At 43.6% G+C, this 144,179-nt stretch overlaps 1 protein-coding gene across 3 annotated transcripts; it reads right to left on the bottom strand.

The window, feature by feature from the left end:
* Positions 1-39,517: 39,517 nt before the first annotated feature.
* LOC311234008 (uncharacterized protein) lies at positions 39,518-133,023 on the bottom strand. Of its 3 annotated transcripts, none has more exons than XM_084321086.1 (7): positions 132,902-133,023; positions 124,669-124,746; positions 124,458-124,568; positions 119,296-119,409; positions 63,309-63,419; positions 43,355-43,468; positions 39,518-41,801 (listed from the first exon to the last, which is right to left on the bottom strand). In XM_084321086.1, the coding sequence occupies exons 2-7, from the start codon at positions 124,697-124,699 to the stop codon at positions 40,843-40,845; spliced, it is 1,440 nt and encodes a 479-aa protein (XP_084177212.1). In that variant the 5' UTR covers positions 124,700-124,746; positions 132,902-133,023; the 3' UTR covers positions 39,518-40,842. The 3 variants fall into 3 exon arrangements, with proteins under 3 accessions (XP_084177212.1, XP_084177214.1, XP_084177213.1); XM_084321088.1 differs by lacking the exon at positions 132,902-133,023 and adding an exon at positions 131,946-131,962; XM_084321087.1 differs by lacking the exon at positions 132,902-133,023 and adding an exon at positions 129,942-130,039.
* Positions 133,024-144,179: the final 11,156 nt, after the last annotated feature.

Raw genomic sequence — 144,179 nt, 5'->3', positions numbered from 1 at the left:
GCAAGAGTGGAGAAAACAATCAAAATTGACTTTGCAAAAGATTATACGAGTAAGGAAATGTATTCAGCATGTAGACTATGGAACTATATTCAGGTGGAAATGTGAAAACAAGAGCTGTTCCAATTACCATGAAAAAAAGGGAAAACACAGAAGATGTAATCCATTCAGTAGCCCACTCACAAGGTCTCCGAAATTGTTCATGGCCAGTTCATATGTGTGCAGACCCAAGGAGGCCTCCAGTTCATACGTGTGCAGACCCAAGGAGGCCTCCAGTTCATATGTGTGCAGACCCAAGGAGGCCTCCAGTTCATACGTGTGCAGACACAAGGAGGCCTCCAGTTCATACGTGTGCAGACCCAAGGAGGCCTCCAGGTTGTGGATGTTGATCATTGCCACGTTCTCTTCCCAGATAAGCCTGCGGTCAAAATCAACCTGGAGGAATAGCAGTAACATAAACACAGTATCTAGACCACCTACTTGGGATCAACCTAGTATTGTGCAACAAAGGTTCATAACTTAGTGTGGGGGAAAACTAACCATTAATCATCAAATTACAACAAAGCTGTAACAGTACAGTAGTAGTAATTTTACAGCAAGTTAAAGGAACACGTAGGGCTGGGCGACAAAACGATAACGATAATTATTGCGATATTTTAATAATAGATATTGATTGATAATTTTTTTTTTAAATCAATAAACCTGCAACAGGGCAGTTTTAAAACCAGAGACAGTGGACAGACTTGTCTTTCTTGCCTGCAACTTAAAGTAATGGCTTTGCTTGTCCAAATGACAATACTGACCAAGTTGAGATTTATTTTTCTCTTGTCCATTTATTTTGTTTGCTTTCTAATTTAAAATACAGTTTGAAACCGTCTGTACACAGTAGGCTATGTGTGCTAGCAGAGCTAGTCTCCAATCACGAGTCACGGTGCACATGTGCGGTGGTTTGTCCACCAAAAAAGCGCCAAAAGATAGAAAAGAAACTAGCAGAGCCAGAACTGTTCAACTCCCCTGGAGCCACAGCCAGCAGAGAAGCCGGTTCACTTTAGCTGAGAACTGGAGTGGGAGTGGGAGTGGCTGTAACACTAAAGATGGCGGCAACAACAAAGAATTGCTGCAAAATAAACATACATCTGTTGTTTAAAAAAATAATAAATGTATATATCTTTTTAATACTTATAACAATATCGTTAATTATAGATATCGAGTGATATATCGTTATCGATATCATGATATCATTTTTGGCCATATCGCCCAGCCCTAGGAACACGCCAACATTTTGTGAAATGAGCTTACCGTCTTCTCCAGAGAGACAAGAAGATAGATACCAGTTTCCTCTCTGTGCGTTCAGTAGAAAGCTATCTGGCTGAACGTTAGCCTAGCTTAGCACAATGAATGGAAGCGGACATGGCTTGTTCACGGATAAACATGTTTCTGACGCCCAACCGTTGAGTGCCATTCACTGATTAACACGTTTCTGGATTGTTATTTCTTTTATTCGATATTTCCATTCATAAAAATGCAGGCAGCTGTGTGTTATCACTGGGGATGGGTCTGAGATCGCAAAAGTCCAATACCGCCGCCTGCCGCCTTGCAGCCGCTATTGCACTCCATTTGAAACTATGTGGCTTGGTGTGTGGGCCGGCCTGCGGGCGGAGTCTAACTAGCCGGGCAAGCCAAGCGCTTATAATGCATGTATCAACGGGCCCCCCCGGATCATGTTCAGTGCTGGATTACATTGGCAACACAATAGACATCAATACTTGGAATGGCGATCAGATAATTGGATTATTCTTTTTGCAGTACATCCTAGACAAGGTAAGGGCTATATGCTATCAATCTTGCGTTGATCCGATAATTCCTTCCCCGCGATCAGAGTGTGTGTCTGTAATGTACTGTGTAACGTATTCCGTTGGTGACGATCGAAGCATAGAAGCCCCCCCCCCCCCACCCTTTCATGCATGCATGATGAAACATAATACCGATGATCCAGGTCAGGCCAGGTCTTGCTCGAAAAAGAGATATTTGATCTCAAGTGACTACCTGGTAAAATAAAGGTAAAATCAAATCTAGCGTTGATTTCAGATTGATTGTTGATCCAAGCGAGGAAAGGCACGATTCCTAGTGAAATGCACAAAAACGCTGTTCAGCAACTCATATTCACCAGGTATGAATGAAAAAAATCAGTTTTTTGCATCTTGACCGGAAGAAACTCAATGACAATCGACTATATTATTAGATCCATAGCTATAATATTTAATATAGTTTTAGCACTGCAAACACCGGCATGCACCCCCATTCATTACAGCGCTGGCACACACGGCCATACGCCCACAGCGACCCATGTGTTAAGAGAGACTATGGAGCAACCCATAAGGATGCAGCAACAAACAAGCTGCTGATTTCAATTCCGATGTAGAGGAGTGCATGAAACCACAAGGTACACACAAGGTACTGCATACGCTCCTTGGAAATTTATTTAATGCACCGTGCCGCTAGATCTGCCTGCTTTGGGTGAGAACAGACCATAAAATAGAATCGTTTGTGGCCATCCAAATACTAAAAACACCCATCTCCAAAGCCACTGTTGGGGCTCGCTCCCACCTGTACACGCCCAGAGAACCATGCTGAACCTACATGGAGTGCACCGGTCAGGGCCGGCTCTGCACCGGTGAATATAGGTGTCAGCACTTATATCAGGGCCTGTACAGATCCCATTGACTTAGCATTAGTTTGTCGCCAACCAAGCGGAGCATCAAGTATTAGAACAGGGACTGTGTTGAGAAAGGACTCTATGAGGCGGCTAGGTGGTGCAGTGGGCAAGGCGCTCACCACCAATGCAGGAGACGCTGGGGTAGAGCCCAGCTCTCCGCATTGCTATCAGCTTGGCTGGTCGTTCATACTAATACAATTGGCAGTATTAGGGGGTGGGAAGCTGATGGGTGGGGATCGGACATTGTGGACAGTGACTCCTACAGGTCGGTTGGTGTGGCTGCGCAGCAGAATCAGGAAGCGACGGGGGCGGCGTGCCCTCCAAAACGCAGACCCCCGACGCTGAGAGATCGCGCTGTGCAGGTGAAAAGATGCGACTGCTGCTTCCTCGAGTACCGGAGGGGACACGTGATGTAAGGCTTCGTCCACATTGCAGCCGGCTTGTGGGAGGCATGGTCTAACAACGTTCGAGACAGGGGAGGGTAGAATTGGACGATACAAAATTGGGATGCGAGAAAAATAGAAAATGGGAGAAAAAGTAGATAAAAAAAAAGAGAAAGAACTCTATGGAAGTTATTTAGACCTACTGTAGGGTAAAAAAAAAAAAAACTCTGAACACCATGATCAAAACCGCAAAAAGAAATTTCATCTATGACAAAACTGAGGAAAACAAAAACAAACCATGTGAACTTTGGAAATTACTCAATAATCAACTAGGCTGCAGTAAAAAACTTAAAACCAGATTCTCAAACATAAACATAAAGACGGACAACACGCTCATCACAGACAAGCTGGATGTAGCCAATTACTTAAACATCTTCTTCACAAACATAGCCACAACACTGGTAAACAAACTACCCTCCCACTCAGGGCATTATGGGGTAGAACACATAGTAGCATACTACAAAAACGTAGGGGTCCACAAAGACGACTTCAAACTGGAAATGGTAACAACCGATGAGGTACTAAAAAAGTTTTGCGCCCTCCAACCTAACAAGACCACTGGCCATGACAACATCCCCTCCAAATTCCTCAGAGACTCAGCAGCCGCCATCACCCCAGTCATCACACACATAATAAACCTCTCTATAAAACAGTTGAAAAAACCCTCAGCACGGAACTAGGCAAAATCTGCATATGGCTCGCTGATAACAAACTATCATTACACATGGGCAAAACAGAGTCCATTCTTTTCGGTTCAAATAACAAACTCAGCCAGACCGACGGCTTCTCAGTTACAGTGGGTGACAATATTGTCACAGGGAAAGATGAAATTACTTACCTGGGTTCCATCCTAGAGGCAAATCTTTCCTGTGACAAAATGGCATCCAATGTAATAAAAAAAGTCAACCAACAAACTAGATTCTTGTACCGGATCTCCTCTCTGGTAAACAAGAATACCCTGAAGACTCTGGCAGGAGCACTCATTCAAGGGTACTATGACTATGCTTACACCTCATGTTACCAAAGCACCTCAAAGGCAAACATCACAAAACAAACTGGTCAGACTACTACTTGACCTTACCCCCAGAACCCACCTCACCCCTGCCCACTTTGACAACCTAGGATGGCTTAGAGTAGACGACAGAGTACAGCAACTTGCAATGGGCCTGGTCTACAAGATACACTATACGACTAAGGTACCCTACCATGTAGGCTACATGTCAAAATACTTCCCAAAGGTCAGTGAATACCACAACCACTACACCAGAGGAAGCTCAACAAATCATGTTAAACCCAGATTCGGCTCAAACAAGGGACTAAACACGTTTCGCAATTATGCCACATCAATGTGGAACGCCCTACCCAAAGCTGTAAAGGAATGTGAATCCCTACCCACATTCAATACCGCTCTTAAAGAGCACCTACGGGAGGCTGCAATTCGAAACTGGCCACCGTAAATGCCCAAACCCCCCACCACCTCCTAATAGAGTCTAAAAAAACACTTTACAGACAACATTGAGACAAAGCTTCCTGACACATCTCCATCCAAACTCTTGGAAGAACTCATTGAAATCTCATCTGATACCACCTGGAGAGCTAGTTTCAGAGTGTGGTGCTGAGTACCAAGTATCTCATGATGCAGCAGTTAAGGTGTTGATACCATTCAGCACCAAATATCTGTGTGAGGCTGGCTTTTCATCCATGACAGCTCTGAAAACAAAATATAGGGCCAAGTTGAGCCTTGAGGATGACATGCGTGTTGCCTTGTCAAAGACTGACAGCAATGAAGACTGTTTGCTTATTTCCTATGTTCGCTTTGTAAATTCCCAGTCACTGAGTGAAGATCTGCTGTTTTGCAAATATGTCAAAAACAGAGCGACAGCTGATGAGCTCTTCAAAATTATTGACAGTTACCTGACAGAACATGGACTGAAATGGGAGAACTGTGTGGGCTTTTGCTCTGACAGTGTGCAGGCCATGGTAGGGAAAAGGAGGGGGCTACAGGCGCTCATCAAGGGGGTCTCGACAAACGAGCAATGGACGCACTGTAAATTCACAGAGAGGCGCCAGCGTCAAGAAAGCTTAGCCCTGAGCTGAATGAGGTTTTGACAGAAGTTATAAACGTGGTAAATTTCATCAAAACCCGACCCCTGAAACCGCGCCTGTTCTCTGCGCTGTGTGAGGAGATGGGAGCTGACCATTCTGCAGTGCTGTTTCACAGCGAGGCAAGGTGGCTCTCGCGAGGGAAGGTGTTGTCAATTTGAAAGGTCACAATATTGGTGTTATTTCAATCAATTTAAACATGGCCCATTTCATGACTATTTTGTTGGGGCGAGGGGGGGGGGGGGGGGGGCAAAATATTTTGGTCCGCCAAAGGGGGGCCTGACAGAAAAAGTTTGAGAAGCACTGTAATAGACAGTCTCCTCCCCACCGCATGTATATATTCTCTCTCCGCCGTATGTATATTTCTCTCCCACCCACCCACCCCCTCCAAATGTACAGTCTCCACCCCACCGTATGTATATTTCTCTCCCACCCACCCACCCCCTCGTAATGTACAGTCCCCTCCCCATCATATGTATATACTCTGTCAGGATCTATGGGTAACAGTACTGTATATTTGAATACCGTTTATGTCACAAATGTATCAGTACTAAATACCTGTATATCCCTATGCCATAAATGTCATGTATGTTGTGTATGTCATAAATGTCGATATGAATTGAAAATGGGGGACCCTGATGTACAGTAAACAAGACGAAAGTCTTTCTCTGGTCTGCATCCCCTTAACAATTGTGTGTATTGAGCCGTACTGTATTGTACCCATTCTGCAATCTGTTAAATAAAGTTTTCATTCATTCATTCATTCAACCAACCATTTAAAAAAGGGCAGATATTATAGATGTTATTTTTTGCAAAGAAATAAACTAAATGCAAATTAAATCATGTTCCTCCTTCTTCCCTTGTATTCTACATGTGTTTGTGGGTATAGGACACATCAAATGTACATTAATGATGTCATTCCCTGCCTGGCTAGCCCAAAGCAAAGATGAAAAAACTAAAATGATAAATGACAAGCAGACAGTAGGCCTACATTAGGAGTGTTCATGGCGCCAAAAATGCACAACTAGATTCATCAAAATGTAAGTCATTGCTTGTGTCCACCTTGTGACATCAAGAAGGGCAATCATTCTGAACATCTTATTTAGACTCGTTAATCCAAACGGCAAGGAGTAGGCTGCACGTCATCTTCCCCCAGCGCCTAACATTTCATACTTCCAATACACAGAGGCAACATTTCTTTATGCCATAATAATGTCGCCTTACGAGATATAACTTCAAGACCAATGTTGGACCCGTTGTTGGGTCCCTTGGCAGTTAAAAATGTCCTACCTGAAGAGTATACACTTTATTGTGAGTCTTCTTCCAAAGTACCCAATGTCGATCCAGAACAGGGTTCATGTGGGCCACTGCGAATCCACACAGAAGAGCAGACTCACGAACATCTTTCCAAATGTAGCCGTGTGATGCTCTGGTCGATATAAGAAGAAATATGAAAAACCTTTCTTCGCCAGGCTTAAATCCATAATAAACCATCCCACGCCAGCTATATTTGTCTATGGAGAAGTTCCCCTTCTTTGCAGGGCTATAACTTTTTAAATTGTATTGCTAAATTTACATTACTATGGCCCATTCAACATCAAGTATCTATTGTTCAGGGTGTAGCAACGTTATACTTTTTCATTCACATATTCATACTAAAATACGGTCTAAAGTATAAGTATGTTTTTATCGTTTTCTGCAGCTTTCTCCAGAACGTGATTTATAGCCCTAAATGCATTATATTGATGATCAAATACAGTTTGATAGCGATCTGCGCGAGATAAAAAATGTCAAATGGACGTGCTTCTAGAAGTTACTACTTATCATCTGATGTTGACCAAATGGGGGGGGGGGTCGTTTATAATTCTGTGGCCAATGTTAGATGATTCATCTAGTGTGGGTGATATGATCATTAGAGCAGTTTATATCGAACACGGTAAAAAAAAACGCTGAAACTAACCGTAGCTTCCTCGTAGCGTTGGGCGATGAGCGTGGAGCAAAAATATTCCTATTATGGGATGTTGAAATATGTGATCCATCTCCAGGTTGTATAATAGTATATACGTCCAAATCATGTTGTTTATCGAGTTATTGGTAACGGATTGCTATCCATTGTGTCTAGCTCGAGTCCCGGGACTATTAGCGAGTGATCGGACCGAATTGGAATGAGCACCAGCTTCCGTTTCCGGTTTGGGCGATCCGCCGATCGGCCACCAGATGGCGCTCTTGAACCGTTGGAGAGTTGAGAGGGGATCAACAGTAGATCTCAAGTCTCCGGGGGAGAAATATGATTATGATCACAGATTTTTTAAATATTGATCTCAATGACGTGGTACGGCGTCTTTGGCAGAATGAGCATGGCGGGGAATGACGTGTAAGGCGTTTTTTGCGACCAAAGTGTTAAGAAGAAATATGTAATTACCAACCAAACACTACATCTTGTTTACTCACAACATTTCCATCTAAATGCACGTGCCGCCGACACCTGCTACCAGGTGATAACAATTGCCTTGACTCAGAAGACAAAAACAAATATTGTTCAGCATTAGCCTAATTTATACGGCGAGATTTGAAATACTTCTTGGACTTGTTTTTTAGATTCAATGGGCCTCATTCAACAACACTCGTATTATTTTTCTTATATTCTTGCTGTTAAGAGAACAATAAGAAAAGCCACTGCCACATTCATCAAGCTGTTCATATAGTCCAAAACCGTGCATACACAGGTGGGCTGAATGATGAATCACACCTGTTCGTAATGTCCCCAATACCCAATCAGTGCCACCTAACTACCTAATTTCCCCAAAAGTTGGCATGTTCCTTTAACACTTATTTTAACAAAAGAAAATACCACTTAATTGAGTCAATTGTAATTGAACTGTCCACAATCCCACAACAATCCACCAGGTCTGCGTAACTGCAGCAGTTGAGGATTTAGGGACCAGCAATGAGAATGCTATTCCTACCGTACCATGAAAGCATTTCTCCTGCATGATTCTTTGTAACAACATGTTCACTTTTGAGTATTTGGCCCCATGTTTGTGTGTAGAAGTAAATAAATATCATCATCTCACTCATTTCAATTATAATGTGTACTCATGTTAGCATACATAATATTATTAAGTATAAGGGCACCGATTGTGTCACCTTCATTAAAGAAGCCCCTAGGAATGAGGGTCCCTACTGCTGAGGGACACACTGCTGAGGGACACACTGCTGAGGGACACACTGCTGAGGGACAGGGGACATACTGCTGAGGGACAGGGGACATACTGCTGAGGGACACACTGCTGAGGGACAGGGGACATACTGCTGAGGGACACACTGCTGAGGGACAGGGGACATACTGCTGAGGGACATACTGCTGAGGGACATACTGCTGAGGGACACACTGCTGAGGGACACACTGCTGAGGGACAGGGGACATACTGCTGAGGGACATACTGCTGAGGGACACACTGCTGAGGGACACACTGCTGAGGGACACAGGGGACATACTGCTGAGGGACATACTGCTGAGGGACATACTGCTGAGGGACACACTGCTGAGGGACATACTGCTGAGGGACATACTGCTGAGGGACACAATGCTGAGGGACACACTGCTGAGGGACATACTGCTGAGGGACACACTGCTGAGGGACATACTGCTGAGGGACACACTGCTGAGGGACACACTGCTGAGGCACATACTGCTGAGGGACACACTGATGAGGGACATACTGCTGAGGGACATACTGCTGAGGGACATACTGCTGAGGGACATACTGCTGAGGGACACACTGCTGAGGGACATACTGCTGAGGGACACACTGCTGAGGGACACACTGCTGAGGGACACACTGCTGAGGGACATACTGCTGAGGGACAGGGGACATACTGCTGAGGGACAGGGGACATACTGCTGAGGGACACACTGCTGAGGGACATACTGCTGAGGGACATACTGCTGAGGGACACACTGCTGAGGGACATACTGCTGAGGGACATACTGCTGAGGGACACACTGCTGAGGGACATACTGCTGAGGGACAGGGGACATACTGCTGAGGGACACCCTGCTGAGGGACACACTGCTGAGGGACATACTGCTGAGGGACATACTGCTGAGGGACAGGGGACATACTGCTGAGGGACATACTGCTGAGGGACATACTGCTGAGGGACACACTGCTGAGGGACACACTGCTGAGGGACACACTGCTGAGGGACACACTGCTGAGGGACATACTGCTGAGGGACATACTGCTGAGGGACATACTGATGAGGGACATACTGCTGAGGGACACACTGCTGAGGGACACACTGCTGAGGGACACACTGCTGAGGGACATACTGCTGAGGGACACACTGCTGAGGGACACACTGCTGAGGGACACACTGCTGAGGGACATACTGCTGAGGGACACACTGCTGAGGGACACACTGCTGAGGGACATACTGCTGAGGGACACACTGCTGAGGGACACACTGCTGAGGGACACACTGCTGAGGGACATACTGCTGAGGGACATACTGCTGAGGGACACACTGCTGAGGGACACACTGCTGAGGGACATACTGCTGAGGGACATACTGCTGAGGGACATACTGCTGAGGGACAGGGGACATACTGCTGAGGGACATACTGCTGAGGGACAGGGGACATACTGCTGAGGGACAGGGGACATACTGCTGAGGGACATACTGCTGAGGGACATACTGCTGAGGGACAGGGGACATACTGCTGAGGGACATACTGCTGAGGGACACACTGCTGAGGGACACACTGCTGAGGGACATACTGCTGAGGGACAGGGGACACACTGCTGAGGGACACACTGCTGAGGGACAGGGGACATACTGCTGAGGGACAGGGGACATACTGCTGAGGGACACACTGCTGAGGGACATACTGCTGAGGGACAGGGGACACACTGCTGAGGGACACACTGCTGAGGGACACACTGCTGAGGGACACACTGCTGAGGGACACACTGCTGAGGGACACACTGCTGAGGGACATACTGCTGAGGGACACACTGCTGAGGGACACACTGCTGAGGGACACACTGCTGAGGGACATACTGCTGAGGGACATACTGCTGAGGGACATACTGCTGAGGGACACACTGCTGAGGGACACACTGCTGAGGGACACACTGCTGAGGGACACACTGCTGAGGGACACACTGCTGAGGGACACACTGCTGAGGGACACACTGCTGAGGGACACACTGCTGAGGGACAGGGGACATACTGCTGAGGGACATACTGCTGAGGGACACACTGCTGAGGGACACACTGCTGAGGGACACACTGCTGAGGGACACACTGCTGAGGGACAGGGGACATACTGCTGAGGGACATACTGCTGAGGGACACACTGCTGAGGGACACACTGCTGAGGGACAGGGGACATACTGCTGAGGGACACACTGCTGAGGGACAGGGGACATACTGCTGAGGGACAGGGGACATACTGCTGAGGGACACACTGCTGAGGGACATACTGCTGAGGGACATACTGCTGAGGGACACACTGCTGAGGGACACACTGCTGAGGGACATACTGCTGAGGGACACACTGCTGAGGGACACACTGCTGAGGGACATACTGCTGAGGGACATACTGCTGAGGGAGACACTGCTGAGGGACATACTGCTGAGGGACACACTGCTGAGGGACAGGGGACATACTGCTGAGGGACACACTGCTGAGGGACAGGGGACATACTGCTGAGGGACAGGGGACATACTGCTGAGGGACATACTGCTGAGGGACAGGGGACATACTGCTGAGGGACATACTGCTGAGGGACACACTGCTGAGGGACACACTGCTGAGGGACACACTGCTGAGGGACACACTGCTGAGGGACACACTGCTGAGGGACATACTGCTGAGGGACACACTGCTGAGGGACACACTGCTGAGGGACATACTGCTGAGGGACATACTGCTGAGGGACACACTGCTGAGGGACACACTGCTGAGGGACATACTGCTGAGGGACACACTGCTGAGGGACACACTGCTGAGGGACACACTGCTGAGGGACACACTGCTGAGTGACATACTGCTGAGGGACACACTGCTGAGGGACATACTGCTGAGGGACCCACTGCTGAGGGACACACTGCTGAGGGACACACTGCTGAGGGACACACTGCTGAGGGACACACTGCTGAGGGACACACTGCTGAGGGACACACTGCTGAGGGACAAACTGCTGAGGGACATACTGCTGAGGGACACACTGCTGAGGGACATACTGCTGAGGGACATACTGCTGAGGGACATACTGCTGAGGGACACACTGCTGAGGGACATACTGCTGAGGGACACACTGCTGAGGGACATACTGCTGAGGGACATACTGCTGAGGGACATACTGCTGAGGGACACACTGCTGAGGGACATACTGCTGAGGGACACAGGGGACATACTGCTGAGGGACACAGGGGACATACTGCTGAGGGACACACTGCTGAGGGACACACTGCTGAGGGACACACTGCTGAGGGACAGGGTACATACTGCTGAGGGACACACTGCTGAGGGACACAATGCTGAGGGACACACTGCTGAGGGACACACTGCTGAGGGACACACTGCTGAGGGACACACTGCTGAGGGACACACTGCTGAGGGACACACTGCTGAGGGACACACTGCTGAGGGACATACTGCTGAGGGACACACTGCTGAGGGACACACTGCTGAGGGACACACTGCTGAGGGACACAGGGGACATACTGCTGAGGGACATACTGCTGAGGGACATACTGCTGAGGGACATACTGCTGAGGGACATACTGCTGAGGGACACACTGCTGAGGGACACACTGCTGAGGGACACACTGCTGAGGGACACACTGCTGAGGGACACACTGCTGAGGGACAGGGGACATACTGCTGAGGGACATACTGCTGAGGGACACACTGCTGAGGGACACACTGCTGAGGGACAGGGGACATACTGCTGAGGGACACACTGCTGAGGGACAGGGGACATACTGCTGAGGGACAGGGGACATACTGCTGAGGGACACACTGCTGAGGGACATACTGCTGAGGGACATACTGCTGAGGGACATACTGCTGAGGGACACACTGCTGAGGGACATACTGCTGAGGGACACACTGCTGAGGGACACACTGCTGAGGGACATACTGCTGAGGGACATACTGCTGAGGGAGACACTGCTGAGGGACATACTGCTGAGGGACACACTGCTGAGGGACAGGGGACATACTGCTGAGGGACACACTGCTGAGGGACAGGGGACATCCTGCTGAGGGACAGGGGACATACTGCTGAGGGACATACTGCTGAGGGACAGGGGACATACTGCTGAGGGACATACTGCTGAGGGACATACTGCTGAGGGACACACTGCTGAGGGACACACTGCTGAGGGACATACTGCTGAGGGACACACTGCTGAGGGACACACTGCTGAGGGACATACTGCTGAGGGACACACTGCTGAGGGACACACTGCTGAGGGACATACTGCTGAGGGACATACTGCTGAGGGACACACTGCTGAGGGACACACTGCTGAGGGACATACTGCTGAGGGACACACTGCTGAGGGACACACTGCTGAGGGACACACTGCTGAGGGACACACTGCTTAGGGACACACTGCTGAGGGACACACTGCTGAGGGACATACTGCTGAGGGACACACTGCTGAGGGACATACTGCTGAGGGACCCACTGCTGAGGGACACACTGCTGAGGGACCCACTGCTGAGGGACACACTGCTGAGGGACACACTGCTGAGGGACACACTGCTGAGGGACACACTGCTGAGGGACACACTGCTGAGGGACATACTGCTGAGGGACAGGGGACACACTGCTGAGGGACACACTGCTGAGGGACACACTGCTGAGGGACACACTGCTGAGGGACATACTGCTGAGGGACATACTGCTGAGGGACACACTGCTGAGGGACCCACTGCTGAGGGACACAGGGGACATACTGCTGAGGGACATACTGCTGAGGGACACAGGGGACATACTGCTGAGGGACACACTGCTGAGGGACACACTGCTGAGGGACACAGGGGACACACTGCTGAGGGACACACTGCTGAGGGACATACTGCTGAGGGACACAGGGGACATACTGCTGAGGGACACACTGCTGAGGGACAGGGGACATACTGCTGAGGGACAGGGGACACACTGCTGAGGGACACACTGCTGAGGGACACACTGCTGAGGGACATACTGCTGAGGGACACACTGCTGAGGGACACACTGCTGAGGGACACACTGCTGAGGGACACACTGCTGAGTGACATACTGCTGAGGGACACACTGCTGAGGGACATACTGCTGAGGGACCCACTGCTGAGGGACACACTGCTGAGGGACACACTGCTGAGGGACACACTGCTGAGGGACACACTGCTGAGGGACACACTGCTGAGGGACACACTGCTGAGGGACAAACTGCTGAGGGACATACTGCTGAGGGACACACTGCTGAGGGACATACTGCTGAGGGACATACTGCTGAGGGACACACTGCTGAGGGACATACTGCTGAGGGACACACTGCTGAGGGACATACTGCTGAGGGACATACTGCTGAGGGACATACTGCTGAGGGACACACTGCTGAGGGACATACTGCTGAGGGACACAGGGGACATACTGCTGAGGGACACAGGGGACATACTGCTGAGGGACACACTGCTGAGGGACACACTGCTGAGGGACACACTGCTGAGGGACAGGGGACATACTGCTGAGGGACACACTGCTGAGGGACACAATGCTGAGGGACACACTGCTGAGGGACACACTGCTGAGGGACACACTGCTGAGGGACACACTGCTGAGGGACACACTGCTGAGGGACACACTGCTGAGGGACACACTGCTGAGGGACATACTGCTGAGGGACACACTGCTGAGGGACACACTGCTGAGGGACACACTGCTGAGGGACACAGGGGACATACTGCTGAGGGACATACTGCTGAGGGACATACTGCTGAGGGACATACTGCTGAGGGACACACTGCTGAGGGACACACTGCTGAGGGACACACTGCTGAGGGACACACTGCTGAGGGACACACTGCTGAGGGACAGGGGACATACTGCTGAGGGACATACTGCTGAGGGACACACTGCTGAGGGACACACTGCTGAGGGACAGGGGACATACTGCTGAGGGACACACTGCTGAGGGACAGGGGACATACTGCTGAGGGACAGGGGACATACTGCTGAGGGACACACTGCTGAGGGACATACTGCTGAGGGACATACTGCTGAGGGACACACTGCTGAGGGACATACTGCTGAGGGACACACTGCTGAGGGACACACTGCTGAGGGACATACTGCTGAGGGACATACTGCTGAGGGAGACACTGCTGAGGGACATACTGCTGAGGGACACACTGCTGAGGGACAGGGGACATACTGCTGAGGGACACACTGCTGAGGGACAGGGGACATCCTGCTGAGGGACAGGGGACATACTGCTGAGGGACATACTGCTGAGGGACAGGGGACATACTGCTGAGGGACATACTGCTGAGGGACATACTGCTGAGGGACACACTGCTGAGGGACACACTGCTGAGGGACATACTGCTGAGGGACACACTGCTGAGGGACACACTGCTGAGGGACATACTGCTGAGGGACACACTGCTGAGGGACACACTGCTGAGGGACATACTGCTGAGGGACATACTGCTGAGGGACACACTGCTGAGGGACACACTGCTGAGGGACATACTGCTGAGGGACACACTGCTGAGGGACACACTGCTGAGGGACACACTGCTGAGGGACACACTGCTTAGGGACACACTGCTGAGGGACACACTGCTGAGGGACATACTGCTGAGGGACACACTGCTGAGGGACATACTGCTGAGGGACCCACTGCTGAGGGACACACTGCTGAGGGACCCACTGCTGAGGGACACACTGCTGAGGGACACACTGCTGAGGGACACACTGCTGAGGGACACACTGCTGAGGGACACACTGCTGAGGGACATACTGCTGAGGGACAGGGGACACACTGCTGAGGGACACACTGCTGAGGGACACACTGCTGAGGGACACACTGCTGAGGGACATACTGCTGAGGGACATACTGCTGAGGGACACACTGCTGAGGGACCCACTGCTGAGGGACACAGGGGACATACTGCTGAGGGACATACTGCTGAGGGACACAGGGGACATACTGCTGAGGGACACACTGCTGAGGGACACACTGCTGAGGGACACAGGGGACACACTGCTGAGGGACACACTGCTGAGGGACATACTGCTGAGGGACACAGGGGACATACTGCTGAGGGACACACTGCTGAGGGACAGGGGACATACTGCTGAGGGACAGGGGACACACTGCTGAGGGACACACTGCTGAGGGACAGGGGACATACTGCTGAGGGACACACTGCTGAGAGACAGGGGACATACTGCTGAGGGACACAGGGGACACACTGCTGAGGGACACACTGCTGAGGGACATACTGCTGAGGGACACACTGCTGAGGGACATACTGCTGAGGGACATACTGCTGAGGGACACACTGCTGAGGGACACACTGCTGAGGGACACACTGCTGAGGGACACACTGCTGAGGGACATACTGCTGAGGGACACACTGCTGAGGGACACACTGCTGAGGGACACACTGCTGAGGGACACACTGCTGAGGGACACACTGCTGAGGGACACACTGCTGAGGGACATACTGCTGAGGGACATACTGCTGAGGGACACACTGCTGAGGGACACACTGCTGATGGACACACTGCTGAGGGACACAGGGGACATACTGCTGAGGGACATACTGCTGAGGGACACACTGCTGAGGGACACACTGCTGAGGGACACACTGCTGAGGGACACACTGCTGAGGGACATACTGCTGAGGGACACACTGCTGAGGGACATACTGCTGAGGGACATACTGCTGAGGGACACACTGCTGAGGGACACACTGCTGAGGGACACACTGCTGAGGGACATACTGCTGAGGGACATACTGCTTAGGGACATACTGCTGAAGGACACACTGCTGAGGGACACACTGCTGAGGGACACACTGCTGAGGGACATACTGCTGAGGGACACACTGCTGAGGGACATACTGCTGAGGGACACACTGCTGAGGGACATACTGCTGAGGGACACACTGCTGAGGGACATACTGCTGAGGGACATACTGCTGAGGGACACACTGCTGAGGGACACACTGCTGAGGGACACACTGCTGAGGGACACACTGCTGAGGGACATACTGCTGAGGGACAGGGGACACACTGCTGAGGGACACACTGCTGAGGGACACACTGCTGAGGGACACAGGGGACATACTGCTGAGGGACATACTGCTGAGGGACACACTGCTGAGGGACACACTGCTGAGGGACACACTGCTGAGGGACACACTGCTGAGGGACATACTGCTGAGGGACATACTGCTGAGGGACACACTGCTGAGGGACACACTGCTGAGGGACACACTGCTGAGGGACTGCTGAGGGACACACTGCTGAGGGACATACTGCTGAGGGACATACTGCTGAGGGACATACTGCTGAGGGACACACTGCTGAGGGACACACTGCTGAGGGACACACTGCTGAGGGACATACTGCTGAGGGACACACTGCTGAGGGACATACTGCTGAGGGACACACTGCTGAGGGACATACTGCTGAGGGACACACTGCTGAGGGACATACTGCTGAGGGACATACTGCTGAGGGACACACTGCTGAGGGACAGGGGACATCCTGCTGAGGGACAGGGGACATACTGCTGAGGGACATACTGCTGAGGGACACACTGCTGAGGGACACACTGCTGAGGGACACACTGCTGAGGGACACACTGCTGAGGGACATACTGCTGAGGGACAGGGGACACACTGCTGAGGGACACACTGCTGAGGGACACACTGCTGAGGGACACACTGCTGAGGGACACACTGCTGAGGGACATACTGCTGAGGGACAGGGGACACACTGCTGAGGGACACACTGCTGAGGGACACACTGCTGAGGGACACACTGCTGAGGGACACACTGCTGAGGGACAGGGGACACACTGCTGAGGGACACACTGCTGAGGGACACACTGCTGAGGGACACAGGGGACACACTGCTGAGGGACACACTGCTGAGGGACACACTGCTGAGGGACATACTGCTGAGGGACAGGGGACACACTGCTGAGGGACACACTGCTGAGGGACAGGGGACATACTGCTGAGGGACAGGGGACATACTGCTGAGGGACACACTGCTGAGGGACATACTGCTGAGGGACACAGGGGACACACTGCTGAGGGACACACTGCTGAGGGACACACTGCTGAGGGACATACTGCTGAGGGACAGGGGACACACTGCCCTTAAGTGACTGTCAGAGAAATTAGCAAGAGTGAGCTCACAAATCCAGCAGAAATAGAGTGAGCTCACAAATCCAGCAGAAATAGAGTGAGCTCACATATCCAGCAGAAATAAGAGTGAGCTCACATATCCAGCAGAAATAGAGTGAGCTCACATATCCAGCAGAAATAGAGTGAGCTCACATATCCAGCAGAAATAGAGTGAGCTCACAAATCCAGCAGAAATAGAGTGAGCTCACATATCCAGCAGAAATAGAGTGAGCTCACATATCCAGCAGAAATAAGAGTGAGCTCACAAATCCAGCAGAAATAGAGTGAGCTCACAAATCCAGCAGAAATAGAGTGAGCTCACAAATCCAGCAGAAATAGAGTGAGCTCTGCTTTACTTTTTAAGCTCTGCGCTTTATGGGCCTAAGCAGAATTTGATTCGCCTCCCTCTCTCTATATATATCCACAATGCAATTTAGAGAACATAGATAAAACATATACAAGGAACCTATCAACATGGTAATATCTGTATTTCCAAACACAACACATAGGAAGCAACATTCAAGCACCTATACCGAGCTACTGTGTTTTGTATTCCATGTGTGTCTTGTTTTGCTTGTATCCTGTTGTCTTTGTAAAGCTGTATAATTGTATTGGTTTCTTTCTAATAATTATTCTATTGTATTTATTTATAAAAAATTGAGAGGGTGTCATTTTAATTATCAGTATTACAGACCGGTGTATTTGGATTTTCACATTCAGATGGATCATAAGGTCATAATTTATGACGGGGCTTCTGTATGACATAGAAAGATCAAAATATGTTATTGTAGTGTGAATAACTAAGGGATAACTTCAACTGCAGCATGTAATGTTGCTTGTTAATGGGTTCAACACACCACACCAGCTTCAGTGTTTAGACACTAGATGGCAGCATTTGTTTAGAATACAATACTTTCTGTGTCTGAAATCCCTCAGTACCTACACAGTCAGACAAAGGCAACTAACCCTACTACCCTCAGTACCTACACAATCAGACAAAGGCAACTAACCCTACTACCCTCAGTACCTACACAATCAGACAGAAGCTACTAACCCTACTACCCTCAGTACCTACACAACCAGACAGAAGCTACTAACCCTACTACCCTCAGTACCTACACAATCAGACAGAAGCTACTAACCCTACTACCCTCAGTACCTACACAACCAGACAGAAGCTACTAACCCTACTACCCTCAGTACCTACACAATCAGACAGAAGCTACTAACCCTACTACCCTCAGTACCTACACAACCAGACAGAAGCTACTAACCCTACTACCCTCAGTACCTACACAATCAGACAGAAGCTACTAACCCTACTACCCTCAGTACCTACACAACCAGACAGAAGCTACTAGCCCGACTACCCTCAGTACCTACACACTCAGACAGAAGCTACTAACCCTACTACCCTCAGTAACTACACAATCAGACAGAAGCTACTAACTCTACTACCCTCAGTACCTACACACTCAGACAGAAGCTACTAACCCTACTACCCTCAGTACCTACACACTCAGACAGAAGCTACTAACCCTACTACCCTCAGTACCTACACAATCAGACAGAAGCTACTAACCCTACTACCCTCACTACCTACACACTCAGACAGAAGCTACTAACTCTACTACCCTCAGTAACTACACAATCAGACAGAAGCTACTAGCCCGACTACCCTCAGTACCTACACACTCAGACAGAAGCTACTAACTCTACTACCCTCAGTACCTACACAATCAGACAGAAGCTACTAACACTACTACCCTCAGTACCTACACAACCAGACAGAAGCTACTAACCCTACTACCCTCAGTACCTACACAACCAGACAGAAGCTACTAACCATACTACCATCAGTACCTACAGAGTCAGACAGAAGCTACTAACCCTACTAACCTCAGTACCTACACAACCAGACAGAAGCTACTAACCCTACTACCCTCAGTACCTACACAATCAGACAGAAGCTACTAACCCTACTACCCTCAGTACCTACACAACCAGACAGAAGCTACTAACCCTACTACCCTCAGTAACTACACACTCAGACAGAAGCTACTAACCCTACTACCCTCAGTACCTACACACTCAGACAGAAGCTACTAACCCTACTACCCTCAGTACCTACACAACCAGACAGAAGCTACTAACCCTACTACCCTCAGTACCTACACACTCAGACAGAAGCTACTAACCCTACTACCCTCAGTACCTACACAACCAGACAGAAGCTACTAACCCTACTACCCTCAGTACCTACACAATCAGATAACGGCTACTAACCCTGGTCTACAAGATACACTACACCACTAAGATACCCATGTACATGTTGAAATACTTCCCAAAGGTCAGTGAATTCCACAACCAGAGGGATTTCCACAAATCATGTACAACCCAGATTCGGCTCAAACATGGGACTAAACACGTTTAACAATTATGCCACAACAATGTGGAACGCTGTAAAATAATGTGAATCCCTACCCTCTTTCAAAACCGCTCTCAAAGAGCATCTACGGGTGGTTGCAATTAGAAACTGGCCCCGGTAAATTTCCAACCCCCCCACCCCCCCCCCTACAATGTAGTTTCTTCCCCCTCGAATGTATATATATATTTTTTTTATGATCTCTTTCTCTCAAACAGTACTGTATATTTTGTATATCTTGTATGTCATAAATGTTTGGATGAAACTACTGTATATCATGTATGTCATAAATGCCATGATGAATTGAAAATGGGGGACCCTGACGAAAGTCTTTTTCTGGTCTGCATCCCCTTAAAATTGTTTGTATTGAGCATTGTACTCATTCTGCAATCTGTTAATGTTTTCAATCAATCAATCAATCAAACCTACACAGTCAGACAATGGAAATTCCACAATTGCAAACCATTTCTATTGACAGACGCTATGATGTTGGACTGAAACCCAGCTTCCAATTCCATGTTCAGATGCCAGTGAAAATGCCTACGATGCCACTGCTTGCATGCGCTGTGTGGACGCGGATGGAGAAACTACTACGAGCCTCATCTCGTCTTACACAAAGGTCGCTCCCCTAAAACGCATTACACCCCCCAGATTGGAATCAATGGAAGCTGTGATTGGAGCTATGGTAGGCACGACTGATTCAATGATAACACTCAACTGGATTAAAAGTAAATCTAAGGAAACTGTTCGTGGTGAAATCCCAAATGAAGTGAAATCCCAAATGTGACATTGCCTGAGAGTTGGAACCACTGTAGAGGAGGGACAACCCTGCAGACAGGGGGGCACAGGGGACAACCCTGCAGACAGGGGGGCACAGGGGACAACCCTGCAGACAGGGGGGCACAGGGGGGCACAGGGGACAACCCTGCAGACAGGGGGGCACAGGGGACAACCCTGCAGACAGGGGGGCACAGGGACAACCCTGCAGACAGGGGGGCACAGGGACAACCCTGCAGACAGGGGGGCACAGGGACAACCCTGCAGACAGGGGGGCACAGGGACAACCATGCAGACAGGGGGGCACAGGGACAACCCTGCAGACAGGGGGGCACAGGGACAACCCTGCAGACAGGGGGCACAGGGACAACCCTGCAGACAGGGGGGCACAGGGACAACCCTGCAGACAGGGGGCACAGGGACAACCCTGCAGACAGGGGGGCACAGGGGGCACAGGGACAACCCTGCAGACAGGGGGGCACAGGGACAACCCTGCAGACAGGGGGCACAGGGACAACCCTGCAGACAGGGGGGCACAGGGACAACCCTGCAGACAGGGGGGCACAGGGGGGCACAGGGACAACCCTGCAGACAGGGGGGCACAGGGACAACCCTGCAGACAGGGGGGCACAGGGGGGCGGCAAAATGTTCTCAGGCTTAAGAACATTTAGTTGACTTTGTGTTTACTTTATTTAATTGGGGACATTGATCTAAGATACGTTATTGTTAAATGTTACAATCATTGTAGAATAATGAGTGTGAATTACTGTAGGACACAATGTTCAGACCTCTCCTCAGTCCAGTGTGTTTCCTTGTTATCTATGGATACGTGATTTGATTTATTGACAACAAACATGTAACAACAGTGACAGGTCAACATTTGTATTTGCCTTGTCAGAGTTGTGAAAATTGAGTCTTCCATATATGGGATCTGGAGTTTAGGCCAAAAACTACTCCGATTAGTTTGTTCTGTGCTGTTTGTAGTTTATGTTGCAGGGGTTTGTTAAGGCTCCAGTACCATGAACTGATGGCGTAGTCAAAATGGCTCATGCATCACTAAATGAACAAACACTTGGGTAATGAATTTCCTATTTGTGGTTAAATGCACAGGTGCCGTATATATGATTGGCCCACGAGCAACTACACCTAGCGACAAGAAAGTATAAAATGAGGTTTGGAAGGAACTTGAGAAAACCTTTTTCCTTTCTTGACTTCCTGCTATCCTGTTCCGCTGTCTTGTCATTGATGCCTGTGACCGCCCATAATGAATGGAATTATGACTTTTGATCTTTCAATAAATACAAGACATATTGTTTGAACTCTTATCCAGTGTCTAATGATTTCTATTATTCAGGTTTGATCCTGAACAACGGACCAGTCAAGGTGGCACCAACATCACCCACACTGTGGTGGCACCAACATCACCCACACTGTGGTGGCACCAACATCACCCACACTGCGGTGGCACCAACATCACCCACACTGTGGTGGCACCAACATCACCCACACTGCGGTGGCACCAACATCACCCACACTGTGGTGGCACGGACCAGTCAAGGTGGCACCAACATCACCCACACTGTGGTGGCACCAACATCACCCACACTGCGGTGGCACCAACATCACCCACACTGCGGTGGCACCAACATCACCCACACTGCGGTGGCACCAACATCACCCACACTGCGGTGGCACGGACCCGAGTGGCTGAGACACCCGACCCAAGATCTCAGTAACGGAGTTCGGAACAGAAACCTGACCTGCTGGTAGAAACTAGCAATGATGAAATAAGTGAGTGTCATTCAAAGTCAAATTACATAAATGGAAAGAAATCTAGAACCTGTTTTTAGTCTTTAGGACACAAGAGTCCATGCCGTGTGTAACACGGAGAAAAGTGTTGGAGAGGAAATCCAGTCAGCAGAAACATACTGGATACAATGCATCCAAAGCTGAAGTTTCTCAAGGGAAATCAACATTAGCTTGGGAGTAAAGAACTGGACAAACAATCCAGAATCATTACGTTGAAACCTTTTCTGGATGAATCGGGTATTTTACACGTAGTAGGGAGACTCCAAGAGACCAACTGGAGTTACGTAGAAAAACACCCATGCATATTGTCTGGAGATGACACATTCTCAGAGCTGGTAATCAAAAGGTCTCATGACGAAGTAATGCATTCAGGTCTGCAAGCCACACTAACTCCCGTCAGAGAAACCTATTGGATACTGAAGGGGAGACTACCCAGATAGCAAAAGGTGTTAATTCAATGTTGATTTATGGTCAAAATGCTTGATTTTTGGTTAAGGTCGACGATTGATGGTGAATCACCCATTAACCGCTAAAGCAATTGACTAATGTTGAAAACATATCATTGAATCAATATTGTTTTGTGGTTGCATTTTAATGATTGAAATGCCAATATCTAATAAATGTTGAATCAACGGATGCTGCTCAACGTATGCTGTCGTCATTGTCTCATCACCCAGACTGCACTGCACTTGTGCTGCCCCGCCTCCCAGAATGCACCTGTGCGGCAGCTTCCTGGCTGCTACCTCATGTCTCTCTACATCGTTAAGACTGGTGAGTACTGCATGGCAATAATGTCGATTATGTTGTATGTTGTATGTTGTATGTATGCTTTCGATTGCAAACGCCAGCGGAGTAGTGCCGTGTTCGTTTTTACATGGTAGAGAATATTATATTAACCGTTATTCATGCCTGCTAGCTGAAGCTAATTTAGCTAGTAGCGTTAGCAGTTAGCTATGATGAATGTTTCTTGATTTTGGTGTTTAGTGATATCCACCTGTTGTATATACTGTTATACATTTTATGTAGGCTAACGCTCTTAAGCGCGGTGAAAATGAGTGCGGCGAAACTATTGAAAGAAGTAATGTAACAAGCGGTAGATACAATGTGCAAGCACTGGAGTCATATTGGGAGTTGGGGCTAACTAGCTTAGCTCTGTGGAAGAGCAGCGGTAAATCTAGGGACGTTAAGGCGGCGAGGTGAGAGATTTGACGAAACACTGTGGAAGATATTGTTGTTAAGAAGCGAGTCGAGTGGTTCGTTGGTGTGATTGTGGCCGTATTAATGGTTATATTTAATGCGGTAATAAGTGTAAGACGATGTTGTTATGGAGAAGCAGTCGCGGGTTGATGACGTCATATTGTGGGACGTAGGAAGGGGAGCATGAGGCTGGCTAGGCTGTTAGCTTGCGTGCGACTGTTTTGTGAGTTTGCGGGCGACATGTGTTATGATTAGAGTTTTGAAAATGATGGTTAGGAAGTATTAGAGGACGCGGTGGATGTCGTGGCATTGTATTAGGACGAAACTGAGTGTTTTGTGATAATAGTTGTACGTTGTTGCGGTGTACATCGGTTGCTGTGCGTTTGCGCTTCTGCGCATGCGCGTTACAACGCGGATCGCTGTTTTTTCTTTTCATTCGCTCTGGGGATGGATAACGGGTGAGGAAATATTTGGCATTGTGTTCAAATGTTTGTATTTGTATATTGATATTGTATGTTTGTGTAACAAGGGGAAGAGATGTGAAATGTATGATGATTAGATTATGGGAGTATGTTGTATGTTGTATGTTGTATGTATGCTTTCGATTGCAAACGCCAGTGGAGTAGTGCCGTGTTCGTTTTTACATGGTAGAGAATATTATATTAACCGTTATTCATGCCTGCTAGCTGAAGCTAATTTAGCTAGTAGCGTTAGCAGTTAGCTATGATGAATGTTTCTTGATTTTGGTGTTTAGTGATATCCACCTGTTGTATATACTGTTATACATTTTATGTAGGCTAACGTCAGTAACGTTTCAAAATGTGGCTTATGATGTATTCTTTAACAGGATACACTGGCACAATCAGTTAGCTTAGCATTGCTGCTACCTTGCTTGCTAAAAAGTCATGGTAAACCGGGCCTGTCTCTCTCCCTCCCTCCCTAATGTGTTTGTGCTTAAAACAGTGAATGATGACCGCATGTTCTCAGAGCATTTTCAGAGCACTGTTAAACTGTTAAATGGTCATTTTAAAACTAATATAAGAAATTAATGTATATAGTGGTATATTTATGAGGGGAAAAAATATTTGCAACAACTTTTAACATTTATACAGGTAGGTTATTGATAACTAATTCTGCTATGAGTGTCATATTACAGTGACATTCATACAGTATCCTTTGATTTCACATAATTTAATTATTATTTCACAATAAAATACTGTAATCAAAATCCTCTGTAATATCACATCAGATTTTGTAATCTCACAATAACATAGCAATATTTCACATTTAATTATTATTTCACAATAATAGTAATCAAAATCGAAAGGTCCATTTGCTTATTATTGGTATCTAGGGACATCTATGGACCTCAGGGAATGTATTCACATTGTCAGAAATATTGTGTCTATTACTAGGCTTGCTTAAATTGTGATGAAACAAATGAGAATATGAATTATGATGTTTCTTTGCATCTTTGACAGTGAATAACACCATGCTAATAATGACCAAACATTAAAAACTGCCACTGATCTCGTTCAGTCCCCTCTTGAGGTCATGTGTAAAAAAAATCGAAGGAAATTAATAAAGGGAAGATGATTAAACCGAAGGTTCTGTAGATGCAGTACTGAATTCTCCCATCCGGACCAATGCAATTTGAAATATTATTATAGAATATGATGCTTATAAATTACCTTATTATAGCCAATTCGCACATTTATATATATATTATCTTTCAAATGCCTGAGTTCAATTTGGATTTAGTATCACCAGGCATGCATAAGAACAGATAATAATCTACTGTAATCTACTGTACTTTTAAATTTTCCCCACAGTGCAACCGTTTTGAAACTAATTTCAGATCTAATTGTTTCTCCCACGTTGGCCTCCTGACAGACACCGATGCCCTTCAAAAGATCCAAGATGCCCTGGGTCAGAGAGGACGGACCATCCTGCAGTTCTGCCAGAAACTGGACAACCCGGAGATCAGGGAAGTTCTGGCCAGATATGATCCAGAGGCTTCGAAGAACACTCCTTATGGTGTACTTCAAGGAGCCTACGGAGAAACTGCTGCTCGGAGTTGATGTAAGTTTTATTTATTTAAATATTAAAATATTTGAAATGCTAAACGAGTGATTACAAACCCTACAAACACTGTGATAGACCCTCTAAACACTGTGATAGACCCGACAAACACTGTAAAGACTGTGATAGATCTATCACAGTGTTTAGAGGGTCTATCACAGTGTTTAGAGGGTCTATCAGTGTTTAGAGGGTCTATCACAGTGTTTGTAGGGTCTATCACAGTGTTTGTAGGGTCTATTACAGTGTTTAGAGGGTCTATCACACCCTCTAAACACTGATAGACCCTCTAAACACTGGGACAGACCCTCTAAACACTGGGACAGACCCTCTAAACACTGTGACAGACCCTCTAAACACTGATAGACCCTCTAAACACTATGATAGACCCTCTAAACACTGTGATAGACCCTCTAAACACTGTGATAGACCCTCTAAACACTGTGACAGACCCTCTAAACACTGACAGACCCTCTAAACACTGTGATAGACCCGACAAACACTGTGATAGACCCGACAAACACTGTGATAGACCCTCTAAACACTGTGATAGATCTATCACAGTGTTTGTCGGGTCTATCACAGTGTTTTGAGGGTCTATCACAGTGTTTAGAGGGTATATCACAGTGTTTAGAGGGTCTATCACAGTGTTTGTCGGGTCTATCACAGTCTTTAGAGGGTCTATCAGTGTTTAGAGGGTCTGTCACAGTGTTTAGAGGGTCTATCACAGTGTTTAGAGGGTCTATCACACCCTCTAAACACTGATAGACCCTCTAAACACTGTATCAGACCCTCTAAACACTGTATCAGACCCTCTAAACACTGTGACAGACCCTCTAAACACTGTGATAGACCCTCTAAACACTGATAGACCCTCTAAACACTGACAGACTCTCTAAACACTGTGATAGACCCGACAAACACTGTGATAGACCCGACAAACACTGTGATAGACCCTCTAAACACTGTGATAGATCTATCACAGTGTTTGTCGGGTCTATCACAGTGTTTTGAGGGTCTATCAGTGTTTAGAGGGTCTATCACAGTGTTTAGAGGGTCTATCACAGTGTTTGTCGGGTCTATCACAGTCTTTAGAGGGTCTATCAGTGTTTAGAGGGTCTGTCACAGTGTTTAGAGGGTCTATCACAGTGTTTAGAGGGTCTATCACAGTGTTTAGAGGGTCTATCACACCCTCTAAACACTGATAGACCCTCTAAACACTGTGACAGACCCTCTAAACACTGTATCAGACCGTCTAAACACTGTGACAGACCCTCTAAACACTGTGATAGACCCTCTAAACACTGATAGACCCTCTAAAGACTGTGATAGACCCTCTAAACACTGTGATAGACCCGACAAACACTGTAAACACTGATAGATCTATCAGTGTTTAGAGGGTCTATCACAGTGTTTAGAGGGTCTATCAGTGTTTAGAGGGTCTATCACAGTGTTTGTAGGGTCTATCACAGTGTTTGTAGGGTCTATTACAGTGTTTAGAGGGTCTATCACACCCTCTAAACACTGGGACAGACCCTCTAAACACTGATAGACCCTCTAAAGACTGTGATAGACCCGACAAACACTGTGATAGACCCTCTAAACACTGTGATAGACCCTCTAAACACTGATAGACCCTCAAAACACTGTGATAGACCCTCTAAACACTGTGATAGATCTATCACAGTGTTTGTCGGGTCTATCACAGTGTTTTGAGGGTCTATCACAGTGTTTAGAGGGTCTATCACAGTGTTTAGAGGGTCTATCACAGTGTTTAGAGGGTCTATCACAGTGTTTGTCGGGTCTATCACAGTCTTTAGAGGGTCTATCAGTGTTTAGAGGGTCTGTCACAGTGTTTAGAGGGTCTAGCAGTGTTTAGAGGGTCTATCACAGTGTTTAGAGGGTCTAGCAGTGTTTAGAGGGTCTATCACAGTGTTTGTCGGGTCTATCACAGTCTTTAGAGGGTCTATCAGTGTTTAGAGGGTCTGTCACAGTGTTTAGAGGGTCTAGCAGTGTTTAGAGGGTGTGATAGACCCTCTAAACACTGTGATAGATCTAGAAGTGCATGGATACACATTGTATTGCCTAGATGGTGTCAGGCTAGGCGATTGCTTAATTCTCTTTCCTGTCCAGTCTAACTGGATGCTGACTGTAGCTTGTTACTGTAGACCTACAGAGTGAGTAATTGAGTGATTAAAAAAAATCGCACTTGTGTGAAGTGAGGGGTGCTCTTATCATCGTACATCATCTCACCCACCTCTCTTCCTCCCTTTTTTATTTTTGTGTCTATCAGCTGCTGCTCGACAGTTTGACCCCAAGCTGACCGACCAGGACTACAGCGAAACTGTCAAGAAGTGGCTTCGTTATGCGCCAGACCGGGAGGGAGGCATCTCAAGGAACCGAAGTGACCCAAACTTAAGTCAAGCGAACCAGAGTCAAACTTAGGGTACCCCAGCACAGCACACACTGTTTCCCTGGTTCATACAGTACAAGGAATTACCCTGATGGACACTGTTCTTCCATGGACGGCATCTACTTGAATGACATGCTGCTTCAGCCTGTTCTTGGAACCGAAGTGACCCAAACTTAATTGTCAAGCGAACCAGAGTCAAACTTGGGGTACCCCAGCACACTGTTTCCCTGGTTCATACAGTACAAGGAATTACCCTGGACACTGTTCTTCCATGGACGGCATCTACTTGAATGACATGCTGCTTCAGCCTGTTCTTGCAGTGTTTATTTTTTTTATTTTTAATTTTAACCTTTATTTACCCAGGGTAGGTTCGCTGAGCACAGATGCTCTTTTTCAGCTACGCCCTGCTTCACATTCACAGAGTTCCATTCACACCTGGGAGCTGCCCAGGCCTAACAAAATTAATAGTTGGTTTCAGGTTGCCGACCGACCCTGCCGATTTAGGTGCGACCCAATATATTTTATGAGTTTTTAGAAAAAAAAAAAAAAAAAAAAAAAAAAAAAAACGTTTTTTTTTTTTATAAAGTTTCATAGAAATCTTAGTCAAACATTTAGTATTATGGATATTAAACATGCTGGCAGAGTACATGCATCCATGTTGTTGTGAACATTTTAATTAAATAAAGAAATTCCCTATCCATAGTCGCCGTGGGAAAGAATAAAATAAAAAAATAAAATAAAATAAATTCCCTACCTACCCATGGCCAAACTGACAACCAACCTGAAACCAACTATTAATTTTGTTAGGCCCCAGTACAACCACAGTCTGACACTGTTGGCCACTGAGCAACTCCACTGGAGCAGTTGGGGGTTTAGTGCCTTGCTCAAGGGCACTTCAGCGGTTGGTGTTAAGGGTATGGGAGAGAGTTATATGGGAGAGAGTTATAGAAACATTAGGGGTGTAACGGTACACAAAATCCACGGTTCGGTACGTACCTCGGTTTTGAAGACACGGTTCGGTATTATTTTCGGTACAGTGGGGGGGGGGGGGGGGGAATCCAAAAAAAATTGCTTTTCATTTATCTATTTATTTAACTGTATTAAACAATATAAAACGAATTGGCCATAATTGACTGAGCAAACTAATGCTTACTGCTGTAACCTACTAGTAACACTTAAGTAAATCTGAAGATTATTATATAGCAGATGCCTTGGAGGATAAGTCGTGGACAACTGTAGATCATCTAAGCTCCACTGTGTTTAAATTCAAATCCTATGCCATTGTTATTTAACCCTTGTGTCTGAAAACTAAAGTATTATACTCTTATTAGGGGACTAAATTGAAAAACTCCATAAAAAGATTATGTTGAAATAATTTCCCACTTTCTTTTCCATAAATATTTTATTCAACTTCAGCCCTGATCATAACCATTTTTTATATTATTTTTGTAATGAAATACTCCCACTTTTCTGAAAAGAGTTGTTAAATATGACAAAAAAAATAATATGTGGTGGTTATGATCGGGCTGAAGTGGAATAAACAATTTATGAAGAGTAAAAAAAAAAATACAAGATAATTAAAAGATTATGCCACATATTATGTTGGCTCATCACTGCAAAGTTATCAAACAAATACGAATCTGATCAGACACAAGGGTTAAGTTGTTGTTCCCTTTCTAATTTCCTCAAACATCTAGTCTAGTTAATGTGATCAATATTATTTGACAATTGATGCTTTTTGTTGGACATTTCAGTCAGTAGTGAGCTCATACTTTGAGCTCATACATTTATAGTTAAAATGATTGAGACAACGCAATCTTGTCTTCGTTGTGCATGAATGCGTGTGCTCACCACACACAATATGTGTGTCACTATTCTGGCAGTGGCTATATTGTTAATGAAAGCCTGTTATAAGGTCTGTTATTTGTTTTTTGTAAAAAGTTTTAGTCACTGGAAGTTCTGATACCCTAGAAAAAAATAAATTTTCATATTAAAGCCATGTTGTCATTTTTGTCCACACATTTTTGGAAATATGGTCATATAAGAATTGTATTATTATTTATTTAACAATAGTGTGTTTAACAGCAGGAAAAAAACATGTAATGTTATGATGTATACATATCAGCAGCAATATTTTAATGTAAAATGTACATTAATCAGTATTGATTCCTTAACTTTACAAGTTACAAGTAGATGTACAAGTTACAAATGTACAAGTAGAGTACCATTTAGATTATGGTTGAATAAACATTGATGTCTAACATTGATTCAATATAAAATCAACTAAAATGTGCATGTAGATTACCATTTAGATTATGGTTGAATAAACATTGATGTCTAACATTGATTCAATATAAAATCAACTAAAATGTGCATGTAGATTACCATTTAGATGATGGTTGAATCAACATTGATATAGTATCAGCTATGGTTGACACCTAACGCTGATTCAACGTGTAAGTCATAGACAACGATCTATATAATTTAGATGTCAGGCTTCAACATAGATTCAATATTTCTGCTGAACCCTATTTCAACGTTGATTCACTAATTTTTTGCTATCTGGGTAATGAAACAGTGTAGCATTGCCTGACATAAGAAGAGAGGTCTTTCATTGTCATGCAGATTAACACACACATGCGAGATGGACGACCAACAGGAAGGAACACACACATGCACTGAGTCGCAGATGAAATGTCTCTGCACTTTTCCCATCCTGTCGTCCTTCCCCGAGGGCAGCCGGGAGCAGAGCAATGGGGCCCCGTCCGGGGACCAATCCAAGTGCTCCTGTCCGTCTTCGCCAGGGACACGACAGCGTTAGCGATCAGTTGTGCATGTTTTTCCATTGGGTTTCTCTTATCGGGGGGGGGGGGGGGGGGACCCTTGCGAGCACGGGGGGAGAACATGCAAACTCCACACAGAAAGGCCCGGGAGATCCCACACGCAGCAACCTGGTCCCAAAGCAGGAATCAAACCCAGAACATAAGACGATTACTGCACGTACTAGAATGATGCTGACAAGGATGACACCACACCTAAGGCGATGCTGTCCCTGGATGCAATGAAAGCCTTTGACAGGTTGGAATGGTCATATCTATGGGCAGTATTAGAAAGGATGGGGCTAGGTAAAGGTTTCATTGATATGATTAAAGTATTATACAAAGACCCTTCGGCCATGATTACAACAGGTATTATCACCTCCGGAATCTTTCCGGTATCACGCTCATCTAGACAGGGTTGCCCTCTTAGTCCCGGACTATTCGGTCTATCATTAGAGCCTTTAGCACAATATATAAGACAATCCCAATCCATAGAACCAATCGTAATCAAGGGCACACAACATAAAATTAGTTTATATGCGGACGACGTAATACTGTTCATGCAAAATCCCAACACCACATTGCCTCATCTTCTCAATTTGATTGAGGACTTTGGAGATTTATCGGGATTTAAGATAAATTGGCCGAAGTCGGCTTTCCTTCCACTTAACGCCCCTGCAAAAAAATATATAACCCTCCTAGTAGAGATACCTATGGTAAAACACTTTAGATGTTTGGGAGTGGAAATATTCCCCACCATAAGACAAACGGTGAAGCACAATTACACAAAAATCCAAAATAAAATCAAAGATGACCTTAACAGGTGGTCAAAACTTAAAAATTCAGTACAGGCACGGATATCAATAATTAAGATGGACGTACTACCTAGAATCAACTTCTTCAGCTCAATGCTACCGTTACCCCCTCCAGAGGGTTACTGGACAAAATTACACTCCTCCACAAACAAATTTATTTGGAATAACAAACCACCACGTATAAAAAGATCCACCGCACAGAGAAACAAAGCAGATGGTGGCATGGCATTTCCAGATTTTTTCCACTATTTTAAGGCGTACACTTTAAGACCATTGACAATATGGTTTAATCCCCAAGCATTAGTATCCTGGAGAAATCTAGAAGAAAATATAGTAGCACCACATAGACTGAAGGACATAGTATACTCTAAATGATCAATTAAGCAATGTGAACGGAAATTTGGCCCCATAATTACTCATGCAATCCGGATATGGCGTGAAACACAAAAAAAATATCCCAACCCACATAAATGGCATAATCATACTCCCTTATTCAATAACAATGCACTCTTGATTGGAAAACGACCTATAAGATTCCCTATATGGGAAAAGCAAGGCATACACTCATTAGGGGATGTTAACAAACAGGGTTTTTGTAGTTATGAAGAAATACGCAAATTTTTTTATCTCACCAAGTCCACACATCTTTTTTACATACAGTTACAGTTATGTTTGAAGTCTCACGGTGTTCCATTAGAGATACCAATTGAACACCACAGATACCACAAATTATTCTATGAAAGAGAGACATCGAGAGGTTTTGTATCAGGTTTTTATTATCAATTACTAACGTCCTCGTATGAAACCCTCCACCTAGACTCTGTCTGGAGGAGGGATATACCAGACCTGGAAAGTGACTTTGATTGGCAAGAAGCCTGGGCAAATGTCCGACTTACATCAAGGAACCCGGACCATCAACAAATCAATCTTAACTATATTCACAGGACATACTTGACTCCTATAAGACTGAACAGAATGGGTCTTAAACAAGACTCCAAATGCTCCTTATGTACAAATGGGGACGAGGGGACATTTATGCACATGTACTGGGACTGCCCACCAGTTAAGTTATTCTGGAAAGAGGTGACCCAGCAATTATCAAATCTCTTAACTTGGAATATACCTGTACACCCCTCTGTATTACTGCTGAATGATGTTTTTGAGTGTGCAGTACATCCACAGCTAAAGAGATTGGTTTTATCGGGTATCACAGTGGCTAAAAAGCTGATAGCATCACGATGGTTCCAACCGGAAAAAATGTGCCGAAAGGTCTGGATTATTACATATCTCGATGTGATTTATCAAGAAATATCTACAGCAAGAATTCTGGGTCTCAATGAATCCAAAATGACAATGTGGTTAGAAGTGGTGGAGAGAATAAAAGCTAGCATATAATGGTAGTGTCTGGTTAGGAGCGAGAGATAATGGATGGATTATCCAATGGGGGGTCCGGGAGGGGGGGGGTACGAGCTAGTGCATATGTGTGTAGGGTATTAGATAGCAGGTATTGGGGGTATATCCTGTATAAGACATTTAACTAAATGGTGATTTTATTGGATGTGCACTGTTAATAGTGCTTGTATATCTTATCGTATGTTGTCATGTTTGTTTATACGTTTGTTTAAAAAATAATAAAATAAAATACAAAAAAAGGAATCAAACCCAGAACCTTCTACAGTAGCTGTGAGGCAACAGTGTTAACCACTACACCACCGTGCCACCAGGCGATTCAGAGTCAAATCTGGACAACACTGTGCAACGTTTCCCAGAGAAGCACAACCTTTTGATGTATCATAGACTTTGCTGGACCTTTTGTATGTGAAGCCAAATGGCAAGAAAGCTTACATAGCATTATTCACAGGTGTTGTAACCAGAGTGGTCCGTTTGGAATTACTGTCAGGTCTTACTACAGATGCATTCTTATTGGCCTTTAAGACGATTTGTTACCAGACGAGGCATTTGCAGTGTAATATTTTCTGACAATGCAAAGACTTTCATACACAGAACAAGGTCTGAAATCTTTGTGGAAATGTATTAAAGGAAAGGAGTTAAGGAGGTTTAACTTTCATTTAAAACGTTTGACAATTTTGATTTTTTTCAATCAACACATTCTTCCCATTCCCCAATCTTAGGTTGTAACAAAAACAGGCAATAAGGCAAAATAATAACACAAGCACCTTCTCTGGACATCGTTTATTCCAACACCTTACAGCCATTACAATATACACACAATAATAACAATAGTCACTTCTGCAGCAGGATGCGCTGCAAGTCCCACAAACCACAAGCAGTTAGATAATAAAAAAAACACTAAAGTATTTCATGTAGTTTCATCATATAATATCCATTTCTTTCATGGAATACCAAGGCCGTTAATACTTATTTTGAAAGCAACAAAAACTGTCCTCACATTAGGAATGCAATTGCTTTTCCCTCTGACCAAAATGTTTTAAGACAGTATTTGTGACATTATTTGTCTATATAAAAATCTCCTCACCATGAATATTTCTTCCTCCAGTTTGTGCACCACATGTGTGTTAACTTCCTTGTGTTTTGGAAGGTGAGCTCATACTGAGGTCAGAACATTCTGGTGATCACAGTATTTAAACCACTAGACCAACGTGTTGCACTCTTCACATCGCACTGTCTCCTTCCTCAGAGGGACACTGATCCAGCTGTTCGGAAAACAATATGAATAATTATTACAGATGTTCCGAACTTCCGATACCATTTTTTCCTTCCCGATCCGATACCTAAGTTTTGGGTATCGGCCGATACAGAGTAGGCCTACTGATCCGATGCCAGTGCATACATTTTTATTATTATAATTTTAATAAAACTTTTTTTTTATATAGCTACATATACTGTTTTATATATACTGTTTTTTAGTAATAACTAGAGAGTAATGGGATTTATTCAACAACAGGTGATTGTATAGATTAGTATCATTAATTGACAACTATGCTCAATGAGTTCACCCACGGAACTGTTGTTGGGACATTGGTTCCGCACGGACGTTATACGTTGTTGCACTTGCTATCCAGTCAGCTCCGGTTCAGTTAGCTAATAGTAATGTGTATGTTGTGATTTTCGATGCACAATAAATATTCAACACTCTCTTTTGAGACTCCGCCTCAGACTCTTATCCTTTGGCACTAAAAGCTAAACATTGTCACCGGTATGGCTGTCCGCAACATGTCATTAATTGAACACATCAGAGGTCCCGTCACACAGCTCTGTCGGGACAAATGACAAACAGCATTGACACTTTAATTCACGGTCGATTAAAAACACGTTTGTTTTATAATGCTCACCCTCAGCAGGAGGATACCGCACGTGTTGTTGATAAATTACGTCATATGGGATCGGAGCATAGATTTGACGCGTACTTGCTGATACCGATACCAGCATTTTAGGCTGTATCGGAGGCATTTCCAATACTGGTATCGGAACAACTCTAATAATTATAATGTACATGTAAAAAAAGACAAGAAAACTCCACTTCAATAGATGTTTTGTTCCTCTAGTGCAGGGGTTCCCAAAGTTTTCAGGCTGCGACCCCCGAAATAACGGTGTCAGAGAGTCGCGACCCGCACGGTCATGTCCTACTCCTATTTAATTATTTTTTTACTTATAATTCTATATTCTATTGTGCTACATTTAATTTATATCACATTTAATTTTATTCGACCTCTGTATTTACAGTTGTCCAGCCCTGGCCTATATTTGATTTCATAGTTATATTATATTGTGCTTATCTTAGTGTAACGGAGGTACGCGAGTATATCCAGTCACGATGGACTTCAAGTGTTGTGAAGTGACTGTGGATGTTAGCGGTACTGCAAGTTCCCTTAACACTATCAGTGCCGACCTCGTTTACCTTTTTACCCCGTTGAATGCCATCATCCACTTCAAGGACTCTATTTTACCAGTATTGGGTTAATCAGATGTTTTAATTTTTTTGCCATCGCAGCGTGTCCGTCTGTCAGGGCTGGAGACCAACACGCCCCGTCGTGCCATCGCAGCGTGTCCGTCTGTCAGGGCTGGAGACCAACACGCCCCGTCGTGCCATCGCAGCGTGTCCGTCTGTCAGGGCTGGAGACCAACACGCCCCGTCGTGCCATCGCAGCGTGTCCGTTTGTCAGGGCTGGAGACCAACACGCCCCGTCGTGCCATCGCAGCGTGTCCGTCTGTCAGGGCTGGAGACCAACACGCCCCGTCGTGCCATCGCAGCGTGTCCGTCTGTCAGGGCTGGAGACCAACACGCCCCGTCGTGCCATCGCAGCGTGTCCGTCTGTCAGGGCTGGAGACCAACGCGCCCCGTCGTGCCATCGCAGCGTGTCCGTCTGTCAGGGCTGGAGACCAACAGGCCCCGTCGTGCCATCGCAGCGTGTCCGTCTGTCAGGGCTGGAGACCAACACGCCCCGTCGTGCCATCGCAGCGTGTCCGTCTGTCAGGGCTGGAGACCAACACGCCCCGTCGTGCCATCGCAGCGTGTCCGTCTGTCAGGGCTGGAGACCAACACGCCCCGTCGTGCCATCGCAGCGTGTCCGTCTGTCAGGGCTGGAGACCAACACGCCCCGTCGTGCCATCGCAGCGTGTCCGTCTGTCAGGGCTGGAGACCAACACGCCCCGTCGTGCCATCGCAGCGTGTCCGTCTGTCAGGGCTGGAGACCAACACGCCCCGTCGTGCCATCGCAGCGTGTCCGTCTGTCAGGGCTGGAGACCAACACGCCCCGTCGTGCCATCGCAGCGTGTCCGTCTGTCAGGGCTGGAGACCAACACGCCCCGTCGTGCCATCGCAGCGTGTCCGTCTGTCAGGGCTGGAGACCAACACGCCCCGTCGTGCCATCGCAGCGTGTCCGTCTGTCAGGGCTGGAGACCAACACGCCCCGTCGTGCCATCGCAGCGTGTCCGTCTGTCAGGGCTGGAGACCAACACCCCCCGTCGTGCCATCGCAGCGTGTCCGTCTGTCAGGGCTGGAGACCAACACGCCCCGTCGTGCCATCGCAGCGTGTCCGTCTGTCAGGGCTGGAGACCAACACGCCCCGTCGTGCCATCGCAGCGTGTCCGTCTGTCAGGGCTGGAGACCAACACGCCCCGTCGTGCCATCGCAGCGTGTCCGTCTGTCAGGGCTGGAGACCAACACGCCCCGTCGTGCCATCGCAGCGTGTCCGTCTGTCAGGGCTGGAGACCAACACGCCCCGTCGTGCCATCGCAGCGTGTCCGTCTGTCAGGGCTGGAGACCAACACGCCCCGTCGTCCCGGGGACGATAAAACATCCATCTGTTTGCGAGTGCTCCCTTGACCGATGGCCAGTACAGCGGGAACTTTTATTAAACACCATGTCCGCGGGTCTTGTGCAGTGCTCTCATGGCACTGTCAACAAAGCGAGCACTCAGAAGACGCGCACCGTTCACCAGTGACAGTGATATGCGCACTTGACAGTCGGCGCAGTTGACATTTTCCAAATAAATCCTCTTCGTCCATACTGCGTCCCGTTAAACACAGCAGAAGATGGAAAACAGACAGACTGACCAACAGGGAACTGCATCCAACCCTTGAGTCTAAGGCAGGGCTGTACGTAAAACATTTTTGCACATAGCACTGGTGCTACAGAGGTTGATAGTTTTGTAGCACAGGCCAAAATCTTGTAGCACAAGTATAAAACGTGTTATATTTGTAACAGTCACAAATGTGCCTATTGTATTTGTGTTATTTAGTTGCAGTGCCATGTTTGGCTGTCATTTTCATGCTGACAAGTTGACGTCACACAGCCAGACACGTTACATGTAAGGAATTATGGGATTTGGTGTTGGGTGTATGGACTCTACTAGGGGTGGGAATCACCAGTTTCATCACGATACGATATGGATTCTTTGGACAACGATACGATATTTGCCGATATCTGCCACGATACGATACAATGCAGGTGTCTGCAATCGATATGAGATATCATCATAAGCCCATTTAACACAATCAGTAACATTTAGATCAACTCAAAAAAGGTAACAAATATTTTTGAGCTCTTCCAGACATTTAAATGAAAAACTATTTATTGTTTTTAATACAAATAGACCTCCTGTTCACTATAAAGTGCCACGTTTTGATATATTGAGCTTTAAACTTTAAGTAAAAAAATTTTGGAACACGCAACCTAAAACCCCTTCCTCTCCCAAACCGTTCCTGCAATTGTTTTATGTTGCATGATGATCATGAATACATTTATTATGTATTGTATTTTTAATGTTTAAATATCAACATTATCTGTCCACCTCAGTACATTTACTATCAATATAATATACTCGTCTGACTTGATCTGATCTTTTCAAACGCACACACACAGAAGGGAGAATGCCCCCCCCCCTCCTTCCCAGTCACCTCTGATGTCTCTCTCTATCGCTCTGAACAGGGCTTTAGCTTGTTGTTAGCTTATGCTAACGTAACGTTAATTCCGGTCTTAAACACGACGTGGTCATAAAGGAATGGAGAGGATTGCAAAGCATGTTATATGCATTTGACCCGTTGCGGAATAAAACAGCAGGGATTTGTTTTGAGTGGCGAAATAGGCACACTATCCTTGCTCTGTTTCAATGTCCGCGTTCCAGACGCTACTGCTACTACTGAGACGAGTACTGCTGTGTGCTGTGGAGCGGATATGAGTCACGACACACAGTATCGAAACGAACTGAGCGTTGCTAGCTGCTGGAGCCATAGTTATTATGGCTGGAGCTGCGCTTGGGCAGAAATGAGACCCGCTACAGGATTTTCAAAATAAGAGTATCGACATGAACCGAATGCCTATCGCACCAGTGCTACTGAAGTAAATCCATTCATCGCACAGACGGATGTTGCTGTAGCACGTGCAATATATATCTCGCACTGTACAGCCCTGGTCTAAGGTAAGGACACATTTAAATCACAGAGGTGTAATGTTAGTCTATTGGAACTGTATACAGTGGTTAGCTTCTAGTTAGTGTTTTAGCCATAGCTGCTTGCTAGCTAACGTTAGCCCTGTGTGTGTGTGCTCAAAGCAGCCAGCCCCATGTTAGCTAGGTGTATCTGTTATATTGACTATGTTTCCAAAAACGCACCGGACTACGACGTAACGTTAGACGTTTTTATTGCATGCTCAACCAGTGCACAACAACACACCAACCCAACTGACGATACCACAACACTTGACGGTATTTCACAGCCCTGTCGTAAGACCACCGTGCCGTCTTAAAGGCAGAGTCTGTTGTAATGACTAAGCTGCCACCGAAAATGTTCAGTTTGGAATAAATATGGCTGAATGAACACACTTGTATTCCTTACAGTATCCATGAAATTGGACACTTTGACTCCCTTAGATATGTCAGATGATTTCTGTACTTGTATCCTATCAGTCCTTAAAATAATAGAGTTGCAAATATCCATAATAATCTATCTACAAGACATCATTAACACTAACATACATATATACAGTATATATATTTTGTATCATAATGATTCTTGTGAAATAAGTTGCCTTTTGACTAAATACATTTATTTTCTCTTTCTCTACAGAAACAAAGACTGAGGCAACTGAGACTTGCTCACTTGCTCTCATTCATCACTCTCTCTCACACACGTGCACGCGCACACACACAGTATTACTCTGACAATAAAATAAGAAAGGTGTTTCAATATTGTTATTGCTTTGGTTGTTGTTACCTGTTGATAGAATGTGCCTATTGTTAAAATAAATAATTATTACAAATACAAATTATTATTTATTTCCTAATAATTTGAATGGTGTCTTTATGGCAATAACAACTATAGACGGAAAAACCAAAGTAAAGATACGACATTTAGATTTTTGGGACGGTTTAGATTAACTTTGGGACGGTTACAATTGTATTTCGGGACGGTTCCGGGACGGTGGTGAAAAAAGTTAGTCTGGAGCCCTGGTGTGTGTGTGTGTGTGTGTGTGTGTGTGTGTGTGTGTGTGTGTATGACGTTAGCGCTGACCAGGCCATGGATAATAGATTTTTCAGCCCGCTTCTCTAGCGGGCATAAGTACACATATACTATCGATAATCTAGCGTTTATTTGAAAACTATTCATAAATCAGCCGAAAAATGACAAATTGTGTATTCCACTAAATAGCTATTATCGCAGAATTTCTCTGGAATTACTAGAATTCTCCAAAACTATATTCGTATTCAAAACGGTATAAAACGGAAATGTACCAATGAAAAAACAATCTGTTCCTTACATGTTGACTGCAAGCAAGTCATTAATAAGCGAGGGGTGTTTTAGACCCATAGCCATAATTTAAGATATAGTTTAAGCGTTCGCAAATTTCCCCCGACCTCCCATTGACTTCCTTATTGGCACTCTAGCCCACATATGGTCAAAGGGGCGTGGCACTGAATGTGTTAATGTCTGTCCGCTAATGTCACACCGAAAAGGACGATAGCAAATTCCTTGTATGTGAAAACTACTTGGCAATAAAGACCTTTCTGATTCAGACTCAGATACATTTCTCCATCACCGCAAATCTGCCAGTCAATTAATATCACCCCCGGGCAACATGGCAGTGACATGGCAAAGTTTAATACAATATTTAAATAATAAATAAGATTGCATGGACTGAAACACTGTCTTCGGTCGTTTGATTTCCTCTGGGAAATACTTTTTAACCCGCTCAAGAAGGGCTTGCTTGGAGGTGAGCAGACTACAGCTGCACACAGGAGTAGGGTTTTTTCTCATGTGTGGATTCACTGGTGTATTTTCAGATTAGCCAGATAACTAAAGCTAGTTCCACACTGTTCACAGGAGTAGGGCTTCTATCCTGTATGAATGCGCTGATGTCTTTTCAAACTAGATGGCCTACTAAAGCTAGTTGCACACTGTTCACAGGAGTATGGTTTTTCTCCTGTGTGAATACGCTGGTGTGATTTCAGAGTAGAGGACTGATTAAAGCTCTTTCCACACTGATAACAGGAGTAGGGTTTCTCTCCTGTGTGCATGTGCTGATGTCTTTTGAGATGAGAGATGTGACTAAAGCTCTTTCCACACTGATGACAGGAGTAGGGCTTGTCTCCTGTGTGAACACGCTGGTGTGATTTCAGACTAGCCAGCTGACGAAAGCTAGTTCCACACTGCTCACAGGAGTAGGGCTTCTCTCCTGTGTGAATGTACTGGTGTGATTTCAGAGTAGTCCAATGACTAAAGCTAGTTCCACACTGCTCACATGAGTAGGGTTTCTCTCCTGTGTGAATGCGCTGGTGCGATTTCAGACTAGCCAACTCACTAAAGCTAGTTCCACACTGCTCACAGGAGTAGGGTTTCTCTCCTGTGTGAATGCGCTGGTGTATTTTCAGATTAGCCAACTGACTAAAGCTCTTTCCACATTGATGACAGGAGTAGGGTTTCTCTCCTGCGTGAGTGCGCTGGTGTGATTTCAGATTAGCCAGGTGACTAAAGCTAGTTCCACACTGCTCACAGGAGTAGGGCTTCTCTCCTGTGTGAATGCGCTGGTGTATTTTCAGACTAGCCAACTGACTAAAGCTCTTTCCACACTGATGACAGGAGTAGGGTTTCTCTCCTCTGTGAATACGCTGGTGTGATTTCAGACTAGCCAACTGACTAAAACTCTTTCCACACCGATGACAGGGGTAGGGTTTCACTCTTGCGTGAATGCGCTGGTGTCTGTTGAGAGTGCCCTTTGAACTGAAGCCTTTTCCACACTGCTCACAGATGGGACTCTGTTTCTTTTCAGGCATGACAGGAAGCAGGACGCTATCTGGATGGAGAAGAACAGTGTCAGAGAAAAAGAAAATAGGTTACTATGTAAGAGGTGCCAGATTAAGTTTTATAGTTTAAGAGCAAATTGTAGTCCAGAGTTCTCCACAGTGTTTCATGCCCCAGTTAGTCCAGAGCTCAATTCATAATTTATCTCATTTGTTCTGTAAAATCCAGATTAAACGGTTTCTGGAGCAAGAGTGGTTACATCACAGCTATGATGAAGGTTATTCTAATTTAGCCCAGGACTATAGAGACCCTTTTATCCTCAGTTTAAGGCAATTTTAAGATAAAATGTTTAGCTCTGGGCTAATTAAGGGATGTGAAACTGGAGAGAAAACAACAGTATTGACATTACTAAATGAGATGTCATGCAAATATGTCATGTCTACAGTAGGACTTACTACTATAATACCTAATAAAACAAGTCACTAGAATAATAGAAGCCTACTTTGCCGGAACGATTAATCTCATACGTATACATTATGTGTGTGTGTGTGTGCTGTGCACTGAGGCTGCCTCACTAAGCCTTTTCTCCACGCAAATATTTTATTTAGCAATAGGAATACATCAAACCAACAATTAATAATATCATAGAGAAGAAGACAGTATATGGCAGACTATAAATGCAAAACATAATTATTAATGATACAAATATTGTCGTATTAATTATCATCATGATTATTTAATTCCACAGATGTCTGTAGCATCAGCAATCCCCAATGACTTGTCCCGAAGAAAGCTATTGGAAACACGGGCGCACAGCGGTCTGTCTGACTTATGACTGCCTTTCCGAGTTCATAAAACCTACATAAATTATACAAAGAATTTACAATATGAAGCCGTTTGAGAGTGCCGAATAATTACATGAATCAAGTTACGAAGGAATTCCTTGGTAACTTTTACGTATGTCTGTTCGAGAATGAGGACCATTGTATCTACGTTGCACAGAGTCTTCAATCTCTGGACCTAAGATCTCCCTAAAGATTTATTCCCAAATGTATTTAACCAGGGACCAGCCATATACAGGAAGGTCTACCAGCTAGTGCAAGACAGTCAAAGAGTATTATTTTCCATTCATCAGACTCTTCAAGAATGTATGTGAAAATACCCCACATCTTTTGGCGCCGCCCCCTGTGCGGACTGTAAGCTGGACTGGAAGCAGAACACAGATTCTGTGTTCAAAAAAGCCCAGTCTCGGCTTTTTCATTTGAGGAAGCTTAAATCCTTCGATCAGCAGGTCACTTCTTTATGTCTTCTATCAAGGTATCCTGGCTAGTGTCCTGTTTAATGCTGTTCTCTGCTGGGGGGGCAGCATCACGGTTTCTGACAAAAACGTATAAATAAAATCATTAAAAAGGCTGTCTTAGTGATTGGCCTCCCTCCCGATTCCCTGGAGATCATCATAGCCAAGCGAACTAGATACCATACCAAATAGATTGAGGCTTCATGAAAAGAAAGAGGGAAGGCTATGGACACAGAGACATACAACTGTGCTGCAACAGAGGAAGGACAACGAGAGAAAAGAAAGACAAGAAAAAAATATTAACATACTGGTATCCTGATGGTCTGTGGGCTCCTCCTTCAGTCCAGTGGACATATCCGTGGGGGGGTCTAGCGTGTCCTGAACCTCCTCTATTTTAATTATCAGTAGGTCGCTAGGTGGATCTGGAATAGAGGGAGACAGAAAAACCTTTAGGTAAATCTTTATACAAAATCTAATACAGGATGTAATCGAGTCCTGAGCCTCTTCTTTCATGATTGATAGGAAGTTGGATGTAGATCTGGGGCAGAGGGAGACAGCAACTAAGGAAATACTCCACTACTTTGCTTATGTATGCTTTTAACTCATTCCCTGCCAAAAACGAGTTAACTCGTTATAGCCCGCCAATCGAATAACGCCGACAATGAGTATACTCGTTATTGGATCGTTATTTATTTTATTCGCTATTTCCATTCATAATTCATCCTGTTATGCTGTGGGACTGTCTGGCAATGTGTCTGAGATCGCAACGGTCCGATACCGCCGCCTTGTGGTATGCAGCCGATGTTGCACTCCCTTTGTATCTCTGTGTATAGCCCCATACACAGAGATACACTGAAAGTCATCCGGGCAGAGTTAAATCAAATCAAATTAAATTTATTTGTAAGGCCCGACAACACACGTCTTTTTTAAACAAGTCAAGAAGAAACATCACAATAAGTCAAGAACAAAACAAGAACACCATAAAGTCCAAAACATTTTAAATAAATGCAAAATAAATAAATGCAACACTCCCAGACATACCCCATGCGAAGGTAAGGAAAAACTCACTAAAACCTAGCAATAGGAAAAAATGCACCACAGGCAATGTGGAGGTGCATGTGGCAATGTGGAGGGCCATTCAATCTCCCTTTTTAGACGTCGGTGATAGTAGTGTTGCAATAAAACAGGTGAACAGTTGGTAGGCATGTACTCATGTGTGTAGTGAAACACAGATAAGTGTATGCGATACCAACTGAACATTTTGAAAGATTAAGATTAAAGATAGAGCTGATAGCGATAGCAACTGAACATTTTTGAAAGATTAAAGATAGCGCTGATAGCGGATCTATTTGAGGCGAAGGGGCGGCGCAGATAGGGTCACATCCTCCCGGTCTTCATCACGGGACGTCCAACACTCCGGTCATCACTCCAAGACAGCCACTCACAGGGAGACTGGGAGACGGGACAGGCGTTAGACAGTTTGCGTGATTGTGATGGGCGGACATAGCAATAGATACAAGTGGTAAGCATATATGTGAATATAATAGATATATGTAGTAAGCATATTATGTGAATAGAATAGAAGTACTTAAGCCAGCAATGAACGTCTGAACCACGTTGACAGACCACGGACAGAAGACGGTAAGAAGCTGATCCATGGCCTCGAGTTATCTTGTAACGTGGATCAAGGTCTTCACTCGATCGCATTGAATCGTCAATCCGATGCCGGATTCATTATACTGTGGGGGGTTATGGCATGGGCCAAATGGACATACAATCTAGCAGATGGCAATCAAATAATTGGAATATTCTTTTTGGATTATCATTGGCCACAGGTAAGAGCAATTTAAGGTAAATTTAAGTTTGGTTGTCCATTGTTGTCATAGCCTTCGCCCTGATCAACGTATGCTGTTGTACTAACAAATGCCGTTATTGACAATCAATTAATCATAAACGACCTCTCCCCCTTTCATGCATGCATGATGGAACATAATATACCAATCATATGCATTTGAATTTTTTATTGTAGCGTGTATAGGGACGAAATGCCAATGGATTAAGTATAATAATATGCGTCGCAGGCCATTACTAGCCCTCCAGGAATTACCCCAGACCACTCTAAAAACATACTTATATTAACCACGGTATAAAACGATAATGTATGGATGGAAAAAATATTCCCATCTTGAATGATAGATACTCCATGTCAAATGGGCCATAGTATTGCATATATAGCTATACTATTTAAATAGTTATAGCCCTGCAAACAAGGTGAGCGACTCCATTGGTTTAATGTGTGGCAGCACATAGTCAGATCCCGTTCCCAGCATGGCAGACAAAGATTTAACCTCTTAACACTATGGATGCCAAAAACGTAAAAAGTCGTTATTGGGCGCCGACGGTTGAGTGCCAAAAACGTAAAAAGTTGTTTCACATTTTTTTTGATATTTTTATTCATTATTCATCCAGGGACCTTGGTGTTACCATAGGGAATGAGTCTGAGATCGCCAAAGTGCAATACCGGCCGCATCCAGCTAGACAGCGGTATCGAGCACCCTTTGAAACCTTGCATCTTGGCCTGTGTAACGGCCAAATGTCTCCGGGCTCACTTTACTTTGTCGGGCGAGCGGAGCAGTTATAACGATCGGATTGAGAAGCGTCAAATGCTCCCGATGCATGATGTGTGGTCGATTATGTTGGCGACACGATGGACACCAATACTTGGAATCGTGATTGGGGTACATCCTAGTGAAGGTAAGGACTATATGAGATCAATCCTGCGTGTGGGTTAGGGGTGGGAATCGCCAGAGACCTCACGATACAATACAATCGCGATACTTGCGTCACAATACGAGAATTATTGCGAGAATTATTATTATTATTATTATTTTCTTTTCAAATTTAATTTATTACCTTTTTTCAACTGCAAAGTAAAACTTTGTCAATATGTTTTATCTAATAAAATAAAGTGCAGTCTGTTCATCTCACTTCAATCATTTTTATTGCAGCACATGGTATTTTCTCAAGCAGACAGATGTAAACACTGTAATCTGTGTTGCATGTACCTGACAAACTGAACTGTTTGTATTACAGTCATATTCCAACTTAACTGAATGCACATGTGTGTGTGTGTGGACTACTGTACTATTACATGTATTGAAATGAACAATGCAACTTCCTTATACAATTTTTTTTATGAATAATTAAATATCAATACTTGGCGTCCCTGTATCGATACAGTATCACCAAGCAAAGTATCGCGATACTACTACGTATCGATTTCCCCCCGACCCCTAGCGTGGGTGTAACGTTACTCCACAACGTATGCCGTTGGTGATGATCAAAGCATCAAAAAACGATAGTAGAATATATATAGTAGATATAGTAGAATTGACGTATAAGGCTATTACTCAGTCTTTCGGGAATTACCCTAGACCACTCTGAAATTATACTTAAATTCACCACGGGATAACGCGTGAATGTATGCATGGAAAAATTTGCTCTTTTTTGCATCTTGACCAGAAGAAAGTCACTGTCAAATGACCATAGTATTGTATCCATGGCTATAATATAGATTTAGCTCTACAAACAAGGTTTTTCTTTTTATAAATGTTTTTATTTTCAAACACAGAACAGCACAATAACAATGACATTAACACTTTGGGTGCCGGGAAACGCTTTACAGCGTCATTCCCTGCCATGCTCAAGTTGCCGAAGGACGCTTTACAGCGTCTTTAATATCAATATTTCAAAAATCTGTGATCGGATTCATATTTCCCCTCCGCTGGCCTGAGATCCACCAGGAGGACCCACTGAGCTCTCTGGCGGTTCAGGAGCGCCATCTGGTGGCCGATCGGCGCAATCGCCAAACAGGAAGTGCTGTGTGCTGGTCGGCCATATTACTTCCGGGCACTCGGTTTCGCTCCCGGCACTCTGGCTCGTCACAATATATAGCGATCCATTGCCAATAACTCGATAAACAACATGATTTGGACGTATATAGTATTATACAAGCTGGAAATGGTTCATCAGGATAAACATCCCATAATCGAAAACGGTCTACACCACGCTGATCGTCCAACGGCGCGAGGAAGATCCGGTAAGATTCAGCGTTATTTTTGAACGTGTTCCATATAAACTGTTATGATGAACATATCACCCACACTAGATGAATGATATAACGCTGCCCACGGAATTATAAACGATCCCCCGCCCATCCGGTCATCATCAGATCATACGTAGATCATTCTAGAAGTACGTCCAATTGAAATTTTTTATATCGCCCCGATTGCCATCAAACTGTATTTCATCATCAATATAATGCATTTGGGGCTATAGATCACGTTCTGGAGAAAGCTGCAGAAAGAGATGAAAACATACTTATACATTAGACCATACTTTACTATGAATATGTGAATGAAAAAGTTTAACGTTGCTACACAATGAACAATACATATAGGACTTTGAATGGGCCCTAATAATGGCAATGTAGCAATAGAATTTAAAAAGTTATAGCCATGCAAAGAAGGGGTACTTCTCCATAGACAAATAGAGCTGGCAATCTATGGTATATCATGAATTTAACCCATGGCACCCAAAGTGTTTAATAACAACGACGATACCAACACTGACAGTAACAGGAATAACAATGACAATGAACATAATAATAATACTTTTTAAAAAGGAACCTAGACTATACAAAAACCTTAATACGGACTTGACAAGAAACAGACAAACAAGAAAAAATGTATAATAATAAACATGGCTCAAGTACATGCGGTCAGGAACAAGTATAATGGGAGTGGCCTTTAACACTTTCCCGGCCACTTGGATGAGTCTAATCTCACTCTAAACGGCCAGCATTTCTAAACAGACTTGCACAGTCCGTGGGGCTGTTTGTAGAGCTAAATCTATACTTTATAGTATTGCTATTTGTCCATTATCATTGTCAATTGAGACCATAAACCGTCCCTTCAAAATGGCGTAAAGAATTTTTTTTTTCATCAATACGTTCTCATCTTATAGCGTCTTGAATATAAGCGTTATAAAGGGATTTCGGCTAGTATTATTTCCTGGAAGGCGAGATACAGGCCGCTAACCTACTAACGTATATATTTCGGATACAGAAGCTACAGTTAAAACTCAAACTGCATATGATCGGTATTGATGGTCCACCATGAATGCATGAAGGAGGGGGGGGGGGCGTCGTTTCTGATTATTGATTACCAATAACCGTGTTAGCCTCAGTAGCCACATTCGTTGACCGGGTGGTTGGCTATCAAAACAAGCCCTGATCAGCGTGTAATTTACGTGAAAAAGATCTTACCGTGGGCCGGTTGGATCCCCCAGAGCATTTCCCAGTTATCGGTCGCCATCTGGTAGATCGATATGTCCATTGGCTGATGATATGTTCCTTTACTGCATAGTGAAATCCGCGTCCCAAAACATAATCCGTGTAACAGGCTATAGGCATCGCTTCAGGTTAGTAGAAAACGACATTGGAAATCCAGAAAAAACAAGACAACTTCTGCCACAGGGAACACTGCATTATCGAGATAGCGTCCCTAAGAGGATCTGGCCGGTAATTTTTCGAATTCAAAAAGGAGGGTACTTCTGCAGTGCCGCGCGGTGACCTTGAGTAGGTTATTAAAATGGAATAAAAGCCAAAACAACCTTGCCACGGTCCGGACATGTCCGTGGTTGGTCCTCAACCGGTGGATTCGAACCACGGATTTATCCGTGGCCCGTCCCGAATGTGTTAAGGAGTCGGCTCCCAGCCAGTGTTATGACCATTAGACTAAGATAGACTGTGTGTGTGCGGAGTGTATGTGTGTGCTTTGTATATGTGAGTTTTACCTATGTGTGTGTGCATTACCTATGTGCGCTTTAAATATGCCTGTGTATTTTATGCGTGCATGTTTCATGTGTGTGAGTGCATGTGTGTCCTGTGTGTGTGTGTATGCGTATATGCGTGTTGTGTGTATGTGTGTGTGTACATGTAAGCAGGGCCGCCTCAGGGGGTGTGCGAGCAGTGCGGTCGCACAGGGCCTCGCGGGAAGGGGGGCCTCGCAAAAAAAAAAAAAAAAAAAAAATTAATTTTTTTTATTATTATTTTTTATTTTTTTTATTTTTTTTTGCGAGGCCCCCCTTCCCGCGAGGCCCTTTTTCATCACAGACCTAAAATCTAGTTTTGCTTATATGCTTATATATTTCACATTAGACACGTTTGTAGAATGTGTCTGACTTGTTCCTGGGTCTGCAGTCCTGCAGCTGCAGACATACTCACTATTGGAGCTCAGCCTCTGGGGTTCTGCAGCAGCATTGGTTTCAACGAAGGGAGTGGTTTTACTTACATCATGTGTAGACAGTGTAGTACGCCGGCAGCGTGAGTCGGCTGCGTTTGACATTTTCGCGCGTGCAGCTTTTGACTATGCTTAGTTATGCCCAATAGCCAAGACGAAGAAAGAGGTCGGTCATTATCAGTCGGTCGGTCACCAACCAAGGAACGTTGACGAAAGGCCTCTCGCTAGCGGGACAAATGGCCGGAGCCTTTCATGGTATAGCCATGTCGGCTAGTAGCTAGCTTAGCTAAATGCTAACTAGCGTTAGCTAACCTAGCGAGGCGAGGCGAGTGGATGTCTTTTCAAAAGGAGAAGAGAACTTGTGAGCAGATAAATCTGTTAGGCAGCAATACGCCGAAATTACACCGTGGGGCCAAGAAAGTCTCCTTCCACGTTGATACTGCGTTATGGTGAGTCAACTTATGATTATATACCCGCCGTGGACCTGAGTCACCTGACCCTATCTCTCTTTCTCTCTCTGGAGCCAAACTGGTCGACTAGCTAATACTACTAGTAGCTAACTGTGTGAGCTAACTGTTAGCCAGTTAGCTGTTTAGCGTCAGCTGGGAACGTTCGTTTGATGCTATCAGTTAGCCTTGAGAATAGCAGGCCCTTTGACAGAAGATGTAGTCGGGCCTGCACCATGACAAGGCTCTGGCCATAGCTTCTTTTTGTCCCGCCAGCGAGAGGCCTTTCGTCAACGTGGAGACCTTGCAGCCTTTCGCCCTGCGTTCATCGTGCAGGTAACTTGGATTAATGAAAATGTCATGATGACATTACCCCACTCTTCCTTCCTTCCCCTCCCGAATGTTTTGTTAATAACGATGTTTTTTTCCAGGCAAAACATATGCTACTTCACAACATTTGGAGATACGACATGTGCTGTGTGTGAATGGTCGTTTGTGTAGCTTGGGTAGCGTTGGGCCGTTGGCCAAAGCTGTGTGTCACGTGGCCTGGTGTCACAGTACCTGGCTAGCCTATTTAGCTGATGTCGGCCATTGGCTCCTTGCTGCTTTGGTTTCTCTGTTGACCCTCTTCTTGTTGGATTTAAGTGTTGATCTTTGTCCTTTTGAATCTCTCATACATGCTATAGTCTCTCTCTAACACACACACACACATGACAAACACACATGTTCTCTCTCTCTCTCTCTCTCTCTTTCTAACACACACAGTCTGCCTATGGCGGCCTTTCTCGATGGCTAGGCTGTGCTCAAGGATCTTCAGTCACAGTGCTCAGGTATTCTGCCACTGTGTACTCTCTGTTTAGGGCCAAATAGCATTTCAATTTCTTTCCAATGTGTCTCTCTCTCTCTCTCTCTCTGTACACTGTATATTGACTGTAGAACGGGAGCTCTCTCTCGCTCTCTCTTTTGCTATATGTTGACTGTATCATGCCCCGCCTCGGGCAGCGCTATTATTTAAGAATATGTTGACTGTATAAAAAAAAAAAAAAAAAAAAAATATATATATATATATATATATATATATATATAAATTTTTTTTTTTTTTTTTTTACCTTGGGGGGGGGGGGGGGGGGGGGCTCGCGTTAAATCTCGCACAGGGCCTCGCATTTCTCCCAGGCGGCCCTGCATGTAAGCACCTTTACAGTAATTATGATACCCTCAGCAACGATACCAGCACCATCAAATAAAAACAAGGCAGCATTGGTCTATAGGGGGGCTATGGGTAATGGGGAAACCTGCCGAGTACAGTGGCAGACAGTGCAGGTCCGATAAGAGACAGATAAGGGTACCATATTTCATAGAAAGTGTCCAGTTTAGAGTGTAACATGCACGTGATATATTGCAGTCCATAATAATATTGTGCCATGATCTCTTTGATGGGACCTCGTCCTTGATCCAAAATAAAATAATGTTTTTCCTAGCAGCAAATGTCAACAAATTGAACGGTCTCCTATGTTTGAAGTTGGCAATATGAATATCTGGGAGGCCTAGTAAGAGGCACAGGGGAACCAGTTCGATGGGGATCTGGAATATATCAGATAGTTCCTCTACAACAGGGGTCAGCAACCTTTTTGACATGGAGTGCCTGTTTGAAATATAGTTTTAACTAGTGTGTCTCAACAATATTCCATGCATCGTAATTTTTTTTCTCATAATCAGGTATTTTTTATGATAATTTTTACATTATTACATCATTATTGTTATTGTTATTATTAACAATATTATTATGATGGTTGTATCAACCCTAAATCTGAGTTGGGTGGGGGGGGGGGAATGCAATGCAGACAAACAGCTGCATACAGTGCGACCATTTCACTCACATTTGCCCATTCATTTTTGGACACATCACAATCATAGCTCCACTTACAGGCCTAATGGAGAACACCAGGATGTGAATGGAGGGTGAATGTGAGGTATATCGTGTAAATAAGTTTTGATTGATCGCAAGACTACACTGTAAAAATTATAATAATAATAAGTTACCAGAACTTGAAAATATTGAGTTCAGTTACTGTGCATTAAGGTTCAGTTTTCAATCCATAATAAGTTAACAGAAAAATAAGTACACAACCACATTATTTCAACCTAATAAAACTATGTTTATTATCATTGTTTTAAGAACACAAGTTGACTTGGTAATATTCACATTTTGAGTAAAAAAATGGCTTTTAACATGTGCAATGTTCAATGAAATAGAAAAATAAATAATAAAATGTGTTGATTAATCCCACTGGTCACAATTGTGACCGTAATAATGTTTGTTATAAGGCTCTGCAAATGTTACTGAATGATGTAGCAATGTATTTCCAGCTAAATTGAAATAATAAACAAATAAAGGGTCTCAATTAAATATGTGGTAGTAAAAAGAACCTGTGGGAGGATTTCAACAAGATAAATGCGACAACAGTGCAAAATATTTCACTATAATATTTATAAAAAAATAAAATAAAAAAAAATGATGCTGCCCCCTGTGCCTATGAAAATGCCCCGCGTGCCTATGCAGGCACGCATGCCTAGGGTTGCCTACCCCTGCTCTACAATGTCGAACCAGTAGCTCTGGAACTTTACACAGGACCAAAAGCAGTGGACGTGTTGGGATCCATTTTACTTTTAAGGGCAGGGGTTATATGAATGCAGGGCTCTACAGTGCGACCAAATTGCTCGCATATGCCCCTAAAAATATGTGTGTGCGAACCGTAAAAATCTATTACGCGCACGCTGTGCGAGTACAGATTATAGCCTCTCGTCTTTTTTTTTCTCCGCCGCGAGATCGCTAAAAAACTACAAGTCCCACATTGCACTCAAGCCAACGGTCCAATCACAGTAGAGTGACGTGACTGGTTTCATGAGAAAGAAAGCAAATGACCAATCGGAAGCTCTCGTTTGGCTTGTTTACTTCCTGAAACGCCACCATTGCGATATGCGAGAGTTTCCCCGAGACATGTAACTTCTAGTCTTACCAATAGCAATATATTGTATAACACCTAGATTTAGCGATAGCAATAGTAATATAACGTTAATGCAACAAAACGAATGCCTTGCTTTGTTAATCATAACGTTGGTATGCCGTTGTGTTGACTGTAACGGACATGATAACAACATAACACTGTGTACACATTCAAATTGCGATTCTAACATTTTCAAATCGATGCAGTTGAATTTTCCCCTTAGGATCGATGCATTGTTACACCCCTACACCAAAGTAACTGGCCCACTGTGTATGTGTGTACAGCTAACTTGGCTAGCGTTATGAACAGCAGAGGTGGGCAATAGGGTCCAGCTACAGCGCCGGACGGCCGGAGTGCAAGCGGTGTGACGTAATTGGCAGACTCGACTGTCAATCAATGGTCTACCTGACACGCAAACTCATAAACAATGTTTCTGTACTGGAGGTGTACAGTATTTCAATAGGCAACCCTGAAAGGATTATGTCTCTAGAAGAGCAACACAGCCAAAACATAGGCATTGTATGCATAAAAGGGACAAAAGCTAAAGTTAAGTGACTGTTACTTTTGTAGCAGTAGTTTGATTTGATAGTTTATTTGATGATAGGGACAGCACATGTTAATGAACATCAAGTACAAAATACAAAATGTAAACATGCAGGGTTGTAGCAAGAGCTAATTTACACACATGCATGCACAGTACAAATATACATTTATAAAAAAGATAAATAAAAATCTTTTACTTGAAATATTTTCACTGTGCTCCTAAATATTTTTGGGCGCTCCTACATTTCTTTGTGTGCTCCTAACTTTTTTCATTTAGGAGCACCTGTGCCCCTAGTGAAAAGGGTTAGCGTAGAGCCCTGGAATGCGGTGTAAGATTCTAACTTGAATAGACTTGGTGCGGTTGCAAACAGAGATTTTTTTTGCATAGGACCATGCATCCTGCCAGTCCTCGTCCGTAATCTGTCTAAATCTTTTGCCCAAGACTGTTTAGTGACAAGGGAGAATAAAGATGAGTTAAGGTTTAGCATAGTATAAAAAATAGTCTCACGACAGTATCGCGATACTAAATATATCGCGATACGCTGAGTATTGCAGTTTTTTTTTTTAAATCAAATTACACTTATTACCTTTTTTCAACTGCAAAGTAAAACTTTGTCAACATGTTTTATCTAATAAAATAAAGTTCAGTCTGTTCATCTCACTTCAATCATTTGTATTGCAGAACATTGTCATAATCTGCCCTTCGAGCCTGGGTCAATCCCTCCCGACCAGACGGGCCACAAGATCCCTCCGCTTGGGAAGGACTGCCTGTTAGCTCCCCCTAGCCGAGTCAATGGTGTACTCCCTCTGTTATTCCCTATGCTAATCAGTCTCCATATTCGTACTCTCTTATTGTCCCAGATGTTTATGTCTTTGTTCAATGTGTGTATTGCATTCCTGTGTGTGTTGTCCACTCTGTTCCCCGTCCCGTCTTGTTTTATATTGGTGTCACTGTTAATGTCAGCTTGTGTGTTTGTTCCAGGTGTTTCTTGTTAGTCATTAGTCTTCCTATATATGCTGTCATGTCCTGTGACTCCCCTGTCGGTTCGTAAACGTTACTTGTGAATGTTGTTGTTATCATTATTATTATTACCATAGCATTGTGGTTGTGGTTCCACGCAGCACCTTTCCGTGCTCTCCACGTTTGTACCCTTTGTTATTTGATCATTATCTGCCAGCTTAGGCTGTGGTACGTTATTGTTTTGTAGTTGAACTGTTGAAGTTAAGTAAAGCTCTTCCCAACTACACCCCGTTGTGTCCTGCCTCTCTCTCTCGTTCCTGTTATTGTGCCTGGGTCCACACCACCAACAACGACATTCTTACAAACATGGTATTCTCTCAAGCAGACAGATGTCAACACTGTAATCTGTGTTGCATATACCTGAATATATACTTTGTATTACAGTCATATTCCAACTTAACTGAATGCACATGCGTGTGTGGACTACTGTACTATTACAGGTATTGAAATTAACAATGCAACGTCCTTATACAAAAAAATTTATAAAAACGTTTATGAATAATTAAATATAGATACTTGGCGTCCCTGTACAGTATCGCCACGCAAAATATCACGATACTACTACGTATCGATTTTTCCCCCCACCCCTAGTTAACAGTGAGGTGTCCTTAGTGATAAACTGTCTAATTTGTAAATATTTGAAAGATTCCGTTTTCAAGCTGTAACTGTAAAAAGGACATCAGGCCCTGACCATCAAATAAATCACCAAGATTGGTTATACCCTGCGTATGCCAGATCTTGAAGCCACCGCCAATATGGCCCGGCTTAAAGTCAGGGTTGCCTACGATCGGGGTAAGAGGAAAAGTCAGCTTAGCTCGGCCCTCCACCTTACGGACGGTCCCCTCCAGGCCTTGATGGAGCATAGCGTGATGCAGGGTTAAAAAAAAAAAAAAAAAATCAAGGGCTTTTTTTGCCCCCCTTAACACTTTGGTTGCCTAAGGTTAAATTAATGATATACCATAGATTGCCAGCGCTATTTGTCTATGGAGAAAGTCCCCTTCTTTGCAGGGCTATAACTTTTTAAATTCTATTGCTACATTGCCATTATTAGGGCCCATTCAAAGTCCTATATGTATTGTTCATTGTGTAGCAACGTTAAACTTTTTCATTCACATATTCATAGTAAAGTATGGTCTAATCATGTATAAGTATGTTTTCATCTCTTTCTGCAGCTTTCTCCAGAACGTGATATATAGCCCCAAATGCATTATATTGATGATGAAATACAGTTTGATGGCAATCAGCGCGATATAAAAAATTCCAACTAGACGTACTTCTAGAAGTTACTACACGTCATCTGATGTTGACCGGATGGGCGAGGGGGCGTTTATAATTCCGTGGGCAGCGTTATACCAATCATCTAATGTGGGTCAAATGTTGATAATATCAGTTATTATCGAAGACGGTAACGTTACACGCTGAAACTCACCCCAGTCTCCGCACGCCGTTGGGCGATCATCGTCGAGTAGAAATTTTATCATTATGGGATATATTATTACCCGGTCCATCTCCAGCTTGTATAATGGTATATACGTCCAAATCATGTTGTTTATCGAGTTATTGGCAATCGATCGCTATGTAGTGTGACGAGCTAGAGTGCCGGAACCTATACCGAGTGCCCGGAAGTAATATGGCCGACCAGCAAAACCTCTACTGCGCTTCCTGTTAAGCGGTTGCGCCGATCGGCCACCAGATGGCGCTCCTGAACCGCCAGAGAGCTCAGTGGGTCCTGCTGGTGGATCTCAGGCCAGCGGAGGGACATTATGAATCCGATCGCAGATTTTTGAAATATTGATATAAGGACGCTGTACAGCGTCCCCCGGCAACTTTAGCATGGCCAGGAAAGACGTCTAAAGACGGGTCCCGGCAGTCAAAGTGTTAATTGATTTTCGGGGGCTTTTTTTGTATTTCGGGGGCACTGAATTTTTATGATGAAAATTAACATAAGGATTATAAAACATTGTTGACACTTTTTTTTACAGTCTTCGTCCCTATGTTTGATAATGTAATGTTAATGTCTCCATATATAGGGCTCTACGCTAACCTTTTTCCCAAGGAGCACATGTGCTCCTAAATAAAATGTTAATAAATAAAATCAAATAAAAATTTAGGAGCACACAAAGAAATTTAGGAGCACACAAATAAATTTAGGAGCACAGTGAAAATTGTTCAAGTAACAGAGTTTATTAACTATTTATCACATGCATATTATACTGTGCGTGTGCACACTATGAATTGAAAATGGGGGACCCTGATGTAAACAAGACGAAAGTCTTTCTCTGGTCTGCATCCCCTTAACAATTGTGTGTATTGAGCCGTACTGTACTGTACCCATTCTGCAATCTGTTAATAAAGTTTTCAATCAATCAAACGCAAAGGATATCGGTTGTCAAGCTGCTTTTGTATGTTGTAGTGTTGTTATGATACCAACATTTTGACTTTGATACAGATAGGAAAGGTAATGGAATATATTATTAGATGACGGAACATTGAAAATTCTTTATACAATTATTTAATTCATTATGAAATAGAAATTCCGTTTTTGGGTGGAAAGTTTGTTGCAAGGAGGGAGGGAGGCGTGGACCGCTGCGTGTTACACACAACACGGAGAAATGTCCAAGCGTCTAGCTGCTTCGGTGCGTGGTTAACGTTAACGTCGGAAGAAATTCCCCACTAAACCCTAAATTCAGAGCAGAGCAGTATCCTAATGACTTTTATGCTTCAGTCGATAAGGTGTTTTGCGAATTCTGTCAACATACCGTGGGGACTGGACCCGCAAAATCACTTCAAAAGCCATGTCAGCCGGATTCCTCTTTCTCCTCGTCTCTCTTTTGCTCAAAATAAAAATCAATGGGCTTCATGGCTGGCTGATTTGTTTGCGTTGTCTGATTCTGAATGTATAACTTGCCTAAGCTGGTACCGTGACTTTGTTTTCCAGCGCTACTGTGATTGGATGTTTATGCGCCTTGTGTAATGTGGGACTATTAACAGCGGAGCTTCACTCGTCTCGATTAAATGATTTTTCCGGGTCGCGCACACACACATATTATTAGTGGCAAATACAAGGGAAATGCTCGCACTGTAGATCATATATATAATTATATATATAATTAGTAAACTGTCGAGGGCATTTTATGCCCCCCTTAACTGATTTTCGAGGGCATTTTGTCCATTTTCAAGGGCATTTTCCCCCGAGCCCCCGTTAATTTCGAACCCTGGCGTGATGGGGTTAGAATTTAGAGCATAGTTTCCTAACAGACTTAAAGTCTTTGATAAATAGTAGGTTCCACAGGGGGGACTTAGATAGTGAAGATTCAATGTCTAGCCAGATTGAGAGTGGGTCTAGTTTAAACCAGCCGACAAGCACCCTAAGGTGCGCTGCTAGTTGGTAATGTCTTATATTAGGCAGGTCTAGACCCCCATCAACACCGTCCATCTGTAATTTGGCAATTTTCAGACGTGGTTTCTTCTCATTCCAAATGAATGAGCTTAGCCAGCCTTCTAGCACCTTGATAACCTTGTTCGTCAGCAGCACTGGGATCATTTGAAGAGGATATAATAGTCTAGGTAGGGGTGGACGGTATGGTCTAAAATTTATATCACGGTATAATTTGAAGCATAGACGGTAACGGTATATATCACGGTATCAGTGTTTCCGTTAGAATATTTTTTTTTTCTGATAGGCAGGCTATATAAAGAATGACATCCTCAAGGCATGTAGATTTATAATATTTTAACTTAAAACTAGGCTAATTTTGCGTATACAGTCATATTCCAAATAAAATAAGTCCTGAGTCGAGACTCCGTGCTGCTCCCAACGAATCCCAATAGTATGCAACTGCAGAGCCGCAGAGCAGGGGCGCTTTCAGGTCCGGTCACAGGCCCGCTCAACAGCGCCCCCCACCCAACGGCTGAATTGCCAATGGCTGAATTGGAGTATTGCACTGTGCAGGCACAGCGGCCCCGCTCTGCGGCTCTGCAGCTGCATGCTTCTCGCAAAAACCAGCATCCAGCTCCCGCTGCCCAGCCGTCGTTATCAGAACACTACACACATATCATAATGTTCACGGCAAACTGTAGTTGATCACCAGGTATGTTTTATTAACGTAGAATAATTCATATAAGAAAAACGATGGGGAAATCTCTTACCTTTCTCCACTGGTTAAAACTGAAATTGAAACTTGCTGTGCGCCGTGGTGATATGTGTTTATTATGAAATGACAATTGCGTGTTGACACGCCCACTGCGCGAAGCCTCCTAAAACTTTTTCCAGTTTGCACATATCTATTATCTATGACTAATTCTATCTATTTTTAGGGGCAAATGCGAGTGAAATAGTCGCGCTGTGGTTACATGACGTCATTGCTATTTTAGAGCTGCTCTACCGGTTACAAGGTATAGTCAAAATCCATACCGTAGAGCAAATTCATACCGTTTATACCGTATACCATTTATACCGTCCACCCCTAAGTCTAGGTAAGGAGTACGTTCATTTTAAGGAGGGCTATCCTACCTAGCCAGGAGATTGGCAAAGGGGCCCATCTAACTAAGTCTGCCCTTATGGTGTCTAAGAGAGGGGGGAAGTTGGCCTTGAACAGTGTGTCAAAGGTGGGTGTTACAAACACTCCCAAGTACACGAAGCCGGAGGGTGACCAACGGAATGGGAAGGGCTCGGGCAGGATCGGGATGGATTTCGGTGTACCAAGTGGCATTGCTTCGGAGAAGTTAATTTCGTACCCCGAGAAGGTTCCAAATGTGGAAATAATCTGGGTTAGACATGGAATAGAGAAGTCGGGTTTGGATATAAAGATTAGTATGTTGTCTGCGTAGAGTGATTTTGTGCTCCCTTTCACCGACCCCAATACCTGAGATCATGGCCGACTGCCTTATAGCCTGAGCAAGTGGTTCTATGGCTATGTCAAAAAGTAAAGGACTAAGAGGGTCCCCCCTGGGGGTTCCCCCGTTGAAGGGGAAAGTTGTTAGACCTAAGTCCGTTAGTCAGGACCGCCGCCATCCGTGACTTGTAAAGAACCCTGACCCAGTCAATAAAGGTGTTTCCTAGGCCAAATTCTGCGAGGGTTAAAAATAGATACGGCCATTCTACATGGTCGAATGCTTTCTCCGCATCGAGAGACAGCACCACAGGGGGGTGGTCCATTTCGTGAGTCATTTGGATACTATTAAGGAGCCTTCTCATGTTGTCAGTAGAGATCCTACCCTTAATAAAACCGGTCTGATCTTCGTTAATAATGAAAGGGAGCACTTTTTCTAGACACATGGACAGGATCTTGGAAAGCAATTTTTGGTCAGAATTAAGGAGGGCTATATAGGCCTATAGGAGGCACACTTTTCAGGGCATTTTCCCTTTTTAAGGAGGAGACAGATATTGGCCTCCCGTAGAGACTGGGGTAATATTCCAACTTCAGAGGAGTGATTAAGCATTGCCAACAGGGGATCCAAGAGAATATGACTGAATTCCTTATAGAATTCGCATCCGAACCCGTCCGGGCCCGGAGCCTTACCAGATGGCATACCCTTAAGGGCGCACAGAGCCTCCTCCTTCATAATTGGGGCATTTAGGAGCAAGTTCTGAGCCTCTGATACCTTAGGAAGGCGCAGATTAACAAAAAAAAGAGTGCATGTCAGAGAGAGCACCATCGGGTTGTTCCGTTTTATAGAGTTGGGCGTAAAAAGAGGCAAACTCTTTATTGATAGTTTGTGTCAAAGGACCTAACCCCATTTGAGTCCGAAATTGAGGCTATTATTTGGGTGTACTGTCAGCCCTCTTCTTTGCCAAGTTGGCTAGACATCTGCCAGGTTTATCACCGTGTTCGTACATTCTCTGCTTGGCAAATTTAAGAGAGTATTCAGAGTCTTGGATCAGAAGAATATTCAACGCAGTTCTGGTGGCCGTTAGCTCTATGAGCATAGTTGGGGTTGGGTTCGAAACATGTTGATTTTCAAGGTCAGCCAGTGTTTTACCTATTACTTTCACATGGTGGAGGGATACTTACAGTCTGTGGTGCATATTCACATTGTGGTTGTAGTGTGTTGTCACTAATGGGTGGTTTGATTGACACACTGTTTTCTTTCTGTTTTGCTTGTGTTTAAAATGGCCGCTTTCTAATTGACACAGGTGTGGTGATGAGGCACCACGCCCTACAAATGCAGAGCAGGCTGCAGGGAGCAGTTGTCAAGTCCTCACTTCACAGAGCTCGTCCTCGTCACAGATCTCCAGACCTCACCTGCTCACACTGCTTTTTCTCATTTTGACCTTTTTGCTGCTTGACCATTTTTTGTTGCTTTATTTTTGACCCTGTAATTTACTTTCCTTTTTATATCCTGAACTAGAGAGTCTGGAGTACACAGCTCCCCATCTTTTGCCCTTAACGTAGCTGTTCCAAATAAATATTGTTATTTTTTATAACTCTTGTCCAGTGTCCTGTGTCCACCACATTGTTGTATCTCCTTGTTGTCATTTACTGTGGATAGTAAGAATGACGTTGGACATTGATGATTTTGTTGCAGAGCCAATAACGGCGAAGGTAAAAAAAAATTCGAAGGATGAGTTAATGCAGGTAGCTACTAGGTTTTCAATAGACCTCGATGCAGGCCAGAAAAAGGAGAGCTTGCAAAGTCACTTAATTGAGGTGCTGCATAGGCAGGAGGTTTTTGGTGTGGCTGCAGATACATCTCTGGATGAGGAAGATGTAGATGTCAGGGCGTGTGAAAAGCTACATGCATTGGAAGTGGAGAGATTTAGGCAAAAATCGCGGGGTGAGATGAAGAGGTTATGAAAGCGCGTGAGATGGCAGCAATAGCCAGGGCAGAGCGTGAGGCCAAAGCTGCTGAACGTGAGGCCCAGGAAGCTGCTGATGTGGTACGTGAGGTACGCGCCAGGGGAGAACGTGAGGCCCAGGAAGCTGCTGATGTGGTACGTGAGGTACGCGCCAGGGGAGAACGTGAGGCCCAGGAAGCTGCTGATGTGGTACGTGAGGTACGCGCTAGGGGAGAACGTAAGGCCCAGGAAGCTGTTGATGTGGTACGTGAGGTACGCGCCAGGGGAGAACGTGAGGCCCAGGAAGCTGCTGATGTGGTACGTGAGGTACGCGCCAGGGGAGAACGTGAGGCCCAGGAAGCTGCTGATGTGGTACGTGAGGTACGCGCCAGGGGAGAACGTGAGGCCCAGGAAGCTGCTGATGTGGTACGTGAGGTACGCGCCAGGGGAGAACGTGAGGCCCAGGAAGCTGCTGATGTGGTACGTGAGGTACGCGCCAGGGGAGAACGTGAGGCCCAGGAAGCTGCTGATGTGGTACGTGAGGTACGCGCCCAGGCAGCACGTGACCATGAGATGGCGATACGTAACAATGGGGGTAATGCTGGTGCTGGAAATGTACCAAGGGAGCCGGGTTTTGACATGGCTAGGCAGAGAAGTATGGTTTCGGTCTTTTTGGAAAGGGATGTTGATAGTTTTTTTTTTTTATTATTATTTGAGGACATATCTAGCAGTTGCGGCTGGCCAGCAGATAAATGGACTATCCTCATGCAGAGTGCTTTGCACGGTAAGGCACAGACCGTGTATGCGTCAATGTATCGTGATAATAAGGATTATAATTTGGTGAAGCAGGCTATCCTTAAGGCCTATGAATTAGTCCCCGAGGCTTACCGCCAGAAGTTTCGTAATTTAAGGAAGCAAATCTCTCAATCTTTTGTAGAGTTTGTGAGGGAAAAGCAGTTGCTTTTTGACCGGTGGTGTGCAGCGGAAAAGGTCACCACAGTGGGGGAGGTTAGGGACCTAATCTTGTTAGAGGAATTCAAGGTATATGGCGTCTGAGGATATTGCTATGTACTTAAATGAGAGGAAAGTCAGGACCTGTTCGGCAGCTGCGGTCCAGGCTGATGAGTACCGTAATTCCTCTAATAGTAACCCCGGCTTGTATTTGTTTCAACTGTAGCGGATACCAGGCTTGTATTAGGAGGAGGCATGTATAAGAGAGAGGCCTATATTTCTAATTTTCAAACAGATCATAATGAATAAATCAACATTTTGTGTCAGTTTGAACCCAGTAAAATGTACTGGGTTCATTTATTGAAACCAAGTACTGTATGAAATACGGTAGTAAACAGTGCAATTACAGGTGGTAAAAAAAAGTAAAATAAAGTAAAATAGTGCAATCACAATACTGGTATAATAATAATAACTTTGTTTTATACAATTCTGAGGTAGGCTTACTCTCTTGGTAAACATTAACACCATACCATTATATGGTATTTACTGCACAGCCAGGCCAGCATATAACAACAATAACTAAATATACCCGGCTTGTATTAGGAGGCCGGCTTTTAATTGCTTAGCTCAACAGCGCACCCGGTCATTAATAGAGACCCGGTTTTTAATTGAATACCGGTTACTATTATAGGAATTACGGTATGTTCCATGTATTTGTTAAATTCCACCACCAGCACACCTGATTCAACTAATAAAGGGCTAGTTAAGTTGAATCAGGTGTGCTGGTGGTGGAATTTAACAAATACATTGAACGGCTGGGGTGGTTCGAGGAGATGATTGGGAAGCACTAGTCTAGTCGATTTTGTGTTTTGAGCACAAAGTTCATCATAGATCTAGCCTCTTTATTTTGCTCTCAAAGTGCACCAGATTGATGCATTTAACTTTAAAATGTACAAAAAAAAATCTGATTGATTGATATCTAGGTATAGCTGCTATATTTTCAATCCAGCAGGGGAACCAGGACAACGGTGTTCCACTTATAAAAGAGATACCAGAATAAAGTGCTCCAAATAGTTAGGCTGAATGTGAACAAGAGTTTGATCAAATGAAAGAATGAGAGGAGAGAAAGCTATGGAGACAAAGACCGAGACATACAAACATGCTGGAGCAGAGGAAGGAGAAGACTAAATCAAGATAAGAGAAAGAAACAACATACTGATCTCCTGGTGGTCTGTGGGCTCCTCCTTCATCTCAAAGGAAGTGTCCTTGGGCGGCTCTAGGGCGTCCTGATCTTCTTCTTTAATAACCAGTAGGTCTCTGGGTGGATCTGGGACAGAGGGAAACACAACTCAACATACTAGTCTTTATGTACTTCTGGGTCTGGAGTGTCTAAAGTCTCTTCAGTAGGAGGTCTTGTTCTGACTTACAGAGGTCCTGCTGGTCTGATTCCTCCTCCATTCTACTAGGTATGAGAAGTTTTGCTACAAGGATAAATGCAGATGGTCACAGAGAGCCCATACTGCAAGATCCAAGCCTGGAACTGAGTGGCCTGAACGCGTCTATACTTCCCACAAGCAAGTTGTCCTTCCGCGTTGCTCTGATTGACCACTGACGTTTCTGGTCATGTGACATGTGAACCAATCGCATGACGAGCAGTGTCTTAGCCCATTTCCGCATCGAACAGCCTGCAAACGACCTAACGTCTCGCAGTTGGTTAAGGTTAGAGTTTGGAATCAGGGCTGGCGTTCTATCGCCATGCTCTAAGACAAACTCTAACCTTAACCAACTTCGAAAGAGCGCCTAAGCTTAACAGTCCAAAGAACTTGACGTCACACGATTGGGCGCACATGTCACATGACCAGAAACGTCAGTGGCCAATCAGATCGCGCAAAAGGACAACTTGCTTGCGGGAAGTATAGACGCGGCCGGAACAGGATCCAGGACCTCCCAGATTAGGACCGGCACATAATTGATCGGATCCAGCACCTCTTGTGTCACGGTCATAATCTTCAATTATGACCAAATCAATACATTTAGTGTAAAAAACGTGTAAGATTTTATGTTATCTGTTCTGTCACTTTTATTTCTCATTAAAGTTATGCATAAATTGCTTGTTTAACACTTTGCATGCCACGCCCGAGATTTCTCGGGTTTACCCCCCGCGGGTTGAATGCCCACGCCCGAGAATATTCGTTTTATTCATTCAATTCTTTTATTAGCGATCTGAAATCATATTGCATCAAGCGAGTCTGCCGTTGGACATTCAGCTGCCTCAGCCGCTCAGATGGTAATTCACCCTTTTGGATTGAACTCAATGCAAATGAATGAGAGAGAAAAAACCCGGAATCCACGTTTTACTTCTCACTCATGCAACCGCCATCTACCAGCTTCATGTTGGACTCTCGGAGCAGCGGGGAATATGTGTTTTACTGTATACACGGTTGATCAATAAACATATCGATTTTTTTCGAATGGCGATTGGGAATTGGAATAAACCATTTGGATACCATCTGATCTCAGGTAAGGAATCTATGTTATCAGTATTAGGATAATCAGACTCGTTTTCACAGAGATATAAGCTTTTATGTGATTGTGTGTTATCGCTGTTTGACTGTGCGCGCCGTCAGGAAATAGGAGACTCGATTTTCGGCTCGCCACAAGAGCGTGCGTGGTTACACATATACTATTGATAATCTAGCATTTATTTGAAAACTATTCATGACATGGCCGAACAATGACAACGTTCTAGAATATTCCAGTAAAAGGCGATTATCATGGAATGTGTTGTTTTTTCCGTGAAATAGAGTGATTTTCAAAATGCTAGAAAACGGAAATGAAGGGATAAAACAATCTGCCATGACAATGTTGACTGGAAAATGAGTCTTTGATAAGCGACCGGCAGATTAGACACATTTAATGTAATAATTTAAAACATAGATTAGGCGATATTAACGTTAACATTGGAGTGGATGTGGGCATTCAAGGGACTAATAAGAAATTACACTTGGGCAGTGAAAGTGTTAAGGTGAGACAGCACCCCCTGATAGGAAAAAAAAATACTTGAATAGATATCACTATGAAACTTTCCCAGTTTGTTATGTACATATAAACTAAGAAAAAATATATTACAAGTTTTCTGAATTTTATGTTTATATATGCAAATGAGGCACTTCCCATTAAATATGGACATATTTGCATGCATCGCCAAGACTCGCATCACCAAAATGGATAATGCAAGATTCAAAAACTTTGTTTTATTTTGTTGATACATTCAAAACGAAACTTTGTATAGAAAGACTTTGTGGAAATACTGTCTACCGTGATAAAAAAAACTATTTTTCATCTAGTTTTGGTATAAAATGTACTATAAACCCGGCTATGAATGATATATATCAACAAACCTTTCTATAAAAAGAAGCATAATATGGATGGGAAGAAATGTGGAAAGGTTGGTGTGTGTAGGTACTAGGGAAATAGAGTTCCAACTCTTTATGTGTAAGTAAAATGCATAAAAGAGAGTTTTTCAGAAAACAACCTCAAAGTTTTGTATTGTAAAATGCCATAATTTTTTTTGAACAGCTATTTACAAACACAAGCCAACACCCAATCAAACCATTAGTAATAGACAACCTAAACACATTCCTGATAACTGAATAATAATAATGATGTTATTGAACTGAACAGAACTAAACACAGGCTACAAACAGTGTAGTAAGTGTAGTACCCTCTAATAGGCCACAACTAATTTGAATAGATATCACTATGAGACTTTCCCAGTTTGTTATGTACATATAAACTAAGACAAAATATATTGCAAGTGTTCTGAATTGTATGTTTATATATGCAAATGAGGCACTTCCCTGTTAACACATTGTGCGCCAAGAACGGCGTAAATTGTTATTGCCCGCCATGCGTTGAACGCCAACAACGGTGTATCACGTGTTTGGGATCAATATTTCCTTTTTTCGCCATGGCATTCATAATTCATCCAGCCTCCCTCCGGATCGCAGCCGGACCCTGTTCTGATATTGCAACGCCGATTGGTGCATCGAGGAAATTCCTCCGCCAGAGATATATTGTGGCGTGGATCAATATACACACTCGAGTGCATTTGGATTGCTTTCGAAACGCAATCATCGATATGATTTCGGCATTTATTGCGTCATACAAACCGGAAATGGATCTAGCAGATCGACGTCAAATAATTGGGATATTTTTCCTCCAGTCTCATCGGCGAACAGTAAGAGGAAACTAACTAATTTCAGCTTGATTGTCCATTTCTTTGTTTGCAATCAGTCTGATTAATATATCAACCCATACTAAATAAAGCCATTACTGACGATCAAGGAATTATAAACGACCCCCCCGCCCCATTCCTTCATGCATGATGAAGCTTAATGTATACCGATCATATACATTTGAATTTTTTAATATAGCGTATATAGGAAAGAAACGCCAATCGATAATCTATCATATGCTCCAGGGCCTATAACTAGCGGTTTTGGAATTACAGCAGAAAAGCTTAAAAACACTTATATTCTCGACGGTATATTAACACAACAATGTATGAATGAAAAAATATTATGTTCCCACATCCGGAACGAATCGATACCAGATGTTGAATGGGCCATAGTAATGCAGATATAGCTATACTATTTAAAAAGTTATAGCCCTGCAAAGAAGGTAAACATCTCCATAGGCTTACAGTGGTGGCAGAGAGGGCATAATGATGGGCAGAATGCATGGCGCCCAATGTGTTAAATATGTGCACATTTATGGATGCAATCAGGCTAAATTAAGTCAAATAAACAACTAAATGCATGTTATTGACATTTTATTGTCACTAGTTTCATAGAAGACATGTTTAGGAAGCAAAATATAACAAAATCTCAATATCGTAGAAAAAAAAGTTAAAAGGCAATTTTGGGGGTGCTGTCTCGCCTTAAGTAGGCATAGATTAGTAGACAATGCCACAATCTAAAAAAAAGAAGAGGAAAAGGTTTCAGAGAAATGTCATTCAGGTCACAGTGAGGCCTGCCCTGAGCACTAGCACAACTACTGCTGACTAGCCTACTGCTGACTGCCTGAAGTGGGCAACTCTCACCAACACGGTGGAAAATGTCAACAATACCGTGTTCAAACCAGTCGGACCCTTGCTGTTTTTAGCCAGCTGCACATAGGTCTCGCCATGGCTTTCGGCGTTACCCTCAGCAAAGGATCTGCGCCACTTTGATGTTCGAGTATAAAGTTAGCTTAACTGCTCCCGATGAGCAGGTTGCCACCTTGCATGGTCGACTCTGCTGTCTGCGTGTGAATGTGTGAGTAAATGTGAGGCAGAAGTTGTAAAGCACTTTGGATAAGGTGCTGTATACAGTAAATGCAGTCCATTAATGCTTCTTTGTGTCTAAATATTCAGACAAATGAATGCAATTCCAACAAATATATACACCGTTTGCTGGTGTCTAAATATTCTGGCATATTACTGTAAGTCCCATAGCACTTGGACAGGGGGATAAAGAATATGTGTGACTTATTTCAGGGTGCATCCCTATGTATTTTGAACAACTTTAAGCAAAATACAATCTACCCAGACATAATCTCTTAATAAATAATACACTTTATTTGTATAGCACCTTTTATACACAAAATTGCAGCCCAACATGCTTCACAGTAGGGATGGGAAAGAATATTCGAAAATTCAAATAGTCATTCAGTTATTAAGATCACATCATTTTTTTTTAACAATCGATTATTTGTTTTGTAAAAAGAAAAGATTATATATTTACTTTTTTTTTATACAATACTTTTTTTTTATTGAAGCAAACATTCTTCTTTAATTCCTTTTTATATTTAGAGGCAGCCTAATTTTCATAGCCTAATTGATCTAAAAGATGCACATGCTACTGTTTCTGTTTGTTTAAAGCCGGCTGATAGGCCAATGCAATGCTGTTATTATAGGCTACGATGGCGAATGGTGTCATTTTGATTTATTGTCGGTCAGTTGAGCCGATCAACGTTCTGAAGGATTATCTGAACTTCAGATTCTGAAGTGCCTATTTATGTGCAATACCCTTTGATTTTAATGATCAATTCTATTAAAAAGAATAAGTGAACTGAAACTGAACATTTTAACTGAATTTAAACTGAAACCGAAAACAACAATATATTTTTAATATAATAAAATAAATAAAAAAATACGTTTTTTTTATATAAATATTTTTGGGGGGGGGGGGGTTCAATATATAATTTTTTTTGCTAGAAAGTCCCATCCCTACTTCACAGCATGGAATAGATACCTACAGTTTCTAGATTTCATAAAAACGTTAATGTTACGTCAATGTTATGACAGCAGCAGTAGAGCAGTTACTTCTCCTAGGTCCAAACATCCAAAACTCATATCTATGAACAGATGTATTGAATGTGCAGGATGTTACACAGACATGGAAAAATTAACTAGGTTTATACAACGGCATGCAAATTTCTCGATTCTGATTGGCTGAAACAGTCCATTTACACGTCTTTATTGGGAACAATCCACGGTCCTGGGCTCAGGACCCGCCCACAACCGAATCACATATCACTCCGCCGGCTGCCCGGCTCACTCCGGGAGAAAGCAAGATGACAAAATGGATATGTTGATAGCGCCATAACGACTAAATATGAAGCGATTCTGTCACGGCGAATGTGTTAGTCCTTTAAACAATGTTGGATGATGTAATTGTTGGTTCATGAGTCAATACAGAACAAAAGAAAAATCGCGGATTGATTGATTTGCGATATTTTTTTCAATTTCTTCTTCCTTGCCTCCGACTTCAGCGATGGCTCTAGTCTCCACACACACACACACAACACAAACCTGTCTGCAACAGCGGGGGAAAGTCAGACTGAGAGGAGCAGCTGAGTGCTGCGCTGTTTTAAGTGAGCATGGTCTATTGAATTGATTGCTTGTGATTGGTTGATTGCTAATTTTATTACTGTACACCTGGTTTCCAACTGGTTAAGTTTAGGCTAAAAAAATAAATAAAAAAATAGGGCGAAGAAAACTTTTTTTTCCTATAGGGCAAAGAAAACTTTTTAATTTGTTTTACCTACTTTCTATAGAAGCATCTAAGAATGAAGTTCTATAGAAAGTAGGTCTGCATCCCCTTAACAATTGTGTGTATTGAGCCATACTGTATTGTACCCATTCTGCATCTGGTAATAAAATGTTCAATCAATCATTCCAATAATACACAGTTGGATGTGTTAGTTGGTTGGATGCCTTAGTTGAAAGGCAGTTGGATGTGTTAGTTTGCCAATAACACAGTTGGATGTGTTAGTTGGTTGGATGCACTTCAAGCTGCTTCCACATGGAGGCAACTTCTCTCAATCATTCCAATAATACACAGTTGGATGTGTTAGTTGGTTGGATGCACTTCAAGCTGCTTCCACATGGAGGCAAATTGTCTTTTTTGTAGTTGTGGGAACTACTTTTTCTGGTGGATGGTTTTTTCAATAAATCTTCGATTAATGTGTGTTTATTGTATAGCAATAAGGTTGGATGAATCTGGCAGTTGTATAAAAGCTTTACACCACTTGCAGTCGTGATTTGTGAACAATAAACCATGCCTAGGGGGGTCTAACGACTACCCCTAGGCATGGTTTATTGTTCACAAACCACTCCTGCGCGTGATGTAATGCTTAAATAAATATTGATGAGGATACATGGGGTGTGATATGGGGCCATACAGAAAAGTGTGTGTAACCATACAGAGAATATATCAGTGGTTTTTATTTATTTAACCTTTATTTTACCAGGTAGTCACTTGAGATCAAAGATCTATTTTTCGAGCAAGACCTGACCAAAATGGCAGCAAAACAAAAACAAACATACTAATACACAAAACACAGACAGAGACTAGGGCTGCACGATTTTGGGAAATAATCGAATTGCGATTTTTCTGACAGATATTGCGATTGCGATTACATTTGCGATTATAATTTTTTTTAAGCAGCCCCACAGAGGTTTATTGTAAAATGCGGCTTGCATCTGGCCTACGCGGTGGGTCTGTTCGGGACACCGAGTCTGTGTTTCTTTTTACCTGGGAATCGATACCGGTACAGTACCCAACGGTACCTTTTTTTCTGTACTTTACTCTCCCTCTCTGAAGTAAACTTCACAACACACAATCTAAAACCCCTTACCTCCCTCTCCCAAACTGTTCCTACAATAAATGTTTTTATGTTGCATGATCATGTATATTTATTTTGTATTCTAATTTTTTTTGTGTTTAAATATCAACATTATCTGGCAATCCTCAGTAAATACTATCAAACTTCTCTGATGTCAGACCAGATATGAGACACGTGCACACACACACACAGAAAAGGAGAATGGCTTAAATGATTTTAGAATACTTCAGCTAATGAAGTTAAATGTTTATTATCAACTATCCAGTTCGTTTTTATAGTGCAACGTTTTTCTACTTTTCTACATTAATTGAACCAGTAGAGGGAGAGATGCCCCCCCCCCACCCCCCCTGAGCCCCACCCTTTCCTTACTCAGCTCAGATGTTTTCCGTCTTGAGCAGGGTTAGCTAGGAACAGCTTTCTCAAGCTTCGCACCTTGGGCATGGAATGGGCTACAGGACCATTATCAACTTAGACACGCCGGTCTCTCTTGGTGAATTTAAATCTGTATTACATAACTTCCTACAAGAAGAATGTTGCTGCTTTCTGTAGTCGGGTCCCAACTGCAAAATTACTGTATCAGGGCTGTACACTGCAACGAGATGATCGCGAATTGCCCCTTTAACACTTTGATCGCCATGGTTAAATTCATAATTTACCATCCCTCGCCATCTCTATTTGTCTATGGAGAAGTTCCCCTTCTTTGCAGGGCTATAACTTTTTAAATTGTATTGCTAAATTGACATTATCATGGCCCATTCAAGGTCCTATATATATTGTTCAGTGTGTAGCAACGTTAAAATTTTTCATTCACATATTCATACTAAAATACGGTCTAAAGTATAAGTATGTTTTTATCATTTTCTGCAGCTTTCTTCAGAACGTGATTTATAGCCCCAAATGCATTATATGCATGATGAAATACAGTTTGATAGCGATCTGTGCCAGATAAAAAATGTCAACTGGAGGTACTTCTAGAAGTTACTACGTATCATCTGATGATGACCGGATGGGCGGGGGGTCGTTTATAATTCCGTGGGCAGCGTTAGATCATTCATCCAGTGTGGGTCATATGATCATCATAGCAGTTTATATGGAACACGTTAGAATATAACGCTGCAACTCACCGTGGCTTCCTCGCGCCGCTGGCAGATGAGCGTGGAACAGAATTTTTTCTATTATGGGATGGAGAAATGCCCGATCGATGTTCACTGTGTCAAGACGGAGTCTCTAACGATAGCGAGTGCCCGGACGACATATGGATGAGCACTTCCGGTTTGATGAGTCGCTTCCTGTTGGCGATCTGCCGATCGGCCACCAGATGGCGCTCTTGAACCGCTAGAGAGTTGAGTGGAGCTTTGCAGTATATCTCAGGCCCCTGGAGGAGAAATATGATTTCGATCACAGATTTTTGAAATATTGATATCAAAGACGAGTTACGGCGTCTTCGGCAGAATGAGCATGGCTAGGAATGACGTCTAAACACGTCATCGGCGATTAAAGTGTTAATTGGCCGTTGCGATTGGTAAATATTATCTGGGGGCGGGCTTGCGAGTTGTGCTTTCAAACCTTGCATTTGCATTTCACTCCTAAATTATCCAAGGCGTGTGATGACGCGATGATGTCACTCACGCGAGCTGAGCAGTGAGCACTCAGCAGGTATGATCAGCGGGAACAATCGACTGAGCACTCACTCTGATAGACTGGCTGATTTAGCTATGAAGAAAAGTAATGTTAGTATTGCTTCATATTTCAAATTAGAATAATTTTCTTTGCCTGATAGGCAGGCTATATAAAGAATGACATCCTCAAGGCATGTAGATTTATAATATTTTAACTTAAAACTAGGCTACTTTTGCGTATAAAGTCATTATATTCCAAATAAAATAAGTCCCGAGTCGAGACTCCTGCTCCCATTGCAAACAGCGGGGCTGGATTTTGCTAGAAGCATATGTAGCTGCAGAGCCGCAGAGCCAGGGGCTCTTTCAGGTCATTCATTTCAGCCATTGGCAATTCAGCCGTTGGGTGGGGGGGCGCTGTTTGACGGGCCTGTGACCAGACCTGAACAGGGCTGTACGCTAAGCTTTTTCACTATTTTTTAGGGGCAAATTTTTTAATAACAATTTTACCATTATTAAAAAAAATATGTTCCTCCTGCCTCATTACTGTGGTCCTTTTATTTAACATTTAAGTGCGTTTGTTTTCAGGTTTGTATCTTTTATAATGAACCAACTGAGAGTGTGTAAATCACTAATAGAACAAAAACAACAAACTGTGTGTGTGTGCGCGCGCTTGTGTAGTGCTCCTTGAATGAGATCATCACAACACACACACACCATTAATCAGGAGGAGAAGAAACTCTGCATACATTTGTTTCACAATGAAAAGTGCTTTAGAAATCAAATGAATTATTATTATTGTAAATAACCTCATGAAAGGTTTATTATTTGTATGGGTAATTACCTGCTTCATATTTGTGATGTTACTGGTTTCAGTGTGTGCCTAAAGTGATCAATGTGTTGGGCCGTTTATAGAGATCTATGCCAATTAATGTTTATGTATATCCGGGACTTTTTTTATATAAGAATTGAGAGGTATTTGTATATATGACCTTTATTTTGAAAACTGTTGCAACGCAACCTTATTTACATTTGCGCTTTTGACAGTGAAATGTTCAGTCCAACTTAGCTCGAAGGAAAGACTAATAAAAAAGGTTTAATTGACCCGTATGAGGCTCTTACGGTAGGACTTTGATTGTTTATAGAAGTGGAATGTAATACTATGCAAAACGAGAAATAAACAGTGATTTTACCAGCAGTCATTTCATTTCATATACGGGGAACCGACTATTATTAGTATTATATTATTTGCATATCGTCTCATTATTAGATAGATAGGTTGATACTTTATTGATCCGCGGTGTCAATTTAAGTAGACAGTATTTCACGTCCTAATAGTGGGGTACTCACGTAATGCATGGCTGATCCTGAACGTTAGAAGTTTCCGTGTCAATCATCACATCATCACGTCAATCATCATCATCTTATCATCTCTCCACATCGGACGTGGTTGTCATAAAATTGACTGATATCCATTATCCACTCCGTTGTTCTTGCGGAGCAAGAGCCATATTATTATTTAAAGGAAGCGGCTACATTCAGTTTCGTTTCGCTAGGAATTATGGGATTTGGTGTTGGATGTATAGACTACGCAGATAGGGACATGGTCTTTAATCACACGATAGACTACAAGTTCCAAGTATATAGCGTGACCCTGATTCACTCCGCGCAAATCTTTTTTTTCACTCAGGCTATCGGTGATCGCAGTAAGTTCATTCATTGCCGACAGATTCTTTCATAGCACCATGACATTGTGTCGCACTGACAGCTCGCGTGAGTGGCGTCATCACACGCCTTGGATAATTTAGGAGTGAAATGCGAATGCAAGGCTTGAAAGCACTACTCGCAAGCCCGCCCCCAGATAATATTTACCAATCGCAACGGCCAATTAAAGGGGCAATTCGCGATCATATCATCGCAGTGTACAGGCCTGCTGAAAGAGCCCCTGGCTCTGCGGCTCTGCAGCTGCATGCTATTCGCAAATCCACTGCTGCAGCCGTCCTCCCGGCTCCCGCTGCTGCCGTCATTATCATAACACTACACACATATCGTAATGTTTACAGCAAACTGTAGTTGATCACCAGGTATGTTTTATTAACGTAGAATAATTCATATAAGAAAAACGATAGGGAAATATCTTACCTTTCTCCACTGGTTAAAAATGCCAGGAACTGAAATTGAAACTTGCTGTGCGCCGCGGTGATATGTGTTTATTATGAAATGACAATTGCGTGTTGACACGCCCACTGCGCGAAGCCTCCTAAATAACTTTTTCCAGTTTGCACATATCTATTATCTATGACTAATTCTATCTATTTTTAGGGGCAAATGCGATTGAAATAGTCACGCTGTGGCTACATGACGTCATTGCTATTTTAGAGCTGCTCTACCGGTTACACGGTATAGTCAAAATCCATACCGTAGAGCAAATTAATACCGCTTATACCGTATACCGTTTATACCGTCCACCCCTACGTTCGACCTCCTATAGTGAGCCGAACTGAACTGAACTGAACTCAGACACACGGAGAGAGCTGCTGCGTCTGCTGCTCCTCCTCCTCCAGCCCTCCCGCACCCGTGGCTGTTGTAAACACTAGTCTCTAGTGGGACACTGGGACCTCGGTGAGCCTGCCAGCAGGCTAGCTACTGATAGCTCCTGATATCGACAAATGATCCAGCAAGTCTAGTAGTGCATGATAGCTTGCGTTAGCTCACTGTTCAAAACTAAACGTCCCATTAAACTAAATAGTTCACAGAGGAGTTGTCTTATATAGCAGTAGCTACAGATAGCTCCTGGTATCAATGTATTATGAGTCGATGCGTATTCGAGCTGAGGGCACGCTGAATATAGTCAATAGGGACCAGCTGCAGCGCCGGATAATCCTGGCCGTAGCTGGAGGCTACAGTATAGGGTCCAGCTGCAGCTCCGGAGAATCCTGGCCATAGCTGGAGGCTACTCGAGTACACACAGACAGTGGAGCTGGTTGCATATAGCGAGCATTTTGACTTGTTGCGTGGTGGCCATGTCTCGCAGATAATACAACTACAAGTATGATTATATAATATATATATTTTATTTAAAAAAAAATTATATAAAATTCTTTTTTTTCTTTTTTTTTTAAATCAAAAACAACCGATATAAATAATGGTAAAATTATTTAAAATGTTTCCCCTAAAAAATATTTTTTGCCCATAAATTTCTCATTTAGGGGCAAGTGTGCCCCTAGTGAAAAAGCTTAGCGTACAGCCCTGTGTATTACCCTGTATTATACACTTTTACTATCATGTAGACTATTCTGCTTTGTGTTTTTGTGTTTACATGTGATGTATTGTATATTGTATACATGCACATTTATTATGTTCTTGTGTGATGTATCGCACATTTTATTGCTGTGTGATGTATTGCAAATGTTATTGCTGTCATCTTGGCCAGGTCTCCCTTGGAAAGGAGATATTGTATATCAATGGGACTTCCTGGTTAAATTAAAAAAGAAAAAAAAATTAATTACAGGCATGGCGATTTGATAATTGCATCATTCCAAATCGCGATTTCGATAAAAAAAACGATTAATCGTGCAGCCCGTCAGAGACATTAAAAACAGAGACAAACCGGGGCGCCCCAGTGGCGAACCACATAGCGCGCTCAGCCGCGACATGGCCGACCCGGGTTAGACTCCCGAACCCGTCGTTATTTGCCGAATGTCCTCCCCCCACTCTGTCTCCCATTCCTCCTCTGTCTCACTCTACTGTACTCTGTGTCCCATTCCTCCCGTCTCTCTCTACTGGACTGCCCAGTAGAAATAAAGCGATGATAAACGCCAAAAATAAATCTTAAAGGTAAAAAAACAGACAAACTCACAACTCACAAACGTGCAGCCATCTTGGAAAGGGGCGTAGGGCATAACAAAAAATATTGTTTGTTTCCTGTTGGTTGTCAGTTAAGGCCATGGGGTAGGTAGGGCATTTATTTTATTTTATTTTTTATTTTATTCTTTCCCAAGGCGACTATGGATAGGGAATTTCTTTATTTAATTAAAATGTTCACAACAACATGGATGCATGTACTCTGCCAGCATGTGTAATATCCATAATACTAAAGGTTTGACTAAGATTTCTATGAAACTTTATTAAAATAATAAATAATAAAAAAAAAAAAATGGAATCGTTTTTTTATTTTATTAATTTAAAAAAAATTGAACTTTCTTTTATTTTGTGTCATAATGAACATCACATTGCATTAATCATACAGTATAATATTTTAATTTTATTTTTAATAATTAAAAAAAAAACTCATAAAATATATTAGGTCACACCTAAATCGGCAGGGTCGGTCGGCAACCGGAAACAAACCATTATTTTTTGTAGGCCTAGGGGACCATACAGAGAAGATATCAGTGTGTAACCATACAGAGTAGATATCAGTGTGTAACACTAACCATACAGAGAAGATATCAGTGTGTAACCATACAGAGTAGATATCAGTGTGTAACACTAACCATACAGAGAAGATATCAGTGTGTAACCATACAGAGTAGATATCAGTGTGTAACACTAACCATACAGAGAAGATATCAGTGTGTAACCATACAGAGTAGATATCAGTGTGTAACACTAACCATACAGAGAAGATATCAGTGTGTAACACTAACCATCCAGAGAAGATATCAGTGTGTAACACTAACCATACAGAGAAGATATCAGTGTGTAACACTAACCATACAGAGAAGATATCAGTGTGTAACACTAACCATACAGAGAAGATATCAGTGTGTAACACTAACCATACAGAGAAGATATCAGTGTGTAACACTAACCATACAGAGAAGATATCAGTGTGTAACACTAACCATCCAGAGAAGATATCAGTGTGTAACACTAACCATACAGAGAAGATATCAGTGTGTAACCATACAGAGAAGATATCAGCGTATAACCATACAGAGAAGATATCAGTGTGTAACACTAACCATACAGAGAAGATATCAGTGTGTAACACTAACCATACAGAGAAGATATCAGTGTGTAACACTAACCATACAGAGAAGATATCAGTGTGTAACACTAACCATACAGAGTAGATATCAGTGTGTAACACTAACCATACAGAGAAGATATCAGTGTGTAACACTAACCATACAGAGAAGATATCAGTGTGTAACACTAACCATACAGAGAAGATATCAGTGTGTAACACTAGCCATACAGAGAAGCTATCAGTGTGTAACACTAACCATACAGAGAAGATATCAGTGTGTAACACTAACCATACAGAGAAGATATCAGTGTGTAACACTAACCATACAGAGTAGATATCAGTGTGTAACACTAACCATACAGAGAAGATATCAGTGTGTAACACTAACCATACAGAGAAGAGTGTGTAACACTAACCATACAGAGAAGATATCAGTGTGTAACACTAACCATACAGAGAAGATATCAGTGTGTAACACTAACCATACAGAGAAGATATCAGTGTGTAACACTAACCATACAGAGAAGATATCAGTGTGTAACACTAACCATACAGAGAAGATATCAGTGTGTAACACTAACCATACAGAGAAGATATCAGTGTGTAACACTAACCATACAGAGAAGATATCAGTGTGTAACACTAACCATACAGAGAAGATATCAGTGTGTAACACTAACCATACAGAGTAGATATCAGTGTGTAACACTAACCATACAGAGAAGATATCAGTGTGTAACACTAACCATACAGAGAAGATATCAGTGTGTAACACTAACCATACAGAGAAGATATCAGTGTGTAACACTAGCCATACAGAGAAGCTATCAGTGTGTAACACTAACCATACAGAGAAGATATCAGTGTGTAACACTAACCATACAGAGAAGATATCAGTGTGTAACACTAACCATACAGAGTAGATATCAGTGTGTAACACTAACCATACAGAGAAGATATCAGTGTGTAACACTAACCATACAGAGAAGATAGTGTGTAACACTAACCATACAGAGAAGATATCAGTGTGTAACACTAACCATACAGAGAAGATAGTGTGTAACACTAACCATACAGAGAAGATATCAGTGTGTAACACTAACCATACAGAGAAGATATCAGTGTGTAACACTAACCATACAGAGAAGATATCAGTGTGTAACACTAACCATACAGAGAAGATATCAGTGTGTAACACTAACCATACAGAGAAGATATCAGTGTGTAACACTAACCATACAGAGAAGATATCAGTGTGTAACACTAACCATACAGAGAAGATATCAGTGTGTAACACTAACCATACAGAGAAGATATCAGTGTGTAACACTAACCATACAGAGAAGATATCAGTGTGTAACCATACAGAGAAGATATCAGTGTGTAACACTAACCATACAGAGAAGATATCAGTGTGTAACACTAACCATACAGAGTAGATATCAGTGTGTAACACTAACCATACAGAGTAGATATCAGTGAGTAACACTAACCATACAGAGAAGATATCAGTGTGTAACACTAACCATACAGAGTAGATATCAGTGTGTAACACTAACCATACAGAGTAGATATCAGTGTGTAACACTAGCCATACAGAGAAGATATCAGTGTGTAACACTAACCATACAGAGTAGATATCAGTGTGTAACACTAACCATACAGAGAAGATATCAGTGTGTAACACTAACCATACAGAGTAGATATCAGTGTGTAACACTAGCCATACAGAGAAGATATCAGTGTGTAACACTAACCATACAGAGAAGATATCAGTGTGTAACACTAACCATACAGAGTAGATATCAGTGTGTAACCATACAGAGAAGATATCAGTGTGTAACACTAGCCATACAGAGAAGATATCAGTGTGTAACACTAGCCATACAGAGAAGATATCAGTGTGTAACACTAACCATACAGAGAAGATATCAGTGTGTAACACTAACCATACAGAGAAGATATCAGTGTGTAACACTAACCATACAGAGAAGATATCAGTGTGTAACCATACAGAGAAGATATCAGTGTGTAACACTAACCATACAGAGAAGATATCAGTGTGTAACACTAACCATACAGAGTAGATATCAGTGTGTAACACTAACCATACAGAGTAGATATCAGTGAGTAACACTAACCATACAGAGAAGATATCAGTGTGTAACACTAACCATACAGAGTAGATATCAGTGTGTAACACTAACCATACAGAGTAGATATCAGTGTGTAACACTAGCCATACAGAGAAGATATCAGTGTGTAACACTAACCATACAGAGTAGATATCAGTGTGTAACACTAACCATACAGAGAAGATATCAGTGTGTAACACTAACCATACAGAGTAGATATCAGTGTGTAACACTAGCCATACAGAGAAGATATCAGTGTGTAACACTAACCATACAGAGAAGATATCAGTGTGTAACACTAACCATACAGAGTAGATATCAGTGTGTAACCATACAGAGAAGATATCAGTGTGTAACACTAGCCATACAGAGAAGATATCAGTGTGTAACACTAGCCATACAGAGAAGATATCAGTGTGTAACACTAACCATACAGAGAAGATATCAGTGTGTAACACTAACCATACAGAGAAGATATCAGTGTGTAACACTAACCATACAGAGTAGATATCAGTGTGTAACACTAACCATACAGAGAAGATATCAGTGTGTAACACTAACCATACAGAGAAGATATCGGTGTGTAACACTAACCATACAGAGAAGATATCAGTGTGTAATCTAATCATACAGCTAGGGATGGGTACCTTTCACATTTGAACCGATACCGGTACCTGTGAATCGATACCGGTACCCAACGGTACCTTTTTTCGGTACTTAAAAAAAAAAAAAAAAAAAAAAAATTATTAAAGGGGAACTATCTTATAAATGGCCTTTTTGAGTGTTTAGCATTGTTTCCTAGCTATGTGAACTTATATTAATATGATCTATGTCTCAAAATGCTCATATTGGCGCATTCTTCCAATTCTCCTCTCACAATATTCACCCTCACTGAACTGAGTCGTTTGAAAATGTGCCTATATGTGATGTCATATAGTCACTGCTGCATGTTAATGTTCAGGCGAACACGACTGTGCACAGTGGTTTAGGTGGCACCTGCAGCTGCGGCTGCAAAACAGCTCGAGATCTTGAGGTAGAAAAATGCTGTTTTTGAGGACTTGATTAGAAATACAAAACAATGAATAAAAAAAAATATATATATTACAGAGGTGTTCCATAGACTCACAGGAATTGTGTAAAAGTGCCCAAATAGTGAAAGAAATAGTAAAATAGTTCCCCTTTAACTTTTTTTTTTCTACTTTTTTTTTTTTTTTTTTACTTTTTTTTTTTCATGTCAACGTTCACACGCACAATATATGCTTACCTAGGATTTGACTTGATTCAACAACAAAGCAGTCGGAGCAATGACAAGCCGAAAACTGTCGAAATTTAATTTACCTACCTCAGTCGTAAAAAAAAATCCAAACTTCAAATAACTACAATTTTGACAGTTTTCGGCTTGTCATTGCTCCGACTGCTTTGTTGTTGAATCAAGTCAAATCCTAGGTAAGCATATATTGTGCGTGTGAACGTTGACATGAAAAGAAAAAAGTAAAAAAAAAAAAAAAAAGTAGAAAAAGAAAGTTAAAGGGGAACTATTTTACTATTTCTTCTACTATATTTTTTTTTATTTTTTTTTCGGTTTCTCACTTGATTCGATACTCGGTAGTACCGACGTGTTTCGGTTCGGTACCTCAAAAGTACCGAATTCGGTACCCATCCCTACATACAGCCCATGGGGACATTAGCGTGTGTTGTCGCGACTTACAAATTAAATTAATTTGATTTGATGATCAGTGTGTAACCATAGAGAAGATATCAGTATTAGGGCTGGGCGATTAATCGAAATAAAATCACGATCTCGATTCATAGACCTATGCAATCTAATTTCTAAATTATGACTATTAAAAAAAAAGAAAATGTAAAATAAATGTTTTCTTTTTACTTAACTTTTTTAAATTATGACGATTCTGACTCGAGTTATTTTGTATGTTACAAGAGACTTTTAAGTATAAGTCAAGCACTTTCATATATGTTAAGTTTAAGTCAAGCACTTTGATATGTTATGTTGTCGGTTTAAGAAAGAGTGCAATAAATGATTTTATTAAAAAAATAAGAATTGTGCGAGAGAATCGTGTCGTGAGAATCTCAATTTTTTTTTTTTTTTATTATCTTTTTATTGATTTTCACCATGGTCCATACAAACAATATCTTGATTTCGCCTTCTGCTGTACAAATTGCATCAATTGTTAATAATTATTACTTAACTTAAAAGTTGCAGTGCAGAAGTATCATTACGTGCGTGAGGACCCATACAGTCAATAACATCCTATACTTTTTTTTTCTAGACAAACAAAAACGATAACAAAAAATAATAAATAACAAAACGCAACAAGACAAAATTATATGTTATGGTACCTCTCCAATACATCTGCATTTACCATAAAGTAAACAAATAACCAAATAATATGTTGGGGTGCATCTTCCTGATACTCTCCTCCATTTACACAAGTTTCACTTAACAATTATCCCGAATGATCATTTCTATACACCTTAAACAAATGAAGGTCGTAACGGTGTAATGTACATTATCCATCTTTCCCATTTCTTCCTAAACTTATCCTGTTGCAACCTAAAAGAAAAAGTAATTCTTTCCATCTTAAAAATATCATAAATAATATCAATCCAATCATCCACTGTAGGAATTTCTGTTCTTAACCACTTTCTAGTGATGGCTTTCCTGCTGGCCGCACTTAATATCTGAAATATATATCTATCCCCATTTTCTAATGGCCTGGCGCCGAAGTATAGGCTTTCCAATTTAAATGGGATGTCCCCCTGGAATACTTTTTCAAAGATTGTATGGACCTCCCTCCAGAAAGGCATCAGCAAGGGACATGACCAGAATATGTGGTAATGATTTGCCTCTGAGAGGCCACACTGTCTCCAGCAGTTGGAAGATTTGGTATGGTGGCTCCCTTCCCTTGAGCTGGAGTACTAAAGAACCTAATCAGGGATTTCCAACAAAATTCTCTCCATACTGGTGAACTTGATGTTTTCCATTGTATTTCACATAAATCCTCCCATTCCTCTTCTGTTATATTTAGGTTTCCCTCCCTTTCCCACTTCTGTTTTACATACAATGAATTACCTTTAGTCTGTTGTAATCCCTTATAGAGTCTTGAGATGGTTTTTTGGTTCGAGTTCGAGACATAAGCCCCTCTGAAGACTTTTAATAAAATATTTTCAGAAAGTGTTTGTTTACTTTGCTTCAGTAGTTGCTCAATATGGTGCCGAACCTGAAGATATCTGTAAAAATCTTCCATTTTTCAAACCATGCTGCAACTTCAGATCTTGAAAGCTCTTCATTGACCCCTGATGTAAAAAGGTACAATATGCTGTTAGGCCCAGAGTCTCCCACCCTTTAAACCGTACGTCCATTCTTTTGGGTACGAACTCTGGGTCATACGCACACCATCTCAACACTTTTATGGCTTCTTTTGAATTTTTGGGGCTGTTACCTTACTCCACAACTTAAGTGGTAAACTAATCCATGGATTTCCCATCTCCCTTAAATCATTCATCAAAGCCTTATCCCCAATTGCAGCTTGAATTGGATACTCTGCTGTTACCGCCATCTCAATCTCCTTCCACCTGGCAAAATATTCACGTCATTGGTCTTAATTGAGCTGCAATATAATAGTCCTTCAAACATGGAAGTGCAACCCCTCCCCTGCTCTTTGCTAGTTGTAGACTCTTGTATCTAATTCTAGGTCTCCGCCCTTGCCAGATGTACCTTGAAATAAGTTTATCCCATTCCTGAAATTTTTGGTCAGGTAGGTCTAGAGGGAGGGCCTGGAACAGATGGAGTAATCTCGGCAAAATATTCATTTTTACCGATTCAATTCGCGATCCAAAATTCAGAAGAGGTATTGCATCCCATCTCCTTATGTCTTCTTTAATCTTTTGATTCAGGGGGAGGAAGTTAATGGTGAACAAATTTGACAAATCTTTTGGTATATTTACTCCCAAATATCTCATGGATTCTGCTTCCCATTGTAATTTAAATTTCGTCTTTATATTTCTTGAAGGGCTATATTTAAAACTAAGAATTTGCGTTTGTTACATTCAATTTATACCCTGAGAATGACCCATATTGTTCTAAAAGCAAAAATAACTGTTTAAGTGAATGTTCTGGGCTTGATAAATACACTAATACATCGTCCGCAAATAAGGAATTTTTTTGTTCTCCCCCCTTCATATCTATCCCTTTAATATTTGTATTCTGTATAATCCACTGACTCAGGGGTTCAATAAAAATTGCGAACAATAAGGGACTAATTGGACAACCCTGCCTAGTCCCGCGTTATAGTCCGAAGGAACTAGACACTGTCCCATTTATCTTAATTCTTGCTCTTGGTTTATCATAAAGAGCCTGTATTGTTTTAATAAAACTGCTATGGAAGCCAAATGTATCCAAAACCCTGTATAAAAATGACCAATTCACACAGTCAAAGGCTTTTTCGGCGTCCAGCCCCACCAACACTGCCTCTAGATTATGCTCTTTTATATGATTAATTACATGTAAGGTCCGTCTGATGTTGTCTTGCGTTTGTCTTTCGCGGACAAAACTTGTCTGATCTAGGCTGATGATTTGTGGTAAAAGTCCCTCTATTCGCTTTGCCAGTATATGCGTAAAGAGCGTATAATCTTGGTTGAGAACACTTATCGGCCTGAATGAACCACACTCAGATGTATCCTTTCCCTCTTTTGGAATCAGTGAGATTACCGCTTCCCTCCAGGAGGGGGGTATTTTACTCTCCTGAAGGACCCAATTAAAGGTGGATTTCAGCACCGGCATCAGCGAATCTTTCATTAATCTGTACCACTCTGAAGGAAATCCGTCAGGTCCCGGGGCTTTACCTCGTTTGAGATGAGCTATGGCCGCACTAATTTCTTCCTCCGATATTTCAATTGCGAGCTGATTACTCTGTTCACTGGTTATTCTTTCATCCTGTAGCTGGCCAGTTTGACTACTATGGACCTTGGAGACGCTTCTGGTGGCGGCTTCTGCATCATGGCGCGGTGCGCTCTTTCAACTCGTATTTCGAACGTGGCCGGGAGCTCCAGGTGTTCTCTAAACAGGCTTTCTACATAGGAAACCATTAACGGAGTTCCGTCTTCTGCTCCCTCTTTGACTCCGTGGATTCTAATGTTTTCACGCCTGGAGCGACCCTCCAAGTCAGTCAGTTTAGCGTGCATTCGTATCTGGAGTGACAACAGTTCAGATACCGCCCCCTCCGCCGCTTGTATCCGTGTCTCAGCCGTCTCTATTCTCTCTTCCGCCATCTCGATTCTAGTGTTAGTTTTCTTTATTTCTTCCCAAATCCTCTTCAGCTGCTGGCTGTTGTCTTTCCTGAACTCTCTCAATTCTTTCAGTATGAGGTCCAGGCCCGCTCCGCCTGTTTGTTCTCCGTCGCCGTCCAGCGTATCATTATCCTCCGTGTCACTGCTGGTCGGTGGGTCATTCCCCTCCATAGCCCTGCTCGCCTCGGGAGCTAACTGGTCTTCTCGTTCTGCCCCACGTATTTCAATCTGCGTTGAGTTCTTTGTCTTTCTAGGCATTCTCAAGGCGCCCAATCTTGCATCCAGTTGTCTCAAAACTTTTAGTTGATTCGAGTCGTATTGGGCTACTTTTAACTTAATTGGTCGAGAGCATGTTTTCCTATGCTGCCATCTCCTAGCTCGCTCAACCGGAAGTGACTCTTCTCAATTCTTAACTCATTCAGCGCCAATCACGAGTATAGCCAGATTTTAATCGTTATTTCTTTTATTAGCTATATCCATACATTTTTCATCCATCCAGCCTGATGTTATCGTTGGGAATGGGTCTGAGCTTGCAAAAGGGCAAATACCGCCGCCTACGCACCTTCCAGCCGGTATTTCACTCTATTAGAAATGGTGTAGTTTCTTTTCTGGGCCGATCTGAGCCGTGCGGGCGGGGTTTAACGTTACATCTGCGATGCTGCCCCCCCGCGTGAATATTAAAGGCAACCAACTTGTGTTCAGCTTTTCGTTCAGCGTTTCTCTGATTGGCCACACGGCCACGTGACCGCCCTAGCACACGCCCTTTTCCGCTGAGAGACGCGGCAGAAGCGCTGGTCGAACCAACGCGCTGCTCGAACCAGTTCAGACAGAGGTGTTTATTTATATTAATAAACATATCTACTAGAAACACTGGTGTTCTGTTGTGTGACTGTACTAAACTCTTCCACCACATGACCGACATTTGACATACAGTACACCTCCTATCTATGTTGGGATTATGTTTGGTCATGACAAAACAATAAAAATCGCTACTGTTAGTAATGCTGCCACCACCCACTTCAATGACAGAGCTCTCATATTTGCGAATGCATAAACTATATCTTAAATTATGGCGATGTGTCTAATATGGCTGTCGCGAAGTCATTGATAAGCGACAGCCATATTAGACACAGCCATAATTTAAGATATAGTTTATGCATTCGCAAAATATGAGAGCGCTCATTGAAGGGCTTCCTACAACAGAGCACCGCCGCTGCTGCTGCTGAAGCTGGATCAAGCCGCGGGCGGCGCACGGAAGCCGGGGAAAAACCACCGCGTCGCCCCGCTGGCGCTTCACGGCTTCAGCAGCCTCCACGGGCGAAATAACATATAACGTTACAGCATACAGTTCCACACTGATGTACAGTGAGTGTTTAATATGGCTGTCGCGAAGTCATTGATAAGCGACAGCCATATTAGACACATAGCCATAATTTAAGATATAGTTTATGGCATTCGCAAAATATGAGAGCGCTCATTGAAGGGCTTCCTACAACAGAGCACCGCCGCTGCTGCTGCTGAAGCTGGATCAAGCCGCGGGCGGCGCACGGAAGCCGGGGAAAAACCACCGCGTCGCCCCGCTGGCGCTTCACGGCTTCAGCAGCCTCCACGGGCGAAATAACATATAACGTTACAGCATACAGTTCCACACTGATGTACAGTGAGTGTTTAATATGGCTGTCGCGAAGTCATTGATAAGCGACAGCCATATTAGACACATAGCCATAATTTAAGATATAGTTTATGGCATTCGCAAAATATGAGAGCGCTCATTGAAGGGCTTCCTACAACAGAGCACCGCCGCTGCTGCTGCTGAAGCTGGATCAAGCCGCGGGCGGCGCACGGAAGCCGGGGAAAAACCACTGCGTCGCCCCGCTGGCGCTTCACGGCTTCAGCAGCCTCCACGGGCGAAATAACATATAACGTTACAGCATACAGTTCCACACTGATGTACAGTGAGTTGCATACAGTTCCACACTGATGTACAGTGAGTGTTTAATATGGCTGTCGCGAAGTCATTGATAAGCGACAGCCATATTAGACACATAGCCATAATTTAAGATATAGTTTATGCATTCGCAAAATATGAGAGCTCTGTCATTGAAGGGCTTCAACGGAGCGCGGCCGCTGCTGCTGCTGGAGCTGTACAGTGACGAGTGAATCTGGTAGTTGGTTGTTAAAAACGCGAAACATAATAACGTTACGCTTTCTAGTTCAGCGCATTTCATAACTGTATGGGCTTTGTTTATACTTGATGTACAGTGACGAGTGAATCTGGTAGTTGGTTGTTAAAAACGTGAAACATAATAATCAGTCAGCAGCGCTCCACTGCTACCGCAGCTGAACACAAGTTGGTTGGTACAGCAGCTTAAGTTGGTTGGTAGTGGTACACAAGTTGGTTGCCCGCGCTGCCGCTAGCTCCTTGCGTTTCATTTGGGACGTGGGAGGGGCTGCCGCGGGGGCGGGGGGGTCGCGGCCAATCAGAGAAAAGCCAAACACAAGTTGGTTGCCTTTAATATTCACGCTGCCCCCCCCCTTCATATGCAATGCCGGGCAATGTGGGACGGACCTCCACAAGCAGTATTTGGAATGGCAATCTGATAATTGGATTATTTCTTTTGCATTACATCAGAGACCTGGGCCCTGTTCCTCGTACCTGGCTAACTCAGTTAGCCGGATAATTTTCAGCATAGCTTGACTTAAGCCAGACCTTTCGGTTCCTCGACGTCGGATTGTCTAAATCACTATGGCAACAAATCAAAAGGTTTGAACCTGGTCGAGGGCAGGGTTTAGTTCAGTTAGCTCGATAACCTGCATGGCCACGCCCTCGCAAAGAAATGCCAGCTCCCTTCCTGAAATATCCTCACAGTCTAGATACCATTATACCATTCTGAATTATGTTTTTGTGCTTCGTTCTTCTAGAGGGGGCTTTTGAAATGTAAAAAATATACCTAAAATACTGATAAATCATATTCAGCCGATAGATTTACTTTGTCCTAAATAATGCACGTCATATTTATACGTATACGGCGCTCGTGCGTAGCTACACATACTAAAGTGGTTATTTTAATAACGCGGAGCATTGCAAATGTGAATCCCGCTGGGATATATTTAATGAATGAAATCGGGCGTGTGGCTCTGATTCGTTTCATATTCTCCGCTGTGGATGTATTTGCTTAACGGAGCGCACTGATTGTGTTTCATTCAAGCATAAATTGAAGGGCCTTTATGCGTGGACTGTGGATATGAATTACGAGGAATCTGAATCTGTGGATTGTTGAATTGTATCACTGTCACACACGTTATTGTGATATTGTAACTGGGATTAAAATGTCTGATGAGATGCTCTGTTTGACGGATTTGAGAAATTGAATGAGCCGTTGACGTTTTGAAGAATGAATGAGAAAATGCATTTATCTGTTCAAGCACTGTTATCTGATGACGAACATGAGGTGTCACTGGTATAAACCAAAGGTTAATCAATTCAATGCATGCATGGATGATGTCCGAAGCAGATTAAAACCTGATTAATAGTGAAACTGTATAGCCTTGAACATTTTGGGAACCATGTATTTCATCAGGATCCCTAGTAAAAGCATAAAAAAACTGCAAACCATCCAGAATGTCGCTGATAGGATCCTGATGAGGGTGCGCAAATATGATCACATCACCCCCACCCTCAGATCCCTTCACTGGCTCCCCGTGGAACACAAAATTGAGTACAAGGTGTCCCTCCTCACTCACCAGTGCGTACACGGTGGTGCCCCTGCCTATCTCAAGGAACTCCTCACCCCCCAGTCCTCCTCACGTTCCCTCCGCTCCGGCACAGGCTACCTCCTCAAAGCCCCCAGGACTAAGCTGCACACCATGGGCGATCGCGCCTTCTGCTCTGCCGCACCCAGACTTTGGAATGCTCTCCCCATCCACCTGAGAGCACCACAATCCGTCGAGGCTTTTAAAAGGGGCCTAAAAACATTTCTTTTTAACAAGGCTTTTGCCTGAATTTTCTTTTACTTTTATTTTTACTTCTATTCATTTTACTATTATTTTTATTTTATTTTACTCTTAGGTTCTTCCATTTCACTGGTTGTTAGTCTTTTTAATTGTTTTTATTCATTTTAAATTGTTTTATTCATTTAACTTTTGTCTATATCTCCTGTAGCACTCTTGAGATTCTCACGAATGTAGAGTTCGGTACAAATTGAATCCATTATTATTATTATTATATAAAGTACATGATACCTAAGCAGAGCGCATACAGTACAGATATCCTCATAAGTATCTATTATTTCGTATCAATTAGATACTCTTTGGGCTTGTTTGTATCTACTTATTCTGAAAGAGTTGAACTAATTATTTTTGCTAGCAAGATCTCATTCGATTATTAATTCCATTAAGCCTACTGCCAGCAGGCACATTTAAAGAAATATAATCTGATTGATTGGGGTAATGAGGGACTTAAAATTTGCCTATAGATATTAACTTGTCGGCGAGGCTATTGAGCCGTACTGTATTGTACCCATTCTGCAATCTGTTAATAAAGTTTTAAATCAATCAATCAATCAATGCCATTAGAAAATCAGGATTTCTGCAATCGACACCTGCTGTCTTTTCAGGTGAGGCGGCCGTGCGCAATTATCCTGAGTATCAAGTCTGGTTCGAATTAATGAGTGAAACCGCCTTCGAGGAACAGGGAAAGCCTGGATTCAAACATCGGGTTAATTGAATCTGGATAATGGGACTTTTGATCGACTTAGTTGAACCAGGTACGGGGAATAGGGCCCCGGTAAGGACTCTATATATATAAAATTTTGTGTTAATCTGATATTTCTTTCTACCCCGATTGAAGCTGTCTGTGTGTGTGTGGCTGTTTACCATTGAGTGCAGGAGGTGGCGGGGAGCGCCGCGCTACGAGGGCCATTTCATGTATGCACAAGGAAGGATAATAATGATAATCTAGTGTTGATTTTAGGAAGATTCGATAATCAGGCGAAAAATGACAACGTGTTTTAGTGTATTCCACTAAAGGGCTATTATCGCGTCTTTTCCTGGGGTTACTAAGAATCACCAAAACTATACTCTTTTCAAAACGGTATAAAACGGAAATGTACAGATGAAAAAACAATCCGTTTTGTGCATGTTGACTGGAAGCAACTCAATGACAATCGACGGGTGTATTAGACCCATAGTTATAATATAAGATATATTTTAAGCACTCGCAAATTTCTCTCCCCATTGATTAAAGGGATGGCATTCTAGCGCCCCCCCTGGCTCATTAAGCGATGGCGCTGAATGAGTTAGAGAAAAATCGTGATTCACATTTGAGCAAGAATCGCCCAGCCCTAATCAGTATGTAACCATACAGAGAAGATATCAGTGTGTAACCATGCTAGACTGTTGCAGTCCAGTTCGGGGGAGGGGGGGGGAGTGGACGAGACAAGTCTTGGCTCCCCCCGCGTGGGGAGGTGGGGGAGTGGGAGAGGCTGGGGGATGGGACGTCGCATACCATCCTTATCTTCCTTCGACTCCAGCAGCTCTCAGGTTCGCCCTTGGTGAATGGTCCAGGAATTAGTTTTGACTGACTGGCAACATTTCTTCCAGCCACATCAATTTAAATTTTATTTTGAGTAGAGTGAATTATAACTATTGATTTGAGTGGAGTGAGTTTTAACAACTCCATCCAAATGACTGAATGCATTAGTCTAAGTGTCTTAGTCAGTCCATTTTGGTAGGTCCTGTGTAGGGATGTCCCGATCGCCTTTTTTTGCTTCCGATCCGATCCCGATCATGTGATTTTAAATATCTATCGATCCGATTTGGTTTATTTGTGGATAGTTCTTTAAACAGAGCCCTTCCCCCTTTTTTTCATGACATGTTTGCCCACAATCACCAAATTCATAATTACCCCACACGTAGTTCCTGTTTGCTTAGACCACCCTTTTCCCGCACTTCCCAATCTCAGTTTTGTTTGCTCTACCGAGGGTCAAAGTTGTGGAACTCTTTGCCTCCACATATTTTGGAATTTTCTTTTCTGAAATTCAAAAGAGCACTGAAATCTCATCTCCTAGATCACCAATATTTCCCATATGGACTTCCTTTACAAACTGTAGTCTGATGGCTTGATGTATTTTGTTATTGTATTTTCGTTTTATTATATATTCTTACTGTCATTGATTGTCTTCTCTATACCAGAAATCGTATGGCATGGGGTGCCTACTTCGGTGTCTATGTAGGCCTGCTTGTGTGTGTTTGTTTGTTTAGGGGGGGGGGGGGGGGGGGGGTTATTTTATATTTTATATTTATCTTGATATAATGTAATTTTGCTTCCTGGTGAATGCCACATGCAAGCCCCTTGAGGGTTTTTAGGCAATTCTCCTACACATCCCTTGTGGACTATATTGTATTATATATGTAACTGTTTTTATATGTGTAAATAAACAAACAAACAAACAAACATTCACCCTGAGAAATGTGCTTCTGCTTCATATGAGAAATATTAAAAGTTTCAATATATGTTTGCACATTAGTATACATTCAGTGTTCGACTTACGTAATGGTCCATTCTGGTCTGAAACGCCGACGATAATCCTCAGTCACGTTATCCTCCAGGTGAAAAGTTAGTCTGAAAACTTCGCCTCCAGCCTGTCCTCCTTGCAAACATTGCAACTGGCTTGACTTTCTATTTTAAAATGCTTAGTTCCAAACCTCTGACATTAAGTCTAGCTGCTCAAGTCAGTGGATATTAACCGTGTTTCGGGAGCGACGTGTTGTACTGTTGTTGTGAAGTGGAGCGTGTAGCGTGTAGCCGGTGTAAATTAAAGGGGAATGTGTTTGTTGTGGACAATTATTCTGCTCTGTGTGACAATAAATACATTAATGATGATATATTATATGTAATTTAAAACCAAAACTAAGGCCTCCGTATGAGTTTAAGACGTGGACATGGTCATGTTTGTTGAATAATTTTTTTCTTTTTTTGACTGCCGATTTTTATTTTTTTTTTTCCCGATCCCCGATCCTCTGAAAAGCACGTGATCGACGCCGATCCCGATCACGTGATCGGATCGGGACATCCCTAGTCCTGTGCGCGGTAAACAGATCCAAAATCTTCTTATTGCAATCCAAAAGCTTCGATAATCCAAATGTCCACGTCTTCAAGTTGGTAGCCCGATTGAAATGTCCCAAGAGGCCTTAATCTGCTTTGACGAAAATATGCGATCCCCTGATTAGATCCATTTCGAGTTGATTTGGGTATAGTCCGACAAACGGCACGAAGCAGAGCACAGGGAGCCTTCAGGGAGGCAGCGATAGGAACGGCCTTGAGGCCTTAGGGAGAGAGGAAATAAATGCGACTCGTCTCTGCGAGAGGTGGGAAGGTGATCTGCCTGCTTTACTCTTCAATGGACCGTTTATGAAGATATGGACTATATGACTAACTGTGGACTCTCTTTTGTACCTTGACTAACTGTGGACTCTCTTTTGTACCCTGCTTATAACACTGTTATTGTGATGCCCCTTTGTCATCTGGGTTTCCTTCTTTTTTTTGTATCCACTTTTTCTCCTTATTTTTCTCCCATCCCAATTTCGTGTATCCAATTCTCCCCTCCCCTGTCTTGAACGTTGCTCGACTATGCCCCCCACTGGTCGGTTGTAGAGGATAGAAGCCTTGCATCACGTGTTCCCTCCGGCACACGAGGAGGCAGCCTGTCACATATTTTCGCCTGCCAGCGCGGACTCTCATTGGCGAGGTGTAACGCATGGGAGGCTCACACTACCCCCGCCATTTCCTGTCTCTGCTGTGCAGGCGTCTCCCAACCGACCTGTAGGGGTCGCTGTCCACAACGTCCAATTCCCACCGATCGACTTCCACCCACTCACCATGCCCCGCTCAATCCAATATTTAGTCCAGTCCATTCCAGCATCTCTTGTCCAGCACAACCCAGTCCAGTGCAACCCAGCACAGCCTAACTCAGTCCAGTCCAACCTAGACCAGCCCAACCCAGTCCAGCCCAGCATATTTCACTGCCCAGTCCAGAATAGTTCCCTCTTTCATGTTGATATGTTTTATGCTAATATTGTGAAGAGTAGTATGTTTTATGCTAATACATATTTTAAAGAGTAGACACAGTGTGATTATTACTATGATTGAAAATCAATTTAGACGAAGACATACAAAGAAGTAATTATCACAATTAGCGATTTATTTTTGGCTGGTAAAAAAATCTGTTTGGCTGGTAAAAAAAATCATCCACTCGCCAGTTGGCTGGTAAGCCAAAAAGTTAGTTTCCTCCCCTGCCTATGTTCATATCAGTGAGCACAATTTGTAACACAAAAAGAGAGACGTGTACTACGTGTAGCCTATTTATTTATTTAATATTTTATTTATTCATATTATTATTATTATTATTTATTTGTTGCCATGCAACTGTTTGTTTGAACTTTTGCTGAATAAATAATATTTATTTATATTTATAGTTATATAAAATAATAAAGCAATGTCGATTCTGTTCTTAATTAATTGTATTTTTTTCTTGCAGAATAATCAAAAAGAACCAATAATAGTATCGATAAAGTACCGAACCGTTAAGCAGTATCGATAAGAGTAGTAGTATCAATAAAATCCTAACGATACCCATCCCTAGTGGAGAGTCATAATGGCTGTAACTGTATAGCATTTTTCAAGCCAACGTCTACCAATGGTGGATTACAGACTACATGCTATCGTCCCTAAGGTTAGAAAATAAAGTGTATGTTCAATAGAATTCCTCTCATTTGACCATGAACAGAAAAGGTCCTATGTACAGAACTAAGAGGTTGAAAATGTATGTTTTATGAAAAACGGGAGAATTATCCTAATAGTACCATGATCTGTGAGAGGGGACGAAAGATGCAATGTTTACTTCCTTGTTGGATGATCATAGATGGATTCAATCAAATAAATAACATCCTGCATTTTATGAATGGTAGCCTATAGTAGCGGTCGCCAAGGGTGGGGGGGGAAATCGATACGTAGTCTATCTCTCTCTCTCTATCTAGGTCGTCCTCGGACGGGCCCTCCATCGGTGCTTCCAGTCATCCCGATCCTCCATGCATCTGGCTAGCTCGCCGGTGCTTTCTGTTCCCACATCTCTCCTGAGTACGTCCACGTAGGTTAACGTGGGACGACCTCGTGATCGATGCCCGTGTGTTGGTTCCCACAGTACAAGTTTGCTGGTTGGCATCTCATGGTGTCTCTGGCAGTGACCTGCCAGCCTCATTCTCCTGACTGCCACTTTATCGCTCACCTTTAGCACCCCCCCATACAAGTTTGCATTAGTGACATGCTCATCCCTGTTGATGTTGAGCACCACACGCATCATTCTGGTGTAGCACCCATCCAAGGACTTCTGCAGGGTGGGCTTCAAGGTCCAGCATTCACTGCCATACAAAAGGACAGACTCAACTGTTGCATGAAAGAAGTTGAGCTTGATTTGACGGGGGAGGTTGGATTTCCACACACTTCATGCCGTTCAGAGCCCTCCACGCAAGTGCCTTCCTCACTTTAAGGTCTTGCTCGGACGAGTTGACCCACGAGCCCAGGTACTTGAAATCACTGACTTCCTTTAGAGCAGAGCCTCCTGTTGTCCTTAGAGGTGGATGATCCGGGAGGATGTTATACATTATGACCTCGGTTTTCTTGGCATTTAGCCTAAGGCCAACCTTGGCGCACTCCGTCTCCACTCTGCACAGGAGTTCCTGTGCCTGCTCCACCTGGTCAGAGATTACAGTTACTGTCTGCTTGAGAAAATACCATGTTCTGCAATAAAAATTATTGAAGTGAGATGAACAGATTTTATTAGATAAAACATGTTGACAAAGTGTTACTTTGAAGTTGAAAAAAGGTAATACATTTAATTTGATTAAAAAAAAAGTATATATATTTAGTATCTTGACACTATCGTATCGTGACGCAAGTATCGTGGCGATAGTATCGTATTGTGAGGTCTCTGGCGATTCCCACCCCTAGCGGTCGCCATGCAGCCCTTCAACCTTGTATCGGGTCTGTTCGCCTCAAACATTTGGTTGAGCTCCACAAAAAAGATGGAATACAGCTAAATGCAATACCTGCAGCAAGAGTATTCTGAGAGGTCTGTCTATGTGACCTGGAGAGAGAGGTCTGTGACCTGGAGAGAGAGGTCTGTGACCTGGAGAGAGAGAGAGGTCTGTGACCTGGAGAGAGAGGTCTGTGACCTGGAGAGAGAGAGGTCTGTGACCTGGAGAGAGAGAGGTCTGTGACCTGGAGAGAGAGAGGTCTGTGACCTGGAGAGAGAGGTCTGTGACCTGGAGAGAGAGAGGTCTGTCTCTGTGACCTGGAGAGAGAGAGGTCTGTCTCTGTGACCTGGAGAGAGAGAGGTCTGTCTCTGTGACCTGGAGAGAGAGGTCTGTGACCTGGAGAGAGAGGTCTGTGACCTGGAGAGAGAGGTCTGTGACCTGGAGAGAGAGGTCTGTGACCTGGAGGGAGAGGTCTGTGACCTGGAGAGAGAGGTCTGTCTCTGTGACCTGGAGAGAGAGGTCTGTGACCTGGAGAGAGAGGTCTGTGACCTGGAGAGAGAGGTCTGTGACCTGGAGAGAGAGAGAGGTCTGTGACCTGGAGAGAGAGAGGTCTGTGACCTGGAGAGAGAGAGGTCGGTGACCTGGAGAGAGAGGTCTGTGACCTGGAGAGAGAGGTCTGTGACCTGGAGAGAGAGAGGTCTGTCTCTGTGACCTGGAGAGAGAGAGGTCTGTCTCTGTGACCTGGAGAGAGAGAGGTCTGTGACCTGGAGAGAGAGGTCTGTGACCTGGAGAGAGAGGTCTGTGACCTGGAGGGAGAGGTCTGTGACCTGGAGAGAGAGGTCTGTGACCTGGAGAGAGAGGTCTGGGTCTGTGACCTGGAGAGAGAGGTCTGTGACCTGGAGAGAGAGGTCTGTGACCTGGAGAGAGAGGTCTGTGACCTGGAGAGAGAGGTCTGTGACCTGGAGAGAGAGGTCTGTGACCTGGAGAGAGAGGTCTGTGACCTGGAGAGAGGTCTGTGACCTGGAGAGAGAGAGGTCTGTGACCTGGAGAGAGAGGTCTGTGACCTGGAGAGAGAGAGGTCTGTCTCTGTGACCTGGAGAGAGAGGTCTGTGACCTGGAGAGAGAGGTCTGTCTATGTGACCTGGAGAGAGAGGTCTGTCTATGTGACCTGGAGAGAGAGGTCTGTCTATGTGACCTGGAGAGAGAGAGGTCCGTCTCTGTAACCTGGAGAGAGGTCTGTGACCTGGAGAGAGAGGTCTGTCTATGTGACCTGGAGAGAGAGGTCTGTCTATGTGACCTGGAGAGAGAGGTCTGTCTATGTGACCTGGAGAGAGAGGTCTGTCTATGTGACCTGGAGAGAGAGGTCTGTCTCTGTGACCTGGAGAGAGAGAGGTCTGTCTCTGTGACCTGGAGAGAGAGATCTGTGACCTGGAGAGAGAGGTCTGTGACCTGGAGAGAGAGAGGTCTGTGACCTGGAGAGAGAGGTCTGTGACCTGGAGAGAGAGGTCTGTGACCTGGAGAGAGAGAGGTCTGTCTCTGTGACCTGGAGAGAGAGAGAGGTCTGTCTCTGTGACCTGGAGAGAGAGGTCTGTGACCTGGAGAGAGAGAGGTCTGTCTCTTTGACCTGGAGAGAGAGGTCTGTGACCTGGAGAGAGAGGTCTGTGACCTGGAGAGAGAGGTCTGTGACCTGGAGAGAGAGGTCTGTGACCTGGAGAGAGAGAGGTCTGTCTCTGTGACCTGGAGAGAGAGGTCTGTGACCTGGAGAGAGAGGTCTGTGACCTGGAGAGAGAGGTCTGTGACCTGGAGAGAGAGGTCTGTGACCTGGAGAGAGAGAGGTCTGTAACCTGGAGAGAGAGAGGTCTGTGACCTGGAGAGAGAGAGGTCTGTCTCTGTGACCTGGAGAGAGAGAGGTCCGTCTCTGTGACCTGGAGAGAGAGGTCTGTCTCTGTGAACTGGAGAGAGAGAGGTCCGTCTCTGTGACCTGGAGAGAGAGGTTTGTGACCTGGAGAGAGAGGTCTGTCTATGTGACCTGGAGAGAGAGGTCTGTCTATGTGACCTGGAGAGAGAGGTCTGTCTATGTGACCTGGAGAGAGAGGTCTGTGACCTGGAGAGAGAGGTCTGTCTATGTGACCTGGAGAGAGAGGTCTGTCTATGTGACCTGGAGAGAGAGAGGTCTGTCTATGTGACCTGGAGAGAGAGGTCTGTCTATGTGACCTGGAGAGAGAGAGGTCTGTGACCTGGAGAGAGAAGTCTGTCTATGTGACCTGGAGAGATAGAGGTCTGTGACCTGGAGAGAGAGAGGTCTGTCTCTGTGACCTGGAGAGAGAGGTCTGTGACCTGGAGAGAGAGGTCTGTCTATGTGACCTGGAGAGAGAGAGGTCTGTGACCTGGAGAGAGAGGTCTGTCTATGTGACCTGGAGAGAGATAGGTCTGTCTATGTGACCTGGAGAGAGAGGTCTGTCTATGTGACCTGGAGAGAGAGAGGTCTGTGACCTGGAGAGAGAGAGGACCGTCTATGTGACCTGGAGAGAGAGAGGTCTGTGACCTGGAGAGAGAGGTCTGTGACCTGGAGAGAGAGAGGACAGTCTATGTGACCTGGAGAGAGAGGTCTGTCTATGTGACCTGGAGAGAGAGAGAGGTCTGTCTATGTGACCTGGAGAGAGAGAGGTCTGTCTATGTGACCTGGAGAGAGAGAGGTCTGTGACCTGGAGAGAGAGGTCTGTGACCTGGAGAGAGAGAGGACAGTCTATGTGACCTGGAGAGCGAGGTCTGTCTATGTGACCTGGAGAGAGAGAGGTCTGTCTATGTGACCTGGAGAGAGAGAGGTCTGTCTATGTGACCTGGAGAGAGAGAGGTCTGTCTATGTGACCTGGAGAGAGAGAGGTCTGTCTATGTGACCTGGAGAGAGAGAGGTCTGGCTATGCAGGGCTCCAGGGTGCGCCTGTTTTGGTCGCATTTTGCAGTAAAAAATAAAAATCTCTGCCTTTGATTGGCTATAACACGTGCATTATGCAAAGACAAGCCCAGATCTGCCTCCGATTGGCTCTGATCATCGCCATTATTATTCGCTGAATGACGGGATAAACAAAAAATCCATGTGAGCATCAATTTTCCTAATTGAAACGATAAAAAAAGCACAGCGTCTCATCAGTGGCGGCCCGTGGATGCTTCGCCACTAGGGGCGCTATACCAAACATTTTGCAAACATGTACAGTACCACGCAACCGACTCATGGCAAGACGTGAGCGATTCGACTCACGCTCACGGCAATGAATCGGCTCTTATGAACGAGTCGCTCAGCTGTTACTACAACAACACACAACCAGTCAAATAAAGTATAGTCTAATTCACAACTTGAAACACAATATATAAATAGAAAAGTTAGAAACAAAACTCGCTCCGTCTCCAAACACACGCAGATCTCTCCCTCTCTCCTTCTCTCTCTCACACACAGCGCGACGTGGAATCGATTCGTTACACAATCAGACCTATTATATACCAAGAATAACTTCAGTATGAGTACAGGGCTGTACACATATTTTGCATATTGTTAAACGAGCCAAGGCTAGCTATTAAACTATCGATATGAATCGACAATCTGGGACCCTGATGTAAACAAGACAAACGTCTTTCTCTGGTCTGCATCCCCTTAACAATTGTTTGTATTGAGCCGTACTGTATTGTACCCATTCTGCAATCTGTTAATAAAGTTCTCATTCATTCATTCATTCAAACATAGACGATATTGAACAAGCCATAATCCACGTATTTTCAATCCAAAGGCGAGAGAGAGAGAGAGACTCACTGTTTAGTTGACACGTCCAGGGCAGGAGGGCTTGCCTTAATAAAGTACTGTATAATCCACTGTTGATGTATTCCAGACCACTGTCCACTGTGTCCAGACTGCATCCGCCATATAGCTTGTTAGCCAAGTGTTAGCTTGTTAGCAGTTAGCAGCACCACAACACAAGTACTTCATTCCTTTGTCCATTTCCGCTCGAACAGACTGCAAACTACCTGGCGTTCTATCGCCATGCTCTAAGACAAACTCTAACCTTAACCAACTTTGAAAGAGTGCCTAAGCTTAACAGTCTAAAGAACTTGCAGTCACGGCACGCTCTAAGACAAACAGCTGCCTGCATCACCAACCTAGGAATAAGCTAGAATTGGAACATTAGAAATTGGATTCGGCCAATCAGAGATCGTCTGTGAAATTCTGCTACGGAAAAAAATACTGGCGTCGGCCAATCAGAGAGCGTCTCCGCGAAATGCGGCTACAGAAATTCTTGACGCTACTGGCTAGACCGCTTCAAATCGCGCCCGGATTCCAACATAGTCATATTTCAACGCACAACGCGTTATGCACTGATTGGCTGTGACGGATACAGCGATCAAACTGTGACAAGCACTCAGAGCGCTATCGCGTCTAGCCCGGGCAGAGAAATACGAAAAAATAAAAAAAAATAAAAAAAAACGTCACTTCCTGCTCAGGAAAACGAGTGTTTTTTTATTTTAGATAATAACGTTATATTGTGCATTGGAAATACAAACACTTAAAATGAGTAAATATTATTCATTTTAAACATGTTTATATTATTTATAGGGCTATAAAACTAAAAACGAAAAAGTTTTATTTTCTTCTTCTCTGATTTAACAGCAGGTGGGGCGGCGCCCGTGCGCCCCTAGTGGCAGAGCCGCCACTGCGTCTCATACTGGTTTCATAATACAACGTTTCCGAATGGACGTTTGGATTAAACAAAGTGTATGCAGTGATGCTTTCCCAGCGGAACACAAGCTGCTTAACTCTTTCAGTGCCACTCACGAGATTTCTCAGGTTTTTTTATAGGTGGTTGCATGCCACTCACGAGATTTCTCGGAATTATTATTATTATTATTTTTTTGCGATCTGAAAAATGTTTGCATCACCCGAGCCTACCCGAGTATAGCCGAGCTGCGCCGGTGATCACTGTGGAATAAAGCGCCCCCTGTCGTCTCCCAGATGACATAAGTGATTTTGGAATGGACTCAATGAAAATGAATCCGGTACTCCACATTTTCCAGTTCACTGATCCAGCCGGGGTTACCACAGTTCATTCTGGAGCCTCAGATCCCCGATGGAGATCTACTGTGTCGCGTTGGATCCATACACGTATCGATTTTTTCGAATGGTGATCAGGAATTGGAATATACCAGTTGGATACCATCTGATGTCAGGTAAGGACTCTATGTTATCAGTGTTAGGATAATCGGAGTAAGTTTGATGAAGTTATAAGCTGTTTTGTGAAATGTCTTCTTTCGGTTTCACTGTAAAAGTCTGTGAGGAAATCAACGGAGCGATTATCAGTGCGCGGCCGTAATGTGCTTGCGTGCACGTATAATATTGATCATCTAGCGTTTATTTGAAAACGATTCATAAAAAGGCCGACGAATATCAACGTTGTGGAATATTCCACTAAAAGACGATTTTCATAGAATGCTCCAGAATGAGCTGTTTTTTATATCAAAACGGGGGCTTTTCTAACTGCTCTGAAACGGAAACGACGCGATAAAAATACAATCCGTCTTCACAGCACTGACTGGAAAATAGTCTTTGATAATGCGATGGGCAGATTAGACAGCCATAATTTAAAACATAGATTAGGCGATATTAACGTTAACATTGGCGCCGATGGTGGCATTCAAGCGGTAAAACGGAAAACCAGGCGTGGCACTGTAAGAGTTAGCGTTACACAGGTATGTTATACACGTTAATTAAGCTATGTAACGTTAGACCGCAGCCCTTTAGCTTTAGCTAACGTTAAGATAGCAGGAGCCATCGGCCAACAAAGCTGTTTCAACAAATGTATTCACAAAATGGATTATCATTCAAACGTTATTCAAGCCTCCCGTGACCAGTAAGTAGTTACTACTACTCAACCGCAGAAATGTGCGCTATGTGCCTAAACTTTGCTAGTCAAGACTCGACAGTACACTGGATTGAGGCGCGGACGGAAGTGGCCATTTTTCAAAATAAAATACCCGAAAGACTATTAGTATAGAGAGGTGTAGTGGTTACTTCCTGGTCTATAGGGAGGTGTTGTGGTTACTTCCTGGTCTATAGGGAGGTGTGCGTCTATACAAATAGTAGCTCTAGTTCTGCAGACCCCTCTCTGATTGGTTGAGCTCCATTTCTGCAGCCCCTCTGCTGGGAGCTGTCGTGCGGAAATAGGCTGTCTATTGCCATTCTCTAAGACAAACTCTAACCTTAACCAGCTCCTTAACAGCGCCTAAACTTAACCGTTCTAACCTTAACCAACTCCGAAACAATGCCTAACCTTAACCTTAACCATGCCTAACCTTAACCATAGAAAGAATATTGCCATTCTCTAAGACAAACTCTAACCTTAACCAGCTCCTTAACAGCGCCTAAACTTAACCGTTCTAACCTTAACCAACTCCGAAACAATGCCTAACCTTAACCTTAACCATGCCTAACCTTAACCGGCGAAAGAATACACGTTAAAAAAAAAATCATGTTAAAAAAAAAAATTTGATGGGATTCGAACTCGTCAACAACGGACCACAGGACCGCAGGACCGCTGCTCTGCCAGGTGAGCTGAAGCGCTGAATGAAAATCATGGCGGATTCCGCGATAAGCACCTCAAAGCACCTCGATAACCTTACGCGCGAGGGGCTTCGCTCAACCAATCAGAGAGGGGGCTGCAGAAATGGAGCTCAACCAATCAGAGAGGGGGCTGCAGAAATGGAGCTCAACCAATCAGAGAGGGGGCTGCAGAACTAGAGCTACTATTTGTATAGACGCGGGAGGTGTAGTGGTTACTTCCTGGTCTATAGGGAGGTGTAGTGGTTACTTCCTGGTCTATAGGGAGTAGGGCTGGGCGATATGACGATATTATATAAATATCGGGTACAGTTCATTAACGATACACTTTTTTAACGTATCGTGGATATCGTGATGTTTTGCCCAAGAGGATTGTGTCGCGTCAATCTGGTCCACACCCGTTCAAACAACGCCGCCCCCACACACACACACTACTGCATCAAAGTTACTACTTATTATTAACAAAGGCATTCGTTTTGTGGCATTAACGTTATATAGTTACACGTTCAATAACATCAGCGTATTTACCCAAACATAGCAACGTCCGATGACGACATAGATAGCAAGCATTACTGTTCATATCTCAGCCCGTGCTGAGTTGTGTGTGCCCATTCTGCGGTCTGTTAATAAAGTTTTCAATCAGACAGATGTATGGAAAGGCTTTTATTATAACATTCGTTGCAGTAAAATCGTTATGCCTCGTTTAGTCATGCTGCGGTGCGCTGGTATTGTAATCACTCGTCGGCCGCGGGGAGCTGTTGTTGTTGTTGTTGTTGTTGTCGTTGAGCTGAGCTCTCGTCAAAATCAATGGAGGACTTTCAGGAAAGTCAAAAAACGCATAGCGCTTGCCGGTGCTAAGAACAGCAGGGCTGGTGCAAGCGGTGTGACGTAATTGGCAGACTCGACTGTCAATCAAAATTATTCTGTTGCCGGCTGAATGATTGAATGAATGAAAACGTTATTAACGGTTGCAGAATGGGTACAATACAGTACAGCTCAATACAACAACAGTGGACTGGAGGATGCAGACCAGAAAAAGACTTTCGGCTTTTTTACATAAGGGTCCTCCATTTTCAATTCATCAAAACATTTAGAGACATACAAATATACAGTAGTTTCATAAAAATGCTAAAATGCTATTGATTGATTGATTGATTGATTTAAAACTTTATTAACATATTGCAGAATGGGTACAGTACAGCTCAATACATACAATTGTTAAGGGGATGCAGACCAGAGAAAGACTTTCGTCTTGTTTACATCAGGGTCCCCCATTTTCAATTAATCATATTTCATATCTAAATCATATAATATCTCATTGCTAAATATATGCAATATATAATCTAATAATCCAATAATCTAAATCCAATATATAATATAAAAATGCTAAATGCATGGGTATTTTATTTTGTCTTTAATGTTAGCTTGCAAACTCAAATACTGTCTTGGTAAGCCTCATAATGAATTGTTTGGGGGAAAAAAGAAAAACATTGTGATGTGTATCGTGTATCGCCGAAAGGTCCGAAAATATCGTGATATCATATTTAGGCCATATCGCCCAGCCCTAATAGGGAGGTGTAGTGGTTACTTCCTGGTCTATAGGGAGGTGTAGTGGTTACTTCCTGGTCTATTGGGAGGTGTAGTGGTTACATGATTGCTGTTTCCGGCCACTCCACCATCTTGAAAACACAATGTATTTTCCCATTATTGATGAGGAGGCCTAGGGGAAACATGTAGATGGCAAAAAGGAGTGGTCCTAGCACCGATCCCTGTGGTACCCCACATGAGAGGGGGGTGGGGTCAGATTTAAAAGGACCCACAGCCACCGAGAACATTCTCTCCTTTAGATAAGAGGCAAACCAGTTTAGAGCGCTCCCAGAGATGCCCACCCACTCCCTAAGCCTGTCCAAAAGGATGTTGTGGTTGACCGTGTCAAACGCTGCGCTCAGGTCCAACAGGACCAGAACAGAGCATTCACCAGAGTCAGCAGACATCAGGAGATCATTGGATACTCTGAGAAGGGCAGATTCAGTGGAGTGGAGTTTGCGGAAGCCAGATTGGAATTTGTCACAGATGTTATTTTGCGACATGTGGGTGGTGAGCTGGTTGGCTACAACCTTTTCTAACACCTTAGATGCAAAAGGCAGCTTGGAGATGGGTCTGAAATTGTTATGGATGGTGGGGTCTAGGTTGGGCTTTTTAAGGAGTGGCTGTACGACTGCCTCCTTAAAATAGATTGGGACAGAACCAGAGGCTAGGGATGAGTTTATGATAGTGACTAGACTGGGGCCAACAGAGCAGAAAACTTCCTTAAACATGGATGTAGGAAGGATGTCTAGGGGGCTTGAGGAGGTCTTCATGGAGGTGACTAAGATGGTGAGATCATCCAGAGAGACAGGTGAGAAATCGCTCAGGGATGCTTGAGTGGTGGGATGGAGGGGAAGGGGGGATAGTGAAGGAGTGATGTTTGTCATTATGTTTGCAACCTTGGTGACAAAATTGAAGAAAGTGGTTACAGTCCTCATTTGACAGCACTGGTGTAGGGGGTGGGGGGGCTGACAAGTGTGTTAATGGTTTTAAATAATACATTGCTTTATACTGAAACCTAGGGTAAGCCATTTTAAGTTATTAGTAAAATCTTAAAATTGAGACTTCAGGAACCAGCTGACTTGATTAAAGGGGCGTGTTTAAAACTGCCATTTTGTTTAGTTAAGTGACCCATTAAGGGCCAGGTGTTAGACAGCACTAATTAGTGATAGATATTTAAAGGCTTGCTGGCTTAGCGTCAGCGAAGCGAAGAGGGACAAAGAGGAATTTTCCTGGAGTTCTCCGGCGAGGGATCCACCTAGTGCAGGGGTTTACCTGCGGCAACCTGCGGCTCCCTGGCCAAAAAAATATATATATATGGGATAATGTATAGCTACGAGGTCATTGTCGCAAAATAATTGACCGACACAGAGTTTAGAACACCGAGGCGCCGTGCCGAGGTGTTCTCTAAACGCAGTGAAGGTCAATTATTTTGCGACAATGACAGAGTATAGCTATACATTATCCCGCTTATTACATGGCTAACAATATACCTAATTCATTTTACACCATCGACAAGACGAGATCAAATGCAGACGCAGTTGTTCTGTGGCTCCGCTGTGATCGCCGGCAGGTCTGTGGTCTGATTGCACTGATGAGTGCAGCTGTGCATAATGGCTTTCGTGACTACGACCAAAATGCTTGATTGTGATTGGTCAATAGCGCTCTGTTACCCGCATCAGTGGTCATTATTCACCGCTGGCAGAGGCAACCGAGCGCTATTGACCAATCACAATCAAGCATTTTGGCGAATGTTAAAACGCCATGTAATAAATATATATTTTTTTTTTGTTTTTTTTTTTGTTCTCTTATTTTGGAGATCGATACTGTGTGTCATACTGTGACACTGAAATGAAAAAATATTTCATCAACTTAAATATTTAGTCAACAAAATTATTTCATCAACTAAAATATACAGTACGTCACGCCCCGCGCCTCTCCCTGCAGTCTGCAAGTGGCTAATCTTGAGTTTCCGACCCCCGGTAAGCTAACCATGGATACATCCAAAAAAAGGAAAGTCTGAGGAAAATAGAGGGTTTAATTAATTTACTTTTTATTTGATAGATTTTCCACAAATAAGGGAAGGACTCAAATAGAGCTGCATAGTTCAGGGTTTTATTTCAAAGTAGGTCTACAGCTGCCAGTGTTTTTTCTCCTTTTCTGTGTTTTATTTCAAAGTAGGTCTACCAGGGTTCGAAATTAACGGGGGCTTGGGGCATAATGCCCTTGAAAATGGACAAAATGCCCTTGAAAATCAGTTAAGGGGGGCACAAAATGCCCCCGACAGTTTACTAATTATATATTTATCCGGTAATGACGCGTCTGTGTATCGTACGGTTCAGATGACTGGCAAATAAAAAAAAATCATTTGGCGGAGGTGAGCACTGGCTGCTGCAGCACTGCAGCTGAGCCAGGTGCTAGTCAGTTTGTGTACAAATGGCACGCACAATCTAAATCAATCTTCATTACGACTTTAAAACATAGCCATTAACATTACATAGGCATACACACATCTTGCCATAGCGTTAGCAGTTTGTACAACACAATGCACGTTTTAACTATAGAATCAGCCCGCGAGGTAATACAGTCAACGAAATGTTACCGTAGCTACTAGCTAGCAGAGGAGGAAATGGGAGTCTGAGAGGCGGGGTGTTTAAAGACAATGATAGGCGTTTATTCAACATCCAAGAAGGCTAACATACAACTGTTTTACTAACTCCAACCGGGACTATTGCTGCTTTCCCACTGCATGCCATCACCTCCTAACGTTACCGGAGCTACCGGAGCTGATAATAACATTGCCTGAGCTGCAGGTGCGTGACACTAAAATGTCCGTGGGGACCCGGCGCCAACCCATAGATAGTTCCAACGTAATCCACCACAGTTGCACTCAATATTTAAATAATGTTAGTCTAAATAAATGTAGACAGATACATAATAATTTCAAGCAGAACACTAATCTTTCCATTAAGAACTGACAATCAGGGAATTTAAACATGGTGGACATTGTTTTTTTGTGTTTATATTAAAGAAAGGAAAGTCTAGTGCTGGCTGAGCATATTGTTTGTTTGCACTAAGTTAATACTACAAATGTAGCCTATATTTTTCAGTCAGTTCGGTCTTTGTGTGCCAAACATTATTTAAGGCTGTAAACACTTTTAATAAATGAGAAGCATGTTTAGATTTGAGTGTTACATTTTCTTTTATAAAAATTTACGTATATCGAACCGAACTGAAAACCGTGACCCCAAAACCGTGATACGAACCGAACCGTCCATTTTGTGATCCGTCCCACCCCTACCGTTTATCATAAAAATTCAGTGCCCCCGAAATACAAAAAAAAGCCCCCGAAAATCAATTAAGGGGGGCAAAAAAAAGCCCTTGAAAAAAAATGTTAATTTCTAACCCTGAGGTCTACACATGGTAGTCTTTTTTCAAAGACTACTTTTTATTTTATTAATGTTCCACAAATAAGGGAAGGACTCAAATATTAGCGCTGTACCGAATGCTACGAAGCTTCGATCATAATGTTGACATTCGAATTCTAAATCAACATTCAAATTTTTTATTTATAATAAAAAAATAAAAATAAATAAAGAAATTACCTTTTTTTGTGTCTATTCAATCTGTTTAAACCAATGGGGGTTTTCTTCACAGTTGCAGTTAAAGAATAGGCTACACTAATATTATAATATTATACTATAAGACGTCACCATCACTTTCATACAAACTGTGCCCTTATTGGATTATTTATGTTGACGAAACTGATGAGTTATATTCATCATCATCATCATTTATTTATTCGTACATGGAATTACCACAGTCCAACAGTACATATTCATATAATTCACCAAATCCCATGGCCGAAAGGAACAGGGGGGGAAAAAATCGTATATATACCTGCCCCTACACACCGATAGACTTATTGTGTAAAACCAAACAGAATATACCCATTTTGCAAAAATGGAAACATCAACACAACCAAATTAAATCAACATAAATAAACCCATTTTGTGTATCCATCAGTCAAACTACATATTTACATTTACATTTACATTTAGTCATTTAGCTGACGCTTTTATCCAAAGCGACTTACAAGTTCTGTACGACAAGCCATCAGGAAGGGCACAACTCTATCAGCTGAGCAACAATGTTCATCAAAGTGTTGAGTGCTACAGTGTAGGTTAGTTTATTAGGACAAGTGCATGACAGTACGGTTAGTTAGGGTTAGATTTTTCTTTTTTTTTTTTTTTTTTTTTTTTAATTCAGATAATGGTTGAAGAAGTGCGTCTTTAGTCGACGGCGAAAGATTGGACGTGATTCGGCTGTCCTAACTGGGGTGGGTAGTTCATTCCACCATTGTGGGGCAAGGACTGAGAATAGGCGACTTCTCTTTGATGACCCTCCCGGAGCTTGGATAGGAGTAGGTCTGAGGCGGCCAGAAGATGCAGAGCGTAGGGGTCTTGAGGGTGTGTAGTTAGAGACCATTGACCGGAGGTAGGCGGGAGCGGTTCCCTTTGCCGCACGGTATGCTAGGTCGAGGGCCTTGAAGCGGATTCGTGCAGCAATGGGGAGCCAGTGCAGGTCCCTAAGAAGTGGGGTGACATGGGCCGACTTCGGTAGGTTTGAGATCAGGCGGGCCGCTGCGTTCTGAATGAGTTGAAGAGGCTTAGTGGCAGTGGCCGGGAGGCCAGCGAGCAGTGCATTGCAGTAGTCGAGGCGGGAGATGACTGTTGATTGGACGAGGAGTTGGGTGGCTTCTTTTGTCAGGAAGGGGCGTATCCTTCTGACGTTGCTCAGGAGGAATCGGCAGGTTCTGGTCGTCGCTGCGATGTGAGCAGAGAAGTTCAACTGGTCGTCGAGGACAACACCAAGGTTCTTGGCGGTCGGGGACGCAGTCACAGCTGCATTCTCGACTGTGATTGAAAGGTCGGTTAGGGGGGAGGATTTGGCCGGCAGGTGGAGCAATTCTGTTTTGCTTAGGTTCAGTTTGAGGTGGTTGGACGTCATCCAGGCTGAGATGTCGGACAGACAGGCCGAGATCCGCACAGAGACGTGGATATCTGAGGGAGGGAAGGAGAGGAAGAGTTGAGTATCGTCGGCATAACAATGGTAGGAGAAGCCATGAGACGTGATAATGTTACCCAGTGATTTAGTGTAGAGGGAGAAGAGAAGGGGTCCTAAAACCGAGCCCTGGGGGACACCCGTCCGCAGGGGGCGGGTGGCCGACAGGGTCCCTCTCCATGACACTTGGTAGGAGCGGTCATTGAGGTATGATGACATTGATATTTAGGTTAATTCATTTACACACACACACATGTAGCTATACATTTATATAATGTATTATACTTCTATATACTATATTCATTAAAGAAAGTTGATTTAATCAAATAAAAATACTAATTTAATCAGATTAATCACTTTATTCAAATGGAGGATTTAGTTTATAATTATTATTTTTTTATAGACATTCGAAGCTTTGTTCGAATACTTCAATCGAAGCTTCAAATGTTAAAAAATGACATTCGGTACAGCCCTATCAAATATACCTGAATAGTTCAGGGTTTTATTTCAAAGTCGGTCTACAGACACCAGTGTTTTGTCTCCTCTTCTGTGTTTTATTTAAAAATAGGTCTACACAGCCAGTATTTGTTCTCTTCATAAGAGTTTGAGGTTTTCCTTTGTTATAACAGGTAAAAACAGGAATAAAAAGTCAAAAATTAATTTTTGTTGCTTTATAATCCCATTAATGCAACAAACTGTGTGCTATAAGTATATAAAGTAGTGCTGTCAGGGTCAGGCGATTAAAAAAAATGTATCTAATTAATTACAGGATTTGTAATTAATGAATCTAATTAATCGCATTTTAATCGCATAACCATTTTAGGCCTGATATTCTATAATCATATTTCAAATGGCATGTGTCCGGATGGCAGAATTCAGTACTGTATCTACAAAACCTTCTGTTTAATCATCTTCCATTCATTTATTTGCTTACATTTTTCAGGTCTGGTCAATTTTAGCATGGTGTTATTCACAGTTAAATAAAAAAATGTAATTGATATTCTCATTTGGTTCATTACATTTTACTCAAGCATAGTAACAGACTATTTCTGACACTGGTAATACATTCCCTGAGATCCATAGATGTCCCTAGAATCAGATACCAAGAACATGCAAATGGACATATAAAAAAAAGTCTGTAAATGTGTATTCTACGTTCTTATGGAATGAATGAGATTGAAAAATATTTCAATAAAAAAATTAAAATAAACCTTTTTTTCTAATTAATTTTGAGTTAATTTTCATAACGCGATAATTTGCTGTGTAATTAATTAATCTAATTAACGCAATAAACTGACAGCCCTAATATAAAGTATAATAAATCGCAAATTACTTTGGGTATGCAATTGTCAGGCATTTTATGCAAAATGTGGGGTATGCTTGGGGATATATAAAACGTTATACACCGTTATCTTCATTTTAAGGGTAATTAGGTTGTGCGGCTCCCTGAGCATTTTATTTTGTGGGACGGGGGAAAAGTGGCTCTTTTGATAGTAAAGGTTGCTGACCCCTGTCCTAGATCTATCTGCAGCCGTCAACACAGTCAACCATCCGATCCTCCTCGCGGCCCTCGCAGGAATGGGAGTGGCTGGCTCTGCGCTGACATGGCTGACATCATACCTCAATGATCGCTCCTACCAAGTGTCATGGAGAGGGACCCTGTCGACCACCCGCCCCCTGCGGACGGGTGTCCCCCAACGCTCGGTTCTAGGACCCCTTATCTTCTCCCTCTACACTAAATCACTGGGTAACATTATCACGTCTCATGGCTTCTCGTATCATTGTTATGCCGACGATACTCAACTCTTCCTCTCCTTCCCTCCCTCAGATATCCACGTCTCAGAGCGGATCTCGGCCTGTCTGTCCGACATCTCCGCCTGGATGACGACCAACCACCTCAAACTGAACCTAAGCTAAACAGAATTGCTCCACCTGCCGGCCAAATCCTCCACCCTGACCGACCTTTCCATCACAGTCGAGAATGCAGCTGTGACCGCGTCCCCGACCGCCAAGAACCTTGGTGTTGTCCTCGACGACCAGTTGAACTTCTCTGCTCACATAGCAGCGACAACCAGAACCTGCAGATTCCTCCTGAGCAACGTCCGAAGGATCCGCCCCTTCCTGACAAAAGAAGCCACCCAACTCCTCGTCCAATCAACAGTCATCTCCCGCCTCGACTACTGCAACGCACTGCTCGCTGGCCTCCCGGCCACTGCCACCAAGCCTCTTCAACTCATTCAGAACGCAGCGGCCCACCTGATCTCAAACATACCGAAGTCGGCCCATGTCACCCCACTTCTTAGGGACCTGCACTGGCTCCCCATTGCTGCACGAATCCGTTTCAAGGCCCTCGACCAAGCATACCGTGCTGCAAAGGGAACCGCTCCCGCCTACCTCCGGTCAATGGTCTCTAACTACACACCCTCGAGACCCCTACGCTCTGCATCTTCTGGCCGCCTCAGACCTACTCCTATAAGCTCCGGGAGGGTCATCAAAGAGAAGTCGCCTATTCTCAGTCCTTGCCCCACAATGGTGGAATGAACTACCCACCCCAGTTAGGACAGCCGAATCCTGTCCAATCTTTCGCCGTCAACTAAAGACGCACTTATTCAACCATTATCTGAATAATTTATTTTTTATTTTTATAAAAAAAAAATATAATATCTAACCCTAACTAACCTTACTGTCCTGCACTTGTCCTAATAAACTAACCTACACTGTAAGCACTCAACACTTTGATGGACATTGTTACTCAGCTGATAGAGTTGTGCCCTTCCTGATGACTTGTCGTACAGAACTTGTAAGTCGCTGTGGATAAAAGCGTTGAGCTAAATGACTAAATGTAAAAATGTAAATGTAAGGCTATGCGGTACTGAAACAAACGCATTTGCCAGATCTAAAAATACCACCTGCTAATCTATTTTCTCCCTCTTGGCTGAATCTGGTACCATATCATACGTGTGTGCGTTCTGCAGTATGGCATATATTAAACAATTCCTTTCTAGGTGGTTTGCTAGCCTCTGTGCCACTATACTAAAGAAGATCTTACCTTCTACATTCAAGAGGGATATGGTTAGAAACTGGCAGTGAGGACTCTTTCTCCTTGGGAATTAGGATTCCTCCTGCTCTACACCAAGCTCTTGGTATAGGAATCTGAGTACATCAGGCACACGTTTATAAACCTGGAAGGAGACTACAGCTTGCCCTCCCTTTCCTTGGCTGAACATTCCTTTAAAAGGAACACAACAACATTTTGGGAAATTAGCTTATCATCTTATCCAGAGAGAGACAAGTACTGCTAACCGATTTCTTAGCTCTTCCTGCAAAACATTAACTCCCTCTTTCTCATCTACTGACGCCTCTCTCCACTGCTTTCTTAGCCATCTCCTCTTTCTCATCTACTGACGCCTCTCTCCACTGCTTTCTTAGCCATCTCCTCTCGCATCTACTGAAGCCTCTCTCCACTGCTTTCTTAGCTGTCTCCTCTCCTTTCCCAATTTCTCCATTTCTTTCTGCCTTGCTGGACCTAACTGACTGCCATCTCCCCACCCTCTTTCTCTCAATGATTCCAAATCTTTCAGCACCATATTCATAAATAATGTCTCCCATCTTCTCCAATTTATTTACCACTGTTCCTTTAAGTCCATCTAACACCATTTTCAAATCCCTGTTAACTGTCTCCCATTCTTTCCTTTCATTTGCCCTAGATCAGGGGTGGCCAACCCGTGGCTCGTTGCCCGTCAATGTGCGGCTCTTCCATCCATACAAATATAATAATAACTTTTTTTTATGTCACTCATTCCATAAGGACGTAGAATAAACATTTAAAAAAATAAATGTAAAAGGTCCATTTGCATGTTCTTGGTATCTGAATCTAGGGACATATATGGATCAGTGTCAGAAATAGTATGTCTGTTACTAGGTTACGAGTAAATTGTAATGAACCAAAGGAGAATATCAATTTTATTTAAAAAATATATATATATATCTTTGACTGTGAATAACACCATGCTAAAATTTACCAGACCTGAAAAATCTAAGCAAATGAATAAAGGGAAGATGATTAAACAGAAGGTTTTGTAGATACAGTACTGAATTCTGCCATCTTTTTTATAATGTAAATTTCTCCACCATTTTTCATCGTATTGCAACCAGTGTTAATTTTGGCAGCTATTTTAATTTTAGTTTTAGTCTTAGTCATGTGTCAAATGCTCCTTTTTCGTTTATCATATTTAGTCATCTTCATTTATTTTTAGTTTAGTCAGTTTTAGTCAACTACAGGTCTGAGCATTTTAGTCTTAGTCAGTTTTAGTCTCGATTTTGTCTTTTTTGTTTTAGTCTAGATTTAGTCGCAGAAAACTGATGACATTTTTGTCTAGTTAAAAAGGCATTTTATTCTCTTGTAATGCAATTCTATGTACCACTATCTATCTATCTAGGTCGTCCTCGGACGGGCCCTCCATCGGTGCTTCCAGTCATCCCGATCCTCCATGCATCTGGCTAGCTCGCCGGTGCTTTCTGTTCCCACATCTCTCCTGAGTACGTCCACGTAGGTTAGTGTGGGACGTCCTCGTGATCGATGCCCGTGTGTTGGTTCCCACAGCACAAGTTTGCTGGTTGGCATCTCATGGTGTCTCTGGCAGTGACCTGCCAGCATCATTCTCCTGACTGCCACTTTATCGCTCACCTTTAGCACCCCCCCATACAAGTTTGCATTAGTGACATGCTCATCCCTGTTGATGTTGAGCACCACACGCATCATTCTGGTGTAGCACCCATCCAAGGACTTCTGCAGGGTGGGCTTCAAGGTCCAGCATTCACTGCCATACAAAAGGACAGACTCAACTGTTGCATGAAAGAAGTTGAGCTTGATTTGACGGGGGAGGTTGGATTTCCACACACTTCATGCCGTTCAGAGCCCTCCACGCAAGTGCCTTCCTCACTTTAAGGTCTTGCTCGGACGAGTTGACCCACGAGCCCAGGTACTTGAAATCACTGACTTCCTTTAGAGCAGAGCCTCCTGTTGTCCTTAGAGGTGGATGATCCGGGAGGATGTTATACATTATGACCTCGGTTTTCTTGGCATTTAGCCTAAGGCCAACCTTGGCGCACTCCGTCTCCACTCTACAGTCAGTCAAATTCACATTAATTCCTATTGGGATCATAGATTCATGTAGACGCCCCTCTCCCCACTCCCCGCATAACGTAATGAGTTAAAGATGTAAACAGTTAAAGACCCTCACCAGTCTTAAAATAACAAAAACAGTCAAGTGAACCGAACGTTTCCACAGCCCATGTGAAGCAGACATGACCCCTGGTTGTACAAAAATAATATATATACATATAGAGCAGGGGTCAGCAACCTTTTTGACATGGAGTGCCTGTTTGAAATATAGTTGTAAATATAGTGTGCCTCAACAATATTCCATGCATCGTAATTTCTTTTTTTTTCATAATCAGGTCTTTTTTATTACATCATTATTGTTATTGTTATTATTAACAATATTATTATGATGGCTGTATCAACCATAAATCTGAGTTGGGGGGGGGGGATACAATGCAGACAAACAGCTGCATACAGTGCGACCATTTCACTCACATTTGCCCATTCATTTTTGGACACATCACACACCATCGGTGTGTGTACTGTACGTGTGCTGTCATAGCTCCACCTACAGGCCTAATGGAGAACACCAGGAGAACACCAGGATGTGAATGGGGGGTGAATGTGAGGTATATCATGTAAATAAGTTGATTGATCGCAAGACTACACTGTAAAGAAATTTATAATAATAAGTTACCAGAACTTAAAAATATTGAGTTCAGTTACTGTGCATTAAGGTTTTCAGTTTTCAATCCATAATAAGAAAAATAAGGTACACAACCACATTATTTCAACCTAATAAAACTATGTTTATTGTCATCGTTTTAAAGAACACAAGTTGACTTGGTAATACTCACATTTTGAGTAAAAAAAATGGCTTTTAACATGTGCAATGTTCAATGAAATAGAAAAATAAATAATAACATTTGTTGATTAATCCCACTGGTCACAATGGTGACCGTAATGTTTTTGTTATAAGGCTCTGCAAATGTTACTGAATGATGTAGCAATGTATTTCCAGCTAAATTGAAATAATAAACAAATAAAGGGTCTCAATTAAATATGTGGTAGTAAAAAGAACCTGTGGGAGGATTTCAACAAGATAAATGCGATACTATACTATACTACTCGTATACTACATCTATTTAAATGGTGATTTCATTGGATGTTTACTGTTAATGCTTGTATGTCTAATTTTATGTTATGTTTAAAAATATATATATATATATATATATATATAAAATACAAAAAAACAAGATAAATGCGACAACAGTGCAAAATATTTCATAATAAATATTAAAAAAAAGAAAAAAAAAAAAAAATGCTGCCCCCTGTGCCTATGAAAATGCCCCCACGCGTGCCTAGGGTTGCCTACCCCTGATATAGAGCATAGAAGTGCTCCACATATATACACCATAAGATATAATCAAACCAATAGTTTTAGTCTTAGTCATGTGTCAAATGCTCCTTTTTCGTTCATCATATTTAGTCATCTTCATTTATTTTTAATTTTAGTCTTAGTCAGTTTTAGTCAACTACAGGTCTGAGCATTTTAGTCTTAGTCAGTTTTAGTCTCGATTTTGTCTTTTTTGTTTTAGTCTAGATTTAGTCAGGGGAAGAAGCTTAGTTGACGACCATATTTAGTCATTATTTTCATTGACAAAATTAACAACACCGTTTTTTTGCAAGACGTTCACAGAAAGGTAGAGAAACTAACTGCGTTCTGTTTTATGGCAATAACGTCAGGTTTGTGGGAGATAATCCCAAAAAATAAGAGAAATAAAAAAGTAAGTCCAGAAGTCGGATGATTGACAGGGGCTGGTGTGAGCTGGGTAGGGTAGTTTTTCTAAATTCGAAAGCCCAGAGTCTCTTCCTTCAAAAGACTACACTCACTTTTGGCTGTGCCACTTCCTCCTGTCAATATGCACCGGTTTTCCGACTCAATGCCCTGAGATTTCTATAATCTTATATTTCACCAATAACAGTTAAAATAATTGGTAAACAAACGTAATGCTGAAAATATACACTTTTACTGTATATCTCGGGCTTAAGAGGCCCAAATTAAAAAGACATTAGCAACTTCAGAGGCCAGAGGGTGGGACATATAAACACATTTACTATCAAATAGCATTGTGAGGCTGAACAACAGTACCAATTGACTATAGATGTGCTTAAAAAACTTTAAATAAACATTATTTTTTTAAATGGCTAAACGTGATTTTGTAATTTTGCAACCGTGGGTCTCACAGGGTACTTTTAACCCTGTGAGGCACAAATAAAAAAGACATTAGCAACTTCAGAGGCCAGAGGGTGAGACCTATAAACACATGAAGGGTGCCGTGAATGAAAAAAAAGGTTGAGAAACGCTGGTATATGGTGTGGCTCTTTGTGGTACCACAGTAATTTTTGTGGCTCTTAGTCTCCGACTGGTTGGCCACCCCTGCCCTAGATCATTTAACTCTAGCCTTTTGCCCACAGCTCTTCTCTGACCAGCATGCTGGCCTCAGTACCATCTACATCCCCTCCTATAATGGGGTGTTAACCCATGCCAGCCCCCGATGGGGTCTATTCCCTCAGCCGTCTTTCCAAGCAGTCACATGAAAAGTAAGCGTCAAGCCCTGTGATGTTCTCAAATCAATAAGTTTCAAGTTTCAAGTTTCTTTAATAGTTGTCATACAGAAGTACAGAATACTTTTGTACAAAATGCTTCTTACTGTTGCGCTCCAGAGACTGTGCATGACAAGATAAGTATGAAATAAAAACATAGTAAAAATTAGAAGAAAAAAAAGAGGTCACAGTGTTCAGTTTAGACATATGTACAATGCTCGTAGACGTAGTTACCATACAATATACAATACTGTGCAGTGTACTAATATACAATACTATATAGTGCAAGGCATAAATGGACGAGGTGCAGTTTAGGTACAATTCACAGTAGGTGTACGAGTTGTAGTGCAAATCCTTTATCAATAAATATAAAGTGTAAGTGTGTTTGTGTGATCTAAAGTGTGGAGAGTGGGTGCTGCAGTGTGTTGTTTGTTTGAGTGAGTGTGTGTGTGCGTGTGGGTGTGTGTGCTGTGTGCATTTGATGGTTGTTGCATAGTGATTATTGTTCGTTTAGCGATTATTGTTCGTTTAGCAGCCTGATGGCCTGGGGATAGAAGCTCCTTCTGAGTCTTTCTGTGCTCGCCATAAGACTCCGGTATCGCTTGCCTGACGGCAGCAGTTCAAAGAGGCAGTTGTTCGGGTGGCTCGAGTCCTTAATAATTCTCTTAGCCTTCCCCTTGCACCGCTTGTTGTAAATGTTCTGGAGGGTGGGAAGCCCCCCTCTAATTGTGCGTTCGGCTGAACGTGTCACTCTTTGTAGTCTGCTACGGTCTTGTGCAGTGCTATTCCCAAACCAGGAGGTGATGTTGCCGGTCAGGATGCTCTCTATTGTACATGAGTAGAAGTTCCTAAGGATCTTCTGACTGACTTGGAACTTCCTTAGGCGCCTGAGGAAGTAGAGGCGTTGTCGTGCCTTCTTCACAACACTGTCAATGTGTGTGGTCCATGTCAAGTCCTCGGATATGTGGGCTCCGAGGTACTTGAAACTGTTCACTCTCTCAACTGGTGCCCCGTCGATGCTGAGGGGGCTGTAGTCCTTGACCCCCGACCTCCTGAAGTCCACAATCATCTCTTTTGTTTTGCTGACGTTCAGGGAGAGGCAGTTCTCCTGACACCACTGTGACAGGTTCTCTACCTCTTCCAGGTAGGCCCTTTCGTCGTTGGCAGAGATCAGGCCCACCACTACTGTGTCATCAGCAAATTTGATGATGGTGTTGTTGTTCCGCTGTGCTACGCAGTCATGTGTGTACAGGGAGTAGAGGAGGGGGCTCAGAACACAGCCCTGGGGGGCCCCTATGTTGAGCGTGATGGATGAGGAGGTGCAGTTGCCGGCTCTTACCACCTGGGGTCTGCCCGTCAGGAAGTCCAGGACCCACTGGCACAGGTCATAGTTCAAGCCCAGGTCCCTGAGCTTGGCTATGAGTTTGGAGGGGACTATGGTATTGAATGCTGAGCTGTAGTCGATGAACAGCATTCTCACATAGTTCCCCTTCCTCTTGTCCAGATGTGATGCTGCTGTGTGCAGCACATGGGCTATGGCGTCCTCCGTGGACCTGTTGGGGCGATATGCAAATTGCAGAGGGTCCAGGTTGATTGGGAGGGAGGAACAGATGTAGCCCTTCACTAGCTTCTCAAAGCACTTCATGGCTATGGAGGTGAGGGCTACAGGGCGGTAGTCGTTGAGGCAAGCGGGCGTAGATTTTTTGGGTACAGGGATGATGGTGGACTTCTTCAGACAGGTGGGGATGACGGCCTGTTCCAAGGACAGGTTGAAGATGTCAGTGAATACCGGGGCCAGTTGGTCGGCACAGACTTTTAGGACGCGGCCGGGGATGCCGTCCGGTCCTGCTGCCTTCCTGATATCCACTTTTTTAAAGATCCGTCTCACCTCATGCTCTGTTACCCTGAACACTGAGTCTCCATCAGCAGACCCCCCCCCCCCCATTGCCGTGGTTTGTAGGCTGGTGTTGTTATTCACAGCCTCAAACCTCGCATAGAAGGAGTTGAGATAATTTGCTAAGGAGATGTCACTGTTCAGTTTGAGGGGGGTTCCTTTGTAGTCTGTCATTGTTCTGAGGCCCTGCCACATGCCTCTAGAGTCAGCCTGTTCAAACTGAAGTTCAACTTTATCCTTGTAACGCCGTTTTGCCTCTATTACTGCTCTCCTGACGTTGTATCTTGCCATCTTGTGTTCTTCCATGTTGCCTGTCACCAGCCCGGTGTTGTATGCTGATGTGCGCACTTTCAGAGCCTCACGGACGGATTTGTCTACCCAGGGCTTTTGGTTTGGGTAGATATTAATTTTGGTGGTGGGGATTATTACTTCTACCTGAGTACAGACATAGTCAATCACCGTTTCGGTGTATTCGTTAATATTGGCTGTGTTATCACGGAGTACACTCCATTCTGTGCTTCCCAGCACTGCTTGGAGTGACTCTACTGACGTCACGGTCCAACGCTTAACCTCTCGCGAGACCACCGGCGTTCGCTTGAGACACTGTTTGTACTTAGGCAAAAGAAAAATTGCTGCGTGATCGCTTTTACCGAATGGACTAAGAGCCTGTGACTTGTACCCATTCTTAAATTGCGAGTATACATGGTCTAATATGTTCTCGCCTCTGGTGGGACAGGTCACATGCTGATAGAAATTCGGCAGCACCTTTTTAAGACGCGCGCTGTTGAAATCCCCCAAGACCAAAATGGCCGCGTCAACGTTAGCTGCCTGGAGTTTGTTTACCTCGTCGTGAAGTTTTGAAAGTGCGACCTCAGTGTTCGCGTGTGGTGGAATGTACACTCCGATGAGGATGATGGACGTTAACTCTCTTGGGAGGAAGAAGGGTCGACATTTTATCGTGATAAACTCCAGGTCTGGGGAGCAGTGGTTAGACATTTCTTTTGTGTTGCCTAAATCGCACCACTCCTTGTTTATCATGAAGGCAATGCCGCCTCCTTTCTTCTTTAGTGACTCTATAAGTAATCTCTATAAGTAAAAGTAATATAAGTAATCGTGTTTAATAATTATGATTTCAATATCAATCAGAATAATCGTGATTATGAATTGTCATAATCGAGCAGCCCTAGACTGTACTGTGGACATTTGTTTCAGTCACTTTTACAAGTGTTGCTACTAATGATAAGTAACAGTTGCCATGCAGGTGCACTATACTTCTGTAGTATGTTTAGTTAGTATGAACTAGCAAGCATTGTTGTGTGTACATATGTTGTACGAATGTCGTCTGGTAAAGACAGATAGATGTGTATTGCCATCCAGTTATACCACTCTGCGCAAATGTTTGTAAATTAGTGTGAAAGATGAAAGCTTGTCAGTTCGTCTTTGAAGCAAGCCATCAAAGAGTCTATGTTGCTAGGCATCCATGGCACGTGACAACGCTTCTGCTTTTCAAAATATACCGCGAGTGCTTTGGACTGATATTTTGAAGAGCAGGAGTCAAAATAATCAACATACCTGTGTTGTATACACAAGGACCCTACAGCCTTAATCAATAGGTGACAGAATACAAATTATCATATGCATTTGCAAGAATTTGCATAGGTACATTCTTAACCTCACATCTAGAAACTTAAAAATATTGCATCTACATTGCACAGAGTCTTCAATCTCTGAACCTAAAGATTTCCCTATGGATTTATTCCCAACTGTATTTGACCAGAAACCATGTAATGGGGATCCTAATAAACTCAATCCTAATAAACTTAAACCAGCGATATACAGGAGGGTCTACCAGCTAGTGCAAGATAGTCAAAGCTATTCTCTTTATGAAAGGTAATGAAACACATGGACATTAAGTATATTGTCCATCTATCAGACTCGTCAACATTGTATGTGAAAATACCCCACTTTGTTATAGTAAAAAGAAATGTATTGAGGCTTCATGGAAAGAAAGAGGAGGGAAAGCTGTGGACACAGAGACATACAACTGTGCTGCAACAGAGGATGGACAACAAGAGAAAAGAAAGACAAGGAAAAGGAAAATTAACATACTGGTATCCTGATGGTCTGTGGGCTCCTCCTTCAGTCCAGTGGACATATCCGTGGGGGGGTCTAGCGTGTCCTGAACCTCCTCTATTTTAATTATCAGTAGGTCACTGTGTGGATCTGGAACAGAGGGAGACAGAAACGTTACGATACGTTTAGAACAAAAGTTTGTTACAATCATTTTCATATAACGCTACTTGGGACAGCTCTGCTGTAGACACTGGTGTGGCTGGCTCTGCTCTAATCTCACTACCCCGCCCTCGGTTGGTAACTTGCCATTGTTTGCGACAGTCTGCTGTAAACATGGGAAATAATTGCGACAGCTCTGCCGTAAACACTGGGAATAACCTCGCTTGCTATGCCCACACGCACCCACTGTAACCGGGATGCGCGCAAAACTTCAAGTTTCAAGTTTCTTTAATAGTTGTCATACAGAAGTACAGAATACTTTCATACAAAATGCTTCTTACTGTTACGCTCCAGAGACTGTGCTAGACAAGATAGTATCAAATAACATAGTATAGCATGTAAATTAGAAGTAGAAAATGAGGTCACAGTGTTCAGTATAGACATATGTACAATGTTCGATGCAGAATAGACGTAACTGAGTTACCATATAATACACAATACTATGCAGTGTACTAATGTACAATACTATATAGTGCAAAGCAGAAATGGGATGAGGTACAATTTAGGTACAATTTACAGTAAGGTGTACAAGTTGTAGTGCAATCCTTCATCAATAAATATAAAGTGTGGGGAGTGGGTGCTACAGTGTGTTTGTTTAAAGTGAGTGTATGCTATAAAGTGTGGGGAGTGGGTGCTACAGTGTGTTTGTTTAAAGTGAGTGTGTGCGTGTGCGTGTGGATGTGTGTGCTATGTGCGTTTGATGGTTGTTGTTGTGTAGTGTTCATTGTTCGTTGAGCAGCCTGATGGCCTGGGGATAGAAGCTTCTTCTGAGTCTTTCTGTGCTCTCCTTGAGACTCCGGTATCGCTTGCCTGACCGCAGCAGTTCAAAGAGGCAGTTGTTCGGGTGACTGGAGTCTTTAATGATTCTCTTAGCCTTGCCCCTGCACCGCTTGTTGTAAATGTTCTGGAGGGTGGGGAGCCCCCCTCCAATTGTGCGTTCGGCTGAACGTGTCACTCTTTGTAGTCTGCTTCGGTCTTGTGCAGTGCTATTCCCAAACCAGGAGGTGATGTTGCCAGTCAGGATGCTCTCTATTGTACATGAGTAGAAGTTCTTAAGGATCTTCTGACTGACTTGGAACTTCCTTAGGCGCCTGAGGAAGTAGAGGCGTTGTCGTGCCTTCTTCACAACACTGTCAATGTGTGTGGTCCATGTCAGGTCCTCGAATATGTAGGCTCCGGGGTACTTAAAGCTGTTGACTCTCTCAACCGGTGCCCCGTCGATGCTGAGGGGGCTGTAGTCCTTGACCCCCGACCTCCTGAAGTCCACAATCATCTCCTTTGTTTTGCTGACGTTCAGGGAGAGGCTGTTTTCCTGGCACCATCCCGCCAGGACCTTGACCTCTTCCAGGTAGGCCCTCTCGTCGTTGGCAGAGATCAGGCCCACCACCACTGTGTCGTCAGCAAATTTGATGATTGTGTTGCTACTCCGCTGAGCCACACAGTCGTGTGTGTACCAGCGTTTCCGTTAGCCGGTAATTACCGGTATTTGGCCGGCAAAATCTGTTGAAGTCCGACATATTTAATCTCTCCGGTCATAGTGTCCGGTGAAAATAGTTCCCTCTGGGCACAGTTTGATTATTTGAATTGTATTTGGATGGGCTGGAGTTGGGTGAACGAAACAATCATTGCGTTTGTTGTCGTTGCTTCGCTCAGCGAGAGCTTGCTGCTGGATTTGCGGAAGGCATGCAGCTGCAGACCCACATAACCCACCAGCTTTGCTGGCACAGTGCGGTCCCCAGACCTGGAAAGCTGCTCTGCGGGTCTGCAGCTGGATGCTTCTTGCAAACTAACTGCTGCCGGCTCGCGCTGATAACAGCTTTCATTGTTGGACCGGCTGCTTGGTGGAGCAACGATGAAACGAATGTAATGAATCGTTCGTCGCATGGGCTATTTAATTTTGGCCTGTTTTGGTACGGTTCGGGTGATCAAGTTGTGCTTGGAGGGAGTTGTTTTCACCGGACATTATGACCAGCACCAAGTCGTTGGGAGGTGGAGAAATACATCACGCAAACCCGGCCACGATAACGTTGCCGTCTCTCTCTGCAAAATTTCTCAGTTCTTCGCTTGATATAATTAATACAAATGTCCAATATAACGGAATTCGTTAGCTCATAAAAATGTGATTATAACAGACTGCTGTTTAGTGTCGACCGACTGCCCACATACGCGGTCTATTTTATTTCAAGTCAGCAGCAGCACGGAGTATCGAGGGACTTATTTTATTTGGAATATATTAATGACTGTATACGCAAAAGTAGCCTAGTTTTAAATAATAATATTATAAATCTACATGCCTTGAGGATGACATTCTTTATATAGTCTGCCTATAAATTGTTTTAAAGCTCAATAAACTATGACCGGAATTAATCTCATTTGTCCGGTAGATTGAAATCTTGCAGGTCACGGAGACCGGCAACAATTTTTTCTAACGGAAACCCTGGTGTGTACAGGGAGTAGAGGAGGGGACTCAGAACACAGCCCTGGGGGGCCCCTATGTTGAGGGTGATGGATGAGGAGGTGCAGTTGCCTGCTCTCACCGCCTGGGGTCTGCCCGTCAGGAAGTCCAAGACCCACTGGCAGAGGTCATAGTTCAAGCCCAGGTCCCTGAGCTTGGCTATGAGTTTGGAGGAGACTATGGTATTGAATGCCGAGCTGTAGTCGATGAATAGCATTCTCACATAGTTCCCCTTCCTCTTGTCCAGGTGTGATGCTGCTGTGTGCAGCACATGGGCTATGGCGTCCTCCGTGGACCTGTTGGGGCGGTATGTAAATTGCAGGGGGTCCATGTTGATGGGAAGGGAGGAGCAGATGTAGCCCTTTACTAGCTTCTCAAAGCACTTCATGGCTATGGAGGTGAGAGCTACAGGGCGGTAGTCGTTGAGGAAAGCAGGCTTGGATTTTTTGGGTACAGGGATAATAGTGGACTTCTTCAGGCAGGTGGGGATGACAGCCTGTTCTAAGGACAGGTTAAATATGTCAGTGAATACCGGGGCCAGTTGGTCGGCACAGACTTTTAGGACGCGGCCGGGGATGCCGTCCGGTCCTGCTGCCTTCCTGATATTCACTTTTTTAAAGGTCCGCCTCACCTCATGCTCTGTTACCCTGAACACTGAGTCTCCATCAGCAGCAGACCCCCCCCCCCCCCCCCCCCCCCCCCATTGCCGTGGCTTGTAGGCTGGTGTTGTTATTACCAGCATCAAACCTCGCATAGAAGGTATTGAGGTCATTTGCTAAGGAGATGTCACTGTTCAGTTTGAGGGAGGTGCCTTTGTAGTCTGTCATCGTTTTGAGCCCCTGCCACATAGCTCTGGAGTCAGCCTGTTCAAACTGGAGTTCAATTTTATCCCTGTAGCGCCGTTTGGCCTCTGTCACTGTCCTCCTTACGTTGTATCGCGCCACCTTGTGGTCATTCATGTTGCCTGCCACCAGGCCGTCGTTGTATGCTTTGGTGCGCGCTTTTCAGAGCTTCACGGACGGATTTGTCTACCCAGGGTTTTTGATTTCTTCACCCTGGACTCCGGTTTTCAAAGACCGCGGTTGCAGTGTAGCAAAACCCCGGTTGTGTGTGGGCGAACAGTGCAACTGCGCACATACAATCGCGGTTACATTAAACCCAGCGCTCGTGTGGACAGCCCCTAAGTATTTACAGTGGCATGAAAAAGTATTTGCCTACTTTCTGATTTGCGCTATAATTACATGTGTTTCATACTGTATGTTTTTAGATCTTTATACAAAATCTAATACAGGATGTAATCGAGTCCTGAGCCTCTTCTTTCATGATTGATAGGAAGTTGGAGGTAGATCTGGGGCAGAGGGAGACGGCAACTAAGGAAATACACCAGTATTTACAGTATATTTTACAAATTATATTTATATACTGAACTGTATTTAAAATCAAACTTCCTTTTCCTCCATTACATGTATTTAAGTTAAACAAGACCACTGACCCCTTTAGCTAAGGCTTAATAATACATCACAGTTGGGATCCCTTCTATCAGCTTAGTTCTCCTGGTTGCTATTCAATCCAGCAGGGGAACCAGGACAAAGCTGTTCCATTTATAAAAGAGATACTAGGGCTGGGCGATATGGAAAAAAATCATATCGTGATAACGATATGATAATTTTATTTTATTTCTCGATATCGATAATTATCGAATTGTTATAAGTATAAAAAAAAATTAAAAAAAAAAGAAAAAACATTTTTTTTTTTTTTTTTTTTAACAACAGATGTATGTTTATTTTGCAGCAATTCTTTGTCATTGCCGCCATCTTTAGTGTTACATCCCCTCACACTCCAGTTCTCAGGCTGCAGCTGGTTTAAAAGCTAAAGTAAACCGGCTTCTCTGCTGGCTGTGGCTCCAGAGGAGTTGAACAGTTCTGGCTCTGCTAGTTTATTTTCGATCTTTTGGCGCTTTTTTGGTGGACAAACCACATGTGCACTGTGACTCGTGACTGGAGTCTAGTTCTGCTAGCACACATAGCCTACTGTGTACAGACGGTTTCAAAATGTATTTTAAATTAGAAAGCAAACAAAATAAATGGACAAGAGAAAAAGAAATCTGAATTTGGTCAGTATTGTCATTTGGACAAGCAAAGCCATTACTTTAAGTTGCAGGCAAGAAAGACAAGTCTGTCCACTGTCTCTGGTTTTAAAACTGCCCTGTTGCAGGTAAAAAAAATTAAAAAATTAAAAAAAAAAAGAAAAAAAAAAGAAAAAAAAAATCGATTTTTTTTTATTTCGATATTCGATATCGATTATTACAATATATCGCGATATTTATCGTTATCGTTATATCGCCCAGCCCTAAGAGATACCAGAATAAAGTGCTCCAAATAGTTAGGCTGAATGTGAACAAGAGTTTGATCAAATTAAAGAATGAGAGGAGAGAAAGCTATAGAGACAAAGACCGAGACATACAAACATGCTGGAGCAGAGGAAGGAGAAGACTAAATCAAGATAAGAGAAAGAAACAACATACTGATCTCCTGGTGGTCTGTGGGCTCCTCCTTCATCTCAAAGGAAGTGTCCTTGGGCGGCTCTAGGGCGTCCTGATCTTCTTCTTTAATAACCAGTAGGTCTCTGGGTGGATCTGGGACAGGGGGAAACACAACTCAACATACTAGTCTTTATGTACTTCTGGGTCTGGAGTGTCTAAAGTATCTTCAGTAGGAGGTCTTGTTCCGACTTACAGAGGTCCTGCTGGTCTGATTCCTCCTCCATTCTAGCAGGTGTGATCTTGGACGTCTTCTACTGGAACTGGAGTTTTGCTACAAGGATAAATGCAGAGGGTCACAGAGAGCCCAGACTGTAGATCCAAGCCTGGAACTGACTGGTCAGCAGGACACATATAGAGGCTTCTCTCCACCAATCACATCACAGTATGAAGGGGAAAAGAATGAGAACTGTAGGCCAATTAGTTGACATGTTTTTATTCAAATCCGATTACATAAGTGCAGGACTTCATTTGTGCCAAGATTGGATCCGGCACCTCCTCTGTGCGGTCATGTTAGATATGATCATGATAGTTCATGGATTATTAAAGGACACACAGTAGGTCTGTTCAAGACCCTGGGAATAATGTTACGAAGCACGGAGGAGGAGGCTGATGGCTCCAGGCAGGGAACAAAATAAGTACCAGCCAACCGCCAATGGCTGGTAAAAAATCTGCCTGGCTGGTAGTTTTTAAAATCGACCAGCCAAATTCCCACAAATAGATACACTATTTGCTAGGGGTGGGGGGGGAAATCTATACGTAGTAGTATCGCGATACTTTGCGTGGCGATACTGTATCGATACACGAACGCCAAGTATCGATATTTAATTATTCATAAAAAAAAGTATTATTATTTTCTTTTTGTAAGGAAGTTGCATTGTTCATTTCAATACATGTAATAGTTAGGGATGCCCCCCGGACCCCGGTTTTAAACGGGAACCGGTACTATATTAGAAAATACCGGAGTATTTATAAGCTCTGACGTCCTCGGTACTGCTATCGATACTCTAGAGAAATTATTATTATTATTATTTAAAAGTTGCGAACGATCCTCTCTCTGTCTCTGCACGAGAAGCGAGCCGCAGCCAGCGAGTCAATTATTACACACACTCCTCGCGAGTCGCTCGCTAGTGCTACACATAGACATACGGGTACTACATACGGGTACTCCTTAATGAAAGTGCTAGCGCTGCACACAGACAGCAGCTCTGCATGCACTGAGTCGTGATCATGGCGGATAGAGCGAAGCGTTCTAAAGTATGGATATACTTTACAAGGGTCAATGCCGACAATGCACGTTGCCACAAGTGCAACAAAACATTTGCCAGTAAGGGTGGCAATACGAGCAAATCAATTTATCAAAACATCTGTTGGCAAAACATGATATTAGTGTGCAGAAATGCGCGTATTCGACTGCCTTGCGCGCAGTGTTCCATCTGCATCCACTGCAGCCGTAAGCCAAGATACGGAGTTGCCTAGGCTAATAACAAATTATTACAAATAGGCTAATAAACAAAACAATTGTTTAGCTACAAATACTACAATCTAAACTTTTTATAGATCGTCAAGCTGAGGCGTCAGCCACTATGTCCCAGCCCAGTGAGCCCAGGGCCACCACACATCCTCCCTCTACCTCCCTCCACCACCCAAAGTCCTTTCTCCCTAGCAGCTAGAGGAAGGATGACAGAGGATAGGGTGAACGAGTGTCACAGTTCTGTTAGCCTTTTGCATTTGTTGTTTATTATAAAAAGTATATAATTCAGAGTCAGACACATTTAAAACATTGTTGCTGCTGTTGCTGAAGAAATTATATTAATTTATTATATTTATTTATAAAGTTATATAAAAGAACATTGCTGCTGCTGTTGCTGAAGAAATTATATTTATTTATAATACTTATTTATAAAGTTGTATTTATAAATAATAAAGCAATGTTGATTCTGTTCTTAATTAATTGTCTTTTTTTCTTGCAAAAAAATAACCAAAAAGAACCGATAAGAGTATCGATAAAGTACCGAACCGTTAAGCAGTATCGATAAGAGTAGTAGTATCGATAAAATCCTAACGATACCCATCCCTAGTAATAGTACAGTAGTCCACACACACGCACGCACACGTGTGCATTCAGTTAAATTGGAATATGACTGTAATACAAACAGTTCAGTTTGTCAGGTACATGCAACACAGATTACAGTGTTTACATCCGTCTGGTTGAGAAAATACCATGTTCTGCAATAAAAATTATTGAAGTGAGATGAACAGACTGAACTTTATTTTATTAGATAAAACATGTTGACAGTTTTACTTTGCAGTTGAAAAAAGGTAATAATTTAAATTTGATCCAAAAAAAAATTAATCACAATATTAATATCGCAATACTCAGCGTATCGCGATATATTTAGTATTGTGATACTATCGTATCGTGACGCAAGTATCGCGATAGTATCGTATCGTGAGGTCTCTGCCGATTCCCACCCCTACTATTTGCTGGCAAGTGGTTTAACATGAATGTTTGTGTCTAAATAGTCTGGCTTATAACTGCAAGTCCCACAGCTAGCGGGTGTTTGTGCTGTGTGTGTACATGTAATGTATGCGTGTGTGTGTATCAGGGCTATCAACACATGTCTAATTAATAATCAGCTTGTATAGTGGCTATTTACAAACAATTTTGTCTTTCATATTTGCCACTTCCACTCCGGGGATAGTCTACGCGCACATAATAAAGATTCTGATCCATCCGTTTGGCTGTCACAATGAATCAATCATTTATTTCTAATAAGCAAAACAAACAAAACTCGTATATCTAATACATGCGTGCGTTGCGTGCAGTGCGTGCGTTACAAAAACTGTTTGCTTCGCCGGTCCACGTCTCCCACGCAAGCCACCACCCCTTATCAAGGTAAACTACACAGGTGGATAGCTCAGGTAGGTCTCTTTAAAGGGAAAGTGCACATAGTTTCAAATCATAAGAATAGTTACAATAAGATAATCAGTGTAAATAATATCATGTTATCAGTTTTCGTTTTCATATTTCGTAATCCATAAAGCATTTTCATAATTCAAATAATTGCATGATACAAACTCAAAGATTAAATAACTCAAGAATGGCTCATACAGCTTGTATAAAAAGAATTACTAAATAAAACAATATACATTAGACTGTAAAAATGTATATTTGATTGTGACTAGAATGACACGCAACATCACAACAACAACAACAACCCACCACATGACATGATGGCAGAAAGTTCAGAACCCAACTCGTCACGACTGGCGAAGACTGTGATTGAATTTGCACTTGGAGCAAACAATAGTGTAGGGTGGTGGTGTAGGTATGGTGATCTTAAAGGTAATGTATTGTTTACATGTGCTATAATAGATATTGGAATGGTTCGAACCCATGTGTGTTTTTCTTTTAGGAAGAAATAATTAAATGTCATGTTAGGCCACTTTTGACAGCCCTAGTGTGTATGGTCAATTACAGGTCCCATCGTTGTGGGCATGCAGTGCAATTTGTAGAAGATGTCAGAAGATGCAACAATATTTTATGAGTCTGCTGCACATGGTGTTGTTTATTATGTCATTCGTGTTTAGTTTCAGCACTGTCATGCCCTCTACCTCATCTGCCCCCTAGTCTTTTCTTTTCCTCTCCCTGTGTGTGTGTGTGTGTTCTGTTCCGAGTGTGGCTGATTGCAGGATTGGACTCCGGTGTGTTGGAGTGGGGGATGCAGCTTGACAGCTGCCAGTCATCTCAATCAGACAGTCTACTGCTGCCACATAAAGCTCTCAACGGAGAAAACAGAGTCCATTCTCTTCTGATCAAATAACAAACTCAGCAAGACCGACGGCTTCTCAGTTACAGTGGGTGACAATATTGTCACAAGGAAAGATGAAATTACCTACCTGGGTTCCATCCTAGAGGCAAATCTTTCCTGTGACAAAATGGCATCCAATGTAATCAAAAAAAGTCAACCAACTAACTAGATTCTTGTACCGGATCTCCTCTCTGGTAAACAAGAATACCCTGAAGACTCTGGCAGGAGCACTCATTCAAGGGTACTACGACTGCTTGCACCTCATGGTACCAAGGCCTAAAAGAAAAAATTGTTTGTTTCCGGTTGCCGACCGACCCTGCCGATTTAGGTGCGACCCAATTTATTTTATGAGTTTTTTAATTAAACAAATATATATCTTTTTTTCAATAAAGTTTCATAAAAATCTTAGTCAAACCTTTAGTATTATGGATATTAAACATGCTGGCAGAGTACATGCATCCATGTTGTTGTGAACATTTTTATTAAATAAAGAAATTCCCTATCCATAGTCGCCGTGGGAAAGAATAAAATATAAAATTAAATAAATTCCCTACCTACCCATGGCCTTAACTGACAACCAACAGGAAACAAACAATATTTTCTTTTATGCCCAACGCACCTCAAAGGCGCTAAAAACAAGATTACAAACATCACAAAACAAACTGGTCAGACTACTACTTGACCTTACTCCTAGAACCCACTTTGTCGTCTACTCTAAGCCATCCTAGGTTGTCAGAGTACAGCAACTTGCAATGGGCCTGGTCTACAAGATACACTACTAGTACACAACTAAGGTACCCATGTACAGTACAGTACATGTCAAAAACCTTCCCAAAAGGTCAGTGAATACCACGACCACAACACCAGAGGGAGCTCCACAAATCATGTTAAACCCAGATTCGGCTCAAACAAGGGACTAAACACGTTTCGCAATTATGCCACATCAATGTGGAACGCCCTACCCAAAGCTGTAAAGGAATGTGAATCACTACCCACTTTCAAAAACACTCTCAAAGAGCACCTACGGGAGACTGCAATTCGAAACTGGCCCCTGTAAATGTACAGTAAATGTCCTAACCCAATAATACACAAGACAGTCTTCTTGGGACCTAGTAAGGTGTTGTCGATATTCCAATGTACAGTTTTGCTTGTACAGATGTAAACAAGACGAAAGTATTTCTCTGGTCTGCATCCGCTTAACAATTGTGTGTATTATTGAGATGTACTGTAGGGATGCCCCGATCGATCGGCCACCGATCGTTATCGGCCGATACTCAGTATAAATATGCAATCTGTGAATTCCGATAATTAGTCATATTCGCCGATAGCGGAAACCGATCAAGCGAAGCTCTCACTCGCTGTCTGTCTCAGACACACACGACCTGCAAACTGCCGCTGCTCCTCCTCCCTAGCCCCGCCCGCCCCCGTGTAGAGTTTGTAAACAAAGAGGTGCGGCTCCTCTGCTCGAGTCTGTAGTGCACTGCATTCGACCTGCGCTAACGTTAGCTACCTAGCTATCGTTACTGTTTAAACAAAATTACCCAGTCAACTATTCACGTTTAGTAGGCATTGTCTAACGGTATTTAGCCGGCTAGCTACCGATAGCTCCTGATATCAACAAATGAGCAGAAAGTCTAGTAGTTCATGTTCATACCTCAGTTAGCCCCACAATGGTGGAATGAACTACCCATCCCAGTTAGGACAGCCGAATCCCGTCCAATCTTTCGCCGTCGACTAAAGACTCACTTCTTCAACCATTATCTGAAATGATAAAAAAAAAAAAAAAAACCCGACTAACCTTAATGTCATGCACTTGTCCTAATAAACTAACCTACACTGTAACACGCAACACTTTGATGAACATTGTTACTCAGCTGATAGAGTTATACCCTTCTTGCTGTCTTGTCGCACAGAACTTGTAAGTCGCTTTGGATAAAAGCGTCAGCTAAATGACTAAATGTAAATGAAATGTAAATGTTAGCTTGCGTTAGCTGACGTTCGTTTACTGTTCAAAACGAAATGTCCCATTGAACTAAAGTTCTGTCTTAACGTCATTTTCTAGCCGGCTAGCAGTAGCTACAGATAGCTCTTGATATCAATGTCTTATAACATTGATTTAATGCGTATTGGAGCTGAGGGCTTGCTGAATGTGAAATGACCAAAGCACTTAACGTTACCAATGGGGTCCCGCTGCAGTGCCGGAGAATCCTTTTTGGAGCTGGGCTACTAGAGTACACACAGACAGTGGAGCTGTTTGCAGATAGTGAGCATTTTGACTTGTTGCGTGGTGGCGATGTCTCGCAGATAATACAAGTACAAGTCTAATTATATAATATATATATTTTATAAAAAAAAAAAAAAAAAAAAAAACTTTATAAAATAATTTTTTATTTCTTTTTAATCAAAAACAATCGGTATCGGATCGGTATCGGCCGATATGGCTCACGACGATCGGTGATCGGTATCGGTGGCAAAAAACGTGATCGGGGCATCCCTAATGTACTGTATTGTACCTATTCTGCAAGCTGTTAATAAAGTTTTCAATCAATTCAATCAGAGGTGTTATAGCAGGGGTGTCAAACTCATTTTCACAGAGGGCCACATCAGCATTATGGTTGCCCTCAAAGGGCCAAAGACCGTATAAATGTTAATGTAAAATAAATGTAGCTACACATTTACATATTGTTAAACATGGTGTTTCTGTATTTATTACTTATTCAAGTTATACATATTGGATATTAATTTGCATAAATGTAAAAATATATGTTAGCTTATGTTATTTTAACAAATAATTTTAGTTTATCAGAACCCCATATTACTCCACCAATCAATGATCAAACCATTCAAGTAAATAACAAAGAAGAATATCATCAAATACAAGCTATGACATTAAGTTTGTTCAAAACCTTTTTGTCACAGTCAAGAGGGGCAGAACTAACAACTGTGAGCTGCAAAGAACACGTGGGACAGATGTAGCAGATGTTACAAAAACAAATGGCTGCACACAACCTTGCAGAGGCCATACATCCAACTAATGGAAGATAGTTTAATTAACTTTAATTAACAGATTGCAGAATGGGTACAGTACAGTACAGCTCAATACACACAATTGTTAAGGGGATGCAGACCAGAGAAAGACTTTCGACTTGTTTACATCAGGGTCCCCCATTTTCAATTCGTAATGAAATTGCTATTATGTGTCTGCATGAACACACAACTGTAACTGTACTCAAAAATAACAAAATAAGGGTTGTCTCAGTTCACAACTATATTGGTCAAATTTTGGGTGGGATTTGTTTGCGTCCCTACAGCTTCTTATTCAATTGAGCGAGATGCTCGGTTATGTCACACAGCCAGTTTGCATCTGACAGTTCAGACAATATTTCTTCAACCCTTTGTTACCTATTCCGCCTGGATCTTTTTTGTATTTTGGGCTGTAAAATTGTCAAAGAATGTCTGAGGAGTAAGTGCTTTTGGCTTTTTTCCTTTGTTACCTCAGATGTTCAACATACATGTATGTGTAAGAATGTGTAATAACTAAGGCTGTCAAAGTTAAAGCTTTATTAACGCATTAACCCACAATTATTTTAACACTGCTATTTTTTAACCCAATATTAATGTAAAAAAAAAAAAAACATTTTTTTTTTTTTTTTTTTACCTGAGCTCTTGGGGGGCCACATCAAATGACGTGGCGGGCCGGATTTGGCCCGCGGGCCGTGAGTTTGACACCTATGTGTTATAGTGTCATCACAGTGTGTGTGCCTCAAAAGCTCCAACTCTCAGTCTACTGCTGCCACATAAAGCTCCAGCCCAACTGTATTATAGACTTAACCACACGCATGCTAACCTCCAGTCAACTAGCCTACATGCTAACCTCCAGTCAACTAGCCTACATGCTAACCTCCAGTCAGCACTTAGCTTCCAGCATGCTAACCTCCAGTCAGCACTTAGCTTCCAGCATGCTAACCTCCAGTCAGCACTTAGCTTCCAGCATGCTAACCTCCAGTCAACTAGCCTACATGCTAACCTCCAGTCAACTAGCCTACATGCTAACCTCCAGTCAACTAGCCTACATGCTAACCTCCAGTCAGCACTTAGCTTCCAGCATGCTAACCTCCAGTCAGCACTTAGCTTCCAGCATGCTAACCTCCAGTCAGCACTTAGCTTCCAGCATGCTAACCTCCAGTCAGCACTTAGCTTCCAGCATGCTAACCTCCAGTCAGCACTTAGCTTCCAGCATGCTAACCTCCAGTCAACTAGCCTACATGCTAACCTCCAGTCAACTAGCCTACATGCTAACCTCCAGTCAACTAGCCTACATGCTAACCTCCAGTCAACTAGCCTACATGCTAACCTCCAGTCAGCTACAGTAGCTTCCAGCATGCTAACTTCAAGTCAACTAGCCACCAGCATGCTAACAGGCTAATTTGTATTAGATTGCAGAATGGGTAGAGTACAGTACGGGGGAGGCAGACCAGAGAAAGACGTTCGTCTTGTTTACATCAGGGTCCCCCATTTTACATTCATCAAGAGCAAACGGGGACTGGTTCACAAAAGCGGGCACGACCCGCCTGGAGGCAATGACTCTCTTCTAATCTTCTCGGAAAAACTCACCACAATGATTGAGTCCAAAGCCTCTTTTCCCTCAAATAGTTTAGTTTTTAGTCCTTAATCAATTGTTTGTTCACAAGCTCCGTGTTCTCGTGAACACAAGGATCTACTCAAGTACTTGGCGCATGCGCACTTCCCATTTCCCACACCATAAAGCGTAGGGTATATCTGCAGTGCCGCAACCCCCGGCTTGTGTGAGGGACTACTGTGTGTGACTGTGCGTCGGGGCGCGTGAATACTTTCGGCAGCCCACTTGTCCTTCCGCATTGCTCTGATTGGCCAGCGATCACGCAGCCCTCTACGCTCGTTCCCCCGCACGCCCCGAGCGCGCATGCGCACGAGACACGCCCTACATAACCACACGCATTAATCAGCAGGTTAATCAGCAAAGGTTAATAATAATAACCATGCAGGTTAATTGGCAACGCTCGCACAATACCTAGGTTAATAATAACGCTCACACATAATAACCACACAGGTTAATTAGCAAAGGTTAATAATAATAATGTTTTTTTTAGAACAAATGTTTTTTATTTTCTCTTTTTTTACATGAAACAAGACAAACAATACAGTAACAGTAATAATCAACAATAAATCACAGGACAATAACAGAAATAATAATAACAATAATTTGTTAAACCTGTGGTGCTCAAGTGCAACATCCCATAGGACACTGTCTGTGAGCCTTCAGAGCTGCTCTTATTTGTAAATAGAAGAAAAAGGAGTTTTTCATTGTTCAAGAGTGGATATATGTTGCAGAACATGCCTGTTAATTACCTTTTAAATATCTGTTATGTGGTTAGGGTATGTATGTTTTTTAAATAAATGCCCAGTCTTGTGCTTTGTCACCACCTGTCAATCTATTCTGTTATTGGTCCATGATGGCAATAAGTGGATGATTTTTACAGGCTGGCGGGCGAGATTATGCATGACCAGCCTGTGATCTAAATATTACCTATGTGTTGATGGAATCGCGTCAATATAGAGAGTAGTGACGAATGCATAATGCCGCGGCGGCAAAACCTATTAATATTACCTATGTGTTGATGGAATCACGTCAATATAGAGAGTAGTGACGAATGCATAATTTACACTTGTGCCAATTGCGTGCGTTTGTCTAAGTATTATTATTCTAAGTATTGGCGTATTGCTATTATTATTATCTACCGCCGCTGCGGCAAAACCTATTAAAACCTGCTTGTGTGTGAGCTTGTGGCTGTGTGGCGAAAAGCGGCTTGGCGTGTGAGCTTGTGGCTGTGTGCTGTCAAAGAGAAAATGCGCATGCGCCGTCAAAAAGAAAATGCGCATGCACCGTCAAAGAGAAAATGCGCATGCGTCGTCAAAGAGAAAATGCGCATGCGCGTGTTACCGCATAGCTGTCAACATTGGGATTTGAAAAAATGTGCAGGTTTTAGCCCCGCCCCTTATCTTGGCCCCGCCCCCTCAGCCCGCCCCCTCCCACCCGGCCCCGCCCCCTCCCAATGGAGCTGCCTCGTCGCTGCCATCTGCTGGTCAAAACCGGTATTATTTTGTTTTCCTACTGTGTAGAGTGTAAATGCTATAAAAATACAGTAAATTACCTTTTATCAAAATATTAATCATTAAATAAAGGTTGCAATCTGTAAATGCATTTGATTTTACTGTAATTTGACAGTATTTGGAAACCATAGATGCCAGACATTTAGTTTTCTTGCAGCTTTTTTTCTTACAGTCTACAGTCAGTGAATCCTAAATCTCCACTAGGCAACCACTTATCAGTCCAACAAGGACTGGGTGAACTAGTTGCTACATTAAATTAATCAGATACCTGGTTGAAAGTGAAATGCTGTGAACATCCCTGCATTAAGTGTAAGACAAATTCAGTATAAATTCAGTTTATGTAGTAGTAGCATTAACATGTTCATATTTATTGAAATCTTACAATTCATACATAAATGTTATGATGAATTGAAAATGGGGGAAGAAGTCCTTCTCTGGTCTGCATCCCCTTAACAATTGTGTATTGCACAATACTGTATTGTACCCATCTGTTAAAGTTAGCAATCAATCAATGTATTACCAGTGTCTTTATACCTTCATCACTGTAGGCTACATATTAATACGACAACTCAAGAAGAATCAAGAGGTTTATTTGTCACATACAGTGAAATGCAGGTGGTCACGCCCGCATTGATTGTGTAAAATGCAAAAAATATAGGTAACAGGATATGCATGATAAAAAAAGACATGCCATGTTCCTGAAAAAGCTATAAAAAATACCTATGGTCATTAATTTAGCAGTGGGAATATCATTTTTGGAACAGTGTGTATGTCTGTGTGTGTACTAATTTATGCAAATGACATATCGTCAGCTTGTGACTGCAACATGTTCCTGTTTGCGGACGACTCAGCCCTGCTGGTCTCTGACAAGAACAAGTTACAGGTTGAAAAAACCCTCAGCTCAGAACTAGGCAAAATCTGCATATGGCTTGCTGATAACAAACTATCATTACACATGGGCAAAACAGAGTCCATTCTCTTCGGTTCAAATAACAAACTCAGCAAGACCGACGGCTTCTCAGTTACAGTGGGTGACAATATTGTCACAAGGAAAGAAGATATTACCTACCTGGGTTCCATCCTAGAGGCAAATCTTTCCTGTGACAAAATGGCATCCAATGCAATAAAAAAAAGTCAACAAACAAACCCGATTCTTGTACCGGATCTCCTCACTGGTAAACAAGAATACCCTGAAGACTCTGGCAGGAGCACTCATTCAAGGGTACTACGACTATGCTTGCACCTCATGGTACCAAAGCACCTCAAAGGCGCTAAAAACAAAATTACAAACATCTCAAAACAAACTGGTCAGACTACTGCTTGACCTTACTCCTAGAACCCACCTCACCCCTGCCCACTTTGACAACTTAGGATGGCTTAGAGTAGACGACAGAGTACAGCAACTTGCAATGGGCCTGGTCTACAAGATACACTACACGACCAAGGTACCCATGTACATGTCAAAATACTTCCCAAAGGTCAGTGAAAACCACGACCACAACACCAGAGGGAGCTCCACAAATCATGTTAAACCCAGATTCGGCTCAAACAAGGGACTAAACACGTTTCGCAATTATGCCACATCAATGTGGAACGCCCTACCCAAAGCTGTAAAGGAATGTGAATCACTACCCACTTTCAAAAACACTCTCAAAAAACACCTACGGGAGACTGCAATTCGAAACTGGCCCCTGTAAATGTCCTAACACAACCCCCTCCAATGTACAGTAAATTACCAAGTATGGTCTTGTCAATATTCCAATGTACAGTTTTGTTTCTACAGTTGTACAGTGTCCCCCACCCACCCCTCCTACCCAACCTCCCCCCCACCCCTCCTACCCAACCTCCCCCCCACTCCTACCCACCCCCCCCCACCCACCCAACCACCTCCAATGTACAGTCCCCCCCACCCCCCCCCCCCCACCTACCCAATCCAATGTACAGTTTCTATGTCAAATGTATATACTTTTTTTTCTGGACTCTTTTTGTATCACAAACAGTACTGTATTTGCAAATCTGGTATGTCATAAATATATAGATGTAGCAGTACCCTCTATCTGTATGTCATATATGTTACGATGAATTGAAAATGGGGGACATTTACATTTACATTTACATTTAGTCATTTAGCTGACGCTTTTATCCAAAGCGACTTACAAGTTCTGTATGACAAGCCATCAGGAAGGGCACAACTCTATCAGCTGAGTAACAATGTTCATCAAAGTGTTGAGTGCTACAGTGTAGGTTAGTTTATTAGGACAAGTGCATGACAGTATGGTTGGTTAGTTTTTTTTTTTTTTTTTTTTTTTTTTTTTAAATTCAGATAATGGTTGAAGAAGTGCGTCTTTAGTCGACGGCGAAAGATTGGACGTGTTTCGGCTGTCCTAACTGGGGTGGGTAGTTCATTCCACCATTGTGGGGCAAGGACTGAGAATAGGCGACTTCTCTTTGATGACCCTCCCGGAGCTTGGATAGGAGTAGGTCTGAGGCGGCCAGAAGATGCAGAGCGTAGGGGTCTTGAGGGTGTGTAGTTAGAGACCATTGACCGGAGGTAGGCGGGAGCAGTTCCCTTTGCCGCACGGTATGCTAGGTCGAGGGCCTTGAAGCGGATTCGTGCAGCAATGGGGAGCCAGTGCAGGTCCCTAAGAAGTGGGGTGACATGGGCCGACTTCGGTAGGTTTGAGATCAGGCGGGCCGCTGCGTTCTGAATGAGTTGAAGAGGCTTAGTGGCAGTGGCCGGGAGGCCAGCGAGCAGTGCGTTGCAGTAGTCGAGGCGGGAGATGACTGTTGATTGGACGAGGAGTTGGGTGGCTTCTTTTGTCAGGAAGGGGCGGATCCTTCTGACGTTGCTCAGGAGGAATCGGCAGGTTCTGGTTGTCGCTGCGATGTGAGCAGAGAAGTTCAACTGGTCGTCGAGGACAACACCAAGGTTCTTGGCGGTCGGGGACGCGGTCACAGCTGCATTCTCGACTGTGATGGAAAGGTCGGTCAGGGGGGAGGATTTGGCCGGCAGGTGGAGCAATTCTGTTTTGCTTAGGTTCAGTTTGAGGTGGTTGGTCGTCATCCAGGCGGAGATGTCGGACAGACAGGCCGAGATCCGCTCAGAGACGTGGATATCTGAGGGAGGGAAGGAGAGGAAGAGTTGAGTATCGTCGGCATAACAGTGGTAGGAGAAGCCATGAGACGTGATAATGTTACCCAGTGATTTAGTGTAGAGGGAGAAGAGAAGGGGTCCTAAAACCGAGCCCTGGGGGACACCCGTCCGCAGGGGGCGGGTGGCCGACAGGGTCCCTCTCCATGACACTTGGTAGGAGCGGTCATTGAGGTATGATGACAACCATGTCAGCGCAGAGCCAGCCACTCCCATTCCTGCGAGGGCCGCGAGGAGGATCTGGTGGTTGACTGTGTCGAAGGCTGCAGATAGATCTAGGAGAATCAGGACAGAGGAGAGGCCTTTCGCTTTTGCTAAGTGAAGTGCCTCTGTGACCGCAATGAGGGCTGTCTCTGTGGAGTGACCAGTCCTGAAGCCTGACTGATTAGGGTCTAGGAGGTCATTCTGTAAGAGATAAGCAGTAAGTTGGTTGGATACAGCACGTTCAAGTGTTTTAGAAAGGAAGGAGAGAAGAGAGACAGGACGGTAGTTGCCTATGACGGTAGGGTTCAGGGATGGTTTTTTTATGAGGGGCGTGACTCTGGCTTGTTTTAGGGAGGTGGGGACCACCCCCGAGTTGAGTGAGGAGTTGATGGTTGCAGTTAGGAATGGGAGGATGTCTGGTGCTATGGTCTGGAGGAGTGGGGAAGGTAGCCGGTCCAGCTGGCATGTAGTCGGACGGTTCGACGTAACCCTGATGTAAACAAGACGAAAGTCTTTCTCTGGTCTGCATCCCCTTAACAATTGTATGTATTGAGCTGTACTGTACTGTACCCATTCTGCAATCTGTTAATAAAGTTTTCAATCAATCAATCAATCAATCAATCAGTCTACAGAGAAAAATGAGATAGAAAAAAAGCCAATGCGATTTTGTGTTTTTCCTCAATATCTCTGCAATGCCTGCGAGTTACCAGTAACTGTATTTGTCATACCATGACAATTCACGACAACTTTTAAAACGGATCAATTTATATGTATAAATCGCATTCAGGAAATTGGGCGTCAGTGAAGGCATGCTCTCCGTGGAGGAATGGCAGGAGGGGACAGTGGAGGCGCAGAGCAAACGGCTGTTCACCAACCAACACATTTACACATTCCTGCATCACATACAGTAACTTTGTATTGTTTTATCCACAGAAGATTTGCAAACCTTTTGTTCCAGAGACAAAAGCCACAGAGTGGGCAATCAAGAGACACTGGCTAAGTTGATTTGACACCCTCGGTCCGCGGCCGCCTCGGTGCATCAGTCTACTCTCTCCCCTGAGCTCTGAGCTTTATCCGGTTGCGTCGCTGTTATTCTTCTTCGGTCTGACTTCCTGTGATAACGGTCTAATCTACACTGCTGCCACCTGTCGTCACGGAGGAGAATTGCAGCCATTTTGTAAAAATTAATAAGTACAAAATACGTGCCAATCCGTGAACCGTGAACATGAGTAAATTAACTATACTTTTGCTCACACAATATCTCGAATGAATGCGTTTATTGTTTCGTGTTTTGTGCTTTAAACATGATTTGTGCAGTCTTAAATTCAGCCAGGTCCCAGAGTTTTATGGCATGTGATTTAAAAAATAGTGTGTTTGTGTGTTCCAGATATACTTATTGATAATCAAATCAAAATCAAATGTATTTGTAAGGCCCAACAACACACGTTAATGTCCCCATGGGCCGGACACGTCTTCTTTAAACAAGTCAAAAAGAAACATCACAATAAGTCAAGAACAAAACAAGAACACCATAAAGTCCAAAAAATGTTAAATAAATATATGATTCCACAGACATAACTTTGACCACAAGACCACCTGACATACCCACATATGTAGTGTCTTATGTAGTCTTATGCATAATTGCACATAGTGTGATATCCCGGCTCCGCGAGACACCCTGCTTGCGCGGTTAGCGAGTACAGGGTTGGCAACGCACAGCGGGTGGGACCGGGCCACCTGGCAGACCAGCACCAGTCGGCTGGGGGTGTGCTTTGGGATTATCATCATGTATAGTTACAGGAGTGCCATATGTCGAGGTGGATGGAGAGAACGCTGAGGCGGGGGCTTGTGTTGCAGTTTGCACAACCCCACCCTCCGATTTTGGGTTTGGTACAGACCCTTTAGTCAGGGTCCGCAGCTTTTGCCGACGAGATCCAATCTCTGTTGGCGAAGCAGGCCATCGTCGTGGTCCCAAGGGAGGACCCGATGTGTGGCGTTTACTCCCGGTATTTTCTGGTGCCCAAGAAATCGGGAGGTGTCAGACCTATACTGGACCTGTCCGCGTTCAATCAGCTGATTGTGGCGAGACCGTTCAGAATGTTGACCGTCAAACACCTGCTAAGCGCTGTCAGAGTGGGGGACTGGTTCACCTCCATAGACCTGAAGGATGCATACTTTCACATCCCGATCTTCCCTCCTCACAGGAAATTCCTTCGCTTCCTCTTTCAGGGCATAGCGTACGAATACCAGAGGCTGCCGTTCGGCTACTCTCTGGCCCCTCGCACCGGTCAGAGGAGATCGCCAGGTCTCATACCAGGCTGGTGGTGGAATTCCTCACCAGTCTGGGTTTTGCTGTGAACTGGGAGAAGAGTACTCCTCTTCCCAGTCAACAGGTGGAGTACTTGGGCTTGGTTCTAAGCTCAAGGCCCATGAGGGCAACCCTCTCAGAGCAGCAGCGGGAGGATATTCTAGGCGCGCTCAGGAGGTTCCGTCCTGGCAGGACGGTTACGCCGCTGTCCGTGATGCGCCTGCTCGGTATGATGGCATCTGCTCAACCTGTGGTCCCTCTTGGCCTCCCCTTCATGAGGAGGATACAGAGGTGGTTTTTCAGTACGAAAATAGACCCGGTGAGAGGCAAGTGGAAGCGACTGAAGGTTCCCGTGTCAGTACTGGGGGATCTCGACCACTGGGGGAGGCCTGGTGCCCTCACCAGCGGGATCCCGATGGGCAGCAGGCTATCACACGTCACGGTCTTCACCGCACTGCACTGCAATACATCGAGCGCCAGCTATCCTGAGGGAAACTTCGGAGGGAACCAGCTACTAGACGGGATGGGGGGGACGTGTCAGGCCGACGCAGTAGGGGGCAGCTGGCAAGACCATGCTGCCCGGTCTGCGCTACATATCAATGTGTTGGAATTGAAGGCAGTCCTTCTGGTCCTCAAGCGGCTCGGCCACCTGGTGGTGGGCGAGCATGTGTTGATCAGGACGGACAACACGGCATCAGCGTCGTATATAAACAGACAGGGAGGAGTATGCTCCCTCCGTCTGCACCGGGCAGCGGTCGAGCTCTGGCTATGGGCATCTCTCAATCTGCGCATCCTGAGGGCTCTCCACATCCCCGGCAGGGAGAATGTGGGTGCAGATGTGATGTCGCAGGGCGGTCCTTATCCCGACGAGTGGGGACTACGTCCAGACATAGTCAGGCAGGTCTGGGACCGATTCGGGGAGGCCATGGTGGACCTGATTGCGAGCAGACAGTCCCACCAGTGCCCCTTGTGTTTCTCGGTCAGTCGGAAGGACAACCCCCCTCTGGGGGTGGATGCCTTCTCGATGTATCCGTGGCCGCCCGGTATTCTGTACACGTTCCCCCATACACCTGATAGCTCAGCTGTTGGAGTGGGTACGTCGTGAGCGCAGGACTTTAGTCCTGATCGCGCCGGACCAGGGCACGGCTGTGTGGTTCCCGGTCCTGATCCAGCTCTTGGTAACCCCGCCGTGGCCTGTTCCATGGTCACCGCGGGCCCTCTCTCAGGCACGCAGAACGCTGTGTCTGCTCCCTGTTCTGGGGCAGCCGTTGATGGTTTGGCTGCTGAAAGGGTGAATCTGGAGGGGATGTGTCTTAACCCTACTGTGGTTAACACCATCCGGAACGCGCACGCTCCGTCCACTACCGCGGTTTACGCAGGTAAGTGGCGTATTTTTCAAGAGTGGTGTGAGGTTGGGGGCCTGGACCCAGTGTCCTGCCTGCTGGACTCTGTTCTTTCCTTCCTCCAGTCTATCCTGAATAGGCTGTCGGCCTCGAAAGTGAGGGTATACGCCGCGGCTATACCCTCCGAGTTGGGACCTCCTACTGGTCCTGGGCCGGTTGTCGGAGGCCCCGTTTGAGCCTCTTGAGCAGGCGCCATTGGATCGGCTGTCTTTTAAGACCGCGTTCCTTTTGCCCATCACCTCCACTAAGCGCGTGGGTGAGCTGTGTGCTCTCTCGGTGCGGCCTGAGTGCCTGTCTATTCGGGCTGATAGCGGTGTGACTCTGAGGCCTAATCCAGTCTTCGTGCCAAAGAATATCTGGAGCTCTTTTCGCTCCAGGGATATTGTGGTTCAGGCGTTTCATCTGCCTCCTCACGCTAGTGGGTTGGAGGCGAGCCTTCACCTGTCGTGTCCTGTCCGTGCACTGAGGGGTTACCTTAGTCGGACGCAGGATCTCAGGGCTTCCGATCAACTGTTTGTTTGTTACGGTGGCCCTTGCGCGGGTAAGGCGCTATCCAAGCAGCGCCTGTCACATTGGTTGTGCATTGGCATTGCCCTTTGCTACACGTTGGCTTGACAGGTCCCCCCGGGGGCGTCAGGGCACACTCCACTCGTGGTGTGGCGGCCTCTGCTGCCCTATTAGGGGGGGCCTCTTAATGAGTGGGTAATTGACTGGAGGTTATAGCATGTAACTCATTATCATTCATTAAACAAACTATACAAATGCAATATGATATAATAGTATCGTTCATCATGCCTTGCCTTATTTAAAAATTAGTTTTCATTTGTTTGTCTGTCTTAGTGGACCGGAAGCAAGAGCTGGATGAGGCCCTTGTCAACATGGTGGTGAAAGACTCCCAGCCTTTTTCCATCGTGGATGATCAGGGCTTCAAAGAGTTTGTGGGAAAGCTTGATCCCACATACATTCTGCCTTCTAGACAGGTAGCTTACACATCGCAGGACCTTAGCATGTCTTTTACCATGATTTTGTAAACTTTATGTACATTATACCTGTTGATTTGATTTGATTTGATTTTTAATTAGTACATACAATTTATACAATAGTATAAAAACAAGGGGTACAAGGATAACATGTGAAAGTCTGTCGACTTGTTTCCAACATGGTCCCAAGAAAAATACAATAAATCACAAAGAAAGAGTTAAGATAAAATAGATACAACAAGTAGATAAAATAGACAACACAATTTTCTAAGAGCCTCATTACAGCATGTCATGTTCCTGTTCTTCAAGAGTGGTGGCCAAGCACCCTCTGCAACCTATTGTTGCAGATGTCGCTTCACACCCCTCTTGAAGACAGCAATAGTGGGGGAGGTTTGGATGGCCCTGGGCAGAGAGTTCCACAGCCGGCAGGCTGTAGACAGAAAGCCATTCTGTGAATAGGAACCTGTCGTGGAATATATTATCATGTCATTATGAGTCTCTGTTATTTTATCATGTCATACAGCTAGAGTTTCAGTCCAACCAGATTTACTGGTTAATGTGTGTATGTCTCTTTAAGATACTCTATCATTCTCTCAGTCATAACGAAGTTGCTGTTCCTACCAGCCATAGAGCTATAACCCAAGGTCATGGGAACTGTAAGATGGAGCTGTTTTTCCTTCCAGGCTTAGCCATAACATAGTCGTATTATTAATTTCTCTAACCAGCCATTTTGTTTTTCTTCTACGTAATTTCATGTATTCAATTGTATGTCTGACCAGGCCTCTAGGCCAGTCCCCTGTCAGACGCTAGTGGGTTAACATGTCTGCCTCTGGGGGGGTGACTGGTCTGGCAGCGTGGCCACGCTGTCATGAACTTTCTTTATTAAATAAACCTTCTTATTATTATTAATAATGACTCAGAATGATTAATGTAGGCGGCTCATCGTTTGTCCTTTAATAATTTCCATGACAGATGGCGACGAGATGTTTTTTTAACCGATGGGTGTCGAGGTCGGCCGCCAAACGGACTCTGCAGAAAGGGTGAATCCTGGAATTCCGGGGGAGCGCTGTCTCGAGGCTCCTCCGTGCGAGACACCGAGGGGAGAGAACCAGCTGCGCCGTCCGCTTGGCTGTCACCTCCGGCATGAACCTTGGGGACGCGTGATAGGGAACACTCGGTGAGCTGTTGACATTCTGATTTCTGTTTAAAACATTTTTTGTTTTTAAATTTATAATTAGAGGTCTAAATTAGAACATGGTGCCGGTCAGAGCTATTTTTTTAAATGTATATTACTATGTGCTCTGCAGTGGTTATTTTTTTTCATTGTATTGGTGTATTACTGTGCTTGGTAGACTGGCAATGGTTTTTTCTATAGTTTCTCAATCTTGGTACGTCCCGAATGTATTAGGCAGGGATTAGGCTCGTGCCTTATAGACGGGGTGCGGGGGGCCTACCACGAGTATAATAAAATATGTTGACGACGAGAAGAATTATGGGGTATTTTTTTTTTAATTAGGTTAATATATATTTTAGAGCGATGGGGGTCGAGTTGGCCGCGAGCCGAGGCGCTATGCGGGCAGGTTGAAGTCTTGGGCTTCAGGGAAAGCGCTTTCTTCTCCTCAATACTCCCCCGCACATGATGGGAAGGGAGTGAGGAACCGCTTGCTAGCGTCCGTTTGGCTGCCAACTACGGCTA

The sequence above is a fragment of the Notolepis coatsorum genome, assembly GCF_963971535.1.
Source record: "Notolepis coatsorum genome assembly, chromosome: 9".
NCBI lineage: Eukaryota > Metazoa > Chordata > Actinopteri > Aulopiformes > Paralepididae > Notolepis > Notolepis coatsorum.
This window is presented reverse-complemented; position numbering and strand designations above follow the sequence as displayed.

Excerpts from the sequence above, each read along its gene's own strand:
- LOC311234008 (XM_084321086.1), bottom strand. The coding sequence starts at position 124,699 with ATGGAGGAGGAATCAGACCAGCAGGACCTCT. Across the intron at positions 63,420-119,295 it reads CACAGACCATCAGGATACCA|ATCCACCCAGAGACCTACTG; the intron begins GTATGTTAATTT and ends CCTCTGTCCCAG. Across the intron at positions 43,469-63,308 it reads CACAGACCACCAGGAGATCA|ATCCACCTAGCGACCTACTG; the intron begins GTATGTTGTTTC and ends CCTCTATTCCAG.